The 121,918-nt window shown below is 38.0% G+C and overlaps 2 long non-coding RNA genes across 7 annotated transcripts; one reads left to right on the forward strand and one right to left on the reverse strand.

Annotated features, from left to right (window-relative positions):
* The first annotated feature begins 9,872 nt into the window (after positions 1-9,872).
* On the forward strand, positions 9,873-31,822 carry LOC148673803 (uncharacterized). The gene is made up of 3 exons (XR_015936115.1): positions 9,873-10,089; positions 21,895-21,965; positions 31,623-31,822. It is a non-coding gene; the product is annotated as an uncharacterized LOC148673803 (long non-coding RNA).
* A 624-nt stretch (positions 31,823-32,446) lies between these two features.
* Positions 32,447-107,378, reverse strand: LOC148673804 (uncharacterized). Of its 6 annotated transcripts, XR_015936120.1 has the most exons (6): positions 104,022-104,036; positions 102,731-102,798; positions 99,597-99,951; positions 75,971-76,062; positions 39,620-39,708; positions 32,447-32,728 (listed from the first exon to the last, which is right to left on the reverse strand). It is a non-coding gene; the product is annotated as an uncharacterized LOC148673804 (long non-coding RNA). The 6 variants fall into 6 exon arrangements; XR_015936119.1 differs by lacking the exons at positions 102,731-102,798; positions 104,022-104,036 and adding an exon at positions 107,263-107,347; XR_015936118.1 differs by lacking the exon at positions 104,022-104,036 and having other exon boundaries at positions 102,731-102,857.
* Positions 107,379-121,918: the final 14,540 nt, after the last annotated feature.

A 121,918-nucleotide genomic window follows, 5' to 3' on the forward strand; every position in this document is an offset into this window, starting at 1 on the left:
CTTGAAGCATTGCAGAGTACGTCAGAACAAATAAGAAGCAAACATCCCTCAGGGGCATGTTGCTGCTGGGCTGTTGCTAGACTATATCCAAATAAAAGATGTTGCGCAGATCCCTCATCTGAATAAACAGGGCTAGATTGCCTATGCTCTTTCAACAGGAGCTGTGTATCGGAGCTGAAGTAGTTTGGCGATAAGTACCGGGGGTTTGTCTTGACCTCCAGAAGAATGATCTCGCAAACATCCCATGAGATATTTTTATGCTGAACTCTCGCTGTACAAGATTTCGAAACCACGTAGTGATTACTTTTTTTTAAATAGCCAGCAATATTATCATATTCAACTCTTTGGTTTGCCATCCTGGGATATCAACCATGTGATCTCCATCTACTGCTACATTGCTTTGTCTTTCTGTTTTTTTTGTGAAAAGTGCAGATGGCAGCAGTATTGGTAAGTTTATAATAGTTATTGTTGTGAATATTTCTGCTATTAATTTCACACATTTGTTGAAATAATGACAAAAAACAGTGCAAATTCAATGCAACGGCTTTATTTTGAAGCAGATTTGAGACATTTTTGTTCTTGCCATTCTCCTGTCATGTAAGGAGTTTATATGGTCAAGAACAGGCCTTCGACACATGGAAAAGGTTGTTTTTGTTTTTCATGCTATATATTTATTAATTATTATATTAGTAGAGATTCCTTTTGTATAGAAAGATAGAAAGCCATCTACTGTTTTATTGTACTAAGATACAACTTTTGGTTCTACCCCCAAAGGTAGACATGACCTCAGTACTTAAACGCACTCCTTCTTGTTAATGGTCAGGATCTGTATACACACAGATGCATTTTTACTGATCTAATCAATGTTTCACAATCTTTTGTGATTTCTGTCATTGAAATATTGAGGCATCCTAAAGTTGTGGCACTGTATTGTGGGTGTTTAGTGCATTCGGTAAATTCCATGTCAATTATTGTAGCCTTAAACAAGCTACCTGGTCACATCGTTGGAGCTAATACCCTGTCTTTCTTCAGTAAATGACTGGTTTGGAGATCATGTGCATGGTAGGCTGGAATGGTAAATTAGAGTTGGGACTCCTTCTGCCTACACCTTTTTTTTATTAGGCTTTTTTAAAGTATTTGTGTTAGCGATCCACCAGAGACAGAAGGGTTGCAGAAAAAGCTGATTCTTGGCCCCCTTTTTTCTATTGACAATTCTCCTGGGCCTACCACATTGGCCAATCTGTGGATAGTGTAGGAGTGAACTATTGACCAACTGATTTTAAAAGTGGACTTAACTTGGTTGTGGTGACTTCCATAGCTGGAGAGTCTGGAAACAATCTTTCCTGCTTTACCCTGCAGGGCTCAAATTCCTTCATGGTGGCATTCATAAAGCAAGGGTGCAAGGTGCTCCGTTCACCTTGAAGCAAGAAGTAAAGGAGTTTATTCTATAAATATGAGTCATCCCATCAAGTTGGGCAAAGGGATCCCTTTTTTCTTCCTTTACAGACTTTTTCCAAGTGTGATCTTGCATTTAGGGTGGATCAGACGCAGTTGCCCATGAGGCAGTGGGAGGTGGCTTTGTGAGAAGGCCACCATCTTGGCTGAAGACAGGCCCGATGGTGTAGCCTTGAGCCAAGATGGCCACCTGTTAATTGGAAAAAAGCCCACAAAATGAGGCACAGCTGGTCTGAATGAGTAATAAGCATTCAGGATAGGTTCTGCATGGAATTATTTGCTTTGAAGTCTTTTTTACATATCGTAAGGGGTTGGCATCATTATTTTGCCACCACATCATAATGGTGTAAGAAATAATAAATTCATTGTGAACACCGAAGGGGATTGGGAGGTGAGGTCCAATTAGGCTGCCTATGGGATTTTCCTTGGGGAATGGGCGTATTACTGCTTTTGTTCTTGGTGGGGAATGTGGAGAGTGAAGGTGTGTTCATACCCTGTTAAGGAGTAAGTTCAAGTTGCATCACTTACTTTGTTTCTCTCAATATAACATCTGCTCTATACTTCATTTATTCAAAATATTATACTCTTTGACATCAGATTTGGGCTTTGTTACCCATGATGAAAGAATACAGAATGAATCCTGTTACTAAATATGTTAGCTGCAGAGAAAGAAAGAAATGTTGCCCTGGCACAGGAGCCTCATGTGAAACAAAATATCTGTGGATTTACCAAATAAGGGTTTGTATGTGGAGGTCTCCTCTCGTACTGAGAAAACACAGGGTACCTTAGTTGTATTATGTAGACTCTCTTGAAATAATAGTTTTGAATCTTTTGAAATAGATGAACAGGGTAAGGGGGTAAAGAACTAGGGAGACAGGCGTTTTTGAAAGCTATTTTTTCAGGTAAACCATTCTCACGTTTTTGTTAATGCTCCTGCAAAAATGGAACCAGATTTTTCTAAACTTCCATGTGATTGTGTGCAGATAAGAAGGCTTTGAATGCATTTGCTGTGTATTGCATTTTGTGTTCTACAGAACTTTGGCTGTTTTTCCCCCTTGGCAGTGAAAATACCTCTGTGGCACAAATACCTCTGATATTTTCATCGGCTATTCTGAATAGTTCATGCGTGAACCCATGCATAATATAAATACTTTTCTATTAATTTTGTTTATATCATTCTGCAGGTTTTGTGTAAATCTGAGTTCTTTGTTATAGGGACATTATCTGAAAGGAGGATGTTAAGATTCATCTGCAACTATACAACAAATATACAAAAATTAGTTTTAAAGGTTAAATATTTTATCTGGGAAGAAATTAAAAACATTTGACCCATGTAATACTGCTCAGATACAGTACATCACAGATGATTAAATGGTTAAACTATCCAAAGTTCTACGAGCAGTGACGTGCCACAAAAAATCATTTTGAAGCCGAATTGTAGCTCCATTTGGAAAATTATAATATTTGATAAAGGAAAACCTGACAGTGGCTGGCAGATAGGAGTTTAAGGTTTTCAGCTTCTAGTGTTCATCTAGACAGCATATCATTGTTGATCCTTGGGGTTTATTAGACTTCAATAATGTCGAAAGATATAGCGGAACACACAAGCCACAGGCAGTAAATCCAGTAATTATCATACTACCTACAGGTTTAATAACGTATTATATATTTAATGTTACAGTGGGGCAAAAGTTTCCTCTGAGAGTTTACCTAATGCCCTAAAACCCTATATGTGAAATGCAGGACATCAAGAAAATATAGACATTTGCGTGTTTATGTTGACAGAATGTGTGAAAGCAATAAAAAAAGGCAAATCAAATGTTAGGATATATAGTTATATAAAGAGTAATGTTAGAATTCCGGCATGTCATGTTTAAGTGGTCAAATTAAGTAGCAAAGCCTCATCTAGAATATTATGTACCGTTTTAGTCACCCCGTTACATAAAATACAGTATATTGTTGCTAGAATTAGTCCAGACATAAGCAACCAGATGCATACTCAGACATAAGGAAGTGTTCTCTACTGACAGGCTGAAGGAACAGAGCCTTTTGAACAGAGAAGACTACAAAAATAACCTAACACAAGGTCCCTTGTTCCTTTTTGTGGTTTAGTATTCAAAATCCTCCAAGCCAATAATAATAATTCCTTACTCTTATATAGCGCTTTTCTGGACACTCCACTCAAAGCACTTTACAGGTAATGGGATCTCCCCTCCACCACCACCAGTGTGCAGCCCCACCTGGATCATGTGACGGCAGCCATAGTGTGCCAGTATACACCACACACCAGCTCTCAGTGGGGAGGAGAACAGAGTGATGTTTCATAGATGGGGATTCTTAGGAGGCTGTGATTGGTAAAGACTAATGGGAAATTTGGCCAGGACACTGAGGTTATACTCCTACTCTTTAGGAGAAATGCCCTTGGATTTTTAATGACCACAGAGAGGCAGGACCTCAAAGGACCGAAGGGTGGCAACTTTGTTACCACATAGTGTCCCCATCACTATACTGGGGCATTAGGACCCATTAGGGTGATCAGCCCCTACTGGCCTCACTAACACCTTTCCCAGCAGCAGCCTTACTTTTTTTTTTCCCCAGGAGGTCTCCCCTCCAGGTACTGACCAGGCTCACATCTGCTGAGCTTCAGTGGGTTGTCAGTGGAGATATGGCTGCTGGCAATGAGAAAGGCAACCCAGGGGAATTCTTCACAATCAGCAATATAACATAACCAGTGGACACAAGGCAAGTGAATTTAAAACCAAGATCAAGAGTGATTTCTATACCCAAAGGGTTGCGAGCATCTGGAACAAGCTAACCAGCCATGTTATTGAAGCAGATACCCTGGCTTTCAGGAAAGAGCTAGGTATGATTGTTGAAAGCATTAGCTACTAGCTATCAAACACGTTAGATGAGTCAAATGGTTTCCTCTTGTTTGAAGCCAGTTAACATTCTTATGTTCTCAGATCTACTTAATTAAAAAATCAACACATTTCAAAGTTATGGGCTTTTTATGGGAAAGGAATTTGCCTGAGACAAAGTGAAGCAGTGCAATTGAATGGAATGGGCTGTTACAATATTCCAAGTCATGTATCCTATGACCTTCACAAACCCTATCCTCTTGAATTACCACAAGCTTGTTCACAGTGCACTGGGCCCTTCACTCTCTCCTAGCTGCAGTGATAGTCGACAAGCTGCGTGTGACTCTTTAATCCATGGTGGACTCGGGTGGCCTCAGTGATTTTTATTTTGGTTAGGAGCCAAATGTGAGTAATGTGGGCAGGGTTGTAAAAATGATCAAATCATTGTTAGAAAACAGGGAATTTCAGTGGTCATTACAGCTAAGTATTTTTTCCCTGGAGGTAGGTAAAGCTGTTTTTTTTTACATTGTTGAAAGTCTGCAGTTTTCAAATGAAAAAAAAAATTCTTATTCTTATTTATGTAACACTTGTTTCATCTTATGCTAGATAAGCCTTATAGACACCCTTCCTACTTTCAGAAATTATTTTTATTGCCTCTGTGATAGTCATAGATAGATATGCCTCCTCTTATTTGTAACCTTGGCTATGTTACAGTACCTTGTGCAGATCAAAGAACCTACAACTTGCAGATTGTATTTTTGAATGATTACAACCTTTACCTCCTGGCTTGCAAAATTTAATCCGGTTATTAACATTTAAAATGACAGTGTAGAAGCAACAAAAACAAAGTTCTTCCACATGTTCCGGTGCTCCTTAGTGTAATATTAAACCCTTAGATGTGTTATTATTGCTTTTAGTCTCACTACAAATGTGTGCAAGTAACACCCCTGTAGTAGTGGTAGCATAAGCACAGATTTCTATAAGCAAAAATCAGCAGACATACATATTTCATATTTTCATTCTTAGTTTTGTTTCCTTCACTGTGGCAGATAGGAGAACATCTAAAAACTTGAGACATCAACCCAAACAGATTGACTGATCTACAGAGGTGGGATCGTGTGTCCTTTCATCTCTTTAGTGGTGTTGTTACAGCAATGTTAAGGGTGGCATACAATTTCTCTTACAAGTGCTGTGACCCAATTCAGGTTTATACCAGCCTTCCTCTTTGCTGCCCTGTGACAAATCATGATGTTCCTATGTTTGAGTACATAAGACCTTGGAACGATGAGAGCAAATCCACCACCTGGTGGCCCTGCCATATAAAGTGGTGTGCTGTATGTGGGGAAATACGAATACAACCTTTCCCTCATCCACCATACGTTTCTCTTGGGCTTTCAGGAAGCTTTGCAGCACTTTTTTTCGTTTTTCACAACCAAGCATCACATTCTCTCTCCCTCGCCTGCCACTGCTACAGCACCCTGCAGGCCTGCGTTTACTGGTCCTCCTCTATCCTGTTTCTGTTTCAAGAAAGACTTCACTTTCTTGTTTGAACTTGACTCTGCATGCCTTAATAAACCGGTAATGCATCTAAAATCCACCAACTGTCTACTAGATCTACATCCCTTTCCTTCTATTTAAATCCTGTTTTCCAGCCATCTGCCCTACCGTCCTCAACATAATAAATAAGTCCTTGAGCAGTGGAGTCATACCAACAGCCTTTGAAACGTTTTCAGTTACTCAAGTGCCTAAAAAAACAAATGTGGCTCTAGACTAAACAATTTTCACCCTCTATCTAGCCTTTGTGAAAGTTTTAGAATGTGCTGTTTCAATGCAGTTTAACAATAACCTCAAATTACCTTTCTGAACCCTTCCGATCTGGTTTTTGATAACACAGCACAGAAACTGTTTGGAATGTCTGACATCACTATTTAAGAGTACACTATTAAAGTGTGAATTACCATTTCTGAGCTGATACATAAGTCTATGTCCATACTAAACCTGACACTGACAAAGCTGTCTCTGTATTCTCTCAGACGGCTTCTCTGATTTAAAAACCTGGATGGCTCAAAATTTCCTTCTTTTCAACTGTGACAGGACTTAAGTCGCACTGCTCAGCCCCTCCATCATGTACATAAAGCCAATATAGTAACCCTATCTGTGGATAGCACTATGCTTGAATTCCAATCCACATTGAAGAATGTAGGGGTGATATTTGATCCTGGCTTGTTCTTTGACCTCCACCTGCAGAATATTGTAAAAACATCATTCTTCCACCTCAAAAATATTGGCGGACTAAGTTGTCTTTCCCTGAAGCTGGCCAAAACATTTTTGTCTTTTCTAGAACTGATTACCGCAATGCCGTGCTCACTGGGGTATCTAAGTCTGAACAAACTTAAATATATTGAGAATTTAGCAGCCTGAATTCCTGACCAGTTCACGTGCAAACGATCAAATTTCACCTGAGCACTCGGAATGGCTTCCTGTTCAAGTTGTCTTCGAAATCGTCGTGCTCAGAGATGAGGCTTGACATGGCTTGGCACCTCTGTACCTCTTAAGCTTGTCAGGGTCTTCTCGTGCTGCGGCCCAAAGCTCTTGAATTCTATCAGGAATCCAGGTGAGTCAGAGAATCACCTAACCCAAGTGCATTCCAATCTAGTCTCCAAACTTCTGTTTCAGAAAGGCTTTTACTTAATTAGGGTCTGTGTCTGCTCCATTTTCTAATGACAATATATGTTCTCCTTCACTTTTATGTGCTTATTTTGTAGTTTGTTATTCTTATAACTGCTTTCTTTTGTTTTAATGTTTTTTTTACACCAACTGGAAAGCTCTTTGAGATGCTACTTTTAAACTTTCAAATGTACTAAATAAAGTTCATTAGTAATGATAACAACAACATGTAGTCAGGACCTTCTAGAGCACCATGGTCACTATTTTAGAAATCTGGTTGGGATGTTTTTTGCTCACAGGGAAGAATGGCACCACTGGTACACCAACAGCAATTTCTACAGCAACCAACCCCGTATTCACCAGGACCCACCTTGCTGAGCTTCTGAGACCCAAGGAGTTCAGGCTACAAGCCAGAATTGTCACAGCCACCAGAAAATAAAATCTCCTTTAGCATTCCACAAAATTGGTAGTCACCATATGTTTCAGTTCTCACTAATCACACATTATTTCATGTTAAATTCAACATGAAGGCTTAGTTTCATGTTAACTTCTCAAGCTCCAGCATTCAGGTATAATAAAAAACATTAAAGAAATCTGGACTGTGAGGGTAAATTGGATCTTTGAAATTGCAAAGCCCTTGTCATTATGCAATTTCATTAACAGTTTCAGTGTTAACACGGATGTAGAGCTCAAAATGTCTTTGCGAGCTTGTTTCTTTTTCGCCCTTCCTTGCAGAATTAGCTATGGAGTGTGTAGAAACTGTGAAGGGGAGGGGGCTTCTGTACAAGAGGGTTAAAGATCTGTCCCACCTGTGAACTTCCGTTACTCTGTAAGGCTACACGGAAGCTTCAGATGGGACAGACTGTCCCCCAGTGTCATCCTTTGTTAATTTGTTTGGTCAGATTGACCCCTGTTGAGAACTCTCGCATGTCTCTGCCCTCTTGCCCCAACCTGCTGCTTCAATTGAGTGCTGCCTTAATGGTAGGGGAGGAGCCTTCACTTCTAACAGTACCGATATTTTCCTTTGGTGGTAGGTAGGTGCTGACAATTTCTTTGAAGGACACAATTCTAAGCAGGTTCTTCTATTAGTGAAGAGGATGGGCTTTTTTTTATACCCCCTAGTGACCCACCACAACCTTTTTTTAAAAGCAGTTCAACTAAAGGGTCATTACCTCCACGTTAAAATGAACCTCCCGTATACTTTAAGGCTGTGTCTCCAATGCAAGAATGCTGCTCATCTGGTCTCAGAGTAAATTCTACCAGTCCTAAATATCCAGCTTTTGTAGCAGAAATACCTTTTCAACGATTTTTTCATTATTAATTAAACATGATCATCAGAATGCCATTGTATCTCTTATTTGTGTAACCACTGATCTGAAAAAACACAGAAAGTGCTGTTTCCTGAAATCAATATGAAGGTTCCAGCAGAACACCAGCTTGTTTTGACGTCATTTTCTCTTTCAATATTTGTACATTTTTGTTACTTTTTAAAAGCTTCAAGAAGTTAAATGAGCAGATTTCTTGTTACAATTAGGTGTCCTTAGTACACACGTTCAGTGAGAATTACGACTGAAGAAGAATATACACAATAATACGAGCATGTGCAAATATACAGTAGGAGAGCATTATTGTGATGTAAATCCACGTGATGAATGAAACATTTTATTTTGGAGGATTTTTCTCACAACATCCCTATTAATTTTTTTTTCTATACAGCTGAAGGCAGATGTGTCTGCAAAGTCCTATGACACATGTTTTTAAATCACTTACGTGGATAACAAAAATATCTCTTTTTCAGTCTTCTGTTTTCTGCCGACTGCAGTCCAACTGCCTCTTAAACAATGCATATGTGCTTTTGAGAGAGAGAGGGAGAGAGTGGGGGTAGGGCAGAACACGCCTAATCAAGTAATTACTAACACCTAAAATGGAAGTGTCCTATTTTTGTCAGCTGTGTTTGGGATGTTACAAGGGACTGCTGTTAATCCTTGAATAAAGCTGACCCCATCCGGGCTAATATGGAGCTGTTATAGCCCAATGTCAGATAACAGGATTTAAAGGTGAACGCCTGTGCTCTGGGCTGTCTGGGAGCTGGGGTTGGTAGGACTCCCCAGGATTGCTGCTTGTAGGGCTTTGAGCTGACGAGGATGTGCCAGCTACTGAATCACACAGAGCTGCACCTGACACAACCACTGGGCCCGGGATGAACAAGAGCGTTCAGAAATAGACTGCTCCAGTGCTGCCTGTACGGCAGTCTTAACACTGACTTGGTTGTGGTCACTCATGCAAAATGACCCAAATATGCACTGAGCACAACTTGCAGTCCAGAGTCGATGTTAATTGGCAGGGTGCACTTTCATACTCCCACCATGAGCCTCACCTATGGGCCCTTGAAATAAAATTACTAATAAAACATTCACCATTGTGTGCTTAAAGACTTATTTTTTTTTATTATTGCTATTTTTTTTAATCACCACGAAGCCCAAAATGCTGAATTTTTCATTTGTAATTCGCCGTCTCCTTTATGGCTAACGATGCAATTAATAATTTAAATATATTTTAGGGAAAGGAAGAAATACTGGAGTAATGTACTTTACGGATTTCCCTCTTTAATTTCCATCATGTTGACAAAGTAAAGACATAATTGTTGTGGACAGCATAGCAATAGTTTTAAACTCTTATCATTTTAAACAAAGGAACCTATTCAGTAAAACCACAATTGATCTTCATAAAAATGTAGAAATATATATATATATTATTTGTTAACGGTTTAAAAAAATGCAACATTAGCTCAGATATTTAACAAATTAGTGATTACCATATGAACCAATGTTGGTTGTTCAAAAACTGAATTTCCCATTGGAGAACAGAAAATTTAATGAGGTTTTAATGGAACGCAATGCTGGAGCTGGTAAATTATTTGTTGCTTGACGATGCAATCAGCATGCTGATTAAAATCTCCCTTTTTTCTTCAAAAATTACTAAATGAATGACTTCTTATGTGAAGCCTATGGCATGTGTGCTCGCGTGTGTTTATTGAGAAAGGTATGAGAGAACGTGTGTTTTTCTTTATAGCAAAATGGACTTTTCTGGATTTGATCTCCCACAAAAGGTGAGTGAAGATTTTCATTGGAATATGCAGTTAATATTCTGTTCTAAATATTCCGACAGACGTGCAATAATCCAGATTTTAGTCGTGAACTACTGAAAGCTTAGTAATGAGACTTAAGGAAAAAAACGTTTTCCGAAGTCATCTTCTGATATATTACTTTTGACGACGAAAACACTAATTTCCGAGCTGCTCCAGGATATTAACAAATTTTGAAATAATAACATTTTGGCGTTTGAATCCAGTTGGAGCTCACTGGCCTTTGTGTGCTTAGAAAATACCGGTAACTCAGACAGACTTTAAAAATGTATCCAATATATTCGATCACTTTTTACACAAAAAAAACCTCATAAGCGGAGCTTGATTGTGTGATATTAAATGCGCCGTAACCTCATACTCAAGACGATAAAAACGTACATTGAATTGTTTGCAGTTAACTGTTCCGCTCATCAGTGCTACCTACGATTTAAACATCGTAATTAGACTAGTAAGATATTTCATTTTACGATAAAGCTTAAACACGCAGACTCTCATATATTATAGTTCCCAATTAAGAAAAATCTAAAATGTTTTAATTTGCATTATTTTTTTAATTAAGCGGACAGATTGCTAAATAGGCCATTTTAGATAGTCGCGTGTGCTACGTGCTTGATGGGACGGTATTGCGAAGGTGGTGTGAATAAATTGAACCCTTTATAAATCCTTCTCATGTCATAAAAATAACCTTTACTAAAGGGACAAAAAAATCATGTTTACAAGGACCATTTGTAGTGTATTAAATTCTGTGAAAATGTAATAAATAACAATCTGTGTGTTTAAGTGTGAGGGTTTATGACCCAGGGGGTTAAGAGTCTTTGACTGGCGTTTGACATTTGACCTCTCATAAATGTTATCTTATCAACCCTTGCTTGTTAACTTGTATTGATTACTTCTCCCTGATGACTTCAGATAATGTATTTGTTGAATTTCCTGCAGAGACAAATACACGTTTGGATGCTCATCTGCTTTGTCAGTCCACGTCATTTAAAGAGGCGGAAAAGGTATTTTTGTGCGTGTTCAGCGGTCTGAGAACCGCGCTTTTTTAAAATGTAAGAGCGGATATCTGCCACATTTTGGACATCTTGTGAGGGAATTTAAAAAGCGGTGGCGTGTAGCAAGTGAATGTTTGATATCATATCTCCATTAAAAAATAATTTAGGACGAAAAATAATTTAAGGTGTATTTAATTGATTTGTATTCACCTGCACTCAAATGTATAGCTTCATTTTTAAGGTCTAATTTTAGATTTATTTTAAGATGAACGCGTTTTAACGACCAACTTTAAAAGCCATTTGTAATATAGTAGTTTAGATCCTTATTAGCTGTTTTTTTCTTACACCTAAACGTATAGGCTATTGTTTTAAACGACGTGGCGGTAAAGAGTTATCTTTATCATTGAATTGATAAAGGTCTGTATTTCCCCTCGTTTTCTTACATTAATTCGAATTCAGACATATTTAGATGAATTTACATTTTAGTGGCAGATACTGGGCTCTTCTTCCTGTTCTTGCATTATCATTATGTACCGTCGCGCAATTAAGCTTTAATTAATGTGAATATTGGAATAAACAATTATAGTAATTAGTGCTCTCTCGTTTGTCAAATTAAAAGCTCGTTTGGAGATCTAGGTTAGAAATATGTGGAATAAATCATTTATCATTTCATCTTAAATCGTTTTTTTCTTTTTCGATAATTATACTTTCAAGGTCCTGTGTTTTCCGATAAAGAGATACTACACGTTCAACCACTCCATCAGAACCAGTTCTTATGAATGTATATCCTGTTTCGTTTCGTTTCCCAGAAGTTAACAGCTCAAAGGCAGACCTGATGTTCTGGGTAACTTTCTCTCTTAATCTGAAGAACGTAGATTTAACAACAAATCGAAGGCATCTGAATTCATTGTAAACACGCACGGCGATGCAGGGCTATCCACACGTTACTGGGATAGAGCTCCATGGATGGGTCTTAAAAACATTAAAGGCTGTTGTTACTGCTGTTGCTCGTAATACTAATTTGGGGATATGCAACACAAATGTGTCCTCCGATGAAGTCAGAAAGCTTGGTTTTTCCTATCACGAAACGCGCCATAGAACGCATATTTTACATTCATTTTGTTTTTACTGCCTATAGTCAATCAACCACCCTCGACCCTTTTTCCCCACAGTCAATGTGTGAAAAAAACAAACACATTACCCAAGTTTTGCAAAATCAGTCGACTTCATTTAACTTTTTTTTTTTAGAATTTAGTATCTAATACACATTCGTTAGAGAAAATCCACGACGTAAAGGGCTTGAATTATAGCGCCCTTCTTTGCCAGCTTCTCTAGCTGTCTGACTAGCTCTTCTTTAGCCAGCTATGGCTTTTAAAGGTCCCTCTGCTAATGCCCATTCCCCTTGTGTTTGATCTGTTCTGTAACTTACTGGAGTAATTATCTTCAGTCCCCATTAGCCGCTCTATCCAATAGATACGAGCGATATGTTGTTCGGGTAATAACCAAACCCAGCTCTGACCATTATATATATATATTTTTCCCTTCCTAGCATCCTTGCATTGGTTGCCAGTGAAATATAAGACTGTTTTTAAAATCAGTGAACAGAACAATTAATTCAGACTCCTCTGGCACTGAAGGTGTGCTTTCCACTCGGTATATAGCCTTACTCGCTGGGTGGAATCTATGTTACTCATTCCCAAATCGGTATTGTGTATGCAAACTGAAATTCATGGTGTCTTCTTATCAGTATTTTTTTTATGACACAGTTACTCTTAACGAGCAAATTCAGCGGATATATGTAAATACGTTATTAGACTTTTAAAATAACCACGATAAGTTATGTGCAGGACGGCAACTCGGGATGCAATGCAAGATACACACTATTTATGTTGCCTTTAATGTACTGATGTAGTGTTAAACGGTATTGTTTTTTATGCGTGGTGTACAGGCATCGGAATATTTATTTAATTGGCTCAAACACACTTTTAAATAAATTTGTCAATTTCATCTGTATTCCGCTTCTTCAAGAGACGTCTCAGAACTTCGTTATTTGCGGATACGGACAGTGTCACCGTCGTTAACTGTGGTTTCAACTAATATTAGCCTAATAATACGTACATGCATTGATGTACTGACGAGAAAGGATAACATTAATTAGGTCCATTCTTCGGATTAATAACTGCTACTCATAAAATGTGCAATACAGAACTCTGTTTATTTTTTAAAAGGTTACACTTAATAGACTCAGTTTTACAACAATGTCGCAAAATGCGTTGTTAGGATGCGTAATGCAGCGCAGTGTTATTTATTCTTTGGTTTACTCTTTTGAAGGGACATCTTTTACCATAAACAAGTTAAGGAGAATGATATTTTATAACAACAACAATAATAATAATAATAATTCCACAGAATTCTGAAATAACCTTAAGAATTATCGGGTTTTGAAGGAAAGCTCGTTCTCAATTCATTCAAAGCACTTTTCAGTACATAGTTTTAAAATTATTGTATCAAATTGTCCTTGCGAGTAAATGTCTTTAAAGAACGCACCTAGTGATAAAAAGGGAAATTGTATGACGTTAGGAAGAGGGGTTCGACTTTCCTTGTGATGTAATGTGCTGGGCCAGAGGAGCTCAGGGATCAGATTCTCTATAGGGAATTCTTATCATTGCAATCTGTTTACCAATTACACATTTATGATTTAATTGATCAGTTCAGTTGTTCATATATCGCCTAAATATTTAGGCCTAAATGTTCATAAATCGTTTGAAGATTATCGCCTAAAACGTCGAAACGTATTTTTAAGGTTATACATGATAATTGATTTTCTAACATGTTTTTGTCACTTCTAAATTCAGAACTTTTTAGAGAGGCTAAGACGGGCAATGCTGACCCGCGCTCTTGACTTGAGTCCGCGTTTCCGATTTATTTTATATTCTAACTTACAAAAAAGTTCGATTTCCAATAGCCAAACAACAGTAACAAATTCTGCTTTGCGTTTTAAAATGTTTAATTTTTTACTGTTTTTTTTTTGTGCCCTAGAAGTTTGGATACAGACCAGGATACTGATTACTTAACTAAATCAGTTGTCTAAGCGGCACTGGGCGGCTGAAACTCACTGCTACTCGTTTTTATTTCGCTTCTCTGTAATAACTGAACCAGAGTGCATCATGGCATGGGATTTAAACCGGTACCCAAGATAGGATTGCCAAGAGTCTGGAGAGAGTCAATGGGATGGCTAGCGGACGAGTAGAAGCATTCATTAAGACTGGGAAGTTTTTTTTTCCCAAAAAAAAGTTCAGAATTTTAACAAACAGCCGTGGTATTTGGAGGGACACAGGATGACAACTTACTGAAAGTTCTCAAGGAATCATTTATATTTCACACTCCACTAGGCAGCTGATTTGAGATTGTCTGTTAGCATAACAAAGCCTCAGAGCCTGTGAACTTGAGAAACCTTTCGACCTCTGAGCTAGAAGAATGAATAGCCCCTAGTCCTGCCTATAGAGATCCTCCTAAAGCTCCCCTGTTCGTGGCTAAATTGTTAATCAGGGTAATTTAATATAGTTTTCAATATGCCTCATCTCTCATCGGGAAAGCATTCACAGCTTCTCCTCCCCAAAAAAAGTCCCCTCTATTCAGCTCCCCGAGAAAGGCAGCTGCAGAATTCGCCCCGCTGAATTGAAATGTAGGGAATATCAACAACACCATGGCGCTTGAAAAGGCGGGGGCTAGCGCAATTCAGAGTCCTCCGCCTGGGTGCCGTCTTGGACGTGAAAACCTTGAACCGAGCCTCACCCGGAAAAAGCCGAGGCAGTTTTGAAAAACCTTACGAAGAAACCTAGCAAATACATCATTTTAATTATTTTCAGTTTCATTTCACCTCCCTGTCACTGTAGCCACGCTAGGCTATGTCGGGCCTGTATTATTAACCGATTCCAAAGGGTATTTTATTCTCGGCAGTGTATTTAAAAGGTAGTCTACTTTCAAATTGAAATTTAAAGCGCAGAAAACAGATTGGCCGGATTTAGCTCTTCGATTACAATGCCGCGACTCTCCCAGTAGTCATGAAACAGGCCGCGGCTAGCTGAGCTCCGCGCTCACGCCCCCTCCCCTTTTCTAAAGATTTAGCTAATAGCAGTCCCAGACACGACGCAGACCGTTTCTTTCAGACCCGTCAAAACCTTTTGTGAAGACTTTTTTGTTAACTGTTTATTGGCTGTCGCCTCTTAGTGCTCTGCGTCAATTAGGTACGTAAACCACAGCCTGCGCCATACAGGCCAGGCGACACGTTTTGTTCGGTTTGACTTGAAATTAAAGGTGCATAGACGATAAATAATGTATATTTGTTAGTGATCCCCCCCAGTTACCTATGTACTGAAATAATTCATTTCTACTACTGGGTTACAGTTCGATAAACTTATAGGCTAACGCAAAATAGCCTTTACATGAACGGTCTTCACGGTTAACTGGTACAACAAGATTTACTGTTCATAGGCCGGTTCCATTTTTCTAATGTTTTAGAAACGTTTTCTTCCTCCTTTTTCATTTAAATTTACTATTGGTCATTTTTTCACAATACTGTATGGCTGTTCTTATAATTTAATCCTGTGATGCTACACTTTAATGTCGAACACTAGCTGTGCTGTACAGTGTTAAACATTATACATTTCTTTATATTGTTGCTATTAATCACTTTTTTCGAATGATTCATTTTCTAAATAAATAAGACAGCAGCTGAATTATATTTTTTTCTAAAGTATACAAAACAAACCAATTATAGAAAATCCAGTTGGTTTTTTTTTTTACCAGATATTTCAGTTTATCAGTTTAGTTAATAAAATATAGAGGCTTGTTTTTTTTTTTTAGAAATGCGTTGTGATAATCATCACTATGATATCATTAACACTAAACCATGATGTGGATTAAATATCTATACAAAACTAAAACACTTGTTACAATTATGGCCTTTTGGAAAAATATACTTAGGATATGAATTTAATAATTGTCCAAGCATTAAGCAATTCAAAGCAGTGTTGTAATAGAGGGAAAGGATATTTTTAAAAACAGCACATGAATCCAATAATTTGCAAGTCAGTAGACTGCATGAAAGTTCATTTTTACTGTAGGTTCTGAAGTTTAAGGTTTTTTTGTGTGGATGGATAATAAAATGTGCGCTTTTATGAAGCTCAGACATTTAGAAACAAATTCTTGATGTCAAAAGTGCATTCTAAACAGTCTTTCCTCGTGGTTTACTCAACCATGACCAGTGATGGAGAACTGTATTTGTAAAAAGTAATCTATAACATTTACAGTTTACTTATTTAAGGGATTACTTTATAAAATTAATTAGAGGTTGGAAATAATTTACATTGGTAACAGAGATCTGTGCAGTGTGTATAGCTCCTATGTGAGGTAAGACATCACCTCTAGTTAATATCAAGAAGTAATCTGTTAGGCATGTTACCTGCAACAGATTGCTTTTTAAAAAATACTTTTCTTCATTACTTACCATTAAGATATTGCAAAATTCTAAATGATGTGAATTGTTGTGATTCTTATCTTGTATTTTCTTTCATCCTTCAGGTCTACAGGGACTATTAATATGGTATATTTGCTACAGGAGACAATTCGGAATTAACCTTAAAGGAAGTGTCTTTGGAATCTGAATGCAGAATCGGTGAATGAGCAGTGTCAGTGTTGCACCATGCACAGTTCCTGGATTGGCTGTAATTAAGTCTTGGCCTGGTAATTACAATCTGTCTGATTTGTGAGAAGATGTCGTGGGTTTCTCCTTATGTCTGCTTCGGGTGTAAATCGACTCCTTATTCATTATATAGGCATAGCAGCAGATTCCCAGATCTTTCAGGTATAGAGCTGGGGAGAATGGTAACAGCGCTGCAGTGCTGGATGGAAATGAAAAGCAGGCAGTGGCAGAGAGGGCTGGTGTTTTGTGCACATGTGTGTGTGTTTAATTTCTACATATGACTCAGACTAGCAGCTGAGTCATAATCGAGCCTGAAGTGATTGGCTCCCTCACCTCAGCTACTGTGCTAACTGTGGATGGGCTTTGTCTGAACTGAGAGCAGAGTGCACTGGATGTTGCTTAAAGCATGTGTACAACAGCTCAGCGAAGCAGGCCGACTCTTTTAGCTTAATGAAGGCGCAGGTGTACCTGAGTCCCAGGGACCCCTCCAGAAAACAATGGTGGAGTGGCAGGGGCAGGAGACTTCGAGGGAGAGTTCATGCAGTTTCTACAGGGAGGGGAGTAAGTGGTAGACCAGGAAAAGCATAAACCTGGCTTCCACCTGACTGCAGCAGGATGGAACTCCTGGAAGCTTGTAGGGACATTCTGTCAGAAAAGTGTAGAACAGCAGGAGGAGTTCGAACCTCGGAAGTGGTACTTTCTGGGTTCAGAGCCTGGATGGGGGACTGGAGACAGTAGTTGGGTCAGAGCACACTAGCAGCCAGTCGCTGTAGCTGGAAGAACGGACGATGTGTTGGTTTCACAAGTAATGACCTCACCAAATTTTAAAAGTGCTAAATTTTCTTAGGCATAGGAAGTTGTGGCTTAACCCGCTTGGCTGAAGGATGAGGCAGTCAGGAGACACGTACACAGAGCGAAGTTCTCCAAGGGGGAGCTGCAAAGGTGGAGATGGGGTAAGGAGGGATGCAGAAAGATGAATATGAGGAAGGGAGGGAGGTTTACTGCCGTCTTTCCGAGTTTGACGTCATGGAAAATGGCTGCTACCATCTGTCATGAACTTTGATCAAAATCTCTGTTTAAAAAGCTAAATGGCCACTTCTCATCTCCTGCCCTTTTCACGTGTTTTCCTTAAGAAGAGTCTCTTTCTAGACTCAAAACCGTCTTCTTTAGAAGGGCCCTTACTTAACTGGTCCTGTTATTTACCCCTCTGCTCCTACTGTATTCAGTACCCCCATCTACTCTCTCCTCTCATTTTGTATTTTCATTGTGCAAATCTTGTGTATTTTTTTGTTGTTGTTCTGTAAGTGCTTTGAGAAGCCACCTTTAAAGGTGCTATATAGAATAAAGTTTATTATTATTATTATTGTTGTTGTTGTATCTTCCAAGGGGTATTGTCTTCATGTCTTCATCAGAGGTGGTGTGGGACAGAGCAGTGTGACCCCACCCCCCCTGAAATGCAGGACTACTTCACCAGATAGCTTTGGATGTGGACTCAGGTGGAGTCAGAGCTAAGGACAGATGGACACGGGGACATTACAAGGCTAGACAGTTAGGTGAGAGATAAGTACTGAGGATTGTATAACCTGATCTGTGCATTGTGAATTTATAGTCAGTGTTCCCAAGTGTGTCATTGCATATAGGGGTTGTCTGCTTCTGCCTCATCTGTAGATGTCTGTCTAATAAAAATGTGTCAGGCCTGTCTGGGGCTTTGTTTTAGGCTAAATTACACCTCCTGCCTATTGTTACTGCTGAATCGTGGCAGACCCCCAAAAAACTTAGTACATTTGAGTAGTTTCTAAGCATGAATTTTTTAATGTTATTCTTCTCCAACGAGGAGGAATCACAGAGATTGGCACTCGTTTTTAAGGTTTTTTATTTAATAGCTTCCATTATGAAAATGTGTGCAACGTCCGATGAAATTTGCGGCTCTATATTTAATATTTCTGTCAATAATCAAATTTAGTGTAAACAGCAGTGCATTTTTTCATAGTTATAAGGAAGACATAAGTGTGTGCCTTCAAGGGAAACTGCAGCAATATAATAACATCAAAATCTACAGTAGGTCTGTGTCAGCCATTGGTTTTCATTTCAAACTGCAGACTTCTGAGATAATAGAAATATTAATGTATTTGAAATTCCACAGCTATGTTTTTATTGTACTATAATAAAAATAAGAATTTTAAACATGTGTGTGATTCTTTAGTTATGCATCTGATAGTGATGATGTTTTTACATACTATCTAGCCATATTAAACGTTTCATAAACCATTGTTAACATTTTTCTAGAAGGTGTTTGCACAGGATTCTTATGTTTTTTAAATCGATGATAAATCTGTTACCTTTAGAACATTTCTATTAAAGCATGACCTATGAAGTAGATAAATAAAAGTTCAGAGGAGAACAATTTTATTTTTTGTTTTCAGTTTCTTGACAAGCACTTTAAACACAAATTGTTTTATTGTTTTTGACTTATTCTTTCTTGGACGTTTCAGATTATCACTGTTCAACTAATTTGTACTTACTCAGCAGACATACTGTTAGGTTAGGAAGGACTTTTTATCACCAAACTATGGGCATTTGAACACTATCGTTTACAGCCCTAAATTTTTTAAATACTTTTTTTTTTGTTGTTTAATACTCCTTATAATTCCCAAAATAACATTGTCTTCCTGGTGCTTCTTGTTGGGAGCACGCTGTATTTCAGAAGCAATTACATCTGACACAGTGCTGGACAGGGGGAATGAACACAGACATCAGAACAATTACATTACAGCCCCTTTGGGAACACCCACGCCAGATTTGGGCAGGGTGATGGGACTGCGTCTAGACGGTCCCCTTTGTGGATCAGATGCGTTCCCTCAGCTTCATTGTCCTGCCTCAATGTGTGAGCTTGACCTGTGCTTGGACATCGCCAGGCCACACTCTCCTGCCTCTGAGCAGGCCTGACAGAAACGAGTTCTGAACACCGAGCAGATTAAAAGCAGCCCGACAACTGAGTCCTGCAAGAAACATCACCTTTACACCATGCCTGCCCACCAGTGTTGTCACCAGCTACTTAGTGCTATGTAATGTTTTTCCCTTTGAAATCAAGATGATCATAAAAATGAGCAGGAAAATACGCCTCCTTATAATTATAGTTTTAAGACACTTTTTAAAAAAAATTTTTCACTTATCATAAAGACACTTTTTTATATATGCCATGTATCTCATTTTCACGACCGATTATTTCGGAATAGACAGACAAGAGTGGGGATCTGTATCGGTGTGTGAGTGGTAAAGAAACATCGAGTTTCCAAGATGATCAATAGAAAGAAAAAAACAAGATTTCGGCTGTGGATCATCTTCAGGTGTGTGTGTGTGTTTTTTTTCACTGTGGAATTAATATCTTCTAGTTCTTAGACAGAAAATCATAAGGGTTAGGATATGTATTTAAGAGTGTGCCTTGCTGTAAATTATGGGAATTTACGTCTTACGCAAATGATGTAGGTTTATACCAGGGCAAATTATCCAGAACCGTTCCTCCCACAAGAAAAACACATACAGAAGTAATACAAAAAAACAAAATTCCAGCAAAATTCATTTTCGGCTTGGTGTAGGCTGCCCTCCACTTTTGTCCGATTCCCCACACATGTACTGTATGTTTCTGTAGCTAAGTACTGGGTCTTTTATGTGGCAGAAAATAAAGATTTTGTTAGGGTTATCTTCATTTGATGGATTACTGGTACCTTCACACAGTTTAGACGTCGACTCGCACCATTTAGGATTTTTAAATTCAGAACAAAAAAAGAACCACCTATTTGTAGTTAAAAAGTGAACTGTGAATCCCTGACAAAAATAATCAGACTGAGAAGGGTTGTATGCTTTGAGCTTCGGAAGATGTCACTATGTATTTTGAAGGAAAGTGTGTTAATGAACCCAAACATTATTTTAATTTAAAAAGCAACTTTGTGACAATCACTAAAATAATACAGTGGTCTTACTTGTGGCAGCCGTCATGGTAATTGTATTTGTTTTGATATACTGTTGTGTTGGGGTTTTTTTTTTGTCAGAGGGAGTTTAAGCTTCTTAATCTTGTGACAGATTCACGGTTATTAATGAGGCCAGAACATGGAACCCTGCTTGTTAAAAGCTCATAATTACAATTAGGATACACTGAAAGAAAGAACAGGAATGTCTACAATAAATGATTTCCCTAGTCACTGTGCACATTTCTTTCAGCTTACTAATGTACAGGGATCCAGTTGGAAAAGTGTCATTGCTGTTGAAAGAGAATTACCACCCTCCTTGCACTGCTTATAAAACAGATCCTGTAGCTGGCTATAGTACAGACGTGATAAGCACTGTCTGGATTTAATAACCAAGAGGAGAATGATACCAGTGAACCTGCCTCTTGGGCTCTCTGTGTGAAAGAGTTGTTGCTTTGACTTGTGAACACTAGCAGTGTGTGCGATCTTGTGACTGGTCTGTAGAAGATGCAGAGTCTGTGAATAGGAAAATAGGGAATCCCAGAGAATATGGCAAGATAAGAGATTTGAGATGAAGTCGTGATATCTATGTAGCGTCTTTATATTTTTAACTATTGCCATGTGCTGAAGTACATACTGTATTTGAACCCATTGCACAGAGCGCTGTCCATCTGAAACGAGCACTGGTGAAGCAATGCTTTAAGAACACTACCTTACACATGCAGTTTAGATGCAGACCCTCCAGAATGCAGAAAATGATTACCTGTATGACCTTTTACTGGATTACAGGATTCTACAGGATTACCTGTAGGGCGGAGCGGTGGCTCTATGGCTAAGGATCTACGCCTGTGGCTGGAAGGTTGCCGGTTTCAAATCCCGCGGCCGGCAGAGGAATCCTACTCCGTTGGGCCCCTGAGCAAGGCCCTTAACCCCAGCTGCTCCAGGGGTGCTGTACAATGGCTGACCCTGCGCTCTGACCCCAAGCTTCTCTCCCTGTCTGTGTGTCTCATGGAGAGCAAGCTGGAGTTTGCGAAAAGACAAATTCCTAATGCAAGAAAATTGTATATGGCTAATAAAGTGATCTGATCTTATCGTTTTCCCTCCAAAGGATGTAAAGCCCCCCTTGCCAACAGGATTACTTGACACCAGCCCTGGTCTGAGGCCAAGCTACAAGACGCTGTGAGTGTTATGGTGTTTAACCCTTTAAGCACATAGGTATCAGGATTAACCAAAGGCCTGAGACTGAGAAACCTGTACATGGTAGCTGCACGACAGCACAGATGACATTAGAGATAATCTGTAGTCTGGATATATTACCAGGGAATACTGGAATCCTGTGAGAAAATCAACCGGGGTATCACAGCAGCACTTTCCTGCACATTCCTCCTGAAGAACAGGGGTGTCAGCCCTGGTGTCCTGACTTATACTCTTGCCTTATAAAGTTAGCTTTATTTCAACAGGTGAAGTAGTTTCTTACTTCTCTGTCTGATCTGCTGCTTAGTGGGCCTGCTGGGGCGTAATGGAAAACATAGTCATGGTCACTAAAGGATGTAAATTTGTTTCATTGTATTAAAGTACGTCCAGCAGGAATAGAGTTAGGACACCACAATTCACTAGAAGATATAACATTTAGAAGACGAAGAGGTACTTCTACTGTTTTAGAGTGTTTGGTTGGATTCCAGAGCAGGGGTGTCCAGTCCTGGTTCTGGAGGGCCTTGCACGTTTTCTAGGTCAGCAGCACCTGAAGAAAGAGTTTAAACTGGACATCACGGTGGTGATTAAGGTCATAAAGAGCTGAGCTGGAAATAAAATTGAACACACATCAGACACCAGGACCAGGACTGGACGTCCCTTTTCTAGCACAGAGACGATGAGTTTACAAAAGAGCAATACACTAAAGGAGAAAAAGCAACAATATTTCACAGACCTGTGGACTTTATTAGGGTACTGTCTTTGAGTTTTTCATAGCCTGCCGTTTATTTCAACAGTAAAGGGATGGAAAGTAAGCATGTTTGATGTATGTAAGGACTGGAAAATGCAGTTCTTGCACAGACGCCAGTCAGTTCAAAAATAAAACATTGCTTTTCTTCTTCGGGTGGAGGGGACTTAACATTCAGTCCAATCTACTCCAGATGTACTGTAGGTTTAAAGCTGCAGGGTGCATATTAATTGAAAGCAGGAAAGTGTTCCACTTTGTTTAAATCATGAAGCCACAGGGCTCTCCTGAAAAATAAAAGAGGCTCCTCACTACTTGGGTTAAACACTGAAATGTGACATTGAAAAGAGAATAGAAGTGAGGGTGTTCTCTGCTTTTATCCCGTCTTCATTTTTATCAGAAGGCCACGCACAAGAAATCTCAGTATTATAGCTCCAAAGGGCAAAACTTTGGGCTGTTGTGAGTTTAGCAGAGCTCATGAATATGTAGTGTATTCTGCTTGTCCAATCCTTTTTATCACAGAGAGCAATCAAGAAGCCTTTCGTCTTCAGTTTTAACTTTTGCATCTGTAAACAGCACATGAAGGTGCTTCAAGAGGTGTTTTATATTCTTGGAGTTCCAAAAATGTCACTGTTTTAGGAATTAAGTTGAAAAGTTTTTGCATTTGTTTTTGAACTAATGTGAATGCAAAAAAATGCAAAAACTGTTTTTGAATTTGTTTTGAACCAAGCTGAGCTTGTTGAAACTGAAACAGTGCAATCTGGATTTATTTCCAGAATTTTTTTTCGATATTGAATGGAATTCATGACTGTGCACTGTATCTAAAGGGAGTCCTTTTCACCAGTCTTGCGTGTGCATAGTGCATCCACAGTGAGCACTTTTGTCTGGAGATGTACAACCCCTCTTTGATGAGAAAACACTGTGGTTTTATTGCAGTAGCCTCAGACATTACAAATGTTACAGTAACAAATGAGAGAAATGAGAAAATACAGAGTAGGATAATCAAAAATTAAATAACCCACAAACTATGAAGATATGACAAGACTATACCACAGCGGTCAGTATAGTCATGTCAGTGGTACTTCAGTTCTTTGTACTCTGGCACAGCTCTGGTAGAAGAGTAATAAATGGGAGGCAAACTAACACAAACAAATATTTATTAATAATGAAGATAATACAAACTAGACAACACACAACTCAATATAAGAAATACAAGTTACCCTGTTTACAAACAAGGCGTCTCGGAGACCTACATCCTGACCTAAAACCCAGACTGCTAACCCAATATTAAAAAATCCTATATAATGACTAAAAAGGCCCTCAAGAGATGTAAACGTGCATCATAAATGTCATGTCCTCTCTACCAACTGAGCTATCAAAGGAACTGCATCATAAATAAATGAGAATATAACCCAGAGCTAAATTTCTCTTCCAATATATATGACTCCTACCTCCCTATTCTAAAAACGCATCACTAACCTGGAGAGAATATCTTTAGCCTTGAAATTCCTTCTAAAAGAAATCAGAGTTTCTTAAAATAACAGAGGATAAGCTCTGTTAAAGAAGGTTTAGATACTTAGCTGGACTCTGGAGCTCAAAGCTGATTCGAGAAAGGTCCTCTTGCCTGACATTCTTCCTCTATCTGGCTCTTTCTTCTCCTCGTTTCCTTATTCTTCTTGTAGGTTGTGTTTTTTATTCTGTGTTCCTGGACTGCTGATGACTATTAATGATTTATCAAGAACTTAATTAATTGAAGTAAACCAGATTATTCCTTTTGATTAATGTCTCTCAGACCCCTTAAAGCTCAGCAGACTCTTGTGTTCATTGTTTCTAGATCCTGAAGCACTTCAATAACGTAACAGTATGCTTGACCCCTAAAATGAGCCAGAGGGTTTTTACACAGACAATGTCAATGGGCTGGTGAAGGGGTGCTTGTGTAACCAACACTGGGACAAAATGGTCTAGAGATCCCTGTTTATACCTTAGTGAACCTGCAGTTGTTGGAAACTGGGAGTTGACTTTCTTCTGAAATTATTGTGTTATTATTATTATGCACACACCAAAACCAGCAAAGGCCTCATAAAAGTGTTCCTCTGTTCCAAGATGAAAATTCATTGGGTTTAAAAAAACAAAAAAGCAAACTTCAGTGTTTTTCTCATTTAATTATTTATTTATGCAGATAAATCAGCTTTCATAGAATCACTGCAGAACTGCAGTGATGACCTGGTGAATATTTATGTAGCAGGGCATTTACTGTTGCTCTCTGAGTGCAGGATCTTTCTCAAGGGTACAAAAGCATTGTTTCAGGCAAGAGTTGGGTCAGAGACCTAACCACTTCACCACCGTGATGCCTCAGGTCCCTACAGAGACGTCATCCTAGTTGAGATGTGTACCTCGTCACACCTGTTGCTTGGTTCGAGGAAAGGTGAGGCACTAACAAGATTGTGGTCAGCGTTTTACGAACAAGGTACTTGCTTGGTCCTGAATCCTACAGCAAAACAATTGAGTTAGAAAAATAAACTGAAGTTACTTATATCATAATTCATAAAAAAAGAGCTAGGATAATAACTGTGGTGTGCTCTTTTTTAAACATAAAAACATAAGAATGGTTGCAAACAAAAGGGTGCCATTTGGCCTATCTAGTCCATATGCAAGTAAGCAATTAAGTGATCCAAGGATCTCATCCAGCCGTCTGTTTACAGCTGGAACAACTGAAAAGACATCTGATTTAATGACTAATTTTCAAATACACATTTATTTTTAATTTTTGAAGAACCAGTTGTCTGAATTATTTTGCTGGACAAATAAAATGAGGTGTGCAATTTCTATCACACCCATCTTTTTTCTCTGACTGGATTCCCTGTTCCCCACAGATGTTTATTTTCACACTGAATGGATTCACAGTCTCAAAGTTCATCACAGAAATTGAGGACATCTGGATTTTATGCAGGAACATCCTTTATAGCTATAATCTCAACAATTTTGTTTTGGATTGTTTGCAGGGTAGTTCAGCTTTAAGGTGAAGAGGCTGATGTAGACTCTGAGAGCCCTGAGCTCTCAGAAATGGCAGTCAAAAAACAACTGTCCAGCACATTCATTTTCAACATGGGAAAATGAGCAACACCCAGCACAATTTCCATTATTTCCTATGGTGTCCAAGAGATAGGCCTCACGACCTACTGTAAATTACACAGGCATGCTGTGTTGATCACCATCACAACATTGTAGGTTTCCCATGTCTCCCTTTGGTTTTCCATTTGGAATAAACTTAATTATCCAAGCGATTGATAACACATTTTTATTTTAGTCAAGTCTCAAGAGTGATGATAAAGCACGTCCTACATATCTAAATAAATTTTACAAGGGTTATGATTCACAGTACCCTTCATAAGAATGACAAATGTCTACTACTATCCGCCCATCCAAAACATGTTCGAAGTTAATTGATCCCATGATGTCATTCAGTTGTTTCTTAAAATAAACGAGGGTACTGGCTTCAGCAACATGGCTGGGTATCTCATTCCACACTTCCACAATCTTCTGCATAACAAATGCCTTCTATTCTAATTTCAAATGCATTTCTATGCAGTCTCCACTTCTGCTGAAAAAGAACACAAGTACAAATGTAGACGTCTTTATAGGAAAGCCCCAGTTTAGCCGGAAGGAGTCCCTGTGTATCTAGCAGAGAGAAGGAGGGGTAATCTATGGATTGAGTGCATCGTCACAAAATATAAGCCTGACTGTCCTACGCATCTAACCAGACAAAGAACTCTAATTTTAAACAATCTTCTTATCAAACAATCCGTTTTATTTTTTCACAGACGATTCTTTTTCCTTCCTCAATAACAAAACAGAACATCATGCACAGACAGCTTGGAAGGCAATTTGTTCTCCATGAGAAAGTACTCTAGAAGTTTAATGGTAGGACCTTGCTTTTCATTTCCAGCATCACCAGTTACAACTTCAGAGTGAAATGAAAGTAAATGCTACAAAGCAAGATCAGTAGCTCTTTGAGTGACAGGAGTCCATCTACAGAAGAAGTTCAAAAAGAGTTGTTGATACAGTGGTTATTTCAGTAGGAAGAGGCAGCTGCTCTCAGTCCCTGTGTGGGCCATGAAGCTTCCTCACTGCTCTGCACACACCGTGGTTTTACTTGGGCGGATGTGTGTCATATTCTTCAAGACTGAGCAGCAGGGGACAAACTTGGTGCATCACCTGGTACGGATGCCACATTGAGGACATCCCAATCCCTGTCGGGCAATACAATTTCTAATGTATTGTTGAAGTGAGAGCTATACTGAAATGTGTCGCAATTCCCATTAGATATCAATGCACAGTTTCAGTGAATAGCTTGGAAATCAGTTGCAGTGAAGTGAGTGAACTAATTTATCACTTTTATCCAAAATTGTAATCAGTAATTTTTTGCACTCTTGCTGCAATTCATCCTTTTCCTAAGATGTGAACTCTTCAGCCCTATCAAATGATGTGCTAATGGCAACAACAGCACCAGACCTTTGGTATCTTTAGATACCTCAAGACTCTAACTCCTGACCTGAAGAAGACACAGCTCTAATCTCTTAATAGCTTCATGGTGTTCTCTTAAGTGAAGTCAAAGCATCTCAATCAGATTCAAGTAAAATAAAAGCTTGTTTTGTTGTCAGTAGTGAGTGCACAACGTAATGAAATGACATTCTAAATGAATCACAGAATTGTGCTTTCCTCAGTCTTTCAGAGCTGGTGTTTGTTAGAAACTTAATCTCTCTTGATGCTCTACTCTTTCACTGTGAATTAAACCTGCTGTTTGATACAGTTTGTCTGTTGTCACATTTAATATTAAGCTGGAAAGGATCAAGTATCAATCAATGATTTAAGTTTTGCTAACCTGGATAAGACTGAGATTTAGCATGAGCATCCAGAATATCATGACTATTTTTATAAAGCAATAAACTGCCCTCCTTACAATGAGAAAACATAAAGAACTTCACCTCACATCTCTGTCAAATGGTCTCAGGCCCCTCTGGAGCACAGTCCTGCCTGTATTTTACACTCTGAAATCAATCACTCCTCTCTGGTCCTAGGTTCTCTAAATATAGAGTACTGTACATTCCCAGTGCTCCTTTGGAGAGGAAACAGAGAAACAAAGTGTACGATGGAATTGAATGCAAAGCAGAAAAAAAATATCACCGGCTAAGCGTTTTACTCTGGACTGTAAGAAAACATTTTTTCCAAATAAAAAAGTCAAAAGAAGAAAACAAAAAAAAAAGGTAAAGAATTTTAAAAGCAGTGCTGAGCTGCTGTTAAAGGAGAAAATTGAAATGCTGCCAACAGAACAGCTTGTATTGACTGTGTTTATATCTAACAACCTATAGCTCACTAATATTTTTCAGGGAGGCCACCTGACCTGTAACCATAAGCCTTTGCACCATTTTGTCGTTTCACTGTGACTGAGCACTTTTCTAAAAAATAGCCGGGTCTTTTCAGATTTAAAATAAAAAAATGACCGTGGTTGTTTTATTTCATTGTGAAAGTAGAGATTCACTGAACTCCTATTCTTATTAATTCCACTTCAGCTCTTCTTCTTCTGCCTCTGTCCATATAAACAGCAAACAAAACCTCCTCAGTTTCCAGTAATGTTACGGCACAGGCACATTACAACATGCACACTTAAGTGTCTTACTAAGTTTGATTTGTTCAACACAGCTTTGCATAATTCATAATAACAGGTATGTGTTCCCCTGCAGATATCCAAACCTTGTCGATTGATTTGTATAATTTTCAGAGTTTTTCTATTTTTCCAAGTGTCAACGGTCAGCTTCCATTTATTTTGCTGATCAGTTTATTGTGGATCAATCCTAAGTGGTTTCTCGAAGGAGGTGGTCTTACTCAGGCGATGGCTCAGTTTTCCCCAATTCAATTGTTCAGGCAAGAAGCAGCAAGAAGAAACTTAGTTCCAGGAAGGAGCAGTTAAATCTTTAATCCAGAGCTTTGAATGCACAATAAATCTTGATAGAAAACCAACACAAACAGGTCAAGAAACTTATATTGAATTTCGGTTATATGTATTCTAACCCATTATATCCCTGTTTTACAATATTGGATTAAAAAAATCCAGTGAGTTAGCATTCATAACTTCTATTAATGATGAATAAAGCACCTGAACTCTTCTTAGAAGTTTGTATAAGTCCTCTGAACTTCTCTCTTCTGCTAGACTTCCTCAGAAGATCAAAGGACAGGCTTGGGATTGAATGGAAGAACTTTTGTTTATATAATATTACCCAGTGTGGTATGCTGCAGGATTTTATTACAGAAAATTAAAATTATGTTTACACCAAAACTAAAGCTATGGCTACAGTACATTTTGCAGAAAATATTTTTCCCACTAAAATAATATTCTGGCAGATGAAAATGAAACACTTGGCAAATTACACATAAAAAGGTTGATTGGCAGTGGAGAGAAATTGTAAGCTAAGCTAAGCTAACCTCCCCCTCTGGCTTGATATTTTCCTAATACTGTATTCCTCATTGCAGACAGTTTAAGGAAACTTAAATGTATGTTTATTACATATCCCATAAAGAAAAATCTATAGCAATGATAGACATCAAAACTGCAGAATTGTTATTTTAGACAAATTAGAATATAATGTTGGGGTTGGCAGCCAAAATACAGCCTAAGGTTTAGGCAAATGATTACGCAATTAATGTTTTCCCAGCATTGAGCAATCTAATACAAGTTCTCACTGTTTCCAAAACCAAACACAAACTAGCCTCTTAAATCTTTGCTCCTCTTGAGTCTTAAGATATTACTGAACATGAAGCCATTCCTCCTCTTATTATAGTGTGACCTCTGTCACAGGAGGTCAATGGACTGATGAAGCAGCGAATGGGATAACAACATTCTTCAAATTCCCGTGCTGCTCAGTCAGCCAATTAACTTCATTCAGGCGGACACTACACACAATTCACTTGCTGTGTAGGCACGCATCTATATTGTATTATCTACATATTATTACATTAGTGGTGATGGTCCCTATGTAGTATTCAAGGTAGAAGATATCATATTAAGTAATCAGGTTTTTAGTGACATTTTTCTATTAAAACAGGGCAATTAATGCATTTTTTGTTAAACCTGGTCTCTGTAAAAATCAAAATACGCATTGTAAGTATATATAACAGCCTTTAGGATATACGGTAATGCATATTTTCATTGATTATCTTTCTTTTTAGAAAAGAGAAATAATACAAGAAGACGTTTTCGAATTCCTTACATTCAGAATCAACACATTCATCACATTGTAGGCATAATGACCTTGGTGCCAACTCCTTTTAAATTGGTTTTCAACCCTGTGTGAGAAGTCTTCTTTTCCTTCATCTGACTTTATGCTGAAAAGGAGATCTGCCTAATAACATAATGATTAAAAGTACAGTACTTATTTACTTGTCTGGTAAACTCACATAGTTTTTAATCGGATGAGTAATTGGAAGAGCACCAATGTTAGAGAATCCATCCACTCATTTAACCCAGTGATTGAGAGGCCCATCTCCTGAAAAAATCACAACACGTTCACAACAAAAGTTCTTGAGGAAGATAAGTCCTCAGTCATACCTGTCACCTACTCTTCGGTCTTTGTAAATAAGATGCGTTCTTGGTTCAGGAACTCCCCTCCTACCCCCATCTTCATCACCCTTGTAGAGACCTCTGGCTCACATGACTTGGACAGGAAGGGTATACCCCCTCATCTTTTCTCATGTTCTTGTTAGACAATAAACTTTGTGTTTGTGACTTTCCTTATGTTCTCACATCCTAACTCGTATTACCAGGTTGTCACCTGTATAGTCAGGTAGCCTTGATTCACCAAGCATGCTGCCTCCCTGACTCTAAAGCTCTCTGGGGCTTATCTGTATCTCCTGAAGTAAAAGTGTATCTGTTGCGCTGTGCCACAAGCTCCAAACAAAAAGCACTATTAAAAATGCATTTTGCTCAGGTAGTTCACATAAAGCCACAGCTAATCATGCTGTGATGATGACTTTGCTTCCTACTGTAGAAATAAGAATTTGCTATCCGAAGATGGGATAAACTTCAATGTTTAGATAATCCCATGCTTGGTGATGCAGTCTGAAGGCAAGTGACATAACACAAGGCTTCCTGACCAGCTGTTATTGCAAACTGCTCTACTATTTCTGGAAAGTGTAATACAAAGTCATAGCTGTTCTTTGTGTATCACTCTATTTCTGCTTATACTGTAGGTTGTGGGTAAAGCACAGATATTTATTTTACATTGATAAAATATAATTCATTTAGGCAAAAACAAAAAATAATTGCATAAATGCTCTCTGAATTGTAAATTTAAAGGTTTCAGCTCCTTGAAAAACAATCAATAATACACAAACTCACCTTGCATCAGATAGATTCAGTTTAAACTTTATGGCCTAAATGTTTGTGTTTGTGCTCATGTATTGTAGAAAGGCTCCTCTTGATAGAAAAACAAAAACATTTTTATTGTTGTACAACATTATTTGCTGGGTGTAAAAGTCCTGAAAGATCTCTTTGTACCTGTTGGATATACCCTCATTGAATGTTTAGATGTGATTAAGATGTTAAATGATTGTTTTATACAATGTGTGCAGATCTTGCTTTTATTAGATACATTTTGTCAAGAATGATGGGTAAGACATATGCAGACTTGGGTCAAATGAAAAAACAACATTTTATTTCTGTGTGATGAAGCTCAAGAATGCAGCACTTTGGTCATTTATCCAAAGAAAAACTCCTGCACCCAGCCAAGATTGAATCTTTTTAGTGGCACAGATTCTTTAGGACATGAACTCTGGCCAGCGTCCACCTCAATTCTGCAGTGTAATGACACTGCTTACTGAAAATCTTCTCTTTCTCCTTTTTGTAGGTGGGAGCAACCCAACATTCAGAGCTTACAGGTGTTTCTGCTAGTGGGACTTTCAGGTCTTGAGAGGCATCGAAGAGGGGATTTCATGTGCAGTTGACTGTTTTACTGGCAGGCATTAGTCAAACATAACAAACAAGTTGACTACAGAGACTACCTGTTCAGACTTAAAGATCATTAAAGTAATAATTGGCATACCCTAATGGCTCTTCTTTGATTAAAAAAAATCTGCTGTTCTCAGCAAAGTCATATTCGTAATGGTATGTGCATCTATGTAGATCTATGATCTTTGGATGGCAAACTCTGTCATTGTGCTCTTGTTACCCACAAAAAGGAGTCATGCCACAACCTAGCTATCGTGGTCTCAATTCTGTGAATTTGTGAAACAAAGCAACATATTTTCAACAAAATACCACACGGTGCGGACTGCAACGATGATTTTCATTTGTCAGTAATTATAGAACAGGACAAAATATACAAATGACACCAGAATGACCAAGTTAGTACTAAGTCGGTGACAATCACTCACATTACCGATTCATAAAGGCTTTTACTTGTGAATTTTTGCAATTGTTATACTTGTGAGTACAGGCTCACAACCTTTAGGAACATCAGAAGCCTTGTTTTTAATGGCAGGAATTCGTCTGACTCAGCCATTAAGTATCTCACTATAAGGTCATTTAAACAGGCTACAAGAAGTGCCTGGAACATGCAGAACGTTCTAAGACCCTTTCAAAGACCTACTGTGGGGCATTTTGCTATTCAGAGGGTTCAACTGAGGTGAAGGGCAGCAATGAATGGAAGACAAGAAGCACACAGACACACCATTGGATATTCCACAATTTATTAAGGACATGTAAGATCAACTTAAAAGAGCCACAGAGATTAATGAATGTTCTTTTTGTGTTTCACCATATCAGTTAATAAATATAGCATGTTCACCACATCTGCCAGCAAGGCTAAAGATATAAATACAGACTGTATTCCATGCAGTTTTTTGTTGTTGGTAGATTCTTACTTTCTAGGCAGCCTCGATGACAGCAGAGCGACACTGCTTCCCTCCAGCTTTCCACAGTTCTTCACCCCTTGTACTTGGCCACTACGTCCACCTGAAAAGAAATGTATTTTTTGAAGAGGCTGAAAACATGAATGACTGAAAAACCTTTTGCGTGTGTTCTAATACTATGGTTTGTCTTCACATGTGTTTTAGAATTTGACTCAGAAGATGGAGGAACTGTTTAATGGACTGCCTTAATTGAGGTAGGTGTGTTATGAAACTAGAATGCAGAGACACTCAAAATGAAAAAGAAAACATGAATTGTAAATCACATTATGCCATCCTGGGTGTGTCAGTGCTTCACAGCTTCTGAAGACCGTGATATTTAGACTCAGAAATTCATCAGATCATTGAAAACAACATTATGGTGTTATGTTTCCTGGAACTATATAGAATGATGACTAATGATAAAAAAGGTGAGCTCATTCAGTATGGGCTATCTGTACAGAAGCACATGTCTTTGTCATTGCAAGCCTGTAAGATGCAGTTCTAGATTTAATCCTTGGGAAGTAGCAAACTTCATCTAAAAAATCCATTTGATTACTTTTTCTGTATTTCTTTTGAATTGATTAAATTCAATATTGGTATTACTGCAGGGTGTTATTTCTAACAATAAACTATTTTCAGGTTACATCATCTCTACATTCATAATGAAAGAAACTAGTAGAGGAACTATTGCCTTTGTTCTAATGGATTAAATGTTCTTTTCTAACTATTTTGGTCTGGTTCTATGCAACTGTAATAGAAAAGATAATACACTGTATAAAGATGAAGGGAGAGCATGGTAATACTGTGGTTTTAACTTGCCTAGCTGAGGACATGACAGTGCTGGCTGGATATCCATGCTGTCACATCCTCCCTCACTCATAAGGTACAAGCCAAGTAGAAAATGCTGTCACAGTAAAGCTGGGGTGAAGGGAGGGGTGCTAGTAAAGATGCAAGGAGCGCCTTGTTCATCCATTCATGCTTAATACTTTGGATTTAACTCGCCTGGCTGAGGTATTGACAGTGCTGATCAGAAATCAAAAGCTGTCACTTCACCCCCAAAAGGATCTCCAAAACACCAATGCAGATTTCAAGCACTGACGTAAGCGCAAGCAGTTTCATGCATGTAGCATGGAATGAATGAGAAGTGCATATGATGTGGGTTTTAGCATGTTTGACAAGCTTATGTGAATGATGTGCAGTGCGTTAGAAGCAGGTATGATGCAGGTGACAGAATGAAAGTCAGCGGACAGGTGGCAGCACTAGCAGAACCTAGGATGACTAGCTTGAAATTAAAATCCTGTGGCGGGTAGCAAAAAGAGCAGTGGTGACTGGAAGAATAGCCTGATGTGAAAGCAGGAAGACAGCTGCCACTTGCTGAAGGTTCCTAGATGGAATGCAGGAGAAACTATTCCAAGCTGAACCCCCAGAAGAAGAAATTCCAACAACGTATACAGCTGGAAGCTTTGACAGGGGGGAGTGGAGGGCCTGTACGATACCAGTTGGACACCAACTAATGGAAAACGGTGAGAGGGGAACCTTTTTCTGTAGAAGTCTAGGCTGCAGATGCTAGGGAAAGAGTGGGAACGAATGAGCGATGAAAATATGTTTTAAACACATCTGCTGCAAACCAAAACGCCAAGTGCTAGAAAAGATAAGCTGAGCACTGTGTTCAGCCAGACAGTCTTTATGCAGAGGGAAGCGCAAGTGCGAAATTAAAATTTGTCCACCACCCAAAATGTCCGCTCAATAACACCATAAAGCATTTACTTATGTCTCTGTCATTGAGGGTTTGTAGGACCATAGTACAAATGGAAGATTGCCATATGAAATGCAGTCATGGTTGAAAACTTGCATCAGCAGGCTGATCCTGATTGCCAATCAATCCCTGCAGGGACATCAATGGCACCATCCCTAAGCCTCACTTGGAACACACCAACAGCCCTGGTTTTCTCTGTCACGGCAGGAAGACCAAACCAGATTCCTATGGTATCACATGTATTCAGAAAGCTTATAAAGCATCCAGGATGATACATTTTCCCCATCTCCCAAACCCAAAGTCAGAACTGGAACAATGTTAGTGGTGGATCAAAGCCAGTGAACCTTATTTTCAGCTCAATGGTGACAAGATAACAAAAAATACCAACTCTACATTTGCGCACAGCTGAGACAGACTATCATATCACACCTTATTATACAGTATATGTAACATTGTTTTTGAATATAACACTTTTACACACAAGTTTATTTGACCTGTTTTTTTATATCTTAGGGATCTCCTAAAATATACGACAAATATACTTCTCAATATACTATAATAACAGTGATTGTGAATTGTAATTTAATGTTGTATTGTAAGGACATGTTATCTAAATACCTAACCTCATACCTAAACATCCACCTGATATACATTCCAAGAATTCCAAATCATGCAATGTCCCAGAATGAGTCAAGAAGGAATAAATCAGTGTTATCTTATTAATTATAATTATTTCATTATTAGAAATTTCAATTGTTATATATTATGTACTGTACATATGACATTAAATAGAAAGCATTTCAAATGGTTAAAAATAGAAAAAACACAAAATGTAACTCTTTGGCCTTGAACAGAGAAATCAATGAAGGGACATATCCCAGATTGTTTAAAGTCCTAATAGGCACTGATAAAGTGAATCCAGCAGATTTCTTCAGAAAGGACAATGAACTATGAACTAGGGGGCACAAACATAAAGTACTTTGGGTGCTGAAAACTATCCAAATGAGTTGTGGCCTCTTTCACGCAGGAGTATGAAAAAGTAACAGCTATGCTGTTTAAGTCAGTACCCTGTCCTCTTTGAACAAACAGCTGGATGAATTTCTTGGATCAATTAACCCCTGTGAAATAGGCCTGACAGGCCTTTCTTATGTTCTTAAGATAAAAGTCCATTGTTTTGCCAATTTACTATTCTACAAATTGGTTTTTACAATCAGTAATTTAAGACAATCGTATTAAAGAACAGCCTCTGAGCAGCCGTCTAGCGTGAGAGAATAAATACCTTTCTGAGACTAAACTTGGAAACGATTCTTTGCTTTATGTTGTAATCACCAGCGATGCTTTCAGGAGATCAAACACTCATAATTACAGTAACACATTATATTGTTGAAGCCCTTAGAGGATCTACTGCTTTGGACCTTCCTTGCCTTAAACATTGGAGCCATGACAGTATCCATCTTTTTGCCCTCTACAAATATAATCATACTATCTAGAAAGCCCTGTGCTTGGGTCTTTAAAGAGGGGCCAGGAAATATTCTAAAGCTTCAAGCTGCAGGTTGCTTCATATGTGAAGCAGACAGTCTTTAATGCAGGAATGTTGTGCTAGGATTCTGGAGTAAAATTATAGTTCTCCTCTCCTAAGGTACAACACTTCTTGATGGTATAGAAGGCATGGGATTCTCCATCTCTCCTGGGAAAGAACAGCTTTTCACCCAACTAAAAGATCTGATTAGGATCAAAAGATTAATGGAGGATTTGTTTGCACGAGCACATTAATGGTAATATTCAACATTTATTTTTGAATACTACTATGCAGCAGGGTGTGACACTTGTTAAGGTTCTGAAGGAAGCCAGAGTTTTAAGGTGAGGGAATCAGAAGATCATATAAAAGAACACCTTGAGTGAAAACGCTAGCTGCTAGAACACACTGTATACCAATGTACCAGATCTAGGAAGGCGATGTAGGACTGCTTTTTTGTCCTGCCTTTCTTTCCCTTTGAAAATGGCATGGTTGTGTCATTGTTCCTCGTGGGGGTGGATCAAAAATCACTGAAGCAGAGCAATTTTCAATCCGTACACTTTGAAAACACTGTGGTTAAAAATGAATGGGAATGTACGGAACTCACTTGCAATCCCTCTAACAAAGCATCTCAAGAAAGTCTTGCGTAAAACTTCTATGCCTCTCATGGATCTGGGTGTATCTCAAGCCGCCACTTTTAAAACCTTTTTCCTTATCGTGGAGCTCCAAGAAAATGAAGAATTGCTAGTTTGCAAAACTGCATTCACTTAGATGGAGCAGTATTTCCCAAAATGGGGAACCACAGACCAGTCAAAATAGCATAGTTGGTAACCATAATACTTACGCAAATCCCAAAAGTTTGTTCAGCAACATCCCATGCTGTGCATCATATTGACAGAAGAGCAAATAATACATAGTCATTTTTTGGGGGAACAGAGAATAATAGCTTTACAGATGACGGACAGAACCTGTTTATCTGTAATGGCTTGCTTACTTCAGAGACAAAGGAATGTAACTGGTATATGTGCATACTGGAGACTTGTAAGGGGGCAGCCTATGGTATCTAGGCCAAACATGGTTATAATTGTGCGTTTTCCCCTTGGACAGCATTGTAATAAATGGAGTTGATAACAAAAGTTCAGGAGGGATGACAACAACCAAGCTCAATCAGACTCAGCTGTCAGTAATTAGCAATCGCTCCTGACAATCCATTCCTCTCCCAAACTCTATAAATACCTACGAGATCCCCATCTCTCTCTTGCATGTTTCTTGCTTCCCACCTCCACCCCATCTCCCCCTCTGTGGCTGCCCCTCGGTCACCCCGCAGGGGGTCATGACCTCCTTGTCCTCTGGCCAGAGGCCAGCCCTCAGCCAAGTGGGTTAAGCCACAATTTCACTCCATGACGCTTTCATCTTAGGTGTTAATGTTCCTAGTGAAATAGGATTTAAGAGGTGAAACAATCTAAATAAATCAATTGATATTTTTTACATTTTTATACATATGCTCAATGTGATTTGTATGGATTGTTCTAACTGGGCACACAGATAGGTCCCTGCAATTAAGTAGGGTGACCCTATGATTCCATGTTAGCCAAGACACTTTGAGATAGTGTGAGATTTTGAAATGGCCCTTTTAAAAAATGTGTAAGTTGAGCATTACACCTTTATGAGTTGAAAACTGGTGACCATCAGCCTTGTGAACAGCTGAACAATGTCATGAAGTTGGTTGAAAGTGTTATTTCAGTTTTATACTGTCCAGCTGATCAGTGTTACATTGTTTACTTTACGTGGGCATGAAGCACTGTCATCTCACCCAAGGTTTCTGAATAGAGATATTACTATCTTTAAAGGCTATTTTTTAAAATATTGTTGTGTCAAAATGCCTAAGCAGAAATAAGATATTGCATTTGTGTTCGCTTCATGAAAAAGATTACGCAACAAAAGAGGATGAAATCCTGGTTCAGTGTTCGGTACTGCTGGAATAGACTTGCTGGAACTGCTTGAAACGGAAGCTCCAAAGTCAGTATTTTGTCCTTAACTCATAATTTATCTGACCATATAATTTATATGACCAAAATAAAGAACTACAAGAGTGAAAAAGAGAACATCTAACTGATGATTGGTGTACTCTCCACCAGATATAAATGATATTCTTACATCTTGTTATGCTCTTTTAATTTCAGAAGCATCCCACCACACTTTGGATTTGGTACTCGTACTTGTGCTAGTAAAAGTAAAAGTGAAAAACTAATGTCGCAGAGGAATAAAAGAATGCCATCTAATATGGAGTCAGTCTAAGAATGAAGTGCAGCCCTAATGTGAATAACATGCTAGTAAAATCATTGGAGCATCTGCTAGACAAAAACAAAAAATGATCTAGGGATAACCACTAAATACAAAAAACTACATACAATTAAATTGCAGTTGATCAATTATATTCAGATCTTCAATCTTCAACCTGCAGAAGATGGGGTAAGCACAAATGTCTACAGTGTACGAAGAACCCTCTCCCATGACATTTTGGTCTCCACAAAGAGCATCAGTAGTAATGGTAGTACTACACATCAAAAGAAACTTAGCACTAAGTTTATGCATATACTGTATGTTTTTCGGAAAATAAAACAGTGGGATTCTGAGTATTGATTAAGTGGTTTGGCTGTTGATTTATAGATAGTTCATAGTTGATAATGACAGACTCTTTGACCAGAAGCACTCGTCTCATTAGTGACAGGATGTATTGGGCTCAGCTGATGAGGTGAACTGAGATGTTAATCTGTTGGATGCCAACGCTCATGAAAATGAACAGAACAGAACAATACCTTTGTGACATCAACATGTTAGAGCAAAACCTCAGGTAAACCGCAGTTATGCTCCAGCCATGGGCTCCTTTTAACCTTTGTGTATTGAACTGGGAGTACATGTGGCATTAAGGGCTCAGAGACCAGTGATCAGCCACTTGCTTGTCCACGGTCCTAAAAGGAATGGGGCAGAAAACGACACCTTGTGCAAAGCAGGTGTCTGAGATGTAGAGCTTGTACTGCTTCCAACAGTCACACCCTTGGCCACACTGTTAATCAACAGTTTTGAAGAGTTATATTAATCAGGATAGTGAATTTACCCATTCATTACCCGTTACCCATGATAATGAAATGTCAATGCACCAACCACAAAAAGGTTTTAGAATTTTTCTGATCACAGGGAGTGATACGTTTCTTTAGATGCTCAGTATATTTTGCTCACAATCTAAATGATAATATGACTGGCCAAATGTGTTTTTTAAAAGGCAATCAGCAAGTGAATTCCACATTATCGATAAAGTATCAATCCAGTGGTATACTTCGAGATGTCTCTGATTAGGTTATGAATTAATTTGTTAGATAAGTTTCAGACCAGTTTTTTTTCCATTGTGGGTTATAGTACACTGAAAGAAACCTATTTTGCTATTGGGGTAGTTCAATTCTAAATAAAAACATATCGTAAACAGACAATAATGACTTTCATCCCTTCCTAACAAGATTTATATTCATTTTAATTCAAAGAGAAGACTTAATGTTCCAGGCAACTGAAGACCACAAGGCTGATATAAATGGTTATTTCAGAAACATAGTTTACTGCCATTTTCTACAATATTCCTCTTCTAGAATGAGGAATATGTGTATTAATCCGCTTAATATTTTACTCACTTGAAGCGAATGTTCCTCCCAAGCTGCAGTAAAATCATTTCCTTCAGATGAAGGCATCACCTATATTTTTCCCTGCAGACGCCTCTTTCCTGGAAGAAAATGAAACAATCACAATTAAAATGCATTCGGTGAGAGTGAGTCTTGTTTGATAAAGAAGGTTACCTGACGTAATTGTTTTGCTTTATGTCATCAAGCTGTAAAACTGGATGAAAACTGGACCCACTGCAAATCTGCCAGTGCATCAGAATGGCACCATGTGATTTGAACAAATATGATACACATAAAGATTAAGAGTACAGGCTCCTGTAAATAATTTACTGTATTTTTTTCAGTCAGCTCAGTTTAGTTATTTGTGATGATTCATCTTCTGGGGGCAGAGCTGCAAGTAGAGATGTCTTGTTGTGCCTCAAGGGTAGTTTTGCCCTCAGTACAAGACTCCTCACATATAACAGAGCTATACTTTCAGACTGCACTTCACCTTTAACTGTACTTTACCTTAGTAAAGCTGCACTGGACTTGCTTTAAAAATTGTCAGATTGGGTGGGACCATGCAAGCAAAATACCAAAGCTATTGGTTCCATTTCATATGAATCGGGAACATCATCCTCTGTTGGGTTATACTCACAGTTCAGCCTCGTTACAATCAACTTTTTTAATTGGCTGTTGCAAAAATTTAAAGTGCCCTGCAATGGGTTATCATCTATCCTTTTGTCCTGTGCTGTCCAGGACAGTGCCCCAGCTCGCTGCTGCTCTCTAAAGAAAAAGCACTTGAATGAATGAATGGATGGATGAAATTCAGATATTTGTGCTGATTAACAGAATCATAGTGAAACATTACATTCTGGTGAATGGGTGGCAAATTTCCAACACGTCACCTCTGCACTGCCCTGTGACCCTGCTCCGTTTCTATTGTAAATTGTAATAAAACTCTTTGCTGTTGAATAAATAGTGCAGATTCAATTGATTGATGGCCATCGCTACAAAGCTCGTATTGTTGGGGTGTGAGCTCTTGAAGAATGCTGCTCATTCATTAATACACTCAACTGCGAGGCTGAAAACATTCCAAAGTTTCCAGAATTAAATTACAAAATTTTTACTCAGCAATTTTTCCTGTGTTTACTTAAGAAACAACAGCACTTCCTCATCTGTGATCCCGTGCCTTCCCTCTGGAAAGCCTGAACTCCTTTCATTAGTGAGGATTTTTTTTTCTGAAAATAACACCAATAAAATATTTGCATTGCTTGTGTGGATATTTCCAAAGACTATAAAAATGCTCTCTGAAGCGTACTGTACTGTAGGAGGACCAAAACTCTGATTTCTATTATAAGATGTTTGCCCATTCACACACTGTGGAGAGCTGTCTATGGGAATGTCCCATTATTCATTAAAGGGAGCAACTGCTGCTTTGCTAATGACATAGAGACACAAACTGTTCAAAAGGGATGGGCTAAGTGACCTCATTTAGTCTGTTTCTTGTTCATTCATTTTCTAAGCCCTTTCCAGTACAGGGTCATGGTGGAGCCTATCCCGGCAAGCAACGGGTGCAAGGCAGGGTCCACCCTGGGCAGGACGCCAGTCCATCGCAGGGCAGGCACACAGGCACACCTAGGGCTAGGTTTCCCAGAATCCAATTAACCTAAAACGACCAGTTTTTGGCCTGTGGGAGGAAACCCACATGAACATGGGGAGGACATACAAACTCCACGTAGACAGCACCACAGCACTATTAACCACTGTGCCCCATTGACAGCTGATTGAGGTTTCATGTTTTCACATTCTTAGGAAAACACCTGCGTATACGAGCATGCAGACTTTTGAGAATACTTTAATCGAGGCCATTTGCCATTTTTTTAACCTGGTGCCCTGTAAGTTCCCAGTCTATATATATATGTAAGGGAATAATACACAGAAAAAAATATTACCTGCACCCATCCTTCAATAAAACAGAATATTCACAACACCAGAAACAACTGATAGAGGACAAGAGCTGGAGGACTCACATGACATATTTGAGCATTCTTGTGTTCACGAGCAACACCAGGGTAATCGCCTAAAAACTCAAATCTGAAAGTCCTTGACTTGGAATGCATTCCAAACCACACATCACTGCAAAATAATATAACCTGCTTCCAGACCCTGTATCTATATTGTATTTCTCCAAGGGGCTGCAATCAACAAGCTTGAAAACTTGAAAAAGCTGATGGTGCCAGAAGACAATCACCGAACCGCATGGGGAAGGCTGAGAGATGGGTGCACGTCATGTAATTAAATAACCAATGAATAGCAAAAAGCCACAAACCTTTCTTGCTTAAAAAACAACAAAGAAATATCAGAGAATCCCATATATGAGGGAGACTGCCCTGTTTGCTTGTCCTTCAGATTCTTCAGATGTCTTTAAGAATAAAAACAGCTCCAGGTATTTATCCAGTATTTTTTCCAGTTGAAATCGGTCCTGTTACCTGGTCATTTTTTGGCTGCGTTGTTAGTACCGGTATAAGATCATGTGGATAGCTGTATCTGGTTATGAAAATTAACAGCAGTGGACCATTTCCGAGGAGATTGCTACAGTTAGTATTACTGAAATTTTTTAATATATTATTCTGCTGGTGGTTGTATCAGAACTGAATGAAATTACACCTGGCAGTGATCCTAAAGCTGGAATCTGCTCTCAATGTTTGTGCCATACGAGAGCTGTACAGCAATATTGGCTGAAATTCAATTACATCATGTTTAACACTGGAAGATGACAACAAAATTGCTTAGAACATAACACTTGAAGGTACCTGCAGCACCTGGCATTTTCAATAGCCTTTATGTCTCCATAGACATGGCATGCAGGTAAGACAGAAGAAGAACGTACTGGAGAAGAAAGAGTAAATAGAATTAGCCGGCATTTAAATAAATTATATATAAATCTATATATATCTTTCATACAAAATTGTAGTTTTAGCAATGGATAGCTTAAAAATTCTGTTTATGCAATGTTGTGTGTTCAGTTCAGTTTTTTCTGTTCACTTCATGAAGGAAATGATCCTTCAAGGAAACTCCACATCTCTGTGTTGATCCCATTTACATCACAGTGTGTAAATCCTGCTTCAGTTACTTACTGCTAGGAATGAAAATGTATGATAGACAAAACCTAATTAACGACTGAGCAGCAAAACACCGAGCTAATGGTAAAAAGTCATGACATCACGACATGTTACCTAAAGTTAATGCATCTTGTTTATGAGACTCTGCTCACAGAAAATACCTAAACCTAGTTTGATCTCCATTTTGCCAGTGTACTATATATTCTCCCAGGCAAAGCCCTCGCTATTGTATTTCACTACGTCTTAAATTATGTGTAGTATTTAGATCCTTGTGGTGCTGGAAGATCATTTTGCTGTGAAACCTGGAACTTTCTTAATTATCAGCACAAAACTTATCCAGGTAAAGGGTAAAGAAATGACAGATGGACACTAGCATGATAAGCCTGAGTCTCAGAAGGACTGGAGCTAATTCATCGAGAAAGCGAAGAACTGAGAGTACAACAGGGACCGTAACTTCTTTTTTTCTGACTATGATTTGACTCTCACTTTTTCTCTCTCCAACACAGGGAATCTAGAATATCAGTCTATCACAAACACTGGCGCAACCTTTCCTCAAGTACAGTATATGTTCCTTTATCTAAAGACAGCACTTGTCGTACCCTACTGTCTGTCTTCCTGGATGTGGAAATGCAGTCGGCTGGAGGCCAGTGTCACTCCACTGCAGTCAGTGCAAACCCACAGAATACAGCAGACCACTGACATGCTTCTCTGGACGAAATCAAGTTTCTGAAATTAACTGACAGGACTTAACAAGGATCTTTTCCTGAGTTAAGAGTCTTTGTCTCCGCACATTTCCACACACAGACTAACCATGGCTTAAGCCTGCTGTAGGTTTCACCTTCCTGTGATTTGGAACTGGCAGTGGTTTTTTTGCTCTTTACCCTCAGTTTGGAAATGCAAATTGCTTGTGGGCCCGAATTGCCTGTTAGAGAGGGGAAGGCCACACATTTTGTCCAGTACATGTGCAATTTAAAGCTGGCTGTTTCTCTTTGCAATTCCAGAACACAAACAGCAGAGCTACAGTGCCCACCAGAGTTCGACAGCGATCACTGTTGTATCAGGGACTGATTCTGTTCTTGCATGGCTTTTCAGCAAAACTTCCATTATAAAATGTATGCCATTTACCATCTTCTCCCACAATGTTACCTTCCTGAAGGAAGTCATCATACTTTTCTTTAGAATGAGATCAATGTAGTGAAGAATCCAGGAGTCCATCCTAGACCCGACATGTCCGAGTTCAGTCCATTTCTTCATTATAGTTACCTCATGAAAAGCTAGTTATCTACAAAATTAGATAAAAAAGAATTGAGATTTTTTTTAAGATCTCTGTGATTTCATTATACCTAGGCTCTGAACTTCATGAGCTGGATTTGAACTTCCACAGCCTTGACCCTCCTAATAGCCTTGGTCACTGCAGCTGATTTCTTATAATAAAAATATGATGTTTTTACCATTTTACAACACGGGCATTCATTAAAAAGGGAAAACAACATCGCTCATTGCGAAACTGAAACGCTCGTCTTCGCCCTTGAAAACACCCTAATTTACCTTGAACTTAGAAAGATACAATTCCATGAGAGAGGGAATGCCAAAAATATTTTAAAAATACACAAAAGTGTGCAGGAGAAAAGAGCAAGAAGACTACGTTTCCCCATTCCTTTTTCATCCCTTCCCGCTCCTGAGAGACCTTATGTGAAATGTAAATCCTGTGGCATGAATACTGTACAATGCAATTAAGAAACATGCCATGATTATGATGAGAAGGATTTAAAGAAGAAACAGAATTTTTAATACAGCTCGCCAACCAGATAGGAAAAATGTGCTGCACCAAACCTTTTGGGATTTACTCTCCTTTTTTTTTCTCTTTGCAAGATTTTATTTTTTAACTCTCTGACATTCTGATCAGAACCAAAACCCATTTACTTATTTTCCTAAGAGTTTAACGACCATGTAAAAAAAAAACCAGAATAAACTAACTTCAGAAATTGTCTTTATATTCTAAAGCTTCACAGAATTTATAACACTGCTAAAGCTTATATTTATTTTTAGTTTGTTCTGTTTGCTATAGTTTCACTTTAACATAGTTTTCGTCAAAACAACACATTTCTCAGCTGTGTTATAATGTAATTTTAACATGTAATGTGGTACAGGAGTGCTTTAATGTAGAAGTAGTGCTATGGTACAAGCAATAATTTTTTATATTAACATTTCTTGTTAGGAGATACACATTCACTTTTAAATTATAATAAACTGGAGACATCTAGGAATACGGTATCTAAATTTTTCTTTATTTTCTACAAACGTAAACCTACCTTATTATCATTAATGATTCAGAATGTACTGTATGGAGATTACTACCCATCCACCTAAAGAGAGAGCACAAGTAACTATGCTTCAGTCAAAGTGTGAGTAAGGCTTGTGTGGGTTTTTAGAAAATAATTCTCTTTTAGACATACTGTAGCTGGCAGTTTAAATTAGAGGAATGAGTTAACAACCCCTTTCCACTATATAGTGTATATGGATATTTTATACAGTAGGGGCAATGTGATAGACAATCAAATAGTTAAACACAGCACATACAGGGAATTTTAGATAAGAAGGACAAGCCTATAAAGTATAAATATCCGCATGCTGCAGATGAATGAAAAATACCATCAGAAATGTTACTGTATTTGAATTAACTTGTCTATATAAAGGTATAACAAAGAGTTAAAATACCTTTTTATTGTTTTGTTTTTTGTTCTTTCAAATCCACAGCTGCCCTTGGCAGAATAGCTTTGGTATATCCTTGGCATACGAGAGTGTTGTCATGGATACCCAAAGACACTTCTACCATCGGTAAACAAGTGTGAATCAGAGCTCCTCAGTAGGCTGACCCAGACCATGGTACTATTAATTTGCTATGAGTAACATGATGAGCTAAAAATGATAAAAAATTAAACCGTGCTTACCAATGATACAGATGTATATGCATATTTTAAGTGCAAGTCGTAAAAGTAGGTCACGATTTGTGATCATCATTAACCTACTTACAAGTTACAAATTTCTTTCAATAGCTCCTCTTGTGTATGAAATATTAATTAAATTTAAAATGCCTGTTCCCTGTATCTAACGGCACGATGTTAACACATCAGTCTCAGTTCTCTGTACAAGTGGATTGCAGCAAAACCTAGGATGGCAAAGTAAGATTTTCAAGAGAAGTAATCTCGCTGCAGAGAATATAAATACAAAGTCAGGTTTTGTAAGTTTGAAAACAGAATTCCCTCACATCTGTGAAAGCTACAGCCACTGCCAGCCACATGAATGTAATATAAAAAGTACACCTGAGTTCATTCTTATGAATTATTAATAAATATCATTGTTAATTATTAATCATAATACAGGTGTCTTTCCACCATATCCTTATAGACACACATTTCACAGAAAGAAGCTCTCATTTCACCGTTAATGTGTAGTCCTGTCCTGAGCCCTATAATCCGGGGAGAGGGTCTCGGTCACTTTATCGGGAATAAGCGACATAATAATGAATGAACTGACATATAGTTGTCTTAGAATGAGCAAGTTTCAGAGTGAGGTTCAAACCTTAAAGTCGCAATGACTTATGGGTATGCATTTGAATGACCTCTCCATCCAATCACAGCATAAGAGGAGATGCCACTGCCATAAAATGGAACTTTTCTCTCCTGACGATATTTTTGCTGCTCTTAGCTCTCACCCTAAACTAGAAGTGTGTGAGTTTTCCGATGCATAAATACACCCATGTATCTTATCAGTGTTGGATAGGTAACACTGATCCGGTCAGTATGATTTTCTGTGTTTGATGATTGCTCATGTGACTCTAGTAACTTTGTAACTTTGACCTTATACAGTATAACTATATTAACTATATATATATAACTTTAACTTTATAGAAACTTTAAAAAGCGGAGTTGGATGATAAGAGTTCAATCTCCAATAATCTCCCGTTACAATGTGATTGGATAAAGAGTCGATTAATATTCATACCAATCAATCAATGGATAGTATCTATTAAGGCTTTATAAACAATTAAAACATATTCATTTTCATTTCAACATATTCATTTACTTTAACCATGTACCAACAAGCCAATGCCACATTTTAACTAAAACTTTGCCAAATGATCCTAAATAAAATCTCTAAATAAAATATGTTATAATTACTATTGTTAAGGTGAAGAAGGCTGTAATAAAATAAAATTATACTTTAAGATACAAATACAAACATACAGCATTAACTGGTATCTCTTTTTTTACAGAGCACTTAGTTAAATGCAAATGATAGAGCATAATAGGCTCATTGTACAGACTGCTACGTGTCAAAAGAACATTGAAAAACCTAACAGGAAAAACAAATAAATATAATTGTGAAATGCAGAAGCAGCAGAAAAAGCATTTTTGTTTCTGTTTATTTTCCATTTGTTTTAAAGTCTTAGGTGTTAAACACAGTGTCTGGTAATATGATTTCCTGAAAATTAACTAATATCATATACAGCAGTATATCCAGTGCAAGACAGGTGACGCGCACAAGCGCAGAAAAAAAACCAAGCACAATTCCTAATTGTTCATAAATTAAAATAATAATTTAGGATACAGAAACGCTTACTATTTACTGATACTAACAGTATCAGTAAAGAATGTTTGTGTAAAATGCCAGCCAATTCGGGAAAATATATTTAAAAACGAAACATTTTGCTGTATCGTACGTGAATTGTAAAATGTTCTTAAATTGATAATGAATACCAATTGTGTTTGAAATGAAGGCAGCCTGGCAACTTAGGATGAATGCCCTTCCATGGGGCCTCAATTATGTATGCAGCTTCTTTGAGAAATATGTTCACACATCTTATCCAAAGGACCGCCTCTGTTGCAGCCATGAAACAAAACTGTACATAGCTATTGTCTCATTTCTTTATATTTAACCCAGCCACGGGCTGCTGCAGGTTAACCCTTTCGTGACCGTAACTGCAAATGGAAGACTGATAAAACACCACTAAATATAAATATATACAGTATATTCATATAGAAAACATACAATTATATATTTCACAGGCATAGTAATGAACGCAATCCACCATACATAATGTAATGAACTGAAAAGTATACATTATATACGAGTAAAAGAAATGTTGGTGACTGAAAAGGAATTTTTTTTGTCCTCTTTAACGTAACTTGCACTAAAGCTTCAGCGCTATGAATGTTAATCTGCTTACTAAAGGTCTTGTATGTTGTTTCATCTATGAGGTGCATTTCGGTTTGAATTGTCATTGTTTGTTGCTGGTGACCTTCTCTGATATTGTACATATACCAACCAGCCTGTAGTCTGATCTAATCACATTTTTGCATTAAGATTTTATTCAGAAATATCATATAAATTATGCTTGCTACAGCTGTCATTAAGGATAAAAAACCGAACCTCTGCTCATTTCCGAAATCAGCAGCTTTGATCAATTGTTAATCTTGATTTTGTAAAACAGGATCTAATAAAAACAGACTTATTTTTAGACGTACATTTTCCCTCAGTGTAGATCATACCAATGGGAAAATACATAAATGATATTTAGGAGTCCACACGCTCTCAAATGTGCTTGCGTGTGCGTAATGTAGAGGCCTTGTTTAGACATTCAGTCTATTGACAGAAAAGGTCTGTGGAAAATGACAAAAAATGAGGGGAAAAAAAGGAATCTTCATATTTCTTTGTCTTCAGAAAGTAAGCTGGTGCTATTAACAATGCCAACACCCCCAGTTTTATTTATTCTTTCCCCCTCTGCTAGACTGCAGTGGCTCGTCAGAATGGCTTTAGCTCCTCAGAGCAGAGGAGAAGTGAAAGGGTTAATCCCGGTGTCTCTGCGCTTTTTTTCCAGACGGCAGCATTGTCTGCTTGTGCCCACCCCAACAAATAACCTTCTGTGATTGTACAGCTAATTTGATGTGTCAATTATTCTTATGCTAATCGAGTTACAGTTTCTCACGTTTCCCAAGGTTTATACCACAGATGGTTATACACAAATCTTCAACGGACACTGCCCTTTTTATTTCGATGCGACAAAAATGTCAGGGTCGAACAAAAAAGCCTGCACTCATCCAACTACAATATTTGCATCCTTCTTTTCTGCAGCGCTCAATGTGCACAATACAAGCACTACAGTAGCCCATGATACATTACTGAAAACATTGCCATCTGTATCGTTGCCCTCTTCTTAGTGGAGTTTTTCCCAGCAGGTCCTAATATGTATGACTTTTATTCTCTATATTCAGTATAAAATTCCCATTTCAGTACTCACACTAAAGCCCAATATGCCAATGCATCAGACATTTGGAAGGCAGAGGAAAATAAGGTTGTTCTATTTCTCTAAAAACTACATTTGTACACTGGAAAGACATCTCAGAGTAGACTGAGTACAGGAAAGTAAAATCAAATTCAGCTCTAAAGTAGAATATGTACAGTGAGTTTAAGAAATTGCTTGGATGTGTAGCATCGAGAATAAATATCCCATTTCTAATCGTATGCTTACAAATAATCGTGATTTTTTTTAATCTTAATCCAGTCAGAAATGTTTTTTATCTGCCAGACTAAACATTAGTTTAGCATAAAGCAGTTCAAGCAGGGAACTGCATCAGCATTACTCCAACATTACTTGTTCCTGCAAAAGAACGAGTAAAGGTTTATTCCATGCTGAAAAGAGAAGAAAGGAAACACAACTTTTCAGCTGTGGAGCCTTCTTCGGGTGTGTGAAGGCTCCACAGCCGAAACGTTGTGTTTCCTTTCTTCTCTTTTCAGCATGGAATAAACCTTTACTTGTTCATTAGCTTAGCATGACAGCATGAACTATAGTACACCCCACCAATAGAGGCAAAACTGTCTTGAAGGATTTTGTACAGCATTCACAAAAGTATTTTTTGCTAGGTTTTCTAGAGTTAAGTAGAGAAAAGCTGACTTAATAGCTGTGTTTTAGTAATCTGGCGTTATCAGTTGAGGAAACGAGACTTTCAAATACAAACGGGTTGTATCTAATTGGTAGCTGAGTTCAAGAAGAAAGATTTTAGAGCTCAAATTGGTATAAAGTCTGTGTGTAGTAGTATTCAAAATGCACAGGATATTAGTATATACAGTTGAGTAGAATATAGTGTATAATTTAACCTATAAATTTAAAATAGGAAACCTTGAGTTTGAATAAACCACCTAAGAAAAAGATATAGGTGTTTATGTTGACATGTTTTCATCTTGTAAAAAAGGCAAAGATATATAGTTAAAATGACATAATTTAGATCAAGAGATGGTATAGTAACAATAGCACAACTGTGCACTAGCACAACATCACCTAGAATATTCTCAACAGTTCTGGTTGCCACGATACAAAAAAGATATTGCTGTTTTGGACTGAGTCCAGATTAGAGCAGTCGGAGATGTTCTGAGGCTCAAAGGAAAGTCCTGCACTGACAGGGTAGGAGAGCAGAATGTTCTAGTCTTGAGCTGAGAAAACTATGAGGGAGACCTCAGTTTGAAAAGCCTCACAGTCATTGACACAGCCAAGCCTTAGAGTCAACAGTGAAGACAAACTAGGGGACACGAGCAGAGGTTAAAAACCAAGAGTAGAAAGCATTTCTTTACTCAAAGGGCTGTGGGAGTACAGACCAAGCGACCCAGTCAGTACCCTGGCATGTTTCCGGACATGGCTACATCGGAGTCTTGGATCAATCGGCCACTAGCAACCGGGGCGCTTGATGGTCTGACTGGCGTCCTCCTGTTTGTAGACTTTCTGATGTTCCCCTATGTGTGGGCTCGACGCGATGACCCCTGTACCAACACGGGGGGGAGGGAAAAATGCAGATAGCCACCTCTGACTCGCCCACACATTAGGCCAAACCCCGCGGCGTAGCGCGGTAGATTCAGATAACCACGTTCCTCACTGCATGCCTGCGGGAACATGTCAAGTCTCGCAGCTCGCTGTTTCTCCAAGAGAGCCCTGGCTGACTCATGCCAACCCCTTCACCAGAGGCTCCGAGACGCCCTGCTACTTGGGGGATGCTGGTCACAGTTAGCGGAACGACCCAGGCTTCCACTAGGATCATAGAGCACAGCCTACGCTTGGCGTGAAAGCCTTCATCAGCCGAGCCTCCTTCCATCCATCCATTTTCTAACCTTCTTCTTGCAGGGGATCCAGAGCCTATCCCAGCAAGCAAAGGGTGCAAGGCAGGCTGCACCCTGGACGGCACACCCGTCCACCACAGGGCACAGACACCAACACACAGACATATACACTCCCAGCTTTCTCAGGAACCAATGAACCCACCAGCATGTGTTTGGGCCATGAGAGAAAACACACACTGACAAAGGGAGAACACACAGATCACAGCCCGGGAACTGAACCCAGAGCCCCAGCAAAGCTAGCCAAAGCCCCATCGTCCTGCCCAAGCCTCCTGCCATCCCCTGCAAATCAAAATGTGAACATCCCACATCACATTTTACTACGTTTCAATATGTCTCTTTTCGGCTCAGTGTGGATGTGCACTGTAGATAGGTTTTCAAACAAACAACCAACTTCACTTTTAGCAATACAGCTGAGCTTTCTTTTTTAAAAACTGAAACAAAAGATGATATCATAATAAATCTTTTACATTCCAGGGACACCAAAGGAAGTAAAATCAGCTTGACAGAGCCAGCATGAGAAAACCGAAACCCATTTTATTCTAATGGCTATGTGCCCTGTCATCAATATCATTTAATGCCGAGTTTCCACTTGGTGCAAGACTAAATGAAGGATCTCTTGTTTCTCGTGCTCGGCATGTCGTTTTAACTGTAGTAAAATTAATTCCTAGCAAATTTAAACCCATAAACGTTGCTGATGAAGTCGTATGCTGGCACAAGATTGGGAAGAAATACTTTAGAGGGAGTTGGGAGAGTGCCTGTTGGATTCAGAAATATATTCACATTAGTGTGTACAGGCTATCTGACAGGAAATCATAGCAAAAAATTTAGTTCTCTGTTTTTTCAGGTCTCCCTGGCATCATATATCAAGCAGGCCAATAGTAAAAAAAAGATAAAACCCATTGACAGACATATTCTTAAATGGAGAGTCAAATAACTATAAAACAGGTAATCCAACAGTTGTATTCCTATTCTAAAGGAAAGGGAGGGTCTCTCCCCTCACCCAGAATTGTCTTTGACTTAAAGGGTCTTTCAATTCTGAAACAGAGGATCAAACAATTCACAGCAGCATCTGGTTACATCCCAACAATAAAGAGCATTGAACCCCTGTCTGAACATCAGGACTCTGTGTTTTCAGACAGAAACTACTGAGGTATTCACTTTTTTAAAAGCTCTTTTGCTATAAAATGAATTGTGAGCATCTGCACAGTATTTGGTTTGAACTGACTAAATTGTAATTTGTTCTCCATCTTTTTAATGCTGTTGAAACAGTCCATTTAGTGTTTCCTGTTTACCACTTGAATCTGGTTAGGCACGGAGCACTTCTCTGTGTTAATTAACCTCTCCTTGTTCCTTTGCAGTTTGCACATTGAGGCAGCTCCTCAGTCTGTACAAACGTTGTACGCTCGATAATGGACACCCTTGTGTTAGCAAGTCAGCTGTATGTCCCAGGATCTTTCATGTCAACATGAAACAGGACCTCACAGTTTCTCAGTTTAATTCTTATGCAATTCAGAATATCTGAATACTTAAATTAAATAAGACAGAAACATAGCAACTGGTCGGAAGGAGAAAATTCATATTACAATTCAAAGTCTATTATAAGTAAACCCTTTAATCTAGACTTTTTTGTTTTATGAAACGTGATCAGAATAAATTGCTGTGTTCTGTATTTCACTTGCTTTGGCAGGTCACAGAAAGATCTAATCCAGGAGTATCCAGTACAGGTCTTGAAGCACACTGGCCCTCCAGGACCAGGACTGCACACCCTGATCTGTTTACAGTCTGATCAGGTTACTCAAACATTCTAAATGACCATCTTCATAACTTGTTGTTATTTTTCACTGATTTAAGATTTAGATGTCCTGATAGCAAATGAATTATGACCCAACTGCAGGACAGCTTTTCCAAAGTTCTTTAAATCATATTAATTACTTCTGAAGTCCAGAAAAACATTCAGGTGGGTAAATATGCCATACGCCACAAGTAAATAGTGCCTGTTTTTATTCCTGTTACAAATATGTGGGTGTTATAACATAAAGGCAGATAATATCAAAACGCAACAGACAGATACATAAGAGAATTAATCTATATTCACCATGGCCAAGAATGGCTTGGTCTTTTAAGAGTGTGTGTCATACACATCAAAACGTAAGGTGAATCTTTTTCATTGAGCGGTGCCTACCACCATATAATGAATAAACACCCCTGTCAGGAAAACTGATATACTCCTTCTCAGTAGTAAGCCTCTCATGGGAACATAGAGTGATACAATGAATAGAGCCAGCCTATTGTTGACTCTCACAGCACCCTGAACAAGCCCCAGGGTTATGCCTGGACCAGATTTTTTATCTAATTTTGTGCAATCATAAATTCTTAGCAAGAACTAAAACAGCAAAGGAAACTTACCAATTAATATTAATAATAGTAAAAACATAGTAGCAGAAGGCCTTAGAAAAGGCTTTAGAGATCAGATAAAAATGCAAAAGAAAGAAATAAGATCAGCGTTGTTAAATAGGCCCATGAAGCTGTTACTTAAAAAAACAAGTTCTCTTTACATGAAGAAAAGCTGACTGGAATTAACAAGCTCTTTGTTCCCAGATGCAGAGGTACAAGAGAACTTTTTCAGCCCAGCAGAAAAGGGGGATTTGAGGAGTGTTGTGGCTGCTTAACACTTTCGTGCTTCAGTGCCCATGAGAAAAATTTCAGCTGGCTATTAATCATTATTGTATCCTTGCAAAAAGCATCTGATACAATAATGGCTGGATGTCATTATAGTGCTGTAGTAAGCAACAAATCAAGGAGCTGGGAAAGTCCAGCGGACGCAGCCAGCAAACTTTGGAGGTGGGGAATGCATTTTAATAAATTTACATCCCATTTGCCATTTCCCCCTTATGGGAATCCTACTCCAAAATGAAACAATGTGCTGTGTCCATGGGCCCAGGTCTTTTATTCTCCTGTCTCAGGCTCTTCTTTCCAGGCCAGCACTGACAGCACGCTTTTCTCATAGCCTCTCCTTCTCATAGCCTTTGGTTGCTTTCAAGTTCAATTTAGCACAATAAAGTTGTTATGCATGACAGTTTGGAGAGCAGAATAGGTGGTGCTTGAGCCTGCTGTGTCGCTACAAAGTGGGCTCATTCTCTGCAGGCCAGCTCAGTTACTGAAGCTTTGCTGGTGGGGCACTGGAATGGACTTCCAGACGTCCCCATCCTGACGAAAACAATTAGCTTCAAACCGCAAGACGCCGCGGGGTCGCCCTTACTTACAATGAAACTGTGCCGTTTAATATGCTGCAGTGGATTTCAAACGCAAGCTGATTTATCCTGTTGTACTCTCTTTTTATGCTCTTTATTTGCAGATGTGCTGAGAAATTTGGAAAGTTCAAGTTTCACAGTGTTGAAGAGATGGATTAGAAACCTAGACCAATGGTTTACTGTTTTGTGTGGGTTTTTTTTTAAAAACCCAAAACAAATAAAGTTGAGATATGTCAGGCTTGTTTCCATTAGGCTGCACAAGCTAAAACACAGCCCTGAGGTTTCTCTGCCATGGAATTCGAAGGGAAATGTCTCTTTGACTAAATGTCAGACACTGGCTAAAAAACAAACAAGTCAGAACACTAAAATACGTAATATATACATACACTGTAAGCCTTTATAGACCTATAGATAAATACAGTACATATAGAATGTGTACAACAGGTGTATACTTTACAATTAAATTGTAAAAGAGGTTCAAGCAGTTTGGATACAGACAAAGGCCTGAGTTCTTCTAATTAAATACATCAGAAAATCCAGTCTTGGTCCCAGATTAAGGACACCATATGTGCAAGTATTCTGCATCATTATGTCAAACTACAGTGCTTTGGAAGACCACCATAACCTAGTTTGTCTTCAATGCATGTTCTGCCAACCTTCGATAGATTCATTAGTGGGGACTCTTTGGGAGCAATGAAGCTCAAAAGGCCTCCAACAATGAAGCTAATCATTGTCTCTTTGCTGATCTAAGCTTATATTTTCTCTTTTCACCACTGAGTCTTATATTATTTCTGAGCAATTTGCCTTCCCAGCCTGGAGCTCCTTTAACTGATAAATATTCCTTCCCCTCCACCTCCTTTTTTCCTGTCCTTTTCTTTTGTCCCCTCCTTCTTTTCAACAGTTGCCTCATTCTGTACTTTTATGCCAATAAAAAAGGAAAAAAAGAGAATCCAGGCTTTAGTGATAAATGAAAACAAAAAAAGGTTTTAGCTGAAAAGAGTTGGGCTGGGGAAGACAGAAAACACAAGATTTGTTTTTTTTCCCCGCTAACGAAACTGCGTTTAATACATCTCAGGACTTTCAAAGCCAGCTTGTAGACAGTGTGTGCATGAAGTGTAATGGTATCAATTGACTGGTTCTTTTTTGGTCGCCAGAAAGAACTCTTGAAGGTGTCAAGGGAGAGAGGGCTTGCAGACAATGCAGCCCATGGCAGCTGAATGTTAGCGATGACCTTGAACCCAACTAGTTTTCATTCCCATGGCTCCAGCAACAGGAGGTGCATGGGCCTGCAGCTGGGCCTTTTGCATCACCAGCCATTTCCTCTGTGTGCTATTCTGTGCTTTTCCCAGACAACAGTGTCACCCTATTGCCCAGACCTGGCTAATGAGTGTAAATGAATGTTCCACCATTAGTGAGGAGAGACTGTATGCTCGGCATTCTAATCAGCCACGTATACAGAACATATGTGAGATTTAGAGGACAAAAAAATTGCAGTATTTTTTTTCAGATTTTTTAAGAAACAGAGGATAGAGAGTTTTTCTCGAAATTAAGGCCTTTCTCCCACCCGGTACTGCCTAGACGCAGAATTGAACATTTTGAGAATTTGAGAGTATCTGAATAGCAGCTTTTAATGCTGAAGCGGAGGAGTCAAACACAGGTGTGTCTGCTCGTGGCGAATCAAGCTCCGGTTCCCCACCAGCGCACTTTTTGCTGCTGCGAGAGCACAGATCTGAATGTGTGGCTCCCACATGGAAGAGCCGATCAGCGCGAGGAGGGCAGGGGGGGGGGGGAGCGCTCAGATGTCTGGCACTGCGTGCTGCAGGAGAGAGTTGATCAGGAGAGAGGTGATTGGCGAGTGGCTCTCTCCTCTCCGCACCGCACTTGAGAGAGCACGCTTAGAGTACGGTGCATTCTTAAATTCGGGTTAAGTTCAGACATTGCAGCTGCTTTTTCATTGTCGCAACACTCCTGTTTCTCATCCCATTTCCTTCTGCGCTGCACCTCTTTCTGAATTCTAAAAGCTTTGTTAAACAAAAGAAGCCTTCAGGAAACCCCACACCGGAAACATTTCGCAAAACATGCAAGAAATTAACTGTTGGTGTCCTGACACCCTAATGGAATGGGAGCGCTGTTTACAGTATGAGGCATGCAAGTCATGTGCATCATTTTAACGGTGTCTTCCATGGGGTGAAAGTCTGAATGCATGCTAATCAGATGTATGTTTTTCCGTCTTAAATCTTACCATCAATTTATGTTTTTAAAGGCATCATTATTATGTGTAGACAAGATGTTGTGACCTGCTAGCAAAGCATGTTTGAAATATCTATGCAGCTATCCATCCATCCATTCATATCCATTCCTGTTCATCCTGCGGAGGGTTGTGGCAGGTTTTTAATTTTGCACATATTAAAAATTAAATTATTTCTTAGGAAAATATCTGCTGAGATTTTTTTCATCACGGCAAGACGTGATTAGAATGATCATTGGATTGTGGTGTTACCATAAGGTGAATAGATTGTGCCAGAATTAAACAGAAGGTTTCCTAATCAGAATTATTATTAGATTAATAAAATCAAAGAAAATAAACCATTGGGTAGAAGTATTTGAAATTTACTAATCCAGAAAGATACAGCTATTTGTGAAGGATGGAGGCTGTGATTTAAGCAAGCATATTCACTCACTAATGTTTTAATGGAAAAGCTTAACAGTATTATCTTGCCAAATAAAAAAAAATGCACTGTGTAGTGGATTCAAAAACGCAAATAGGAAAAGGAGATCTCAGCACTGTCTGGCGTTAATGGATCTGCGTGCAGAGCTTTCTCTTTCATCATTCCAGGTTGTAGACCAACTATGAAAAGAGCTGCTGTTTAATATGCAAATACACCATCAGATAAATAATGCAGGAGAAGAAACAAACGAATGCCTTAAAGAACTGGGGAGGGGAACCCACCAAGGTAGACAAACACTGCAGAACTTCAGACCCAAGGAGAAAAGGACACTATGTACAATGAAACCAGTCATATAGCAGACACCTATTCACGACTGTCTTTATTGTGATGTCGGCCAGTTACTAAAGGACCGGACTTGTAAACCATCTGCACTCTTCATTATTTGGCAACACAAATGATTTTTGAAAGATATGTATTTGTGATTTAAATGCAAAGGCAGAACTAAAAACATATGTGTTACGAATATGTCTGAAACAGAAGAAAACAGTCCACATAAACATCACATTGAATATTCCCACTTAGCTCAAAAATACATACTTTCATGTACATCAGACGTAGAACTGTTCTTTTGCCTTTTTGTATGGGAGAAATGCTCTTTAGAAGTCCTAAAAATATAATTTGTTTTGTCACTAAATACAGTCTGGGTTTGATTCAGAAGAAAGAGTAAATACTATCTGGGCCTAAACGTACTGTATGAAGAGGAGGCTGTATAAACTATGGACATTAAAATGCAAGGAATCTTTTTGGGCCTAGCCCATTTGGTAATTAGTAAGTAATTGTTCTAAAAAACTCAGCCAGCCATGTCTTAAAAAAGGCAGGATATCAAACATGGCTGGGTAGCGTGTTCTATACTCCAACAACCCTTTGTGTAAATATGTGCGTCCTGATCTACATACTTAATACATATTGGAACTGTAGTAAGATACATATTTAAAATAACATATTATATTAGAATGCTTTGCCAGTGACAAATGTTTTATTTATTTTTTTAGCAAAAATAAAAAAGGCAAAATAATTCTGTTTTCAATTCTACACAATGCAGTTAATAGTGCTTTTCATTTTTATAAGAGAGAGTCTCCAGATCTTGAAACCACATCACAACTGTTTGGTTTTAAATGCATATTTCAGGTTTTGGTATATGTGGTTTTAAGTGAAAGGAGATTTAAAAAATCACTGCACTTGCAAAAACTCACACCAAAAATTATTGTGAGGTGACACCAAAAAAATATTTCAAAACTGAATTCACCTTACGTTAAACACTGGTATTTAAAGGTTGTTTGGAAACGAATTTACTGAGCTCATTGGAAAATATAGAAAGGAGCACAGAAAAAAGGGTTAAATAATTCCCTCCGTTTAGTGAGACTGCTCTCAGTTTGCTAAAATATACAATAAATTACCTCAGAAAATAAACAGCATTTTGCCTTGGGAAATAGCCAGAAATGTCATTTGTTGAAAGATGTGCCTTTTAGGGGCTTGTTAAAAGGCATTGCTTCTCTTCTGAAACAGACAACAGACAAATCAACGTTTTATATAGAACCAAGTATTTATGTAGGAAACATTTTTACAACATGTACCTTTTGACTATACAAATGCACGTTTCCAACCAAATTAATATATAATGAGTTAATAAATCAAACTGGAAAACATGTTATGTTTACACACAAGGTAAACAGAGTTATTATATGCATATGACAAGGTAAGCTGACTGATTATATACACACAAACGCAAGCAGAAAACATTTTGCGGTTACAGAATTATGAACTTTAACCTACATTTCAGTACCTTGGCAGTGAAATTAAAGCTGATGCACTGATATTACATCCCAAATAACATACAGAAAGGGTCTCACCTCATCACTGCTCTTTATATCTGTTTCCACACATTTCAAAACACATTTTGGGTACTTTCACCACCAAAAAGTCTGCCCCCAAGCCTCTCCTTATGTTCCTTCTTATTGCTTTATTATTAATAACAGTGTATTCCAAATATACCAACATTTTAGACCCTGACATTCAAATCAGCTAGGTTTGCAGAGATATATACTGTATGTGACAAAGGGCTTTCAACATACTACCCACGAAGTACAAATACTTCAAACATTAAGTATCTCTGTTTGCCCAAAGATTTAAAAAAAACAACAGTAACAAAAAAAATATGAATTTCACTGTGTTAGACTTTGGTTTGTATCTTCTTTCAAATGAAGACTGTAGACCTTTTTTTTTTTTCAAATGAAAGCAATACATTTTGATAACCAAATTCAACCTACAGTACAAATGTCTGCAGAAAAGATTAAAATTAGGCCATAGAAAATTATTAAAAGTAGAAGAAAGTGTAACTGTTATTATGGGGTAGCTTCTAAAAAATATTTTATGATTGTTGCTGCGATACCATTGTTATTGAAATCCATGACTTTAAACACTAATTGCTTAACACATAAAAAAATACACATTTAAACAAACTTCCATTACGATTACTTATACATGTACATTTGGAACTGAAGATTGCTTTTCTTTTTCATTATTAGATAGGAATAGTTGTATGTTTTAACTGTATATTCCCCAACCATGCCTAATGACTTCAGGTTGCAGATGTACTCTTTAGCTGCACAAACTGGGATGAGTTGTAGAAAAGACCCGTGTCATGCTGTTCTGGCCTGAGTGGTTTGCATTAGGATGCAACATAATGGATAACAAAACTGGAAGATAATTGGACTGATGTTTGAAACGACATTCTATACTGTTTTGTTTAGGTATAGCAAGTGGTATTTTGAATGACAATCACTACTGTGCATTCAAATAAAAACAAACCTCAACTTAAAAAAAAATCAAATAAGGTGGAAGAACTCATCAAACATGCCAATATTCAGTTTTCTCATTTATCATACCCTTTGTTATAATAAACCATCACAGTACAGCTCAGCCATTACATGTTAGTCAAATTTATAGTGCAGAAACTGTAGGGGTGTTCAAGTCCCATATGCACCCCCTCCAGTATGTAACACCATACTGAGGCTTTCCTATTACAATTCACCTTCATTCCATTTCTTAGTCATTCTACTAGTCATTCTACTGACTAGATGAATCATGTCAAAAAGAAGGTTCTCTTTTGGTAGTGGCTTTCATTGCCCATGTTTTGTTTATCCTTCTTCTGCTGTGGACAAGGCTTGGCACATCCAGTACATGGAACATCTGTAGAGTAGCACTCCCTTTCATGCTGCAAAGATTATTTTTTTATTTTAATCATGATTATAATTATTATTATAACACCATCAACATACTTTTGACATTGCTGGCTAGTACAGTCACTTGTTCTTCTGATATCCTTTATATGAAACCATTATTTTGTGCCTTAACAGAGAATGATCATCTTTGCAACAATTTATGGTGAATAATTGATTAGGCATGAAGAAGAAAATAATTTAAAAAATAAAACTGTTTTAGGAGGTTTCATGAAAATAAACTACAATAAGAAGTTTCTGCATCCTTTGAATGGCCAATTGAGTGATTAATTGGTCAATGAAAATGTGGCATCAATCACATTAATCACATTGGCTACCAGCTTACAATCAGCCAGTTAGCCCTGCACATGCAAATGTCAGTTATTGCAGGTGCAAATAACTGAATGTGATAAAGAAACTGAGTGTTCTGAAAAAAAAACATTGCATGATCTTTAATTGTAGCAAAACTTTTCTTTTGGCAGCTACCACATAACACATAACACAGAGTGTGTCTCAGCTCATCACTGCACTGATATCCATTCAATATACTCTGTGGTTTCATTTGCAGGTTTAAAAAAGAATAGAGAATTTCTGGTAGCCTAACACTTCTATTCCCAAACCTAGATTTCTGACTCATCCTTTCCAAAGCAAATTACCTTCACCTACTGTAGATCTTTGTTCTCTTCAAACCTAAAGGGCGCTATGCCTTTTCAAATCTACATTTATGTTTCTATTTAACACCATTTTTAGAAAAGCAAAATCTTAAAACACCTAACCACACCTTATTCATCTTCTATCACCAAGATGCTATGCTTTATTACACGCTTTTAAGAGTAGCATAGAAGAAAGCACTTCAGAGTTAGAGAATTTCAATACTAAGGGCAAACATTTTTTAAAAAGGCAAGTACATTTTTTTAAAAGGAAGACTTTTCGGTTTGTGCTTTATCAGGGTGTTTTGTTTTTTTTTAACGGGGAATGAAAAGAAAAAAAAATTCTCCAAGTACTAACAGGTTAGTAGACTGGATCTGGTACTCAACAGGTAATTCAAAAGAGCTTTTTAGAAAGGACTGCCCCCTTCTTAATGTAACAAAATCAGGATAAGCTATCAATAAGTAATGTATTTAACTGATGCCTTAATCCAAATGTCTCTATATCCACTCATACAAATTAATATCATAGTGGAGAAATCTGACCACAGTACCTTGTTGAAGAGTAGAACAGCTGTACTCCTTTATTTGCCCCACTACTGGAGCCTGGAGACAACTATTCCGCACTGCTACCCCAGTTGGTTTTATTTGAAACAGACTTGTGTTGTGTTGCACACAGACTCAGATGATTCCTTTGAAACATGTGCATTTTTTAAAATAAATAAATGATCCAAAAAAACTAACCGAAGTATTAAAACTGCTATACTTTCCAGCTTTATGCCCTACATCAGCGGAATATCCATTCTCAAGACAGAACGCTGGAGGTGTTGCAAAATTGCAGGGATGTACGTCACTGCAGCAGGCTCAGATGATGGCGACATGTCCACTCAATGGTGTGTCTGTGCCATGTACAGTAGATACACGTCCACAGTGGCATCCAGCAGAGCAACAACATTGCAAGCAGCAGCACAAAGCAACTGTAGCAACTGATAGCCAGTCTGCATTCTCTTAAACACGCAAGAGACCCGTTACATAAAGTTCTAATTAAACTCCATGCTTTTTATCAGTAACCTGATCTAGTTTTATGTCTGCATAAACTTATTATACGAGTTTAAATCACAGGACAGCACACACATATATATATTACAGTTATATACAGCTGTAATGTAATTAAAAGGTATTTTATCCTCAGGTACAAATAGATACATCATGAAAAATGCCCAAAAAATACAAAGAAAGAGACTGACAGCACATACAGAAAACGACATTAGTCTTTCAATTATGATAAGACAGACAAATGAAAACTTTCTCTGTCCTTAAGCGCACTCTTCATAATGTTGATTGTTTGTACCAAAGTAAACCCCCTGACTGCTATTGCATCACACAATTCATTATAACACATTATAACACAATAATTCATTAGAGGCATATAACTTCAGTATGTACACAACAAAATAACTATGACAGACTAAATACAGTTCATTGAAAAATGTAAAGTCCAGAAAGAACAGGACAACATAAGAATTGTGTATTAATAATACCAGAAAATTATATTCCTAAAAATTCTATCCACGGCAATAATTAATAATTAATACAGCACCGGATTATGTCAAAACCCACCATAAAACATCTGGAAGGATTTAATGAAGATCAGCTACAGTATGTCACTGTTGTATTTTACTTTCACACTTTGAAAAGTTTAGGGTTCTAGATATATAGCAACACTGCTGCAAACACTCAACCGCTGGCTAAAATCTGATCTTCAAAAGATTCTTTTCAGAACAATCTGTGAACATGTTGTGTAAGCAAGAAATAAAGGAACTTTTATTTTTTTCCCCCACTGTTGATGAGGAATGCCTTTTAAAATTAGACAAAAAAATAGAAACCTAAGAGGGAAAAAGGTAGCCGAGGTACTAGAAAGGACAAAGACCATATAGTCCTCCATTTTCATGAATAAGATTAATGAACAAATAGTGTGTGAGAATGCCTTCTTCAGCATTAATTGAATGCATCTGTTAACAAGACATAATATATTCCATTGTATTTTGTTTCTTCTGTCTTCATTAAGGGCAAACTGGGCTTTTTCCTCAGCGTACAGAGGATTTTGATGTGAAGATGGCATGACAGGCTTGGCTTCTCCCAACACAGCTGGCACCGCTGATGCCAAAAGCCAGAGTCTGTTGTAATGGGATCATGGGAGACTCGTTCAGAGTGCTGTTTGCCTGTCAGGTTCCCACCTGCCTCTGAGCACTCTGCTCCCACCCCTGAATCCCCTTAATGAGAGCAGAGGACAATGCTAGCATTGTTGCCTGTGTTTGGAATCCTGTGCTAAGAACAATCGCTGTTTACCCAAGCAGTTGTACTACCCAAATTCTGTCGTTAATTACTTCTAGGGCTCCTGATTAACTCTCCTCTCTGCTCCGGCACAAAGAGCTATTGAGCTAGCCAATAGGCATCCTCTCCTCTCCTGCCTTTCTCTCTTGCCTCTTCTCTCCCCTTCCCTACTGTATCTGGCTGAGGCCTGATCTTCATCACAGATGCAAGAGCGCTGCTTCCCAGATTTGCACACGAATCATCTGCCGCATGCAAAACGCCCATGCATAACAAATCATCGTGGTGTGGGAAAGCAGGAGCAAAAAAGGAAAAACAACACAACGCACACAAAAAAAAACCTACCGTTGCAAAAAAGAAATTACACCAGCGGGGGGGAACCATAAGAAATTTTGCACATAGAAAAACTGTCATAATGAACCCTCTACCTCAACACACCGCTCGGTTCTTTATTACGGTTTCGATCAGCACTAAATAGGTGGCATATAGCAGCTGTTTGTACGATTTCAAGGCATTTCACAAATCAAACAAAGGAAAGGTTGCAGAAGCACTGAAATGCACTACGCTCACCCCATTACATTTGCATGAAAGGAATTTTAGTTTTGTCTTCTGTCTTATCTTTGCATTATTTCTTTCACTGTTAAATGTTCTACAAGTGCCATACAAAAACAACATTGTGAATATGTGCAGTTATATGAGTCTGGTGTAATTTTTCTGGTTTATCTGATTTGACGTTTGTAGGGCAGAAGCATACATCAACATAAGTGAGAGTGACAAATACCGAATCCTTTTCTCCACATTATAGAATTTTACAGGTCTCCTGAAATGTACATAAAAAATAATTAGTCAGGAACAATGTATTTCAAAAACATAAAAAATAAAAGGCTAATTCAGACTCTTAATTTGTACACTGTCCCGCAAAGTTAACCTCGAAAGCTAGTTTATCATTTTATTTTCAATACATAACAATGGTCTTTCTTGAAAAAATAAGAATTTGTATTTGTATTTGTATTTACAGCCTTTATATACATTAGTGTAAGTCATAGTTGTATGAGCATGTATACAAAAACAGGGTTCCATTTTCTCACAATTTAAGCCAGATTTTGGGTAGTAGAAATACACAAATGTAATTTTACAGCAGCAAAGGAGCATATAGTATGTGTACCAGAAATAGGCTTGAAAGATAGAAAGTAAACCTTGATTTGTTTATAACCGGATAATCCAATTAAGAACGGATAGTCTTTACTACGATACCTGTAAACCTGCAGAACTACTGTACAGTATGTATTTATCCCTATATTTTAGCAGAATAGTACCTTGATCAAGGGTACAACAGCAGCCTCCCATTAAAATGTGAATGTTCTAACCACTATTTCCACATTACATTTCTTTAAATAAAATTTACACCGACAGATTTTTACAATGTACGTCCTTGTATCAATATACTTTCTATCGATATCTTCATGTCTGCCTTTTACATGTTTATGCATTTTTAAAAATTCACATAACAGATAGTAAATCACAAACCTTATATTCATGCACTGTATATACACACAAACACACACAAAGATATGATTTAAAAAAAGCCTTATTGAAGCAAATACAACAAACTGAAGCACGGGGCCTAAGAAAAAAGAATTCTGCGTTCTTTTTATGATGTCAGATAAGAAATATCCTGCCATTGCTACAATAGCGCTGAGAATATTAAATTTTCCCTTTTGTCTATATCAAGATGATACCAAGACTTTAACTATTTAATTGCAAAATTCAAAACCAAGTCTTAAAATAAACCATTCTTAGCTAGTAATGCTTCTAACAAGATAAACATATATAAAAATATGTATATTTATGTACACACATACTGTATATCAAGTATTGTGCCTTAATAGCATATGTACCAGTATCTTTGGACTTTAAAGTTATATTTTAAAGCTTAGAAACAACAACCAGTAGTAGCAAGTGGAAATCATATGAGTTTATTATAAAAAGAGTGTCACACTCAAATTGGGTGAATGCTAATGTTTAGAAGCAGTGTCTGTTTTTGCCATGATAATGTACAATGCTGTAGCAAATTTCAAATCAGCTGTCGTAAAATAGTAGCTGAAATACACAGCATGTGAAATCTATATATTTGTGATTTTGCGTAGGACAATAGACTAAACATTAAGCATTTATGGAATTCGGATCAGCAATATTATCAACTTATAAGATCGCTTTATTGGCCATATACAATTTCTTGTATTAGGAACTTGTCTTTTTGCATACCCCAGCTTGTTCTCTTTCAGACACACAGACACACAGACAGGAAGAGTAAGGAGAGAAGCTTTTATTTTGTACTTAGTAGCTGAGTCGCATGTGTTAATTATCACAATTATACACAGATGTCCAGGATACACAGGGTATTTATGGAACTCTTCTTAGCGTCATTTAGAATACATATAAAGCAAATATATTATAAATTGCAGTAGCATCCTCAATGTCAAATCTAAAAATGGTGAATTATTTACCTGACTTAAGTTACAGCATTTAAATGCGTACATTGCTACAACTAACAACAATACAGTATTATGGGTATAATGCACATATGTGTATACACATGTACAGTATACACATCTGCATTGTTGTGTGGAGAGACAAAACCTACATATGCAGTGCGCTCTCCATTACCGGCAAGGAATATTCAAGTGGTTAGTGCATTAAGGAGGCAGACTGTGTAAAGTACAATCTTGTTGAGGTGGAAATCTGATTATGTGTTCAAATGGGATCCCCCACATTAATAAACATGTCCAAAGAAGACGTTAATCTGCACCCCCATGTTTTCTTTAATGTAGTTATTGCTCGAGCATCTATTGCAACTCATGGTAAGACACGTATGTTTACATAGACCTTTGCAAATGAAGTTGTGAATATTCTTGGTTGCCCTCTGTGACGCAAGTGTTTATATAAAAGGGTTTCTAGGAACAAGATTTTTTTTGCACTGCAGTATACAACTAAAGTCTTGCATTTGGCCACCCCTTCTTAGGCCCTGAAATTGTAAGATATTTGAATCTCAGATGACATGTAAGTCACATTAAAGAAGTAATTAGCTTTTTTAAAGGAACATCACTTATTTTGCATACTATATCTTTCTAGCAGAAAAAATAATAATTATCTGGGGGAAGTGTTTGCGTTATAGACTTAAAAAATAAGCTGTAGAAATCGATTTTGATATTGAATATCTATATACAACAGCAAATAATAAAAAGTCTCTTTCCATCATGCTAGAAGCAAAAATAAAAATGATACGATGGCAACCATTTCAATTCTCTGAGGCAAATTATACAGGCTCGGTATTTATTTACTGATAGTTTACCTTAGAATATTTATTTTATCTCTGAGTGGAAAACAAACTTTTCTGCAGGAGGTCTGGAAACCACAAAATGAATGTCAGGCCTAGATCCACTATGAAAATCAGCACAGCCTAATCCCTGATATTCTGCAGCATGTAAATGAATGCTTGAGGTTTCCCTTCTGTACAGCACAGCAGAAGCAGCCAATTTGCAGACACTGGCATACTGTATGTGCTCCTGGCTTTCTCTCCCCCAATCCCTGACTTGGTCTCAGCTGCCTGTGTTACAGACGAAACCACAAACCAAGGCAACACACCACTGATAGCACCCTGTAAATTAACTTGACATTTGATGCAGAAAAAAATACAAAGCATACAAAAGACACCAATAAAATAAACCCACCCAGTACCCACACAACATATATAAGGATTCTTGGGAAATATAGAATAAGGAAAGCGTGTAGCATCCACAGAAGACGATCTTAACCCAGCCCTCCTGAGACATGTTCGTGTGTTTTTTTTCTCACTGTTGTTTCGTCTGTTTCTGAAGTAAAGTGAACACATGCTTCTGTGTGCATTGTGCATTGCAGTTACACAATTACACAACAGACATCTGGAGATCTCGGTTCAGCTCAGTCTCACAACTGAATGAAAATATATTTAAAAACACATTCTTTGAATGGTAAATCATTTTTAAAACATTTTTAGACTGATCAAACAACCACTTTTCCCTAATGCGCTAAGTATCACAGCTTCACACTTAACAAATGTGCTGATGAGTGAGTAATGCTAGAGACACCAGGCCAGCAGCCTAACATACTGTGTATAATACACACTGCAGCAGACAGCAGAAACAAAATACAAGAGAGCTTTAATACTGGAGTATTTAGATGAGGGAAATGATTAATAAATCATTAAATTCAATCTGTGCGCTGATTCCCTGACATGCATGTACAGGGCCTGTCAGAGTGTGTCTGCTTTAGGACACTGCTGCGGCAGACCCAGGTTATTAGACATGCAGGAATGTTAACATTATAATGCATTATTGTAAGTGTCTGTGTCCCTGTCCCCATTCACAGGGCTGGCCATATTGTGTCTCTAGAACTGCCAGCCATGTGGCTTTTACAAAAACACCATTGTGCTGTTCAAAAGTATTATTTTAACGGTCGATCTCTTTCGTATTCTGGGACACACGTATGACAGTTCTTCATGGACAGGAATGCAGCTTGCCAAACTATATTGTTCTATGAAATTGCACTTGTGAAGCACATAACCTGAAGCAGATATTTTAAAGAGTGTACGGTGCAGCCAGTAATTGGATCACAGTAATTAGTTTGGTTCTCTCTCTTTTGGCTGGGAAGTATGCATCCTATTTTTTGTTCAGTGAACTGTAATCTAAGCATTACATAATTATTGTCTTCTTAAAACACAGAACAAGAACATAATATAAGACAGAGAGACTATTTAAATATAATTGTGTAATATGCAGTTTATATGGAGATCACTTTACACCTATGCTAGAGATGCCCTGTGACTGAATCTCCTGTCAAGGATATTTGCTTGGCAAATCCAAACTAAAAAATAAAACATCACTCACCTTTCACAAGTAGGAGAAATAGTCTTTATTTTTTTATGTAGTGCCTTTCGTGATACAATATCATCTCAAAACAATAAAAAAATGTCTTTACAATAAAACAGCAGAGCAGGTACACACAAAAGAATGTGGTAAATGTATAAGAATGTACAAGTATGACCTTTCTCATCCATTGACTTACACAGTAGTATAATACAAAGGAGAAAAATAAGAATAGCATGAAAAATTCATGTATATACATGTATATTTCACACAGAAGCAGACTTGATTATTGAAAAAGAATTGTTAGGATCTTTTAAATAATATATATATTTTATTCGAATTTTGTCTTTATTAACTAAAGGAAATGTATTTTGTTCTTCTGTCTCACTAGCCAACATATGTACAGCATATTTAACAGAACCTCAGACCTTAGAAAATTCTGACTTAGCGCATGCATTTTATACAAATAGCTATTTGCAAGAGGTCATCCATTCTATCTCTAATCTCTCCTGATGTATGAGTACCAAAACCAGAAAAATAAAAAGCCATTAAAACATGTACAAGGAAATGTCATAGTTTGATGAGGTTGGAGTGTTAGGTTGTTTATTATGAAGGGGGCTGATTTTCATTAACCATATTGAGTGCAATCTCTTTTATATTTTTAGATACAGTAGGCAAAAATGCCTTAGCTCTTTGCAATGCCCTTTTTTCCTGGCCCGTTTATTTTAAAACCTACGTGCATTTTCAATGAGCTGTCATCAACAGTAAAACAATTTATGGCACATGCTATTTTTAACGGACAATTCTGAAATGCTGTTAATAAAAAGGGTTGCACTGCCTGATGCATTTGCAATTCAGATTATCGCTGGGCACAGCACAGTATTAGCAAAATCCGTCACGGCGTGGAGGAGGGAAATTAAAATGTTACTGTTCAAATACACATGGAAAAATGAATAAGACAAACTGCAAGTGTTCCTGCGTTTTTAATATTAATTTTCCAGCTAAGAATACTTAATTATTGTTTTACAACTACAGGTCAGAACCAATTTCCTCACGAGGACACATATGTGGTTCTTAACTGTGTTAGTGTCAGTGATTTGCTTTCATTTGTATGACGATATTTACCATGCGCGTGGCCTTTGTTCTCAGGAAGTTAAACTTCACAAATTGACGAAGGTTGAGAAATCTACAGTACCCAAAATTAGATGCACCTCAATGCCAACTTCTTAGATATTACTTTAAAATAAAGCATGTGCCTACTTATTTAAGATAATGCTCCAGACACGAACAAATAAACTAAACAAAAACAAAGATCTCCTGCCGAACAGTACTCATTTCTGAAATATAAGGAACTGAAGCTCCCCCAGTTCTGATTTTTTAAGAGTTTTGAAACAAACAGCATACTGCTTGTAGAATATCCCTGTTTAACAGCTTTTGGTAAACTCAAAAATGGGCAACCAGCATGATGTCAATACTGGGTTTTTGACATTTATTATAATTGCAAATGTATTTAGCCATAACACAAATATTATGCAATTATCTAATTTATTATGGCTAAAACCAAATATATACAACAAATAATGAAGAGCCCCTAAGTAAATGACTTTCAGTCATTTGGTCCAGTCTGTTTGGGTAGTTCTTATTCGGTAACAGGGCTATTTCTATTTTTTAAAGGAAAAAAATAGAGTCTTACATCCAGAAGCTCCCACTCATTTTTGTGTTACACCTTCAGTGATATCTATTGTCTTCTAAGGGCGGTTCCATTAAAAACCACAATTCATGATGAGGCTTCTAGGCAGACCACATAATTAACTCCTTTTTTGTTACCACTTGCTAAATTAAAAAATGCAAGACATTTGTGGGAGGTGAGGTTTCAAAGAGGGACTGTCCACAGAATGTACGATAATGAGCAGAGCACCAAAAAAATAAACTCTGCCCTTAATTCTTGTTCTTTTCATTTTGTGAAAAAGGAGAAAATGTACAGCGAGGGAAAAAAAAACTCCCATATTCCTCCAGCAATGCTGATGTGGAAATAATGACGAAAAAAAAATGTAACAGGTTCCCACAAATGGTCTACAGTAGCTTCCTTTTAAAATGCATTAAGCCGAACAAAATAAAAAGGAATGTGCCAAATGCATTCATACTACATATGAAAATACGCCTAAACATGAATACACATGTAGCTGCGTACAGGCAGAAATAATTATTTATAATGAAGGGTTTTCTGAAGTGTATTTTGTCAGTCTATGAAGAAATTACACATTTTTCCTGTGAAGCAGAAAAAAAAACATGGAACAGCGATCTTTTCATCTGTCCCTGCAACAGTCCAATTGGATCTCAGGCCGTTCCTCATCCCTCCCACAGAAACACTAATTGTAGATTGCAGAATACAATAACTGACACTAGAAGGCAATACACATTAATGAATCCCCTCTTTAACGAGCTCTTATTATCTAACATTATCAAACGTCTCACATACTTATCAGATTGTTTTTTGCTATTTTTTTTTTTCATGCAGCGAGTGACCCGAAACTTTAAAGAAAGATTGTAAAACCAACTGACAAAGAAATCTACAGCCAAGACTTCCAGGCTTTAGAACTCTTCCCGATATATCAGAATGATAAAGTTCAATTTTTTTTAAAGAAGTAAATTGTGTGGGCTCTTAAACTAAACAGGTACCATCTGATCAAAAATAGATTGCAATATTAAATGTGTTTGTTTGCTTAGCAGCTTTTTTTGTTCAGGGGATCTTATAAAGTAGCAAGGTAGAAGACACAGTACTGTACGGTATATATATACGATATGCAAAATAACAAAAAAAAATCTTAATTAAACTGTATTATAACATTGAGACTGGGTTCAGATACATACGAATCAATATTAGGATGGTTACATAAAAATACTGTATGTGTAGAATAAAGTAGTACATCTTGTTTGGAAAGTGGAAGTCTTCACACTCTTTTGATTCAGCAAATGCATTCATTTACCATTTAGTGCTCAAGTCTTATGAAGAAACAATAATTAGCGAATTAGATATCTAAGGTCCAAATGTCCACAGCAGATAAACTACGGACTCCCCATGTGCAAAATAAAGACAGCAGGTATGCCTGCACACAGTGAGATTTTGGTCCCTGCATATCTGACACAGAAATGGGATCCTGTTAAATGCAGGCGTGTAGAGTGAATTTCTTTGGTGTTGGTGCGCGCACAATGCAGAACAGCTTCAGACATCTTCTGACTTCACTACAGGTAGATTACGTAGTAGCACTTAATTTCCTTCTGCTTAACGACTGTTTTTCTTTAAAAGGGCAAGCCTTTAAATTAACTCTGGAATTTGAAATTCGGATGTTCTATGCCTTTGAAACAAGATGCTAAAGGTCTGAAATGGTCGTCTAATCTGATGCAGAAGACCTGTTACAGTTAAGTGAGAGTAAAAATCTCGTACTGCTTTTACATTGAACGGTGCCCTTTTCTCTCTCAGAAGCAGGTCCTTCTCTTCCTTATATCACCTGTTTTTTATTTCCAGCTGAACACTGTTAGTCTGAGTCATCAAGCCCTTAAAGTTTTCCTAACACTTTTAAAACCGTTTCAGCTCTTACAAAGTAGAACAAGGTCAGAACTTAACGTGAAATAATGCCAGATACTGGGTCTCCTTAGCAATCTTTTGAGTGTGTTTGTTAGTGTCATTTGCACCTGTGTCTGCACATCCTCAACCCACAAATGATAAGAGTGTCATAGAAAGCTTTAGAGGTGTAACTATACTAAACCAGGACGTGACCGATCTCCACTCACTGTATTGAGAAGAACTCTAAATGACGCACGTGAAAGAAATGATTTGTGAGACTAAGTGCAATTAACACTTCAATAAGCTTCGTTGGTTAAGAGCTGGGCTGGAATGAAAACCAGAAGACAGGGCAGTGCTCCAGAGCCGGGGCTGGGACAGACTCCTCTACGGCGAAGTGGGAGAAAGCAAATGTCGTCTCGCTTATTTTCTCATCTCCTACAGGCACACGACTTCATGCTTAACTGTGTCATTGTTTAGCCAAGGTCTTTGGAAGATGGGATGAATCAAATCCCTGGACTGACAGGCAGGCTCCTCAATTCCCATGTATCACAACTTTTTCATGGGTGTTTAGAGCGCGTACAGTATATAGCGAGTAATACTTCAAAATGACCTGTCCTCAACCCGGCTCAGCAGAGCGATACGTTTTGCAGTCCCTACCAAACTTTCCCATCAAAGTGTGGATCCGGCACCTAGCTATTACAGGACAGGTGCCAGAACAGTTTCCTGTCAATTATGTGAAAAGGAATCCTTGTTTGTCAACCTGTTTAACAGCTGCATCTTATTCTCAGGCACGTCCAAACTAGACTTCAATGGGCTGACCAATTCATCCACCAGAATCCAACTCAATGGGGTAATGTGTTTTCTGTGCTGAATCAATATCTACATGGGACACCTCTGATTGCTGAAGAGCACTGTTGATGAAGTACAGCTGTTCCTGAGTTCCACTGTTCAAGAGTTTTAAAATCTCACATGTACTCTCTAAACCAATACTAAGCCATTGTGAAAGACACGGAGACATCTTACATCTATTCAATTCAGACATATCAATAATTCCAGTGTTTAAGAATTCTCATAGTATGTCAGGCTAAAAGATTTGAATTTTGTTAGCTTTGAACAGAGAAAACTGCAAGGAGACCTGGATCAAGCATTCAAAATTCCCAGCACAGGGCACAACATGGGACAACACTCTGAACTGGACACCAGTCCATTGCTGACAAAAAATACAAACATGTATATATGTACTTCATACTGTATATACAAGCATATATCCATAGTTCCTATAATGAATTACAATATGTTGTACTAATGTTGACATGAAAAGATGCAGTGAACTACAAGCTAGTTTACAAGCTAGCATTTTGGAGTCCAGAAATGGGAAAACAGGATAACATTTTACTATGTACTCACACTTAGAAAGCTTGGACATATTTAAAAATGTGGAGTTAACACCAAGGCAGCTGATGTAACAATTTTAAAACATAATATTTGTTTAAAAACTAGACCAGAAGAATTCCAGAAGTGTCAGTGAAATCTGAAAACATAATCAAGGCATGTGGCCAATGAATTATGTACAAAATACTGTACCATAAGGTTTTAAAAATAAAAATAACTTTCTTCCTATGAGAAATTTCGGGTGAGATATTGAATCCACAAGTAAACCTCTATTCGACCTGTTTTGGCACTTCAAGATCAAGACATGCCATTATACGGAATTGATTCGTGGCTATTTTTCAGTCTCTTAACATGGAAAGTTGAGACATAGGTCTGGGTTAGGTCAAAATTTTGCCTCACCTGCCAGATTCAAATTGCAAACACGTTACCTGATAGCAAGTTTCCATTGAGTTGAAGACAAAAGCTTCTGGTAGACAAAAAAGTCCACATGGGGTTATAGTAATTTACAACTGAAAAGCACACAGAAGATGTGATTTAACCCAATCATTTAATCAGTCAGGTGGGAGCTGCACGTCAATATAGTGGATAAGCCCTTTTTCGTGAAAAATGCTATATAAAAGCAATGTATTATTATTAATAATAAAATAAAAAATTCTTAATTAGTAAATGTTTGGCTTATGGTGCTATAATTATTAAAATCATGCAAAAACACAATTATTAAATATGGCAACCAAACTGTAATGTATCAGCTGTAAACCTAAAGAAATGTATTATAAAAAAATCTACAGCAAAATCTAAATTTCTGTTGCGTAATGTCAATTTTTGTAGAACAGGGGGTATAAAATACTAATTTATCTAACTAAAAATCTTAACCTTCTTTTAAATTTGGTCTGATTTTAAACAGGAACAACCCAGGTTTACCACACCTTGTCGGCCGCCCTTAAATCACAGATTTAAAAAGACTTTTTATTGTGACCGGATCACGTACTTGAGGAAGGACCTCCTGAGCCCTCTGCCATGTAACCTCCTGTGAGCCCCACAGTGACCGCAGGAAGCGTTGCAGGAGGAGTGATGCAGCTCTCACTGACTACACTGCAACCTCTGGGGTCTCTGTTGCAAAGAGAACTAAGGATGTCCTGCAAAACTCTATCCCATCAAGACCTGGCAGTGCTTGGCCACAATCCTGGCTACAGCCTAACACCAACCCAATTTCAGATCAGTGATGTCTGACCTACTGGCCTCAACCTGCACTGTAACTTGAAGTGATTAGGGAGTCATGGCTTGGTACCATGTCACTCGCTGTTAAACTGTATAATTCTTCCAAGTTCAGAGGTTACTGATGGAAGCTTGACCTGTACTGCTTGCTAGGGCAGGAACTGCTCCGGCCTGTTGTTGATCACTAATTTCCATTCCGTTCTATTTGTATTTCACTTTTACATGGACAGTTCATGCAAAAGAAGGGCTTGTCATTTAATTGGGCACACAGATTTCATCAGGAAAAACAACATTATTTCTAGAAATGTTCAAATGTACAAGAAGGAGCATGCAACTGTGGAAAGCCCACTGTTAGGATCTTTACTATTACCTGGCTTATTCTGCAGGCCTTATCTTTAAGGTGCCCCACAAAGGAAATCACATCTGGATATCTGCACATCTGGAGAATACAGCGAAGACCAGCCATGACCAAAGAGCTTCATACGATAAAGGTAATCAGAACTCCAAGCACATCCATGTGGTTGAGGTGGACAAAAAACTCAGGATCCAACCACAAACTTTCCAAACCTTCTCTGTAAATAAAATTACTTTTTTTCTCGAACACTTCATATGCATCCACAGTAAAACAAAGGATTTGTGAGAGTTGATGTTTCAGCATTTGCAGCATGTTACTTTGTATGGAGTATTCATTAACTGGGGTCCCAGAGTTGTGTACAGGAGTATGGCCTTTTAGTGCTTTGCCATAAATGCACCTGAGGATTTTACTGACACTGCATAGACTGATGGTTGTTTGACATATCAAATTTCATAGTGCATATTTCCTGTGACCTATAAAACTCAAGCAATGAGCATGGCTTTTGTGTTCTACATCAAATTCTCTAGACAATGGTAAGCAATGCATTTTATAACCTGCATGCATGCCCAGTAACTGTCACTCAGCTTCTGCTTATTGATAATGCAGATACGGTGCATTTTATGGTTTCTCACAAGAAAGGCCTGATACAGGATATTTTGTTCTACAAGCACATATATTTTAGTGTGCCAAAACAAAACACGAGAACACCTGTTCTATTTCTGAGTTAAAGTATCTATTTTGACTGCATACTGACAGTGGTTATTAGTGCTTGAACAGATTAAGGACTTTCCTGTCTCATTCCAAGGTTTGTGGTCACAATGATTCCTCTGCATCCTTGATCCTTGTTTTGAATATTACTAGTTAAGTGTTTATAACAAAACAACCAGTAGCTTCTCTGAAAGTCTAAGATCTTACAATGAATCATCATTATGTTAGGAGCATGACCATTTTATGGTATATACAAATATTTCAGATTACTGAGTATTGGATGTAGTGTGTGTGCAACATTTCAATGTTATAGTTTAATTTATATTGTACGATGTTCCCTTCCCCAGTACATCTTTGGCATTATTAGTCACAATGGGATCTTTTTTCTAGACAAACATTTTAAATGAATTTAATTTCATAACATTATAGCCCCAAAATATACAAAAAAAACAGTGCCACATTGTTGAATTATTTATTTACCCTAAATATTTTAGGAAACAAAGCTCTTTCATATTTTCATCAAGGATTTTAGTAAAGAAAAGGGTTGTAAGTTCTGATGGCATATTTGAATAAGCAGCCCTCAAAACATTGTTCCATCTTTACTGTTTTCTGGAGCAATAACACATCTAGATCACCCAAGTCTCTACAGTACTGTATGTGTACTTTGCTGCAGGCAGGCACACAAAACTTCTGCAAATCCTGACACTGCTAGTGCACAGTCATCTGGGCATACATCAAAGATTTCCTGCTTTCTGGCGCTAGTACCTTAACTTACCTCATAGTGGCCTAGCTTCGGGAATAATCTGAGACAGGTATATTTGCCCATTGTCTTCGAACTGATTACGTTTCTGGTCATCTCTTCTTACTCTGTAACACAAGAGGAACGACACTAAGAAATGCACGGACCTGAAGTGCATTTTATTTCTCTAAAATAATAGAGCTTTTAAAAACAAATCGGTGAAAACGGCACATAACCCTAACTTAAGGATACTCAAGTGAAGAAAATTGTACATCTGGAAAAAATAAGATGAAAAGGTGAAAATAAATTAGAATTTAGTATATGGCCTTTCATTAAATAGGCCTTTCCTCTGAAATATATGCATAAAATATTAACATTCCATCACTCAGTATTCAGTCTTTTACATTTGCCAGATCCTGGTGCTTCATCAATGAATTCCAAAGAGTACTGACTCTTGAATCTTACAGGTCATCTTCTAAAGGCTACCCATTTGTTTAGAGACATCCCATTGTCATTTCTGACCCACGCATGCAATTTGAATGTGAAATCTCCGTGCTGAAGTAAAAAGGTGGAGTTGGGTATCTGGGAGAACCAAAGAACTTTGATATCTTGGGATGACCACTGCCTAACCTTGAACACAGGAGGACAAAGGTTAAGTCAATTATGATGTAATTTTGGTTGGAAAAGCTTTTGTCATCAAGGATTAAAGGGTGTGTTCAGTTTATTTTTTTACTCCACATAAGCCCACTCAAAACTCTCAGCTTGTTGCAATTTCAATGAATGTGTTAGGGAGAACTTCATGAAAATTGATTGTTCTGATATGATTTTTGTCATTCTCTTTGAAAAATAAAACAATTTTAAACATAATGTGTTTAAGAGGACATATGCGTTTTTTTATTTTGTAATGTATGAATATTGTAAACAATAATAACCAAATAACTATTGAGCCGCAGTATGATTATTCCGAGTTGATGATGCGAAAACAGATACTGTAAATGGTACTTCTGATTACTTGATGTCTAACTGCTGAAAAAAATGATAACAGGAAATTCATGCAAGGGAAGAAAGTTACTCAACCTGATAAGAATCAGGTCTTATTAAATGACAAAGTCTGACATTAGATAGATAGATACTTTATTGATCCCATGAGGGAAATTGCAGATTTCAATCCCATTCATAGAGGAGATACAGTTTGATCAAAACTTAGAAAGAATAAACACCTGATTAAAAAATAACAGTCATCAAGTAGTTAACAATATTGTTTTCTGAAGTAGAATGTTCTTCAGTGATATAAAATAAGCTATGTCTGGCAATATTCAGCTGGGCACACTCCTTTCGCATGCATGATATTCCCAGTCAGAAATGAAACCAACCCAGAGTCTTTATGGGAAGGATAGGGCACAATATACGACTACATCCTGAGCAAGACACCAGTCTATAAATGGGCACAAACACATCAGAGACACCAGCCTAGCCAGTATGTTCTTGGGAGGGGAGGAAAGTGGAGCAGCTGAAGAGCACACAGGATGGGGACAAATTCCATACAGAAGGCACCCCTGTCTGCAACTGTGCTCAGAAACCAAAAGCTTTGAGAATACACCACTAACTACCTCTCAAACAAATGTGCATCTTCATACTGGCCTAGGTGCTTACTGTGTTTTGGAATCTTAAATATGCAAGGTGTACAGAACTGAAACTCATATGCTTTTAGGAGAAACATTAGGAGTAACATTTTGTCACTTTACCTCTTTGGCATGTGAACAAGTGAAACTGATGATGACACACAAAATCAATTAAAACTGCTAATTCTGCCTTAGCATTTCAACAGAGGCAACAGAGAAACAATTTGACAAGTTTATCAGCCCTCCGTTCAGACTGCAGAAAGACTCAGTTCAAGCGCCCCCTGAAAACTGCAATCTGCGTTTTCTGTGTCATCTCTTTTGCCATCATCAGTAGTGTTTCAACTGCACAGAACAATAATGGATTTTGTATAAGACATTTACCCCCCCCCACCTGCAATTAAAGGTTTAGAAACACAAATCCATAAAACGACAAAAAAAAAAAAAAACATCATGATATGCTGACTATGCGCAACATTACCTAGACACTGCATTGGGTCTGTGAAAGAGACAGAGTGGGGTTATTACTGCACAGAGCCTGAGAGACAAGGAGGGGTTAATATAAACATACAGCTTATTTCCATATACTTGCTTTACATAAAATGGCATGAAGCTGATTTGGCCTCTGCTATGTAGAGCTGTACTTAATCTGGAAAGCTAGTTTAACAATGCAACTGGAGCTGCGAGGAAGGCCTGAAAACGGCGTATTCAAGCTGAGGGCCGGCCGTATTCACAACGCACAGATATGCTGGTAAATGCAGGGGCGTCCTCTCCTTTCACTGGCATGCGTGTGCTTTACGGTGAGCACGGCCCCCAGTGTGGCGCGGGCAGTGAGGACATGGGCTGCCCTGTTTCCCCTTGATGAAGTTGCCCTCTCCCTCTGCAGATTGCCAGCCTTTTTTTTTTACATCCCTGTTCCCTTCTGCGCTGTGGCGCTGTGCTCCCTGTGCAGGGCATGCCAGCCCTGCTGATGCCTGCATCCGACTGCAGCATGGCTGGGCGCATGTGAGCATTCACCAGGAAGGGAAGACTCAGCCTCAACAATGGGCTTTCTCAGAAATGAATTATTCTGCTTACCACTACAAGGGGCGATAATGTTTGATCCTTACTTTCCCTACTTTTCAGCATTAGGACTGTATTACAGTAAAGGTTTTATTACCACTGCATTGACAATGACATATGAGGTACAACATTTGCCAAATAGTATATGAGACCTACAGTGTTCTAAGATATAAAAACAATATACAGTATTTGTCATTATCCATTCTCTTACACTCTACAGCAACCATTAACCACTACCTAGTATCAGTAAGTGCTATGTTTCCTCTGTAACAAAAGTTTTCACACTGTGGTTCAATGAGCACTTACATTCCATTAATATATGACAGGCGACCCTGAGACATGCAAAAATTAAATTAAATCGACCTATTTCCATGACTGCTTTGCACATTAGAGTATCTCATCACTGCTCAGCAAAGACTTCACACAGCATGTTTTTTCTTTATGTTCATTTAACAATACAACCATTTAAAACCATCAAAGCAAACATATGCACTTTCAATGTGAAAAAAGTATTGGGAAAGACTATGTAAAAGACTAATAAGAAATACGTTGGCTTTTCTGTGGTTAAAATCACAGGTTTTTAATGTTTTTTGTTTCTATTTCTGTAAATAAAACGTTAGATTGCTACAAACTCTTACCTGTTACCTGGCACATACTTAACCCTTCATCATCAGATCCCATGCATACTGTACTTCCCTCCTCTATGATAATATATAATAAACTTTAATTTATTCATATTTCCCCACATTTCTAAATACAGGGAAACAATTTTTATAGTTTGGATATTTCTGCTGTGTTCTAAGCTTCTAATCTATGTGGAAGTCTCAAAATAAATTGCTTTACCCTGTAGAAATGAGATGCCAGGATAATGCAAGCATGTTCTATTTCTTAAACAGATCAAAAGACACACACAAATTCTAAAGCTTAAATCTGATCCTCCAATTTTCAGCATTTGATTCCAAATTCATGGTTAGATGTAATAATCAGCTCAAGAAATAGCATTTGCATTCTGAAGGACTACAGAAAGGCTCTCTCTAAAAGCATAAACTTTGTTTAAATTTAGTTATCTTTGCCTTTCTCTTTTGCCATTTAACTTTCTTTGAAGTAAACAAAGGTTTTTATTCTAACATCAAGAATTATTGTAAGGTATAGAAGAAGAAACCAAGCTGACCGGTAAAAGACCAAAACATAAGATCACTGACCTTTTCAGGTTGTTACAATTATTTAATAAGGAAACAGTGAGCAAAAGAGGCAGTATTAAATACAATATATCCATTTTAAAATAATAATAAAGCATGTTTATATATATATATGTGTGATATAAATTTTTGCTTACTTGTCTAGGAGTCTTTAATCTGCATATGGATGTTTGATAGATTTCATCTTAACCTTTTTTTTTTGCGTGATTACAGCAGTGAATAACCTTAGTCCACAAAAGTATAATGGAATAAGGATATTAAAAATTGACAAGCCCCCATAAGACCACAAACATCTGCCCTAAAAAACGATAGTATACTTGCTTCGGTGATTTTTATTTACTGATCATTTTCATGCCACGTACATGTTCTTCACTTCTGACTGAACTGAAAGGGGTAAAAATACAATTATTAAATATAGCTATTATGTTGCAGTACAAAAACATGCAAAACATAACTTATAAAATATTTATCAGCTAAGCTTAGGAGCATCCTTCTTTCATGAGCAAATACACTGTGCATACTCATCTACAATAAAGATACTAGCCTGTTTTGGGTAAACTGATAATTACCAACAACAGTGTCTTACTACTGTACGAAATAACCTGATAGATTATAGAACAGGAAAACTGACAGTTTCATAACAACAACCTACTACAGGAATACATTCAAACAAGGTGTAGAATTGACTGTAATCAAAGCCCTAGTTTTAATCAGGCCCTAAATTAGCTGATCAATATTAAATAATTAGCTGATGAAAATTAAAATTAATTGTCAGTACTTAGAAAATAATGATTTCCAGAAACCTGCAATGCTGCTCAAATCCTAGTTATCTGTGTTAGTCTTACAATGTATGCATACATACTTGAAAAATAGCTTGTCTGGCATACCATTTTCTGTACATCCAATATATACCTCAAAAAATGAAGCCTTCCAGACTTAATTTAATCGAGCTACTCTCTACACATCATGTTTATTAAAACCCTTAGCTTCTAATGGTTAGAAAGCAAACACGCTCACTTTGCGTGGCCCACAAACTTAAATGCTTATCAAATCTAAAAGACCAAACGCATGTCTTAGCTCAGGATGGCTGATATTTGAAGCTGTCAAATGAAGAAACCATAGCCTTGAACCAAGGGGTTTGCGTCCTTAAAGGCACAGGAACCAGTAAGAAAAAACAACGACAACAACAGCAAAGTTTACCCATTTCCTGCATCTGATGCTGCTGCAGGCTCTGCACATTCAAGTCCAATTGATAAAAACATGCATACAAAACCTTAATCCTTAAACAGGGTCATTAAAATTAAAATAGGCAAGGAGGAAAAGCATTGTGGGAAAAGCATTAATATGCCTGACACTTTCCATGTCTTCTACAAACCCAGGCCTGTCTGACAAGGTAAGAAAGTGAAGCTATTTTATTCCTTACACCTGAGTGTAGGACCTTGCTGGGTGAAATTTAAAATGGTTTGTGAAAACACCCAAACAAAGTGTCGGAATGTAATACCATGTATTACATTTACATTAGGATAGCAAATACCGTAATACAGTGCACGTTTAAAAAAAACATTAAAAGGAAATGAAAAGGTTTGTTCTTCAATCAGATTATCGAAACGTATTTCAGAGATTTTGATAGATGATACCACTGACTAATCATTGGTAAAAGCAAGTGGTTGAAAATCAATATTTAAAAAAAACTAAATACAGATAGAATCACAATACTACAAAGTAGAACACATCTGATTAAAATATTCCTCTTAGACTCATTTTACAAGATTTTCTGCTTGGTTAATGAATGTAAAGTCTAAAAGTAGCAAGCAATCATTAATTGCAGATCTGTCCTATTTCCACAAAGTGTGTCTCAAATCTAGAACTTTCTGCCTCTACTTGCAAAGAAGCTCCTTCATGTGTTATTTTTAAGTCTTGACTCAAAACACACTTTCACAATCTGCCGTTCTGAACTTAAAGCAATTCTCTTATTATCAGTTCATATAACCTATGAATTCTAAAAAAGCTATGGAAAACCTGTTGCAAGATGAAAAACACTATATGTGAAAACTTCCCCTGTTTTTCATGATGTGGAACTATACCCTGACAATAAGCTGGGTTCAATAAAAGACATTAAGATATTTTTTTCATATTTCTGTGGCTTCTGGATTAGTGTACCTGTGACAAAGCAGTCAAATAAATCTTTAATTCCTTAAAGCTAACATTAATTCTTAGTTTTTAATTCTGAGTGCTAAGCAACACAACTTGGATATCACATGCAATAAGGGAGACATAAAACAAAAACAGATCATACGTTTAAAAGAAATAAAAAACTGACTGATTACAACAAGAATATGACTAAAGAAAATTGTTTTTACCTGGATATGATTTTGTCAACAATACCATTTCCAAATCAGAGTGACATTAGGCAGACAAAAATGTAACTGATAAGAAATTACATTGCAAATCAAAAATGTCCGCACACATGTGGATATTGAGGGTGTTTACGTAAAGACAGGCAATGAGCACTATGCAGTCCATTGCACATAACTGCACACACGTTCAAATGGCAAAAAAAGAATTAAAGATTTAAAGGACACCAACCAAAATTCTGTCTGCCTGTCACTGCATTACAATTTTTCAGACACCCTTAAAAAATCATGCGAATGTCGTGAAGGATTAGCCTGGAAACGGGTACCAGGAGTACAACACATGCATGATAGCAACTGCGAATTATGCATGCAAATGAGCTGCTTTATATGCATGACTGGAGAAGACGCTAATTAAACAATTGGTATTCGTGACTGCACTCACTCATTGGTTAGTGACACACAAGCCAAGCGGAGTATGCCAGCAGACATTTTAAGTCTACCCTTTCGTTCACCACAGCCAAAGCCATAAAATGGTGGCACCATGATAGAAATGGTAAACATGACTGTATTCTTTCCTGCTGCCATAGGCGCTGCTGCAGTGCAAGTCTGGCCCTCTGATGAATTTTTAATTTCTCCCCCTTTCTAATAAGAATGTTACGAGGTAGCGCAGATGCATACGAAATGGAAGCATGAGTCATTTCTCATCGGATTAGCATAAAAAGGCAAAAATGCTAATGAAGCAAATGGAGCTTACTGTACATGCTACAATAAATATGCCCCAGCCCATTTTCTGCCACCCCTTACTTGTATATCATTTCACACAATGTGGTGTTGTAGAAAGAACAAAGAAATCTTGAACTGGTAGGTCGTGGCAGTATATATATATATGTATGCAAGCGCTTCATTTTCTGCCCTTGTAGAAGGCAGATTTTGTCTTTGCACTGTACTTCATAGACATACACGGAAAGGGGACACATCGGCGATGTTCCTGAATCTTAGAAATCTGTATTTGAAGTAATCAGTTTCAAGTGTTCCCCTTGGTTTGAATTTCTAAAGTCTTCCATTGACTTTCTAGGCTCTCTAGGGGGAAAACACCACAGTAATTAATTAGGCACTCGACTTCATAAAAATGTAGCAGTAAAACAAAAGGACGTGTTTAAAGCAGGCATTTGAACAGCACTATTTTAAAGTTTTAATATTTTTCGGCAACAACGTGCAAGTGATATTTTTGTTAACTTCATTAAAGTTAGATTTGTAGAGCATACATATTTGAAAGTTCATATTAACTACTCTGAAAAGTACTGTATATATATTTAAACACACAACTTAGGTGAGAATTGGTCAGACTGATTTACATTATGTTTTCCATAGAAATAGCAGAAAAGACCTAAAGATTTACCCTGACCAAAACTATTGCCTGTTTTTTTATATCTTGCAAAAAATGTATGTTTAGGTCAGTTAAGTAATATGGCTATGACCTAGCCTTACAGTTATTTTGAATTAGACTTAATAAATAATTCAGTGTGATATATTATTTAGATGCTTTCGTCTTAAGGATTTGAGGAGTATTTCAAACGCAATTATAGTAATTTATTTATAAAAAGAACATTTACATATCATATATTTACAGTCAAAAGATAGTACACTGCACAGAAATGAAGAAGAATAAGTGCATAAGTGGGTCTTCTAGTTAAATATACTGTTAAATGGAAAACAGATGCACACAGAAAATGTCACTGAAGTGAACTACACAGCATTTGATTTATATTCTAAGTAAATATTATGCAGTTGTTTATTTAAAAGGTGTTTTGGGCAGAAATAACAACAACATACATTTTTTAACCTTTTCTGAAAAAAAATATTTGACTTCACAATATTGAAATGTTACAAACTGGGTTCTTATATGATCTCTGATGCCAGAATACTTGTACATACACTTACACTATATAAACTGATAGACAATCTTGTGTATAAACTAAGTTCTAATTACAATAACACTGAATTACAATACTGATGCATAACATTCATATTCATTCCTTTTCCCTTAATGTTCTGTATTACAAATAAAGTCCTTTAATGTATAAATCAGAACATCTGCCATCATTTCCAGAAACAAAATATGGAGGGAAAAATGACAATGCCTATCTGGGGGAAGAAAGGTCATCAGAAGAATATACAGTACATATATAAATGTAAAACTAGAACCACTACAGAAACTAAAAGACTGAGTTTTAGTTGTTAAATTTCCAAGTGTCTCAGAGCTGTTAAGAACAAAATATTTCGTCAGAAAAAAAGTTGTAAAAAAGACGTGTACAATCCGAAGAATAATAATAATAGCTATTACAAAATAATAATCGTGAATGCAATTCTTCTTTCATATATTGTACTTTGTTTTACACTTTTCAGTTTTTCCGTATATTCCGTATTAAAATTTGATATTTTAATGCATGCCGCCTGGACATGAACGTGACTTTCCGATGTTTTTAATGCGTTAAGCGCCAAGTTCCTTCCTTGGATAAATCTATCATCAACCGATTTTCAAAACAAAAAGTTTCCCAAATCGTATATTACGATAACCCGTTTGCAATTTCAAAAATCAAGTTGCAGTTAGCTCCCCTGTAAATACATGAGCCATTTTATAAATACCAAGGTGTCCACAGTTTCAGGATGGAGATTCTGACAGGAGATCGTCACGTTAAGAAAACGAGGAGACAAATGTTAGAGCGACAACGTGTTTGAGCGATTACAGCTGAAAGAGATACTTTAACTAACAGTATATCTCAAAGTTTGTATGACAAACGTTGCACTGGATTAAACACGTCATTATCTTTTTTTTTAATCATGTTTAACTTTGGGCATTTAAATTGGGGGTATTTATTGCCTTCCCAGCTGAGCACAGGTCCGTTACAATTGACAAATCTGTTTCTCTTTCCGTCACTGCGCTTCTCTGATTTGCAATTAGACGACGTTCTTGGCCACACAGTATACAGTAAGGGGTAGCAAACGTCGTCGTACAGGCGGCGGTGGCCACACTGCCATTTTGTGAGTTGGCTCTACATTTGATGGTGAAACACCAGATCCCCGAACGCCAACGACAGCTCGCCCTGCAAGTCACACCGCCGCTTGAAGCGAAAGTGTTAATCTCATGGCATCATAGACAGGGCACAGCAAGGCACCGCGTTAATCCTCCCTGGGACCGACAAGAAGTTTAAATGTCCATGCGTGATGTTATTAAATGGCTTAGCGCAGATTTTTAGGATTATTTTTACGTTATTTTATGGAATTTGAAAGCATCAGAATAATCTCATTAAGAAAGAAACAACGGTTTATTTTCTTTTACAAAACGATACAGAGAGAAAAGCACGAGACGCTGTTTAAAATGCAAGACGTTACGTTAGCGTGTTATTTAAATATTAAGAACAGACGGGGGCTACAAGGCGTTTCCAATTTTGTTCCGTACGTCTATAACTTTCATTTTGCTTTGGTGGGCAGATGTTACTACTGCAGTTACTGTGAAGGCAAAAGAAAAAAAACGCACTGGCAATCATAATATTGCTTTTTAGCTAAGCGCAACCAACGATTCTGAAGCAAATTTCCATTTAAATAACTTATTTGGGGTAGATTCATCTAAATTCGGAAAATGTTACCGCGCCGATAAGAATAAGTTAAAAACTTTATTTTAAAATCGACTGCGCATCAGATATACCCAGTTCAACGTCTTCACTAAAAGTTTGTTGCGATATATAATTAATACGGGATAAATGTAATTTAACCTACAACACAGCTGCACCGCTTCCCTGACCTGAGCGTTGTTTGGTGCCAGCACGCGCCCCCTGAGCTCACCTCCTGTTTCCAAGGAAACACCAATCACCGGGAGAGCTCGCTGCGCGCGACTCGGGCGCGCGACTGGAAAGTGGGCGTGCAAAATTTCTTATCATGCACAGCTTGTTTAACACTGCAGTCTCTTCAGATAGCCTTGCTGGGAATCCTTCAAGGCTTTTAATTACAGGTGTCCTGTTACCGGATTGAGGAACAGAATTTTTCATTTCAAATGGAGTAATTATCATTCCCATCTCAAAACGAAGGATCTCTGGTATCCATATAACACATATATGCACACATCAATACACATTTCAATATTTCTTTCGGAAAATGCAATAGTGGGTTTACTGGCATTTTACCTCATTTACCTGAGTGTAATCATTACCCCCTCAGAATAGGCTATGCACCTCTTTCAAGGCAAAAGGCTGTTTTCAGAAACCCAGCTGAGATAGATGCATGTGAAAATCTGGGACAAGATTCTGAGAATCGTGGAGGGTTAGAACTGCAAGTAGGATAAGCTGCCATGGTCCCAGGAAGGTGATAACACACTGATCAGGTATCCTTAATTACCAGCACAAGGAATGGAATCCCCAGGGAGGCAACTGAATGAAGAGTCAGTCTTTCGGAAAAAATGGTGTACTGGTCACAACGAGCATGCAGGACAATGTGTGTACAAGGAAAGCAAGGCGGATGTAGGTCAAGAGCTGTTTAGAAAACAGAATTGTTCAAATTGCCCAAATCGGGCGACAGATTTTAAATATTGGTGGGAAAAAAAAGGGCAAAGCCGGAGAGTTTCATGGAAAGATGAAACCACCAGCATGTTGTAGCTCCAGTCTGTGACAACAAACCCATGAGGGAAACTGTTAGAATATATCTACAGGAATCTTCTACCATGACACAAAAATAAAATACAAGGGAAGAACATAAGTCAGAGGTGAAGGAGCTATATACGTGTGTTTTTCATTCTACTGTGAAACAAACCAGAGGACACAAATGAAAACCGAGGGGAAGGACATTGAAAACTGGGAACATGCCATGCCTCTCTACACAAAGGGTGGTGAGGGTCTGGAAGAAGCTGCTGTTTTTTTTTTCAGGTTTTAGATCTTTGGATCAAGTATCCATAACTACCTGCCACAAAATGAGCCTATTAAGTTGAATGTCCTCCTGATGCTTGTACCATTTCTTATGTCTTTATGCTCTGTGATGTCATGCACTCACCCACAGGGGGACCCCACAAGGCTGGTGAAGAGTTTATATCTTAATGTCATAGTGACCCCAAACACAGTGATACACTAAATTCTTTACATTTAAACAAAGATGAGGCGGTTCTACACTGGTCTCCTCAGTTCACCTATAATAAACACACTGAAATACCTCAAGCTGAGCTTGACAGAAGAGTGACACAAATACTGCAGAAGGCATTCACCCTGCAAGATGCAAGAACACCAACACAGAGTGTGCACACTGCTCCAAAAGGGGATAATCTCACGAGAACAGTTTGCAGTGCAACATTGGACAATCATATACTCGGCTGCCTTTTCTTTGCAGAAAGTTGGTAGGTCCATCCACCTGCCATAATCGGAAAGCTGCTTATTCCTGGAAAGGGCTACAACAAATTGCAGCCTTTCCCAAAGCATTTTTCATTTTACTCATATGGTGCAACTGAGCACTACACCACTGCCCTGCACCACCAAGGGCAGTTTAGATGTGCCTTTTAACCTAGCCAGTATTTATTAGTTTTCTTTGTTAAATCTTTCTTCCATAGATGTTTAGCAATCTCCTAGGTGTGCTCACAATGTTGACAGACAATCTGAATGAATGCATATGTCTATGTATAGCATACATATACACAGATATCCGACAATGCCTTCTTCAGATCAGCCATTATGTTCTGCTAGTTTGCACTGGTCTTACATTGACCTGTATGGGGAAGTCCATAGAACTGGGTTTACTTGAGCCCAAATGTGGAAGGGAGTTACCAAGCGATAATTACTCAGGAGCATTGGCTTGACTCTCTTGCACAAGGAATCAGAGCTCTGGCATGATCTCCCCTAACATTTCAGTCCTTTGTGGACTGATGTCAAGTCGCACAGAAAGACAGGCATTCATTTGGAGATTCTTGAGATACTGGGTGCAAACTGTGATTCCTTCACGGATAACCAAGTGTGACTATCAGCTGGCCACACCAACGAGAAAGCGTTACGACACTGCCATGATCTAAGCAATCACCAGAGGTGAATCTCGTGGGCTGTCTTTGCAAAGTAGCATGCCAGGCAACCCGTTTCCTGGGACTCGCCTATTCGGATGCCATACCAACAAAGAGCACAGGCCAGCATCGCGAATCTCATTTCTAAAACACAGGAGCCATGTCACTGTTTTACACAGTGCAAAGGCAATCGCAAAGCAATAACCCATCCCTTTCTTGCTAATGAAATCTATGATCATGTGATCCTTCACAATGTGAGTCTTATATTAGATCTATATTTAGAAACAATAACAAATAAGAAATAAAAATATATTTTCCATTTTACACACATTTCAGCTGTAATTGCTTGGCAAGTCATTTTTCTTTGCATTGCACGGTGGTATATTCTGAATTTTAAAGAATTCAAGAGTTGGCAGAAATTATTACAATGTGCTGAAATTTCTATATGCCAACTAAACAGGATACATGAATATAGATATAAAATTAATAAACACATCTATTTAGCAAAAGTGGATCAAAATAACTCAGTCCCAGTTTGACATGCTTTCCACTTTTTTCACTTTTGAGCCCAACCTTGAGGAATGAGTCAAAATCATAGCAAGAACGGGGAGGATTCTGGAAAACATTTACCTTTCAGTGTAGTAGGCAACCCTGGTTTACAAGGCAAGTGCTGTCTGTCACATTAATCGCCTTAAACTGCCAGGGATCATTTAATTTAATGTGATCCATTTCTGTACTGATATGACAACTGACCAGCAGGGCAAGGGTGTTATCACACAATCCCCAATCAGAAACTTTTAGGCTTTTTTCTTCTCTCAATTATAAAATAGCTCACATAAATTATAGCTGTTTCTCTCAGCTATAAATATGTGGCCAGACTCATTTGATAAACATACCATTGTTTTCTGACACAGGAATTCTTATTTATTTCACAGTCACTATATGGTATTGCCTTGTCTCTCTTACATTTCACTTATTTAACATAGAATTTTTAATATTTTTCCATGTACCTTAGCACAACCCTTTCACAGAATTCGAACAAAACACGTGTGAACTGAAGTTGCCTTCACAGCCAGAACAAATGTTCATTCACTGTTGTTGTACTGTATGGCAAGTAAATGAGGCTGCATGTCAGCCGGTCAAAAACGATATGAACAGAATCCGAAACGTTGATTAAAAATATTTTTATGCTTTTAGATTTACACTGCATAATTCTGTCAATGCACAAAATGTAAACAGCATGGTTTTTCATACAATGACCTCTTCCCTTAGCTTAGCAATCAGCATCTAGAAGATGTAACGGCTTTCATGCCACTGTGGTTATGGTTATGCAGTACCTCTCACACCATATACTATTGGCTGGCTTATATATAGGCTAGCTTATATATAGTACATATGACACATAGGGAATACATTATATAATCTAAAATGCATAGCAACAGACCAGGAAAAACATTTTTAAGAACTGAAAATATAGACAATTATTATCAGAGATACACTTGGTGATACTGCAGAACTGTCCCAACTTTTCCCCTGTGCCTGTATCTTGGCACTAATGGCGGCATTAAATAAATCTCACATCAAATGTAACATTTGCGCATCGTTTAGCTACAGGTGTAATTCACAACCTTTCATCAGCCAATTGAAAAGAAGGCTCAGAAAACAACGTGATCTCCCTCCCATTCTCACATTCGCCATACACGTATTTTAATCATACAGTGACAGTGTAACAGGAATGATAAAAGCACTATTTATTTTTAGTTGCTATTTTTATTTGAAAATGCGTCTTTTGATGTGAGCTGCCGAAAGAAAGACGATATATTACATCAGATGGGGAGAAATCTAGTAAAATGCAAAAACATATTCGAAATTGAACCCCAAATCTATATAAAAAAAAGTTTGTTTCTTTTGCATTGCCGAAGTGTACACAATATGCAGCGGTGATGTGGACGTTTAACTAGGCACTTTAAATTGTGTTTTTCCTTTGTGTTATTTTAGAACTGTGATGCTTTGTATTTTAAAATAATGTTACTGTCGAATAACTGACTGCAGTTGCCTGATGTCAGTTCGGCCTACAAAAACACACAATAACCCTGTGGCGTTTTAAGGACGTTCTTAGCAATATCGCTCTAAATATTACAGTAGGTAGTGTCTAGGATCTAGCAGTGTGCGCATAAATAAGATGGTTGCAATGTTACGTTTTTAAGTCGGCTTTTGTATGCAAAGAATCGCCACACCACCTATATAAAAATATAAAACCTCCAGCTGACGGGAATAAAACAAAAGTCAGCATGTTATTGTTAGCCCCTGCAATGATATTCCTCTGCTGTGGAAAATATAATGATTGAGATTTGGTCTGTTATTTGCAGACTTCACGTTGTTCTCTACTCTTCTTTACCCTGACATTTAGCGCAGCCCCGGCTGTGAAAACAATGCCACCATTCATGGCTCTAGACGAAGATTCCAATCGACTTAAGCGGGCACAATGAATCGTGGTCATTCACTGGTTACCCATATTGTGTTCTCAAATTTTCTCTCAGCAAAAGTATAATGACTCGGTATTGTGTGGCCGCGTAGACAAGGACTCCGAACAAGAGACACTAGTTTTGTCTGACGGTGTGAGAAAGTCGGGAAGAGCTCTTTTCTTCCAGATGGTGTTAAATTCAGCTGCTTTTTAACATTGGCCTTGCATAGCAATCTGCTGCGCCCTTAATACAAAGAGAGAGCCCCTCGTTCCCACTAGTTAACATGCGTGCTCACGCGACCAACTAACTTCACTGGGACTCTTTGTCAAAACCACCGCGTGTTTGTTTTCTACGGACAAGAAACTGTACTTTGCAACATTCTAATTAAAATCTGATTTCCAGTACATTCCCTTAGGTTTGTAACAGTTCCCACTTTCTAAACTCTAAATGTGGGTGATTTCTAATGCACTGATATTACGCATTTACACACTCTATTTCACTAAGCACTTCTGGGGCTAAACAAATGATTGAAACGATCCAACTAGACCCTGCATTGGCGATTCGAAATCTCTTTTGTATATATATAAAAAAAGGACAACACTCGGTGCTTTTGATTCAATTCAACTCTTTAATCTGTCCATAAATTGGATAACGAAATTAAAGACTGCGGTTAAAACAAACGTTCGCCTAATTAACAACCAAGCAGAGAGCATTTCAACGTGGCTGCATAATAAATAACAATAAAACCGCCAGCTCGGTGCAGCCTCAACCATCAGTTCCTGTGACATTATTGAGTAGTTTGCAGCTAGACAATGGGTTTCCCTGCCAGTCGGTGAGGGGGGAAACTTAACATCTTATTACTTTAATTGCACCTGCTAGAAGAAAAAACAAACTCCTAGACCTTGTAATGTAAATAGTGATTGTGGCAAACAATGGACTAAAGTCAGGCAGCAGTAACCGTTTTTACAACTCCCTTGTAAAGTGCACAGAACGGGAGGTCTACAAGTACTTTATCATTCAAAGCTTGTTTGTACCAAACAGTGCGTCCATGCAGACAAACCGCGTTTCCCCACCGGTGGTCAGTACAGTACTAAAGGTCTGGCACGTGCTGTTCTGTCAAAAGGCAAGTTCAAAGGTCTTCTGTACAGACGCTCGTGTTATCTGGGGGCGATAATAACGTGGCTTGCGATTTCTGGGGGCCACAGCAAACCTTTCCTGGGCTTTCCCAAAATTCATCATCCTGAAAATATATTTTCAATCCTAAAAAAAAAAAAAGAAGCCTAAAACAGTTTAGGTTAGATTTGCAAATTCACCACTTCAGCCAATATGACGAAACGTTAGTTTCTTTGCTGATCATCATCACTAAGAGCCCTCATTGAGATCTCCTGGCAAAATGCTCAAAACTAATACCGATGTTTTCAGATAACGGCTTGAACATTCATCAACAAATTAAGAAGGTACCATGTATAGTGAGGTTTAAGATAAGAAACCTGCAATTATATCGTACCAATAAATAAAGCGTTATACACATATCAAATGTTGTAATGTGTTTGTTTTTTTTCCCAGAAACCCTATGTATTCATTAGCATGAGCGACTGCGCCGCAAAACTGCAGGACGTTTAATAAAGTGAAGGACAGTAGCTTGACTACCACCAGACACACACTGAACCCCTAGACTACCCTTTTCAGGACTGTTGCCAGTCTGGTTGCGGTGGGTGGGAAACGTGTTGCAGATGAGTCTAGCGCACTTGATATTTTTTCATGACCTAGGCCACCCAGTCCCCGACAGGACTGTCTATCATATTCTGTCCGAGCCCGGCACTGACTCTTGGCCCTTGAGCGTGGGAATGCTAGCGTGCAGACGTTCACATCTCCTGCGATCCGTTTAACGGAATCAATTAAGCAAGGCAGACCCCGCGGCTCGCTCGCCCTCTTTCCATTTTTGTCAGGTCCGCATACGTCCTAATTATTTCAGTTTGGGATGCCAGCGCCGTTTCCTGGACAGAACCGGTCATGCCTAAACAAAAAAAAGAGAGAGAGAGAGGAGGCGCGCACGTGGTTTCCTCCGTAAATGTCACTTTCATTTCCAGGGCTAGGAGCCGAGTAAGACGGAACATTTTGAACACTTTGACAAGGGGGGAGGGGAACTCGTCTCCATCAAGTGTCTCTGGTTCAGTAGGTTCCTCAAGGAAACCCTCCTGGAAGAAGGAAGCATCTGTTCGTGAATTTTGAGTGGGGACGGGTAGCCTGGATATTTTTAATCGTTTTTTTTTGCACAGCAACTTTGAGTTCTCTATTCAAATATCTTGACACATATGTATGGGAGCTAAAGTTTTGGAACGACGTGTGGTTTAAAACACATTACATCTATATACGGCATTTTAGATATTCAATCTATGTGTAGGCATACACAGTACGGTACATATATAGGTCTGTTTCGATAAGACTTTTCCCCCAGTGTATCTATTACAACTGTTCGTCGAGTGGTGTTACATCATAAGCAGAAGTGTTTCATTATGGCTTGAGCGTTTTGGCCTACCTTCATGAGTAACACTGGGCAGAAAATTAAAGACTACCGGTAAGTATTTTTAATTCTAACGCAGTAGGTGTCTCGAATCGTTCTGGCGTATGCAATCATAAATCCTGAATGACACATCCTTAAAGTATAAAAGAAAAGAAAAAAAAAACTGTCTTCTAATTGTCCCAGAAAATGGCGCAAGTTCTGCCTTTTTTTTTTTACCATTTGAAGAGGGTGCCATTTGAGACCTCGATCACAGCCAGGTGTTCTCCTGTTTGTATATCCAATCTGTACGTACTTTCCTGCTCCCCTTACTTTACATCCTCCAAGCGTCCACGACGATCCTGGAAGCAGTTTTTACTTTCGGTTATCTAGCTTTATGAAGACCAACACACTCATACAGCTAGATAACCAAAGATAACAACCCACTTCCCTTCCTTTAACGGCATTTCACCCCAAAGTTCTCCTACTGTTTGCCGCAATGGGCTTCTGTTGTCCAGTTTCACCACGCAAACATCACGCAGCTTTTTTTTATTTTCCTAAGTTGTTGCGCCCCCAAACACACGAAAATCATACTTCCCCGAAGCTCGTCACACCTTTCCTAGAAACCGCTGTCCTTCAAAGTTTATCCCCAACTTTTTTTTTTCCCTTCCGAATGTTGTTTGTGTGTCACAAGCCATAAGCCAGATCCAGATGTTTGTGGTCACGTTAAACAAGCCATTATCGCGGAGTTGAACTGAGCAATTGGAAAAGAGTGAGGTGCCTCCATCCTCGCCCAGGCCTCCATTTGCATTGTAAATTGCTCCATTCTCACAAAGGCTCCTTTTCTTCGGCGAAGACGTTGTGGTATGAGCAATATCCCACGTCGCCAGCCAACTGCACATGAAAAAGAAAATCCCGGTTCCAGAAGAAAGTGTCAAGACGATTCAAGAAACACGCCGCGATCGCTTCTGATTATGCACAGGAGATAATCTACATATTTATTTATTTTGCCAAATGGTGGCAGCTTCATTGCACGTAACGAGCGTGTGTTTTTAAGGGAGGGAGAGAGAGAGCCTGGGTCTCACAGAGCCGAGAGCTGAGGAGACGGAAGATGCTGTCCTGCTCGCTTGCCGCTGCCAACGGTCTGAAAGAAGGAGAAAAGGGCCATCATTGAGGGAGGGGGGAGGGAAAGGAGGGAGGGGGGAGCTTGCAGTGCCAAAATCTGGACCAACCGGACGAGGTCAAAGGTCTCGGACCGCGGGACTATAAGGTAATGATGATGTCATGAGAAATTCTCAAGTACACGTTTATTTAGATGCATGAGTGATCGGCAATCTGCCCGCGTCATCAACAAGAGCTCGGGAATAATTCCTGCCTCCTTTCCCCCCTGCAAACAGTCTAGAGACCCAGGGAAGAAGGGGAAAAAAATGCTCCGCGGGGCTGAAAGCACTCCTTGCTGCTGCTAATGAAGATCGCTCTAATATCCAGACTCGGGGAGAAATACTCTCTGAGGACAGATGAAAGCGATCCGGAGCTGTCTGAATTTCTCTTGTAGCGGTCTCTGCTGAGAGGCGAGGCGCACTTGGTTGCTTCACCAGACAGGGCCTGGTTTCTGCTACTGGAAATCGGGTCTGAGTAACGCAGTGAGTCGAGGTATAATTACATTGACAATTTGCACGGGTGTCGTGTTTTGATGGCTTCATAGCTCACATTACAGTCATACCGAGCGTCTACAGTGATTTACAGGTACTCGCATCGTAGCATCCCCCTGTAAACTGTTTTTTCAGATGCTCTGTTCCAGAATGCGTTCTGCATTCATCAGGCTAACGTTTGATTTCAGGTAGGTTTTATTCTTCCTGTACGATTTCAATACTTACTCTCTATAAAATTCTCGTCATGCACCATTTTGTGGTAAGAGCACAGCGCATTCCATTATGCTGAGCACACCTTTATATATTCGCTGCTCTATTTAAACACGGCAAGAAATCTCATTTAACAAAACTAAGTAAATACCGTGTTCCAGTAACACACATAAGAAAAAAACACATTTCTTCAGTGATCTATTGTTTCGGATTCAAAATGTGTACGGATCACATTAAAAGACGCAAAAGCGAGGGTTTCTGTTTGTATTTAAAAGTAACCCACAAATAATACGTGACCATGTAATTAAAAAATAATCAATTTCTGTCATCATAAGTGTCTAGGGTAGAGAACTGATAACTAAAAAGACTCATCATACCATCATGTAAATAATGAAGAACGCCACACTGAAAGACAGTTATTATCTCAAACCAGATAATCAGAAACTGGATTTTTAATATCGTTTAATGAACAAAAGTCCAAGCTCTTTAAGTCAATACATCCCAGTGCATCTATTTTAAGACCTGCAGACTTGGGAATGAACAAACATGGAAGGGATCTGAACTGCACTCTGTTGCGGGTGTTTCAAAACCAGTGAGCATGTTGCGAGTAGTTTTCCATTGACAATGAAAAGAATAAAAAAAAAAGTTCATACAGAATTTGTTACGATGGTAACTGCACCACACCGGGCGTCATATTGAATTTCATCAACGCTTACACACGCAGCCCTGTCTGTCTGCGATCTGCAAAAAGACTCACAGATACCTATATATACAGTATATACGTGTGTGTGTGTGTGTCTGTGTGTTGCACCGCGTACATGCACACATTTCAAAGCTCTGAAAATGGCAAGGTTTGTGACACTGTCGCATATCACCAGAGAAATGATCACCATAGCTAGAGCACAAGTCTTGCACATAAAAACACACCGGGACCGTCAGACTATCTCCACCTGCCACACAGGATACACGGGGAGCGTGTGCGTGCGCGCGCACTCGCCTGGTTATGGTGGTGGGGCCTCTTTAAAGGTGTAGTGGGTATTAATACAAACAAATATATATATAGCATTCTCCCCAGAAGTTTTTTTTTTTCTTATTTCCTAACGATCCCACGCCCGTGGCATAACCGCACCACAGCCACGCCATCAGAAATCAGCGTGAAGCCTATGCGAATCCTCATTTTGATGTGCTGCAAGCGGGCATTTCTAACCTTCTGATCCCACTACAGTCAGGCAGTCTCGTTTCTACAAAGTAATGCCACAAACAAGGCTATTTCGTACGGAAGGAATGGGCAATAAATGAATTGTGTTTGAGGAGGGCAGTGGCAACTGTATAAGCGGTCAAGACGGGACAAATGGAAATAAGTGGGATTTGTATAATATAGAACATTAGACCTTCTAGTATAACATCAATATTAAAAATACCGTATTATATATAGCCTCTATTTTTAAGATAAACACTCGGGGATAGAATTGTATAAAAAAGGCCTGTTTCACACCGAATTTAAATCGGGATGAAAACCTGTGATCAAACAATTAGATCTAGTCCGTTTCAGACGAATACAGCGTCAATAACATTCACTGAATATCGTTGGCACATCAATACAATTGACTGTGCAGCTAAAGCAGAGCAGGATTTCAAACTTCAAATGTTTTAGATGTAAACTCACTGTGGTCTCGGCCGTTAAGGCCTACACCGTTTTGTAAAAAAAAAGATTACAGTACAGAGAGTTATATTTTTTTTCTAGCTCTGAATAATTTCCGTCAGTGACTGGCTTTGTCTCAAAAGAAAAGAAAATCTTTTAGGATAACGTCACCTAAAGACTTAACGTGCCAAAGATGACTGGAACAGCAATGATTAACTGTCATATACAGTCGGCTGCCTTTCACTCGCACTAGATAGCTTTAAAAGTAATCATAATTAAAGGCTAAGAAAGTAGCAGCTACCAAACTGACAATTATGTGTTTCCTGTTCGTTAGCCATGTTACAAATTCACAACCTGACAGGTTTTTTTTTACATCTCACACGTATGATATGTGCCCAAGGACAAATATATGGTCCCTTTGACCATTAAGATTTGTGTAGTTTTTTTTTGTCCTCACGTCTCTTGTAACTGAAATTTTACTTGTTAAAACGTACAAAAGTCATAAAAAGACAAAGGCACAATGACACCAGTCAAATGAGTCACATTCGATATGTAATCCCGTCGCCCACACTGAAGACTGAAGAGTTGTCGATGAATTATACTCCCATCTTTTCTGGAGATCAGACTCTGAAACATTACAAATCCAAATAAAAAAAATCGAAATATCTATAAAAACACCGTGGATCGCAAATGTCAATTTCCAGTCTGTACCTGTAGCCCCCTAAGTCTGCCCACCTACACTTTGGTTATCCAGCTTTCATGTGGCATTAAGATTACGAATTTCGTAACCAACAGTACTTTACGGAAACGATTCTCCTTTATTTGAGACAGGAAAAAAAAGATGATTATGTAACTATTACAGTTTACTCTTCTCGTTAGACGATGAATCTGTCATATACAGTCCGCCTATTAGCTAATTTCAGATTATTGTTTTTATCATCTAGGAGAACGAGTAAAACTATGAAGTATGAATATACTCTATGAAGTATGTTTCTACGTTATTGTGGCACAAGAAATACCCCCAATATGCAATACGAATACGAAATAGTCGTATAAGACTTCCTGAATTTCTCGCAATAATTACTGCATTTTCTCTATTTTTACATAATACCCTATTGGCTATATTTCAGTATTGTTCAGGTACGAACGACAAACCCGTGTATATGTACGAAATGACAAAAATAAAGACTCTTTCAAAAAGGAAAATGAGTGTTGTGTTTTATTGTGCGTGTGTGTGATTTCTGTAACAGAACAGAGACTATAGGTGATGGTTTCCCGGGGAATGTTACATGTTTATATCCGATTTCTCCCAGACACGCGGTCTCACTATTTAATCGCTGAGTGGAGCAATTAGCTACCCCCATTCAATCGCAGTTTCGTGACGTCACTGAAGTAGGACAGAGCAAATCTTTGCATAACTGGTTCTAATTTGGAGCTTTATTTGGGCATCGCTGTCCCTCGGCAGGAGAAATGAAAACAAAATTACAATCTGGCGCACCGGGTGATACATTTATGCTTTCTCCTATGGAGAAACGAGTATGGAAACTAATGCAAGAGGCATTACAAATACAAATGGGCATAAGGGGAAAAAGGTATGTATTTTGAGCAAAATACAGCGCGAAATGTTTGTACTGTATGTCGAAACCACCTCAAAACAATTCCGATATCACTCGCATACAGCATTAACGTTTGTGTACGAGTGTGTATATAGAGATATGAACACAAGCTCATACATCAGCACACATTCATGCAGTTACAGGTATGTACAGGGTCGTTACAGATAATTCACATATTTTTTAACTTTAAACTGCACCCACGGCCGGTGTGACATTAGCCTCGATGCTTGTTAGCTCTATACCCAGTGCCATCACAAAGCGGTACATTTTGTCTCGGTTACGGAGACCAGCATGAAGTCACTCTATTTTATTAAGAAACGACTCAGGAAATAGAAAGACGAGTTTGAGTCATATTCCAGCTTCGTTTCATATTCTCCTGGAAGTTAGACCCCCGAATAAACTCAACCACTCGCTAAAGACATTTTGTTTGCTCGTCCTGGCGGCAGTAACTTGGTCCCTTGGAGTTCGCTTCCTGGTCGACAGGGCGACTTGAAGTGCCAGTGACCGTGGGCTTGAGACGAGCTTCGCTGGTCGAAGTGGACATGACTTAAATCGCATTAGTCTCCGGAATGACCTTTGGTATACGGTTCTTAGGCTATTATTTCTGGGTGTATTATAATTGCTAAGACCCTCTTCTGTGTTTATACACGGAAACACGCTGTCTTACATAGATCATCCCAAAGTTTTCATAAAATAAAAACCCCATTGCATGATGCAAAAGGTGTATTTCGGTGGCAAGCACTTTTAAAGTGCTCAAATGGAAAACTGGGAGATTTTACATTCTGGTTTAATCTTATCGGCATGATTTGCAAGATATCACAAACAATTGTTACATACTGGCATGCATTTAGTGTAACCACTGTTTATTTCGTATTTTCTGCGATCATCTGAGGCGTATTTTAGACAACAGTGGAGTTCCAGCAACTGCCCACTAGCACAAAATTATTCATTGTGCGCAAAAAGGGTAGCCCACAGAAAAGCCCATCACAGCAAGATAATTAACAGCACAGTAATTATCGCTGCGATTTAATTCTTTATGCTGCCTCACACCCACTTCCATTACAATCCCGCCAGGTTAGAGAAGGGTCTTCAAGTTCGGAAACGCTGCCTCGAGGCGTGAACCACTCCGATGCACAGTTTTACACAATTACACAAATTCACTCAAGTTTCCTACTTTTTAGCAACTGCCAACAGTGGGCACCAGGAGGTTTTAGAGTAGATCAAATTTTGTGGACAAATGTAGATTTCATATAGATATCAGAAAGTATTATATATAGTATATATTTAACTACGAATAATTAAAACATTTACTTACAAACATGAAAGGATGTTTTAAGCAGTGTACAGCAGGCTCTTTCAGCAGTCCTCACGTCGGAAATCATCCAGCAGAGAAACCTTTTCGGACACTCAGTACTTCCCCTGAATCCAGCCATACTCGTCACCCACTCATTTTAAAGTTGCCGCCGATACCCAGCTCATTAGACTTGCTTCGGCTGCTCTGAGTTAAGCAGAGGCAATATTCCATCCACATGACACAAAAAAAAAAACTTTCCCATAACGTATTTGTCTTCTATACACCCAAATGGTAAAGTGAAGGGCTGTGGTGGAAGACTAAGTTTTTGGCGTTGGCCGAGGTCTAGTCCATCCCTCCTTGAGAATGAGGACGTGCTCTGAAATTCAAACAAGTTCCCCAATTCTTTTGTTGCATATGAACTGTAGACCTATTGTTCATCTATTGCCATGGACTTTTCGTCCTTCCCAGAACAGGTTACGGGCTGATAGGAGTAATGAATTTGCTTCGAGCCTTTTTTAAACCTACTGTGACAAACGGAACAAATTCAAATTTCTTTACAGCACAGTGACGATACACTCAGCTGCACGCCGGGTCCTACAGTATGTGTTTTAGGAGCGGTATTACCAGACCGTCCCAGCTTTTATCGCAATGAGTATTATTGCCATACTCTTATTTTGGATTCATTTTTATTCAGAAGTCAGTGTTACTCCGACACTGAAGACGACGAGAGTTACACTTGAAAAGTGAGAAAAATCCCCCGTGCCTTAAATTCAGACACTGGTAACGGATTAATCTCCCACTTAAAAACGTTTTTAATGAAATGATTGGCACGTCTTCACTTGGAAGAAGTTTGCAAGGCGCTATCTTGCGATATATTTTTGAGACTGCTAACAACATTCGCCGCTCAGCAATGATAGTCATTTTTTTAATCAAAATCGGTTCTATTTCATTGCAGCCAACAGCACAGTTACAACAGTTTATAATAATCCATTATTTAAATTTTTTCAGACCTTCTGTTTTCATTTGTGTTGCTTTGAACCGGTAAAACCCAGCTTTCGTCGTCGATTATGTTTTCGCTACGCATTCGAAAAAAACCTGTCAGAAATACTATTTTAGGTCGATTTTATTATACTTTTGGTTTGTGTTCACCGGAAGAAGACAGTGTCACTCATATCTTAGCATTGATTTATTTTGTTTAGTTGATTTTTGCTTAATTTACTATTAAAAAGCGGAATATCTTCCACCGTAGGCCTTTGTAAAAGGTTTTGCTTAAGCACACAGCAAGAAACAGTTTTGTGCTTTTAAGACGTAATTTTATCTAACTGAATTTTAAAAATAAAATGTCAGATTTTTATGAATGCATGCAGGCTTCACCCATAGGCTATAATGTTCCAAATATTTCTATATGATCTTCCTCGTCTATTTTTTTTTTTGTTCTGTTGTTTTGTGGTCAGTGTCGCCAACACCATGAACTGGAATTATTTCACAACTTTCTCCCGATACTCAGAAGCACAGCATTATCTTTCAAAAGCCGGACTAGCTCGGAAGCGACATTCAGTTATCACTGCAGGCGTATCCTTCTGACTCGCTCAGACTCACGTTTGGGTTTAACAGCGAGGTCACGTCCAATGACGTAGTCTAGCATATCTGCTACGCGCAACAGCCATATTTAAATACATCAAGGAAAATTAGTGCATCAAAATATGCAAATCCTGCTTGCATAGTCTCTCTTCCAGCAGACGGACTAATTTTCCCCCCAGATTTATTTTTTCGACGTTTTAAAAAAGCCGTATGTTTGTTTTTTGAAGCTCCGGTTGTGTGTGTTGCGCGTCCTCAGAAAGCGGGATAGTGAAGATGCACTGATTCGACCTGAAGAAGTCTGCTGTGCATAATAAGACGTCCGCCGCGCCATTCTTATAGCACCGATGCTGTTGGTTCCTGCGAGTGTATTATTTTTAATATTGATGCATATGTAAAAGGTATATTTGCATTTATTTATTTACTGGATGTTTGGGTTTTCTTAAGCGTTTCTTGAAAGAAAATGTTATTCACGGTTAGGACCGGACGTGCAACTTTCCATACAGATTAGGCGAAATAAAAATTAATTTTAAAAATAACATTTTTTCTTTAAGAGGTTATGTAAAATGTTGAACTAATGCAAATAATGTCGTTTACAAATGCTCTGGCTGCGTTTTAAAGTAGTGGTTTCAAAATCATTCAAACAAAGGCATCACAGATCAACAGCAACAAAGAGGCAAATGAAATCAACCTTTTTAGAGCGAAATTACTTTATTCCTGTAACTTAAAATTGTAATGTGTTGCAATATAAAGCGCTATTTAAAATCCCAGTCCGCGTTTTGTAGCCCTAATAGCACAAATAGCGATGCGGTGGTCAAGATATTTTTCCCTCTACGAACATAAAGTAAAAAGTACCAGCAGAGCAAAAAGTGCATTAAGCAATTATATTTCATTACGAGAATCGATACCGGCACAAAACAATTTACCACAGATTTCGTATTGCTGGTGTTTTATGCGAGCAGGCTAGTCATTATTTATGATCATATACACATAGAGTTTGCCCACCGCAGTAATGTGACCTAATCCCTTTGTAATGGGAAAGTACATGTAAGCTCATTAAAACTCTTATTAAGCCATTTCATGTGTTTATGTCCTAATTTTGATATCTGTAACCCCAATAGTTCCCTTATAGTTAATTAGTCAGTGTATTGACTTACCTGCTTCTATATATATATTTTTTAAGCCAATAAAGCAATCCTCTCGAAAAGTCTGCCATGAAAGTATCTTTAACAGATTATGCATAGCAAATATTCAAATGCCCGGTTGCAGTAACCCATCTAAATCGCTCTGTGGTGGTTCCCAGCGGTACCTCTGCCTTCTCGTTTTGTGAACCTTGTACTAAAGTGCTTCTATGATATGTCACCCAATAAAAGTGGCCAGACGGCCACACGTAAAGATTTTTTTAGCCAGAAAACAGACGATGTCATTGACTTATAATTTGTTTGTCGTGCCAAACACCTCTTAAATCGTTCACATATACACAGGAATGTAAACGTAGACGTAATATAGTATATTATATGGACACACATAAAACTTAGACATTTTCAACAAAAAATGTATATTTAAAATTAACTCACCTAATATAAAATATTCCCCCCTTATATCTTGGTGACTAGGAGTTCTGTCACACGTGGATTGGATCTCACTGTGCCACAAGACAGACACAAGATTACCATATTGATGCATATTCACTGCAAATCAAAATAGCAGCATCCGTCACCCGAATAATGAGGAGTGTAGTGGCTGCACAAGTAAACGGTGTTTTTTTTTAAAAAAAAAACAACTGCGGTACATTGCGTAATGTCGAGGTTTTTTAAAAAATGTTTGTGACCACGTAAATTCAGCATATTCTAAATATGTTCGTTATCGCTTTTTATTTCGGGACACTCAAGAGAAGCCCTGCTTTACACGAGGCAGAAAGGCGGGCTGTTAATTTCATATTTTTCGAGAACGGATGCCACATTAAAGCGTTTGTAGATTTAGTAATATGACTCGATAAGGTGTATTTTATTGAGTAAGATTCGGAACTTGCGTTTTCCTGTGCGTTGTTGGGTAGGGAAACTCCTTGTGAGTGGAAGTAATGTACATTTGTTTCGTATTCCGGACATCTTTGGAATTGTTCTACAATTGCTGTGTTGAACATACAATAATCGTGCAATTCTCGGTTCTTAAAAACAACGAAAATAGGGAATGTTAACCTGGTAGGGTATGCACTACTTCACGTCAGGCTCAATTAGTGAATGTATATATTATAATTCCATTATATATTATATTAGCCTTATTATTAGAAACCGAGCATTAGAAAGCAAGACATGCATGCGTGCCTGTGTAAGTATGCAGTGTTCACAGTAATTATTCAGAAACTATTTTCTGTAACATGCGAAAAAAAAACTAAAAGTGTTTAGCAAAACATAAAAACTTAAGGAACTGTAACATTGAAGAAATGTTAATAGCGTTACGAACACAGGCCTGTCAAGACGTGGAATTTTGTCAATTAAATGACATTATCCCCCCCTCTATAATGTAGAGCAGTTCGTCTAAATGGTGCTAGTACACTTAGTCGTGGGACTAAAGCACACAGTATGTATAAAAAGGGGAATTATTTGAGGTGTTACTATAAGGCTCGCATTTTTTAATCCTGCACCAACCCCGATTCCGAATAAAGCTCGTCAGGCTGAGTGCTTCACGCCTTTTCCTTCTCCAAAAAGTAATCTTTTTTAAAATTGTATTAACAGCTCATCACGGTGTAAGAATCTAAACGTGCTCAATGTGACTGTGGGAGAAAAAAAAAAGTTTCGCGTAGGGCACTTTCGTGCCCTCCCAGCCAGCCTATAAAGGCATTTAGAATTTGTGGTAAAGGCAACTGACCGTACTGAAAGTTTGTTGCCTGTAAGTGGAAAGCTGTCTTTCCCGGGTTCGCGTCTTCCACAGAGTATCAGAGGAGATGCCGTCTGTCAGGACATTAACCAACACCTGAAGACGCCAGCTCCTCGCGGTGCCTCCCCCCCGTGTTTCACGGTTGGCTGAAAAGACCCATCTTTTAATTCTTTAGACCGCTTGCTCTGCGCTTTCATTCTCCCATCTGAGACTGGAGAATTAAAATTTGGATTCAAAAGATGACATTACCCTGCTGTAGGAAAATAGTTGGAGGTTAAATTAATATATTTGTGGTCAAATGTAAAATGTGTTTGATTTATTTCCGTGAAGGGTTTCCCCTCATGCGACACGAGTCCTTTTCTCTTTCTTTTTGTTTTGGACTTTCACCTTAAGATTATCGCCCTTAATGAGCTCTTGGGCAATATCTATTTCTCATGATTTTGGTAACAATGCTCTGACACTATGACGTATTTTCAGTGCACCTTGTGGCTTTACTGTATCTCCCGTTTTCCTAAGCTTGGGTCCAGCTCCAACAACAGATTCTTCTACAAACCATCGTAATTTTTACCTACATAAATTAAATTCGAAAAGCTCAGTATAATCCACTTTAATTACAATATCATCTCGTGAAAACATACGAAAAAGTTTAAGCCTTTAGCATAGCTTAACTAGGCTGTTGACAAATAACCAGTTCACGAAATTCTTTACGGTTTAAACTGCACAAGATTATCGTGTGCATTTTATTTCAAATACCCAATCAGTATATATATAGTTATATATTAATGGGAAATGCACATATATGACGTATCTGAAATAATGGCATTCACGAATTTACATTGTTTAATACTTAATGCTTAATATAACGGCTTTATATATCGAGCTACAGAAAAGCACAGTAGACTACCTCCAGATAAAGACTTGAAGTTGTTAATGTGCTCTTAATAAACCCGATAGATTAAATGTACTTCTGAAATGTTAAAGAACCGGCCTCCCTTAGTATAAAATTTGACTTGTTAGATAAAAAACAAAAAGATAATGTGCAATATTATATCTTCGTAGTGTACAATGGTCATCTACAGGGTAAGACCGTTTTCCTTCCTATATGAACTTCACAATAATACAAATTTTCTTGAGCAGACATTGTAATTACTAATTTATGTATTTGTGTATGTATTCTTGTTCACGTTAAAAGTCGTAAAAGATATTGTCGAGTTTTCCCTGAATTAAAAACGTTATAATACATAGATAATTTAACGGTTCTTAATTTTAACTGTACAGTATACTGTAATATACAATGTTTCTGTTCGCGTACAATGTTTCTATTCAGTTACACATTATGGATGTGAAGTGTCAATTAGTGTGAAAATTGGCAAGAAAGAACTGTCGTAAAAAACGCTATATTCGAACATAAAATAGTAGAAAATTAAGTGTTACCCAATAAATTAAAATAGAGTATATGAAATCTGTGTTCTCGAAGAGACAAACTAGCGTAGGTTTAGCTAATACATTCACATTTTTGGCTTTGCGTTAAAATACAATGGGATTTAACCTATTTTCTTCTTAAAATGTACTTTTTATTTAAATTAATTTATAAATTGTACTGTGAGTCATACAGAATGTTTATGCCTTTCCGCCGTGTGATTGCAAAGGAAACAGGCCATTAATGACTGACTGAGTTATGGCGACACCTGCTGGCTAAGCAGCATTACTACAGAAACCATCTGTCAGAAAATGATGCGACATTTTCTCATTCAACATTTTCTTCAAAAATGCACACGTTTTCTGTTCACGAGAGGCAAAAGAATGGAGTTGAAGATGACTGAAATTGGTTGCAATAAAATATGTTTGTAACAATTCAATGAACAAAGTCTAAGAAAACACAACTTATTTTAACCTGTTAGGTGAACGTTAATTCATTCTACTTTTCCAAACCTATTAAAAATATTAGGAGCCATTCTTTTTTATTTTTAGCTATGAGTAAATCTTTTGAATATACGGGAAGGATAAAGAATTTGTAAAGTATCTGACATACTTAAATATATATATATATTGAGCTGCAGAAAATTTGATTTCAGTTTAAACTGTCGGTATAAATAAGCGCGTTATATGCCCAGTCTCTTAACTATCAATCACACCTACTAGTAGCAATATAAATAGAATTTACCGTGTTATCAACATTTGTAGCGGCATGTTTTTTTTTATTAAAAATGTTATTTACCACTTAATTATAAAGCAATGTCTCTGAATGGCACTATATCGGGTAATTCTGTATAATGTGTATTATCATTTTTGCATTGCCAATGTATCTTGATATCAAGCATTATCGGACAGACTTTTACGTTATCTTCTGCACATACAGTTTTGACCTATTCGTTTAATTCAGAAACGACCATAGCTAAATCCTACGCCAGTCAGTACATCTATCCATCTGTGTGTCTTAAATATAGAGTTAAGTCTTTTTCTCTCATTACTGGATTCCTTAGTGTTAGCAAGTCAACTGTACGTCACAGGATCTTTTCACTCGGTATCAAGCATCATCTGTCTCTCGGGCGATAGATAAGTCAGTCATGAGCATTGTTTTTTATTAGACTGAGAAGCCAGATTGGACATTAATTTAAGTGTAACATAACGTCACTCACCTTTCCGTTAAAATACGCTCATTAGCTAAGCTACAAGGCCAAAAGGAATATGCTACTGCTCATTATTTCCATAATAATGGATCAACACTATGACTTCACCTGTTCGGATATTTGCAGTTAGTATAGAACAGACACTCTTGTTATGGTGGTTTGTTTTCAAACTCCTATTCGATATATTCGATAGAATCGAAGCCATGTTTGTGTCGCAGTGCAGTGAAAAATCCGGTTTACCCTAAAAAATAAAATCCGAAACTGATAGCACTACTTAAATGGAAATTGAATATACAAGGTGTGTGCGCGCCCTGACACGCACAAAAACACACCTCGGGATATTGTTTACCCCATCGTTAGAGATGCTGCAATGTTGTATTGTATTTGTGTTGGAATACAGAATATTTACCGTAAGGAGATATGTATATATATATACTTTTAAGTATATGATATACAACTCAAAATCATTCCAAATTAAAACATGACCAGTCATTGGACGAATATACATGTCTAAATTTGGACAAATCTAAATTACTCTTTGTAAAGCAGTAGCCTAGACCTTATCTAAATTGCCAAATTAAAGTTTCAGCCCCTGTACTTACCAGTGTTATGCCAAATCAACCAGGGCTCCTTGGGCTTCGTTTTAACCTAACATCATTCTTAAGAGTTGGAAAAAATCCGACCTGCTCGTCTATACCAAGCATCATATATTGGCGGATTAAGGGACCAATGTCATAGTACAGAACGCCAGCCAAGAACACTTTTCAGCAGACCAAGCCAAAAGCTTTGGGGCTGTTTAATTTGTGTATGGAGTCCGCACCTTGCCAACGGATGTGAAAGTACAAAGGAGTATCTGTTTGGAAACCGTCTCCTAGTATAAGGCTTGTTCACAATACGGCCTTCGTAAATTGTGGGAAAAAGTAGCAGCCGTTTTTTTTTTTTGACAATTAACTCTCCTCTTTAACTAAGTAGGACCGGCGAGCTGTTTGGCTATTCATTTCTGCCCAGTAGGTGCTTTGTTTTGCTCGGCGACGTAATGTGATTTTGTTCCACCACTTCATCGTTGAGTGAAATAAACGGGGGTTCGTTCAACTCTACAGAGCGAGCGGGTATCGGGCGTTCCTGTTCTGTACTGTTTTAATCTGTTCTGTTTCATCCAAGGCTTCAACATAGATAATGAGAGCCCGCCGAAAAGGCAGTAGTCTTTATTCTAACTTCCAGTTGCATACCTTTCTGGGAGCATGTATGGAACCAAAGGTGTGTTTCCATTTTTTTTATTTTCCTTTCATTTTTTTATTGGAAAAGAGTAATATTGAAGGAGTAATATTAAATTACTCCTTGGAAACAAGAAGTCCCAGAACCATCTGACCTACACCAATTTTGATTGATCGTGATTTTTATGTACCAAGTGACACTTTCAAAACCATAGGCTATGAGGGCAGATGTGTTTTGAGTAGGCAGATGAGCCCATGCAGGAAACGCAGAGTTCCGGCGTTTGAAAAGAGAAAACGCCAGTCAATCCTGGGTGCAGAGACAGCAAATGCGTTTGAATAACATTTCATGTCCCAGAAAAACAAACACACAGTACGTACAGGGGGAAGTAGAGTTTTTATTGAATATTTCGTACGACTTAAATAATAACAACACCGATAATAACTCGTTCATTTACTTTCTAACCGTATCATCCAATCCAGGGTCGCGGGGGAGCTGGAGCGCATCCGGCGAGCGTTGAGCGCCTGGCGCGACACACCCTGGACAGGACACCAGTCCATCGCAGGCCACACACACACACACACCGGGGCCAGTTTCCACAGAAGCCAATTAAACTATCATTATGTTTTTGGACTGTGGGAGGAAACCCGTGCAAACATGGGGAGAACATGTCAACTCTGCCCCACCTTGTTACCCCAGTTATAAAAATAAACTGCTCGAAAGCCCATTTGTATTGGGAAAAAGAGGCGATGGTGTGACCCATCTTACCTGTAAAAAGACAGCCACCACGAAACCTACTTCTATTTACTGAATAATCGATGACTAAAAATGTTAAATATTTCAAAGATATTTCGTAATGTATTTCTTGTTATTGCAATTCGTTGCATTTCTTTAAATTTTTAAATGAACTCTGGATTTTGGTACGAAAAAAATGTTTTGCGAACGTATAAAACGCGAGTCTAGATGTACGTTTTAATCCCTAATTAATGTTTTTCATGTACAACTCAATATTGACTCAATACGATCTTTAAAAGAAATAACGTCATGCAATAAATCCCGTCTCATTTAGTATTTTATTTTGAGAGGTCAAATGGATATATCCTATTTCTTTCGGTTTTTTCATTTTTAACCGACGTAATACTATGTTAAATGATTTCCCGTACCGCTAGAATTACTACAATTAACGCTTTTGACATATTATAAATCGCTCCAATGTCTTATTCTGAGTGTAATTGATCGATTTCCATCTCGTAACCAGCACCGACGTGACTCATTTAAACAAAACAGGTGTGTGTGTGTGAGTCTGCTTTACAAGCAGGATAAATTTAAGAAAAACTGCAAGAACTGTAGTTTTGTATGCCGAAACATTGAAATCGCGTGCCCAATGTCTTAAAATAAGATTTATTAACTACGTTTTTTTAAAGGTCTTTAAAATAGACTTGTAAAAGATAAAAAGCAGCTATGCACTTTTGTGATGCAGAAGCTAACTGCATCTCACAAGCGCATTACAATTTCAACGATATCTAGCCAAATTCAACGAAGCATGTGATCAATAGAATGTCTGCTTTATCAATAAAGGCAAAGAGTTCAAACACTGAAATCTTACATATTGGACGCTTTTTTTTTTGTAAACGTGGGTCGGTTTTATTGTCTATGACACAGACGTTACAATTCCAAATGTTTAGGCGAAAAACCGTTCGATGAAAAAAAATGTATTTTGTCCTTTTAATAATCGTATCTTGATCTATTATGGAATCCGTCAGACGTGTTTATGTATGCCTCATACATCGATATAAGAAAACACCAACCAGCTTTGAACCATACCCTGATGATGGTCTAAAAAAGACCAAAAATTGAGTTTTTGATTTTGATTTTTTCTCCAAGTGAATGTTGTAAACATGCTATTCCGGGAGAATTACGATATGCTAAATATTTAAAATTTATTTAAAGTATTTCACGATAAATATTGCAACTTTTTTCGAAAGGGTCAGCGCGGACAAAAATATTATGTGGAGTGTTTTCTGTACGATGAACCTCTCATACAATTTCAGACAGGTGACTGCTGAAAGATAATTAGTATTTTTATGAAGGCGGAGGGGTGGATTGGCAAAACAGCGTTGCGTTATGTCTGTAAGACTATAAACTGTAATTAACGTCTGGTTGTGAAGATAATCGTCGGATAGATCTTCGATTAAAACTAAGCTCGCTTGTGGTCATCGATAGACTTAATTTATTTAAAAGGAATACTTATCAACGCAATGCAATCATAATGACGTTACAATACCATGGTATTTCTTAAATGGAACCTTTTAAGCTTCTACTTCCAGTACTAAGGATAATCGTAGCTTTTTATAGCGCTTTACATGCGAACAGATCCCGATATTATAGCGCTACACATGGAGGACGAGACCGGCTTCATTCAGAAAACTAAAGTATGAAACGAAGCTAAAGTATGAAACCGCTTTACCATTTGAATTCAAGGAGGCCAAAGTCCAAATCGCTGCAGCACCGCTGCTCGTATGAACACTGCCGCTTACTGGTCCAGCGACACCACTTACAGAAGGACCTGTTTGTCCTTAGAGGTCTCCCACCTCAGGACTGACCTGGCTCAGTCAGGCTTCGATTTTGAGATATGACCCATACCAGTTACAACACGGTGCAGTAGGAGTGGTGTTAATAGTTGTAGTCGTCACAATCACCAGATGCCTTAAATTTAACACTGAAGAGGATTTAGTGGGTCTGGTCTTTAACCAACAAGCCACATTGTTTGCAAAGTTAAACAGGAAGAATATAAGGGCGTCTACAAACAGGCATTATTTTGTTGCATTTTTTCACACTATACTGTGTTGTGTACCCTTTCTGTGTTTTTAGTCTGTAATCCAATCTTCTGTCAGAACCCCAGGAGAATGTCTCACGGTTGTTTACTAATGCTGATCCAGAATTTTATTTGTTCTGTTTTATTCATAAACATTCCCTTTTCACCTAATTAATTTCTGGAAGTTCCGGTGGACACCAGATGTTGATGGCTAAGGGTTAGGACTTCACAAAGCCTGCTTTTTGGTGCCAGCCTGCCTGATACAGGTTTTAAGTGTGTTTTTGGCTTCCTAAACTATGAGAAAACGCTGTTATAATAACATTCCTCACCTCCTTCTTCAAATTTCACTGCACGTTTATGTATATTACATTCTATTAGGAATGTACCTTTTATTAGGTCCAGTATACTGTCATCTGAATGTTGCAGACATCCCCAAAATCTAATTTTGACTCTCTTCACCATTGCACTCTAAGGAGTTACTTTTTGACTCTTGATGGGGTGCTTCTTTCAGGCAGCTAGTCTAAAGGATCCCTTCTCCTTGCTCACAGTTTGTACTAATACCCTAACGCCACCATCTTCAGATAGTTACTGCACAACATCAGAACCACTGATTGGCACCGTCGTCTTGATTTGTTGTGATTGTCTTCTTTATTTCTTGTTTTTAGTGCATCTATAGAATGTGCAAAGCTATCACGGTATGTACAGTTTCCTCTCTTTGACTGTAACATTCATTGGATAAGATTAGTAATTCCACACAGCCGGTAAAACATTAATCTGCTCTTCTCACCATTTTGTGGCAAAACCACAAATTATTCTGAAACTGTGTCTTCGGTATTAGGATATTTACATTTCATTTGCTTAATTTCAATTGACAAGTGGTAATAAAAAAACGTTTCCCAGAAAATGAATTGTAAATTACACCTCTGCCCGATTAATCTTTCTGCCACTGTTTTTAATAATTGTGAGCTCTCCTTTCTTTCTAGATCATAAAGAAAACGGTTTGAGTTTCACGTCAGTTTGCAGAAGTTAAGCAAAACAGAAACAATTATTTTGTAACGGTCTAATTCAATGTATTTCCTTTCGAAAACAAGTGTCACTGTTAGAATACTTATTATTGCGCAGATAAAAATGCAAGTGTGACCTCTAGTGGAACATCTATTTCATAACTTCTCTCAGTATGTGGTGATATTGTCTATTTTGTGCAGGTGCAAGTACGCAGCAAAGACAAAGAATTCGCAACGCATTTGTTACCTACATTTCAAAGTATTTTACAACAACAACAACAACAACAACAACAACAACAACAACAACAACAACAACAACAACAACAACGTTTTATTTTAATAACGCATTCACCGCCAGCTATAAAAAGCCCGTGTAGCTGAACGCGCTAGATTTGGCTAAAAGCTTGGACAGTGTCAATTATACTTAAACTGACAGAAAAATGTGTCAACATTTAATTGCATGCAGTATGACACAGTAGAGAACAATATGATATTTCCCCTGAAAAAAAAAAACCGCAAAGCGGATATGAAATGGAATTTCATACATACGCATTTGCATTTTGTTAGTCTGGTGTAAGACATAGCTTTAAATACGTAGGGGAGTGGGTTCGAAAAGAATAGAACAAGTACGTAACCTGTACATTACTTAAATGGGCCTTAGTGCTTTTAGAACTACTTTCGACTCGTTTATATCAGGAAATGCATCATGACACGACAATTTCTAATTTTCGTCTGAACCAGATAGAAAATGTACAATAAGAAAGTTCCATCTGTTGCTTATATTTGTTGTTTACGAATTCATTTCATGAAAATGGAATAAAACACACTTCCAGAATATGAGATGAAATGAGACTGATCTGCTGCAAAACAAAATATAATGAACCATCCACAAAAACATCGAATTTGTGACCCACATCAAAACAGATACATTTCATAAATGAATAAATTAAATGTGATTACTCTGAACAAATCCATAATTTAATGCTTACATCTATTTTAATCAAACGCTTGGCAACGGTGTACATACACGACACGCCAAAAGAATACAACCACATTTTTAAAGCATTTTTTTTCAAACAGATTAAATATAATTTACTTTGTATAACGAAAATTCTCAAATTGAAAATAACCTGCCAAATACGGTCTTCGCTAGAAAATCGTGCTCAAATGTGAATATTAATTTGTATTGCAGTATGCTAAATGGAGGCACACATGTGTCTTTCCTCTAAACTATTCAACATTTACACCTAAACAAGCAATGCTATCTCATGACAAACATAGTGATTTGGGTATAAACGTAGATATATAAACATAAATTCCCGTCAAATAACGGAAAAGTGCCTTTGCACTGTGTGCTGTCCAAGGTACTGAACGCAAGCAAGGGACCCATCACCTAATGTTCTCAAGATCCGAGGTTGTGGAGACAAATAACGCAGTCCGCATTATGAAACGCAACGTTTTTAGGCCATTATATTTAATAACACAAATATGTGTTTTAATTATATTTAATTTCGCCCTTGATCTAATTCAGACGAATTCAAACTCTCTCTTGGTTGTCGTGTACTCGAAACGGAGGTGTCCTGTAAGCCGTGAGCTCAATTGGAATTAACAGATGCAAAGTGGTCAAAAACAGCCTTCAGGAGAAATAGATGTTGAGAACATTTCTTGCCCGGTCCGCCACATGGTCGCCTTAGTCAATTCGACTTATTTTTTTCTCATAACGGTAAATACATTTTCAAATATTATATGTTTAGTTGTAAAATTTATTATATGGCAGCCGAAGAGATTATGTTTGGGCGTGTGTATTTTATCCATCAAAATGTTTTTACATTATACGTATACATTAGACATCGAAAGCAACTAGACATAACGAAAGACAACGATGACTGGGACAAATAATTAGGTGTGCTCTTGTTGATTTTTACCATCCCTTATCCCTAAACAGTGTATATTTCGCTAACTAATTGAAGTGTTTGGTATAACGCAGACTAGGTTGTGCATTTCGGATTTTGTTTTTTTATAAATTAGTTTACTTGGTGGAAAAGTATGTCCCCAGTGTGGTTCACCCCTGCGAAACTATGTTGTTCATGGAACACTCTGAACACTATCTCGCGTTAGAGGTGAAAATCCTTCCTTTTAAAAACATAATAAAATTGGGTGTTAATATAGTCTGTCATGTAGTCTAGCGAACCCATATAAAACAGGTAAATTCCAGACGCGTATCTACATTTCGGTTTTCTTTTTCATTTCAAGATGAAATCCAAATGGTCAGGAAGAACGCCCACCATGTTCTCATTTATTTCCTGGACAGACTATAATATTCAAGTAAAAAAGTAATCATATGTTATATACCTATATATATATTTGGTCGTGGATCGTCGTTCTCCGGTTTCATAAAAGGGCAGCACAGCTAAATAAGTACGGAACGATTTTGTATTGCAAAGGTTAGAAATGTAATGTTGACTGAATATGCCGGTGTGATTTATATCTCCACGCTCTTCCGGAAGGTTTTAGAAAACGCTGATTTGAACTGCTTTTGAGATGTTTACATTAGATAATATTTTTTTAAACTTTGTTTGGAAAACAAAGTATGTGGGACAGAACAGATATTTGCAAAGGTAACAAATACGAAAGGCTATGATTTTATTCAATCTGTCATTGGCTGGCCACGTAATTCTATCATCTACATCTATCTACAAAACTCATCGCATAATAACCGGTTCTCTTTTGCTCAACTAGTCTTCTTTGTGAGCCATGTTTAGTACGTATTATATCATATTAAGGCTTGGGCTGGAAAAGAAAGAAAAAAAACGGATTTTGTAACATTTCGTAAGTACATTTCTTAATCTTAAAATCACGAACCTTTGAGATGTAATTGTTTTGAATAAAGCATTCAAAACAAATGCTGGTGGAATTTGCTTGCAAAACCACCCCCTTTATTGAAAGTCACACGACCTAGCAAATTCCTTTTAATTGTTTTTTAGTGCGATTAACTGCAGTTACTGATAATATTGAACGGTGGTGATGTCACTATCCTCAGTGGCCCTGAGTCTTGTACAGATGTTGGAGCCTCTGTCTTGGAACTTAAATAGTACTGAAATTTCCTGTGGCAGGAAACTGGGTCCATTGATGTGGTGGAATTCATCTCAGTCTGAAGATCAGCGCCGTGTAGGCTCGAATCAACCAAGCATCCAGTGACTTTTATTTTACCTGCAAACAGAGGTTTTGTCTCACAAAGGCCCAGTTAAACAAACTGAGAGGTGGTGGTGATTGCCATTGAAAGTAGGTGACTTCATTCTGTATTTTAAGTTCAGAAACAGGAAACAAAAATCACTCATTTCTAAAATCGAGGATTCATTAAAAGTTGAAAAAAATCAGTCCCTGAGAGTCGTCTACATCAATTTCCATCTAGTTCTACATGTATTGATTACAGTATATGGAATAGCTCTTTGGTATAGAAAGTCGTTATTATATACTTTCAGCATTATATAAGTCGGCATTAAGTATTGGGGAATTTCTCTGAAATGATCGGACATGTGAGAACATCCCTAGATGAGTAATTCCCAATCCTGATCCTGGAGGAGCACTGCGTTTTCTGTTTTTCTGTTCCAGCCAAGTTCTTAATCACAGACTCACTGATTTCTGATTCTTTTTAGGGGCATGTTTTAGAATCTGTAAGTGGCATCAACTCTGTACCAGTTTCTGTCTTGAGACTCAGTAATGTAAGTAGCATTGCATCAGACATGCCCATGGTGAGAGGGAAACTGTATAAAAAAAGGAACTTTTATTTTCCTTCTGCAGAGGTCCAACTGGTTACATTCATTTTCTGGAAAACTGCTAGCATTCAAGTGTGCTCTCTGAAATGTTACCAGATGCACATCTGTAGAAGGAAAATAAAAGCTGATTATGGGTGTGTCTGATGCAGTGTCACTCTCACCAGTGGTGTGTCTGATACAGTGTCAGTACTATCATGATGGGGGTGCCTGATACAGTACCATGCAATCCATGAGCATGTCTGATGTAGTGGCATTCCCACCTGTGTCTGTTCATCATGAATTGATCAAATAGAAAGAGCTGTTAAGTCACAAGGCTGAATAAAGTTCTGTATACTAAAGTTGTTCGGAAACATTTCTTGAAAGCAGGTATTTTGTATGCTCGGGACTAACTGAAGAAACAAGATAAGTAAAGGTTAGTTAAGAAAGCAATCAGATCAATTAAGATCAATCAGCCCTGGTGATTAAGAGCTCATCTGGAATGAAAGCCAGCAGACACAGTGTTCCTCCAGGACTACTGTTGGGAACCATCGCTCCAGCTGGTCACGTAAGATATTAGAAGGGAAAGAAATAAAAAGAAAAGGAAAAAAAAAAGAGAAATGAAGTATCGCATCGGAAAACACGTTTCCTTGTGTGTACTGAGCTTTAGCAATAGTATTATAGCTATACTGTATGCAACTAAGGAAGAGTCTCTAAGCATCTAGATTCAATGGGTAACACCTGGCCTGTGTAAACATTTTCAGCTTCAAAGCAAAGGGATGTAGAGGTCCAGATACAGTGATCAAAGCAATCACAAAGTTTACCTCGGTTTACCTGAGTTCATGAAGTGCTGGGTCAATGGTTAAGTGTCACTCAGCAGTCCAGAAAGACACCAGATAAGAGGATGGTGAACCGGAGTGAAAGACACAGTGAGTATTTGAGCCTTCTTAAGACAGCCTTCTGTTCTGTGGTTTTTGTGGAACCCTGATTTCCTGTATAAAGAATCCTTCCTTGAAAAACAGCCTCTCCTGGTTTACCATAGGGAGATAATAATAATAATTCCTTGCACTTATATAGGGCTTTTAGTTTCCATTCATTGTGTGACATCTGGGTTTATAGAAAGAGATATGTAACTGCAGGCTGTATTCTTTTTACTTTAAAAGGCAACTCAACTCATCTCTGTGTACGTCTGCGTAAGTGCTATTTAGAATATGAATACTTGGTTACTGTCTGTGTTTATTTCTGGGTGGCCATATGTGTCATATGCCTTTGTTGATTATAATAATAATAATAATAATAATAATAATAATAATAATAATAATAATAATAATAATAATAATAATTATTATTATTATTATTATTATTAGTAGTAGTAGTAGTAGTAGTAGTAGTAGTATTGTGTACACTTATATAGTGCTTTTCTGGACACTTCATTCAAAGCGCTTTACAGGTAATGGGAACTCCCCTACCCCACCACCAGTGTGCAGCCCCACCTGGATATATTGTTATTTTTAATAAATATTTCATTAACCCAGTGTGCCTGAATTGTAGCTCCTTTCACCAGAGCTGTTCCAGAGAACGAAGATGCTTCACATACTTTAAACTATACTAACCACTCAAGTACATTCTTGTCAACCTGCTGATCATAGTTGCATTAGGTCTGTGAAAAGGATTGGGCATTTACCTTATGATTAAAAAAATCAATTATTTATTTGTCCAAGAAACCACTGACAATAGAAAACCATTATCCAAAATGTTTCATCCTGAAAAATGATTGTCTCTCTTTCCCATTCAATGTCCAGACTTATTTCTGCACCTAAATTCAAATATCCCACTTCATAATGTAGATGAACTTTCAACTACATTTCAGCTTTTAACTTTCACCTTTCAAAAGAATATTCAACATGCAGCATTATTTGGGTGGGCTCAAAGCAAATTGATACCAACGAGTTCAATGAACTGAGTACAGATCTATCTTAAAAGATTAACTACAGGTATGTGGTTAAATCCAGTTGTGTGGTCTGTAACCACAGTGCAGACTTAAGCTGAGATGTGAGACAAGCAGGTTTGATTTTTTGTGGGTTTTATGCACACCCTGCAAATCCCATAATGAAAGGGTGTTTGTGAAATGATGAATGACACCATCTTCATTAGTTACCAGCAATTACAGTATAATAAAAAAGTGCTTCAAAATAATTGATAATAGGCACCATGTTGAGAATTCTCCAGATAGGTAGGTTTGGTGATTATAGTGTCAGGATTTCATTGTTGAAATCTGTCTTAAAAAACATGTAATTTTACTGTTCAATACTGCTAATTTTGCCTTGTAGTATTTCCTGGTTGACAAGCATTCAAAGATGATGTGTTTGTTCACTTAAGACAGTTTGAAGCATTTTGAGGGTAACAGGGCTCACTTAGGACAGAGCCTGTTACAGGAAACAAAGCCCACATGGTCACTGCTGTGGTAATTGGTTAGTGTCCAATTCTTCTGTACAGGTGGCACATCTTTTTGATGTTTGCGAACTGACTGTGGCTCTATGTGGCTCTGAAGCCAAAGGTATCAATCAGTGGCCTTGATCTAGTTAAGAAAGGCAACGGCCATCGCCCTAGACTACATACAGTAAATCTGGGAAAAGAGGAAACACGATTGAAAAAGGAGTACTAACAGGATAGTTAAAATAATGAGAACATGATTCAAAGACATAACTTGATTACAAAGCGTTGAAAAAGAATTCTAGAATTTGTGACTGAAAAAAAATAACACTTTACATCTGAATGTCCAGGAAGCTGTTAACTGGTAAGTTCACCACCACAATTTCCCTGATGAACAGAAATAGGAGACTGTAGCCACCTTTCTTCTTACAGTTCTCGAAGGCTGCAGTGCATGTTGAAGACACCATGAAGAGTGGACAACCCATTTCTCTTTCAAATCGTTTTGTCTATAATTACGTGGTTTTTAGCCCATGAAAATGGCTATTGTTTCTAGCCAGCCACAAACCCAGTGGTAGTCAGCTGTTGGAGAATGACACAGAAAAGCATACACTGAAAGTACGAGCTGTGAGATGGAAGCGCTCACTCACACATTTTGCTTTCATTTAACTAAAGTATTATATTTAACAATATGAAAAGTGGGAATATTCCAGAATTTTGCCAGTGCCAGGGAAAAGTCATTTAATACAAGACGAGTGCCTTGTTTCTATCTCAAAATGCAAACTAAGTTGAAAACTTAATATTTACAATAGCACACATTGTATCCTACCCTGTCCCCCTTGCGGGGTCAACGGAGATATAGGCTGTTAAAGGCAGGAAGCACAGCTCTGTCTTTCTTTCCGTTTCAAGCTGGAGTCTGGGTGATGCAGTCTGTGACGGTGGTGTGCATCATCCCGTTTGTGTGAAATTGTAGTGTCATTTATCTTTTCAAAAAAAATCTGTCAGTAAAACAAACTCAAGTAGATGGCCAGAAGGATCACTTCCTCTTGAGTCGACGTGGAAGGCATCATCCGTCAGAGAAAAATGGGCATCATGGCTGAAATTCCTGTAAGTGATCGCGCGTTTACAATAAAGAAAAACAGAATAAAGAAAAACAGATCTTTCTGATTAACTTACAAAAAGACAAAAACATAACAGTTAACTCCACTAAAGGGTGCCAGTGTCTGCTCTCTCTCAGGTGCGTTCCACATCTCCTATCACCATTGCCCTCAGACATGAAAAATGATCAAAGTCTCAATATGATATAATGCACTAGGAAACTGCACAACCAGATAGACAACACACAAAGATCTTTTTCTGAGAAGGTATAGGAAAACACACACAACAATTTGAATGTTTCTCCACAAACTAACACCATGCTATATCACTACATAACATGCAATTAATTAACATGATTGCAATGTTTTCCGCACAGTTTTGACAGATGAATTATGGCTCGATGGTGCCTGTGCTGCTAACTGGCATATTGGCTGAATATCAGGAATAATGATACCAGACAGGCCACTTTATGACATCACAGTTAAAATGCCAAATGTCTAAGTCTGAGAGGTCTGCAAGAGGCTTTGGAAAAGATAGTTTGAGATGTCACTGTGACTCTTCTGGGGACTTTTTCATCTGAAGACACCGCATGAATGTACATTTTCAATTATTCTTCCATGGGCATCGTGAAAGGTGTCCCCCATTAATGTTTTACTCTGGTTGCTGGGCGGTTATGCTGTTTCCAAGTACGTAACTGCAAGGGCCATTTAACAAAACCTTGAGACAATAAATATGAGTTATTTCTGACATTTACCTAGTGTTTACTTTAAGAAAGTAAAAGCACCACCATTTTCAGATCTTGGAGCCACTCAGATTATTCATTATCTTTATGTTTTTGTGATATAAACTGTAAAGGATGTTTTTTTTTTTAATATCAGTACGGTTGTGGATACTCTATTCAGTAAAACATGAACACATATTTATAATATTTATTCTCAAAATTCAGTGAGTGAATGCTTGTAACACACACACCATATACCTGAAATATGTTCCTTGATAGATACAGTATCTATGTCTGTACTAATTATTTTCTGTAATCAGATTCAGCCTCATATACTTAAGATGTTCCAGTAGGGAGCTGCGTCAGCATGCATAGGGTGCCAAGGAACAGGTAAAGGTTTATTCCATTGCTGAAAGGAAAAGAAAAGACACACAACATTTCGGCTGTGGAGCCTTCTTCACAGGTAAATAAGCCTTTACCAGTCCCTTCTCATATACTTAAGCAGTATAGTCAGAAAATGCCTATTCTATAAGGAAAATGGGCTTCACAATAGAAAGCAAAGCATAAGTGTGCATCGAAAATTTTAATAGCTATGCCATATAATTGTTTTAAGTTTACATAATTTATATAAAGAAATCAAAAAATAAAATATCATCACTGGTGTAACAGTGCAGAGAGAAAGAAAAAAAACACTTGGTTCTGTGCTATGGGTGGGAAGACACTTCTCAGGACACAGGAATACGAAAAATCTTCAACTTCATTCACTCTAACTGTTGTAAAGGCAGCTTATTAGTTTTTATCCCCAGGCTAAACTTTGGGAGACTTACAACTCAGCAAACCCTCTCTAAATCTGAAAGCTGTACGATGCATTGGACCTGCTGCAGAACAACAGCTACAGAATATAAATGAATGCATGAATATTCAGAATAAAGAGAAAGGCTTCTGTGACTTATATGGTGCTTTGAAAAAGTAGTCATAACTTTCCTTTAGTGTTCAAAAACTAAAATCATTAAGTATTCAGAACTATGATGTCAATACTTGGGTAAATATGGGTAGGTCTACCAAGCCTACTAACACCAGGCTGATGTGTCAAGTCTTGGTGTTTCAATAGGTTTAAGGTGACAGGGACACTCAAGGACATTCACTTTCACCTTTGTATTTTACTCCAGTGTAGTTTTGGCCTTGTGCTTGGGGTCATTTTCCTGCTGAAAGGTGACTTTTTATCTCAGTTTTAGGTCTTCGGCAGACTGAACAGATTTTTCTCCTAAGATTTGCCTGTACTGTGTTCCATCTAACTTCCCAATCAGTCTTGACAAGATTCTCAAGATTGACAAGAGTCTCTGTTGAAGAGAAACAGGACTATAACACAACACTGCCACCATGATGCTTGAGAGCAACAAAATGTGAGAACTGAGGGTCTGAATACGTCTGCAGGGCACTGAATACATTACTTGTTTACCTGAATTTGTGCTAAAGCGGTATCTTGTGAGCTCAGTGGGGGGATTAGGCCCATAGTTGGGAACCATCCAGCTTCTTCAACCTGACCTCTGATGGTCTGACAGCCAGGAAAGCTTGCTTCTGTTATCTCTAGGTCTCGGTCTTTCTCCGTTCTGCTTTTGACAAGTCATGGGCTTGTATAACAAAATCCAATTCAAGCCTCTACTTTCAGAAACACCACAGCTCTGTCAGTGCCTATAGAATTCGGAACACTGAAGTATTTCAATCCGCAATACTATAGCGTTCAAAGACCTCCAGAAATAGAGGAACAATCGGACTATGATGGTGTGAGTTCTTGGAAACATATGCACTGATACTCAACAGTAACACCCCACAAGTTCTTTGTGTAGTGGTTTCTTAAAATCCATTATTTGCTATGCAGACACTTGTGGATACTTGTCTGAATAATTAAGATAACTTTCCTAATGAATGTCATTACAGTTTAGGGACATTGATGCTGCTGAAACAAATATCGGGCACCAGTTTGGTTAAGCGTGGGTTCGAAATGAATTGAGTTAGGAACTATAGCTTCGGACAGAAGATAAATCTCATGTCAGTGTTGTTTTCGACTTTATCTGTATAAACAGAGAAAAAACGAATCTTTCTTTCCGAGGTGTGAGGGGATGTATTTAGGTACCATTTATTTGAAACTGGAGTGAGGAGTGGAAATCGAATATGAATTGAGAAAAACAAGACTAACAAGACCAAAAGCCCCTTTTGTCTTTCATA

The sequence above is a fragment of the Lepisosteus platostomus genome, chromosome 4, assembly GCF_059453375.1.
Source record: "Lepisosteus platostomus isolate fLepPlt1 chromosome 4, fLepPlt1.hap1, whole genome shotgun sequence".
Lineage (NCBI taxonomy): Eukaryota > Metazoa > Chordata > Actinopteri > Semionotiformes > Lepisosteidae > Lepisosteus > Lepisosteus platostomus.